Source organism: Neofelis nebulosa, chromosome 6 (assembly GCF_028018385.1).
Source record: "Neofelis nebulosa isolate mNeoNeb1 chromosome 6, mNeoNeb1.pri, whole genome shotgun sequence".
NCBI lineage: Eukaryota > Metazoa > Chordata > Mammalia > Carnivora > Felidae > Neofelis > Neofelis nebulosa.
Window position 1 is genome coordinate 77,443,093 of NC_080787.1, and position 144,179 is coordinate 77,587,271.

The 144,179-nt window shown below is 35.7% G+C and overlaps 1 protein-coding gene and 1 long non-coding RNA gene across 5 annotated transcripts; one reads left to right on the top strand and one right to left on the bottom strand.

Annotated features, from left to right (window-relative positions):
• Window positions 1-1,225: 1,225 nt before the first annotated feature.
• IBTK (inhibitor of Bruton tyrosine kinase) lies at window positions 1,226-92,497 on the bottom strand. 4 transcript variants are annotated; one of them, XM_058734555.1, is made up of 28 exons: window positions 92,301-92,497; window positions 82,288-82,987; window positions 76,971-77,067; window positions 75,447-75,571; window positions 68,680-68,790; window positions 67,398-67,568; window positions 63,817-63,934; window positions 63,552-63,732; window positions 61,237-61,360; window positions 59,086-59,263; window positions 55,865-56,039; window positions 54,036-54,635; window positions 52,743-52,829; window positions 51,628-51,710; window positions 51,505-51,542; window positions 50,949-51,045; window positions 42,828-42,929; window positions 39,663-39,780; window positions 36,639-36,699; window positions 35,958-36,079; window positions 34,541-34,653; window positions 30,405-30,508; window positions 28,903-29,066; window positions 27,397-27,489; window positions 26,729-26,872; window positions 14,101-14,250; window positions 3,282-3,414; window positions 1,226-2,479 (listed from the first exon to the last, which is right to left on the bottom strand). In XM_058734555.1, exons 2-28 carry the CDS (start codon window positions 82,606-82,608, stop codon window positions 2,348-2,350), a joined length of 3,942 nt encoding a protein of 1,313 aa, XP_058590538.1. In that variant the 5' UTR covers window positions 82,609-82,987; window positions 92,301-92,497; the 3' UTR covers window positions 1,226-2,347. The 4 variants fall into 4 exon arrangements, with proteins under 4 accessions (XP_058590538.1, XP_058590536.1, XP_058590537.1 ...); XM_058734553.1 differs by having other exon boundaries at window positions 30,405-30,553; XM_058734554.1 differs by having other exon boundaries at window positions 55,865-56,042.
• On the top strand, window positions 14,210-29,114 carry LOC131514491 (uncharacterized). Its single transcript, XR_009263098.1, has 2 exons — window positions 14,210-14,295; window positions 28,878-29,114. It is a non-coding gene; the product is annotated as an uncharacterized LOC131514491 (long non-coding RNA).
• Window positions 92,498-144,179: the final 51,682 nt, after the last annotated feature.

Consider the following 144,179-nt stretch of genomic DNA (forward strand, 5'->3'; position numbering starts at 1 on the left):
ATTAGCAATTTCTAAGAGGCACAGCTGTAGGGGAATCGGACTGAAAGAAGACCTCATTCTCATTAGTCACTTTCTCTGGAATTCATTTTCTTCAGTTTATCAAATAGAATCTGCAGGGTTAGTCTATTAGGCTTCTTCAGATCTAAAATTTTATGAAACAGCTATTAACACCCTTATGAGCAAACACATGTACCCCAACCTCCAAAAGAGTTACAGAACCAACTTAGATATTAACTAGCAATATTTCTCAACTGTCTCTGTCATTTCTATATAGTAGGAAAGTCTTAAATTTGTTTTAAAAGCCATCTCTTCTGAACTCTGAAAGGTCCCAAATCCTAGTATTTTGTCAAAATATTTGACTTTACTTGACTGGTAGAGTTGTCAACTCTGCAAGTTTTCAGGATATTCTTATTTTATACCCCCACCTCCACGTAACCATCACCTTTCCAGGCTAAAGAGTTCTAGGATTGTTTTGGTCCACCTTAAAAACCTCTCCATCCCCTGATCCTTTAAATTGTCAATTTCTAGATTTTCTTCACTATTAGGTCTTAAAATCAAGGGATTAAAGATGAATTATTATAGGCAGAATATTATTTTAGGGGAAAAAAAAAAAACCTTTCACTTTCCTGGGCTTTTTGGTGGTAAAGTATTTAGGTTACTATTTTCATGGAATTGTTTACAGAGTTATAGTGCATAGTAGTGCTTCTCTTTCATTTTACTAGCAAAAGAACTCTTTTTCCCAATGAAATTTCATATAATACCTTATAATACCAAATGGGCCATACAGTCCAGTGCTCTGATGGAGGTTCGTAAAGGTCTGAAGCTCCACAGACTCAGTCAGCCTTTGTCCTTCCTTCACATCCCATCCAACAAAGATCCTTTATGGTGCTTCCTATAGGCAACGTGGAGTACACCATGAAAACCATCCCTTTATAGCATCTTTAAATGTTAAAGATGCCAATAAAGAGCTTCGAATGAAATAAATCCATTACTTCAGAAGGCCTCTTTACTGCAGCTTCAATAATATAAAATCCATTTTCTTCAATGTAGTCAAACATAAAACTGTTCACAGATGCATCTTAGGAAAACCGCCTTATTTTAAGCAATCAAGGAGTGAATATACAACATCAACTTATTACATCTATTGTATATCAGGTGGAATAATTAATAATTCCTCCTATGGTAGATGTCAATATAGTATATCAAAGACACATTAGCAGTAAAATAGATCAATTATTTTTTATTGCACATTTGCTTACAAATTTACTGTTTTCGGTAGAGCTAAATCTCAAGTATTAAGTTAATTTCAGCCATATTTCCATCAACTGAATTACAGCAGTGACTTGCCTCTATGTCCCCCTACGATTATGTTTCAGAAACTAGAAGATTAACCTTCCCAATCTGTCTAGTTTACTAGAGCATACATTTAACATTTGTTTTTAAAATATTTAACCACTCAAAAACAAATAGCATACTGTAAAGAAAACAATGTTTATGTCTATTGATATAACTCAAGCTCAGAGAACTTCTGATTATATAATATTGTAAAGGGTCTTCAAAACTATTCAATTCTTATATGTATAATTAAGCATTTATTTTGGAAAATTTTAACATTTTGAGAAACTGATTCTCTCACAATCAGGCTTTTATAATGTTTCCCCTCCCCACCAAAAAACAACCCACAATGGCTCCAAATTTTATAAAGGAACCATTATCTTGGACTACATTTCAGAATAGTAATCATATTCTTCTCTCACTGGACTCTGTAGTTTAATGCAGAATGTGCTGTACAAATTGAAAAACTATGGCATTCGAGCAGTCTAAGCTTTAAATAGACCTAGAACATGATAGCCTGATCAAAAAAGACCCAAGAATGGAAACAACTACTGTAGCGAATACAAATTTTTGGCCATTAATGGATCAGAAATAATGGCTGATGCTCCTACTTTAAGCTCATCAATATCACATAAAAAAAGAAGAGTGACAACAGACATTTGGCAAAATCTACTTATTTATCTCAAATTCTCATGGAAACTTATTTTTAATGCCTCACTCTTAAATTTTACACTTCAATCACTCGTATTAAGATTGTTCAGAAGAAATAATTCTACTTAATCTTAACCAGTAAGTTTTTCCTCTCACACATTTTTACATAAAAAGTTACTAAAATCACAATTCTGTGGCATTTGTTTTTAATCATACAAACATTAAATACCTAAACTTCAGTAATTATATCCTTTCTTATTCTATCTAGAATGATGTTACCAAATTGTAAGAACTCTTTTCCACAGCTTTTCTTTATAACAATCATGATTTATGAAAAAATGCATTTCAACTCCACAGCAAATTAGCATCCATGCTTATTCCACATAGGTACTGCTAATGGTCCCTGTGGTGTCCTTTCAATAATGACAAACTCATCAGGGTTTCCAAATGCCTCATAGAAAACCAACAAATCTTGTATCGCATGCTCCTCGATCTGAAAGAAGGGTGGAAAAAAAAAAAAACAACAAGCCTTGCTTTACTATTTTAGAAGGATTATATTACCTTCCCAATTTCCTTTTGTGGAAGTACCACTTTTTGTGAATACAATGCAGCAAAACTAGGTATCCTGCTATCCCCTTGGCAAGAAGGATTAAGGCCTAAATTAGAATAATCAGATACCTACCCAGCCTTGAATTTTAATCTTGAGCAGAAAGGAAAAAAAAAAAAAAAAACAAAAAAAAAAACAACACCTGAAAATAATTGTTGGAATCCATTCATTCCAGTAACTTCAGTGAGATACTGTACAAGTCTTCTAATTCTTGCTTCTAAGCTCTCTGGGGCAACTGTGGGTCTTACCTGTTTCTAAGCCTGGTTCTCAAGTCTTTCAACTAAGTCTGAGGAATTCTAATAACCCTCTAATAGTTTCCCTTTCCCTTAAGTTTGCCAAAGTTGGTATCTGTGGCTTACAACCTAAGAACACTTACTGACACAGAAGCTGGGTGTAGAACTGGATATTGCTAAGTTCGTTATCGATCACTTTTAAAAACTAAAATGGTCTAAAGTATCACCAGTGCTAAAAAAAAAAAAAAATGAGCTTATGATAACTGGTTCTAAATTAATTATCCTGAATACTTCAACTGATACTTATTGAGTGCCTCAGTTTAATTTTATGTTTACATTTTAATGTAATAAATATATGCCCCTTTGCAATGAAAACAAACATAATTTTAAGACATGTGGATGATATGTAATGTAGTTCTTCCCTAAATTAAGTCCATTATAGGCAACTTATTTACCTGAATCAAAGCCAAGGGTTTTTCTCGACTTCTGATAAGAGCTGCTTCCTGCTGTAGTTCTTCTTCTACAATAGATGCAAAAGTGATGGGGGCTACCATGGAAGGAGCAGTCAATGAAGAAGACAGCCAGGGACTGAAAGAATAGTAACAATGAGTTTTCATTCATCTTCCCAAATTTTGGCATATAAAATCTCCTCTCAAATACTCTTCCACATTTTTTCCCAATGACCTACAATTTAAGGGGACTTGGAAGCTTTTGCATTCTCTTTATAGAATGGTAAGGTGAGAAATAGAAGAAAGGAGAACTAATACTTTATTTGGATCAGTGCTGCAGAGATCAGTGCTGTAGAGATAACTTTAGAAAACACCAATAGGTGAGATGAAGCAGAAACAATATAACTAAACAGAAAGGTAACTAAAACTGTGGAGCAGACAGTAGTTAGATAATACATTCTATTCAATATCATACTATTCTCAATGTCTTAATGTCTTAATATTATCTTTCAGTGCTAAGCAACAGCGTAGCTTTGAAGGCTCCAAAACTAATCAGTTAGACTTGGGACTATACAGAAGTCGTAAATCTGAAATATGGTTGCCTTCTAGTCCTGGAGAACCATGAGTGGAACATCTGCAAAACAAATGTCAAAACTGGAGATTAAGACCTCTAGTAATATTAGCAAAACTATTAATAGAAATAAAGAGGAAGAATTACGAATCCCTGAGTCAGGTCAGATTTCCCTTTAAAATTATAAGTAAAAAACAAAACACAAAAAAACTATACTCATAAAATCATGTGTATAAAATACCACAGAGGATGATCTTGCAAGAAATGGTCTATTTTTATAATAATATTCATATAAGCATTTACTATTATCAAACATACATTAGGAAATACAGAAAACTTTGTAAATAAAGTTCCACATTAATAGTTTACGAATAAAAGTGAAAAATTAGCACTGTTTCAAAATACATATAAACAAGGTAATTAGCAGCCAAATTCTGTGAGCAACTATTATAGTAAATACTTTGATAAGCCAGGAATTAGAATATAGAGATCATATCTTCTTTTTCTATCCTATAAGAACTCACAAACTAAATGAGGAAGAAAACATATAAAATGACATAGTATAGCAGAAAATAATTTAGTATCTAACAAGGACTATAAAAATCAAAAAAGATTTGGTTAGGGGCACCTGTGTGGCTCAGTCGGTTAAGTGTCCGACTTCGGCTCAGATCATAATCTCACAGTTGGTAAGTTTGAGCCCACTTTGGGCTCTGTGCTGACAGCTCAGAGCCTGGAGCCTGCTTTAGATTCTGTGTCTCCATCTCTCTCTTCCCCTCTCCCCACATCGTGCTCTCTCTCAAAAATAAACATTAAAGGGGCGCCTGGGTGGCGCAGTCGGTTAAGCGTCCGACTTCAGCCAGGTCACGATCTCGCGGTCCGTGAGTTCGAGCCCCGTGTCAGGCTCTGGGCTGATGGCTCGGAGCCTGGAGCCTGTTTCTGATTCTGTGTCTCCCTCTCTCTCTGCCCCTCCCCCGTTTATGCTCTGTCTCTCTCTGTCCCAAAAATAAATAAAAAACGTTGAAAAAAAAATTAAAAAAAAAAATAAACATTAAAAACATTTTTTTTTTTTTTTAAAGATTTGGTTATTTGAGAGGGCTTCATGGAAAAGACAGTAACGGGGTACAGGATAAGGGGGGTAGGAAGTATTCCTGCAAGGGAAAAACTTAACAAAGGTACTACAGAGACTGGCCTAATTGTGGAATTTTACAGCTAGAAAGGTACCCTAGAGACTATCTGGATTTATCCAATGCTCTAGACAGATTTAAAAGAAAGTCAGAGAATGAACAAACAGGACCTAAAATATTGACATCTTGATTTGTTTATGCAGTTACTGGGTATGTGTAGCACTATGGTGCTGAAAATCTGATTAAAACTCAGTCCCTCCCCTCAAAAAATTCTGGGAGGAGAGATTTAAAAATCTATCTAAACAATGATGAAAGAACATGAGATAAAACAACTGATACCTGTACCAATATGTACTAAGTAGTATGGATTCACAGGAGAAACTGGTATACTATGGATGAGGGTATGTACTGCTGTCTTCACTGAGGAAACTGCATTAAAGCTGAGGAAGGTGGCACTGACACAGGGTTTTTGGTAGTACAGATACATGGAATAGTAAAAGATTCTGGTGGCTTAAGTAAAGGTAAGTTGTTCTTTTCAATAAACAGAATGATTGGCTTAAGAGTTTGGCTGCGATTAAAAGGGATATAAAGTTAATAAAATGAACCAGTAGGGCCAGAGTACAAAATGCGCTGAAAGCTAAAATGTTCAGACCTGAAGTGTGGGCAAATAAATTTACTGAGAGTATTTTCATACACATTATCTCATTTAATCTTCATAATACTCTGTAAAGAAAGCAGCATGTATTATTCCATTACACTGATTAGGAAACTTAGACTCAAAGAATATTACATAATTGCCTTATTCACAGGTTGGGTAAGTAGCAGGGACAGGTGAAAGCTGGTCTTTTTTACTCAGAGTACAGTATGTTTTCCATTATCACAAATGCCTTTTTTCTATTATTCCCCTTAGTTTAGAATACATTCCACTACAAATATCTTCTTATTCTTTAAGGATTGGCTCAAATATCACCTCCTCTCTACTCCTAAAGCACTTCAACTACTATTAAAGAACTTTACACACTGTGTTATTATTATTTACACGCCTGCCTTAACTGCTCGACTAGTCTCTCAAGGTACACACTGTGCCTCTCTCAGTGTCCAGCAGGACATGTGGAACACAGTCATTTGTAAAAATATAATTAGGAATAATGAACTGAATCAGAAAGCCAAAGGATTTTAAGTATGAGATAAAAACTACAAAATAAATAGAAAAAATTCTACATTCTGATGGAATAAAGAGGTACCTTAAAGACTAAATGCAAATTCCCATGGTTAAGTTCCTGGAAAGGTTCTTAGGAAAAAAAAAAGTCCTAAAGTCAATAAAGTCAGTCCAAGACTGGAGACTAGAGGCCTTCTAGGGGCACTGAAGCATAGCATGGAATAAACACAGATAATGACTTAAGTGGTGCTCAAAACTCCCTCTGGTGTCTGGGGATCAGCTAAAAGTGTTAGACACTTGCAAAGAAATGGAAAAATATTGTGTAATCAATTATTATTCAATTAAGTAAGAAGCAGCAGCTACAAACTGTGAAAATGCTATGATACTGGCTAAAACAAATTGAGTATCAGGACTACACTATCTTATACAGGCCTTATTAAATCAAAGTTAGGCAAATCAGAGCTTAAGTATAACAACTCACCTGTATAACAGATTTTATAATACATAAAGTACTTTCATATACATCATCAGATATAAGCCCTATAATAAACCTGTATGACAGGCATTATTGTTCTCATTTCATGTGATAAAACTGGTTCAGGAGAGGTTCACAGAGGGCTACTATGTTAGACTGAAATTCAAATCTGTTTTATAAGATGGTAATCCCAGAAGTCTTTCCATTAATGGTCTTTCAATGGATAATCTCATTAGTTATAAATTTACCCAAACAACTGCAAGTCCATGAAAATTTCATCTTAGAATGAAGCAAAACTGTTAAACAGAGCTCTGATTAAACAAATGTCAAAACATGCTAAGTTTCCAGATAATAAACACAACATTATTAAGCTTTAGGTATTTGCAAAACAGACATCTCAATAGACAATCTATAAAATTTAGCCTTTTGAAAATAAAAGCAACATTGAAAGGCTGGCTAAAATAAAATCTTCTTTCAGAGATTTTTGTTCAAAGAACGTTAATCTTGCCAAATTTAGACTTTGAGAATAAATTACTTCTTATACAGTTAAAAAAATTCTGTATTAGCTTAATTATAAAGATTTTTATGTAAGGTTAGAGCTGATGTAACAGTTTTTATCTCACAACTAGTTTTCCTAACCAATAAGAAACACGAGATCAGTTTCTGCCCAGAATTACGTAAGGGGGTGTTTAAGTGAAAGGAATATGAAAGAACACACAAGTAACAATAAACATAAATTACACAAACCCCTTTTCTACATTTTAAAATCCCCAAATAACATTGCCATTCCTAGATTTCTCTAACCTCAGGGGAAAAAAAAAAAATCACAGTTTCTACAATTAAAACAAGATGTAGGATTTGAGGAATTTCCTAAGATGAGTTCCATCATCCCTGCCATGAAAATTCCCTAAAGAATCATAGCATTTCTGCTTTTTGCTCTAACACTGTTTCCTCTATTTACACGATTTCCTCTATTTACACTACCCCCTCTCCTCTCTTCTTTTCAAAAACAAGCTTTTGAAATGTTTGTGGCAATGCAAACAGATCAATATTTTTCTAATACTATTCATATGGCCATACATATAATGGTCAAATATTTGGCACTGAATAAGAAAAGTGTTTATGAACTAAACACATCTCCAGCCCATGGCCATTTTTTCCCCTTCTCTGAACCACTCATCTATCACTTAAATCATATATTGCCTTGTGACTTCATATTATTATACTGTACTCCAATTTCATTCCTGACTTTTAATTTAACTTCCATGTAGTGCCTATATAGACTTACCAAGTAGATTTCAAACACATTTAAGGGACTAGGCCTGTATATAACACTTTTATATATACACATAATAGAGGCTAGCAGAATGTTGTACATATATAATTTGGTGAATTAATATTTTACTTCACCTTTTTTATTATTTCCTTTTTAAAGAGCTCACTTACGGTTACACATTTTCTGTGATGAAATTAAAAAATGAAAGTCAAGCTATTTTACTCGTTAGTGATCAGATAAAACACAGTGCTCAGTGATAACTTAGAGCTATTTAAAACATTAACTTCCACTTACCAAACAGTCAAGCTATGGATGGCATGACACTATTATACACTCCTTTATAATTTCCAAACCAGTGTAACAGCAGATGCCACTTTTCACAATTAAGAGCCTTGATGTTATAGCACACTCTAGTGATCAACTATGAAACCACAGATCCTCCATATTTTTCGAGTTCTATGACAAATAAAGACTTATCCAAAGAAAATAAAATTTCAATCTACAGCATTAATATTCAAAATGTAAAATTATTACAAAAATGAACTTAATGTTCATATCTTACAATTTATATACCTAAGGCACATAACTCACTCATTAGAAAAAAATGTTACTTGAAACAATTTTACCTCATTTATTCATCTTTTTCTCACTGAGCACCTACTACATGCTAGAAAATAAGCGTTGGTAATTCAGTAAGGAGCAGCGATCAATCTTCTCTCATTGAGATGACTCTCCTCTCCTATGCTTTCATTGAATATATAGTTGGATATAAAAACATTAAAATACTTGTAGGTGAAAACACTAAACAATGAATCACACTAATAACAACTGTAGAAAGTGTGATGAATAAGAAATGCTATGGGAACACATAGAAAACTGACGCAGGAAGGGAAGTCTGACTTCTCCGTAGAATATGACTGAATAGAGACTGAAAGAAGAATCAGAGTCAACTAGTCAAAGGGTAGGCAGGTGGCCAGAAATAAATGGCATTTGAGAAAAGAACTAGAATACAAAGATGTTAAAAGAGAAAGATAAGAGGTTGGCAGGAGCCAGACTATGTAGGCCTTAAAGGCCATATACAGATTCTAGCTTTCACCCTGCATTTCAGTAAAGAATATACTGGCTCAATATACTGGAGGAATGTAAGAAAAGCCATGGCAAGTACCAGTTAGGCTACTCAGGTGGCCCAAGTGAAAGATCACAGTAATATGAATGAGGGAGAAAACAATGAAGATAAAGTTTACTATATGATCTGATAAATTTTCAACATCTAAAAATGACATGTCCTAATGGCAGACTAGATATTGGTCAGGAAAATAGAATGTTAAAGACTTGCAAATGCCACTTACCAAGGAAGAAAACTCAGGAAGAACGGGCTTTTTAAAAGAGAACTTTTGTCTTAATTTTAAGCTAAGTATTATGATATACCTTTTTGTTTCCAACTAACCATAAAATATTCCATTCTTCTCATCAAGAACTGGACTTTTTATATGCATTTTTTATTTGAAATAGAATTGACAATGTCATCTTAGCTTTAGGTGTACAACTGTAATTCAACAGTTCTATACATTATGCTATGCTTAACCACAGTAAGTGTAGTCACCATCTGTCACCATACAACATTATTACATATTATTGGCTATATTCCCTATGCTATACTTTTCATCTCCATGACTTACTTATTTTATAACCCCAAGTTTATACCTCTTAGTCTCCTTCACTTATCTTGCCCATCCTCCCAACCCTCTCCCCTCTGGCAACCACCAATCCATTCTTTGTATTTATGTCTCTGTTTTTGCTTGTTTCTTTTGCTTTTTTAGATTCTGCTTATAAATGAAATGATATGGTATTTGTCTTTCTCTGATTTATTTCACTTAGCATGGTACTCTCTAGGTCCATCCATATTGTCACAAATGGCAAGATCTCATTTTTCTTCATGGCTAAATAATATTCCATTACACACACACATATCTTCTTTATCTATTAATCTACTGATGGACATTTATGCTGCTTCTATACCTGGCTATTGTAAAAAATGCTACAATAAATATAGGGGTGCATATATCTTTTTGAAATAATATTCCTGTTATCTTTGGGTAAATCAAGAAGAAAAAATCTGGAAAATTTTTGGAAGAAAAATCAGGGAAGGGGATGTTTTTTGTATATATTAAAAAAATTTTTTTTAACATTTTATTTATTTTTGAGACAGAGAGAGACAGAGCACGAGCAGGGGAGGGGCAGAGAGAGAAGCAGACAGAATCCGAAGCAGGCTCCAGGCTCCAAGCTGTCAGCACAGAGCCTGAGGCGGGGCTTGAACTCACAGTTTGTGAGATCATGACCTGAGCCAAAGTCGGATGCTTAACCGGCTGAGCCACCAAGGCGCCCCATGTTTTTTCTATATTTTTGTTTGATTTTATGAAAGGAGTATGAGAAAAAACATTGGTTTTGGACATAAAGTTTACAGTATTTCAGAACATCTAAGTGGGATGAAGATATCAAGAAGACAGTTAAGTAAGTCTGAAGCTCAGATGATAGTTGTGGGCAGGTGATAAAATTTTTGAATCTTTATAGCTAATAACTGAAGATAGAAGCTCATGAAATAGTGTAGAAAGAATATAAAGTGAAATGAGAAGATGACCTGTAATTGAACTTCAAGTAGAATGAGTCATAAAAAAAAAGTTCATGGTTTTGGCAATATGGAGGTCACTGCTGAACTTCGCCTCAACTGTTTCAGTTTAGTAATGGGACTGGAAGCCAGACTGGATTAAGAAGTGATTGGGAGCTGACAGCCCTTTTGAGAAATCTGGCTGTGAAGGGAGTAAGGGATTGGTAATGATAGGACAACTGTTAGAAGAAAGTGTGGGAGATGACTGAGGGATTGATTACCTCACCCAGACCACAAGAGAGAGATTTGAGCACATTCAAAACCAGATGGGAGGTATCTACCTAAAAGGAAAAAGGCTGAATATCCACAAGAAAAGAAAGGGATAATTAGCAGCTTAAGGCTTTTGAAGTGGAAAGGAGTTAAGATGCCAGCACAGGTACAAATACTAACCTTAGATAGGAAAAATAACTCTTCCAGTGCAAAACAAGAAAGGAGGAAAAAAAAAAAAGAATACATGCAGATGCGTGTTTCATATTAAGAAAATAAGGAAGTTACATGTCTTTCTATTTAAAAGTGGGTCTACATCACTCATCACACAATTTACAAAAACCAATGGTATTCTTATTTCTTTTTATTATTGAAAAAGACTATATTCAGTTTTTAAGAGTATTATGATACAGGATCATTACTGAGTATAACAAAGGCCAACTTAAAATTTTTAAAAACCTGGGATTGAAAAACATGAGAGATAATGATTTAAAACATCTGTTTAGAATTTGTAAACATACACATTTATAAAATATATAAACAAATGCATGTGTATGTGTACAATGGCATTCAAATGAAGTTGAAAATAAACACTTTTACTGTGAGAACTTAAGAGACTGACTGTTACTTATGAATGGAATAAAATGTCCTTCCCTCAACATTGTTAAGAAAACACCTTATAAATACTGAATAGTCATTTTCAGTGTACAATAAAATGTTCACCAAACATTTGTTGGTATTTTTTTTCTGAAATACATTTTTAAAACTAATTAAAAATATACAAATACTCTTAATACATTGAAGATCATTGGCATGTTAACTTCTATTGCCAGGTTCATTCATTCTTACATCAATTCAAGAATAAAATTTCTTCTGCCATCTTTGTTTAAGTGAACTGTGCTCTTAAAGAATCTGTGAGTTGGGGCACCTGGGTGGCGCAGTCGGTTAAGCGTCCGACTTCAGCCAGGTCATGATCTCGCGGTCTGTGAGTTCGAGCCCCGCGTCAGGCTCTGGGCCGATGGCTCGGAGCCTGGAGCCTGTTTCCGATTCTGTATCTCCCTCTCTCTCTGCCCCTCCCCCGTTCATGCTCTGTCTCTCTCTGTCCCAAAAATAAATAAAAAACGTTGAAAAAAAAAAAAATTAAAAAAAAAAAAAAAAAAAAGAATCTGTGAGTTGATTTTTATATCATTTATAATTACTTATTTCAGTCAAGATTTTCTTAATATTAGAGAATTAAAATATGCTTTGTACACTGAATTGTGTAAGGTTTTTCTTCTCTTTTGGACTGTGTTCTAAATAGGCAGGGGCAATGTTAATTTTATCACTGTAACTCTAGTACCTAGCATCATGTCTGATAGAGAGCAGGTAAGTCATGAAATATTTGTCAATTTTAAGACTACATATGTCTTACATCACACCCAATTCTGTATTTATGACCCTAACAAACCAGCCTTAATATTCTTACTTTTTCCTAAGTAAGCATATAAAAAACGTTTATCTGTTTCATATGTTAGAGTTACATTTAAGATTTTTATTTTAAAATCATGTTCTACTAATAAAAGTTTTCATAAAGATAGAAGAGAGAGCAAATGATTTTTTCAGATTCTTTCTGATCCCTGATTTTCCATATTGTAAGTAAATGGCTCAAGATCTTTGGTCCCAAATACACCTTTATCTATAATAAGGCAGTCAGTCATGACATAAACTACAAAGATAGTTTAAAGAGTTCATCTAAACCAGTAGTTTCCAATGTTGTTAGAAGACTTTGACAGTTCTTCAGGAGCTGCTTGTAAGGTAGATATGATAAGGTTAAACTAGTAATGGTTCCCACATCCCTCTTCTTGATTCAATCAGCAAAACATATTTGATAACATTGGAATTGGACATAAGATTTCATTTAAAAAAAAGGGTTTAGGGGGAAAAAGGCTTAACAAATAGTGAAAAAAGGTTTATCATTACCTAAAACAATATTAATCTGGTCACAGCTGACATTTTTAATTATGTTTTTGTTTTGTCTAAAATACTTTAGGGATTAATATCTTTGGGAGATGTCGTATTAGCAAAGATAAAAAAAAATTCCATTTAGTCAACCAACTTGAAACACAGTTCTTTCTTCCAACACAGGACTATCTAATGCTCTAAGAATGTTCCTTTTTGTACAGTGATTAAGAGAATTTACATACCATGGCAAAGAAGCTATTTTTATTAGAAAATTGCTCTTAAATTATGCTTAGATTTTCATGTTCCACGTAAGCATTTAAAATACGAAACCTCTTTTAAAATACACTGGACCTTTCAACAATAGCCAAATTATGGAAAGAACCTAAATGTCCATCAACTGATGAATGGATAAAGAAGTTGTGGTTTATATATACAATGGAATACTACTTGGCAATGAGAAAGAATGAAATGTGGCCTTTTGTAGCAACATGGATGGAACTGGAGAGTGTTATGCTAAGTGAAATAAGTCATACAGAGAAAGACAGATACCATATGTTTTTACTCTTATGTGGATCCCGAGAAACTTAACAAAAGACTATGGAGGAGGGGAAGGGGAAAAAAAAAGTTACAGAGAGGGAAGGAGGCAAACCATAAGAGACTCTTAAAAACTGAGAATAAACTGAGGGTTGATGGGGGTGGGAGGGAGGAGAAAGTGGGTGATGGGCATTGAGGAGGGCACCTGTTGGGATGAGCACTGGGTGTTGTATGGAAACCAATTTGACAATAAATTCCATATTAAAAAATTAAATAAGATGTATATACAAAAATAAATAAATAAAATAAAATACAATGGACTTTAAAAACTTGTATCAAAAATAGCTAGAGAAAAAACTGGAAACACCCAAAGGTCCATCATCTGTTTTATATCTACATAATGAACTACTACTCAGCAATAAAATGGAATGAACTATTGATACACACAGCAACATGGATGAATCAAAAACTACATACTGAATGATCCTACAGGTATAAAACTAGAATATACAAGGTGGTCTATACTGACACAAGCAGGTTAGTAGCTGCCTAGAGAGCAAAATGGGGTAGGGAGGAAGAAATTACAAAGGGGCATGAGGAAACTTCTAAGAATGATGGTTATATTCACTGTTTTGAGTGTAGCTGGTGATGGTTTCACAGGTACATATGCCAAAACATCAAATTAAATACTTTAAATATATACAAGCTTACTATAAGACAATTCTACCAAAATAAAGCCTCAAAAAAAAGACATGTTAATTTTCAGTGTAAAAGAATGTGTAAAAATCCGCCTGATAAATTTTTAAAGATTTCAGAATGTGAAACTACCATAGAATTTTTTAAGGTAGAAAATGTGTAAGTTTAACTTATTACCTTTCAACTTTTGGAGACTGGGAATTTTCTATTCCTTTAAAACAAACTTTTTTGACATGATCTCCTGAACTGTGACCAGTAACAGATTTTTTTTCTTCTACTAAGAAATCCCGGAATGACTTAGATGAAACTGAATGTAGAGAAGATGCCCTGCAAAAGACAAAAGATCATGTTAAGACATCCATTTTTTAAAAGGTCAGTGCTAGAAATCACAATGGGAGAATGGGGAAAATGTACACCAAAAATTTTACAATATTATGTAATTAGTTTTTAAGGCGATGCTGGGTTCTTGCTGTCAGTTGTGAACTAATCAAAATGATGTGATTTAAAAAAAAAAAAAAAAAAAACAATGGAGACCAACACTGAAGATAACCCAGATGTTGAAATTAACAATGATATTAAAAACAAGTATTATAGGTATGCCTAAGGCAACAATAAAAAAATGTGCAGAATAAATTAAAGAATAAGCCCAGAGAAAAATAAATAAGCCCAGAGAAAAACTATGAAAAAGAATAAAACAGAAATTCAAGAACTTTTAATTCAATATTTAAAAAACAAAATTCACTGGTGAAGGTAACAGCCGATTAGAAAAGAGTCAGTAAAACTGAAGATAAAGCAATACAAAATTTTGAATCTAAACAGAGGGAAGACTGAAAAAATTTCCACCATGGTGACTTAGATAATATCAAAAGGTCTACCATAAATATAACTGGGAGTCCCAGAAGGGGAGGTGAGAAATATGGCTGACAAAAATATTCAAAGAAACAATGCCCAAGCATTCCCCAAATCTGGTAGAAGATACAAATTTAAAGATTGAAGGGGCGCCTGGGTGGCGCAGTCGGTTAAGCGTCCGACTTCAGCCAGGTCACGATCTCGCGGTCCGTGAGTTCGAGCCCCGCGTCAGGCTCTGGGCTGATGGCTCGGAGCCTGGAGCCTGTTTCTGATTCTGTGTCTCCCTCTCTGCCCCTCCCCCGTTCATGCTCTGTCTCTCTCTGTCCCAAAAATAAATAAAAAACGTTGAAAAAAAAATTTTAAAGATTGAAGAATTTTAGCAAACCCCAAAGATCAATCTAAAGAAAACCATACTTAGGCACATGAGCAAACTGCTGAAAACCAAAGATCAAAAGAAAATCTTGAAAGCATCCACAGAAATACAACACAGTATGAAAACACTTAGATTATTAGAAACAAGGATAGCCAAAAGACAGTAGAATAACATCTTTAATAAGAGGAAAGTAAGGAAGAAAACTATCCATCCAGTTCTCTATATGAGTGAACCTGGACAAGGATCCTTTCCCAAGTCAGGCTCTGAAATGATTACAGTCCTTGTTGAACTCTGATTGCAGCAATGTGAGACTTAAGCCAGGGGCACCCAAAAGCAATAACTCTGTGAAGCCATATCCAGAGGATATGAGACAATAGGACCCAAAGGAACTATGAGACAATAAACACTAGTTGTTTTAAGTCATTATTTAGGGATAATTTGTTACAAAGCAATAGATAATACAAGATACTACTGGAATTAAAAAGATGATAAAGATTATAATAACTTTGTGCAAATAAATTTGACAACTTACATAAAATGGACAAATATCTTGAAAATACGATTTATCAAAGATAACAAAAATAGAAATAAAAAAGTATATAGACCTAGCTCTATTTAAAAAATTGAATAATCCCGCAGTTTTTTTTATCGCAGAAATTGACAAATTGATTTTAAAATTTATATGAGAATACAAAAAAAAATTAGATTTGTCAAAGTATTCTTAAAGAAATACAAAGCTAGAAGAAGATAAAACAAGTCACAGGAATCAAGACAGAGTGGTACTGACATAAGGATTAACAGATCAATGGAAAAGAACAGAGAGCTTACATATAGAACCTCATATATACAGTCCTTCTACTTTCAATAATTAAATTACCAAAGCAATTCAGTGGTGAAAGTAATTATCTATAATAAACAAATGGTTTATAAAAGAAACCTTTACCTTTATCTCACACCATATCCCCAAATTAATTCAAGATGGATCATATATCTAATGTAAAAGCTAAGTATCCTAGAAGAAAACAGACGACTATAACTTGGTGGTAGGCAAAGTTTCTTAGGACTTATATGGAATAAACATCAAATACAGAAATGATGAATTAGACTTAATGAAAATTAAAACTCCTCATCAGAAGGTATTAAGAAAACAGAAAACATTTGCAAAACACATATGTGACAAATGACTTGTATCCAGACCATAAAAAGAACTCCTGGAACTCAAAACTTAAAAACACAAATAATAAAAGTCAAGGGAATTTCAAAAAGCAAAAAGGATTTGTACACTTCACAAAGAAAGTATGCTAATGATGAATAAACACATAAAAAGTACTCAGTATTCACCAGGGAAACACAAAACCTCAATGACAGGCTGCTACACACCTACCAGAATGGGTCAAATTAGTTGACAATACCAATGCTGGCAAGAATATGAAATAACCAATACTCTCATACATTGTTGCTGGGAGGATAAAATGGTACCACAGTGCTGTGGGGAAAGGACTGGCAATTTTGTAATAAGTAAACATGTATCTTCTGTATAATCCAGCAATTCTCCCTGGTATTTATACAAAAATTAAAATATATGTCTATTAAAAGGCCTACACAAGAATGTTCAAACAGCAGCTTTATTCACAATAGCCAAAAACTGGAAATAGTCCAGGTGTCCATCAACAGGAATAAATACAAACTGTGGTATATTCATACCTTGGAATACTACCGAGTAATAAAAGGGAATAAACTATTGGTTCACACAACCCAGATAAATCTGAAAAACATGCTGAATGAGAGAAAAAACATGCTGAATGAAAACAGAAAAAAGTATATTATGTTTTGTTCTCATATAAACTTCTAGAATGGGCAAAACTAATCTGTGGTCAAAAAAGAAAAATCACCACAGTGGTTGACATTGATATGGAGAAGGGACCAGGATGAAAAAGAACTTTTTGAAGAAAATCTTCAGCGATAATGGTAATGCCCAGCAATTTATTAAATAAAGATAATAAAAAATGACCAAGTAAGGTTTTTTTCTCCTGGAATGCAAGGGTGATCTAACACTCACAGGATAAAAGAGAAAAATCCTATAGAAAAGTCCTATGATCTGAAATATGACATATATTTAGGGATAAAATTAACAAAACACAGATAGGCATGATCTATACACTGAAGACTATAAAATATTGCTAAGAGAAACTAAGGAAGATCTAAAAGATATTACATCGTTCATGATTGGGAGACTCAATATCGTAAATTGTGAATCCAATTCATCTACAAACCCAAAACAATACCTAAAAAATACTAGTAGGCATTTTTGATAAACTAATCTAAGATTTATACAAACATGGAAAAATTTAAATTAGAAAAAATAATTTTGTATAAAAAGAACAAAGCCAAAGAAATTATACTATCTGATTTCAATATTTACAAAAGCTATCATTATCAAGTCAGTGTGATATGGGCATACGGATATATACATGTAGATCAAATGGAACTCAATAGGAGTCCAGAAGTAGACTGACACATATATGGTCAACTGATTTCCAGCAAAAGTGCCAAGTAATAAAATGAGGAGAGGACAATCTTTTCAACAAATTGTGCTGGAACAACTAGATACCTGGTGAGGAAAAAAAAAGGGGGGGGAGAACAAAAACCTTGGGCTCTATCTTACCCTATATATAAAAATAAATTTGAATCACAAACCCAATCATAAAAGCTAAACTTATAAAACATCTAGATCAAAACAAAAACAAAATTTTTGTAACCTTAGTCAAAGACACAAAAAGCCCTAACATCAAGTAACAACAAAAAACTGATGCAATGCATTTTATCAAAATGCAGAACTTCTGCTCCTCAAAAGATAATGTTAAGAAAATGAAAAGCTAAACTACAGAGTAGAAGAAAATATTCACAAAACATCTATATCTAACAAAGGTCTTATTTCCAGAATATAAAACTCTAACAGTACTATATTAAGAAAATAAGTAGCCCAATTTATAAGGCAAAAATCTGAAAATGTATCCCAAAGATATGAAAATGGCCAATAAGCCCCTGAGAAATGTAAAATAAACCACACCTACCAGAATAGCCAGAATTAAAAAGATTAAGTGTACCAAGTGTTGGATAGGGTATGGAACAACAGGAATTCTCACATACTACTGGCAGAAATGTAAAATATGACCATTCTGGAACACCTGGTGATTTTCTGATAAAGTCTAACATTCACTTAATATATGACCCAGCAATTTCAACCCTAAGTAAATAAAAATACAGGTCTATTAAGACTTGGATATAACTTTTTTTTCATAAAACAAACTGGAAACCCAGTATTTCTCAACAAGAAAGGAAGAAATTACAGATACATGCAACAACATGGATGAATCTCCAAAACTTTAAGTTGAATGAAGGAAACAGAATATACTGGACTTCTACCATTTATATAAAGTTTGAGAGCAGGCAAAAACTAAGTTATAGTGACAGAAATTTCATCAGTAGTGGCATGGGAGGAGGGTAGAGACTAAGAAAAGGTATTTGGATGATGGACATATTTTTAAAATTTTCACTGGGGTGGTGAATATGTAAATGTAAATACATTTGCCAAAACTTCTATATACAAAGTTAGTTCGTTTACTGTATTTAAATTATACCTTGATAACGTTATTAAAAAAAGAACAGAATAGAAAAGGAAATCTGCACTCCTTCCCAAAAGACTAAAATAAAGTTAAGAAATTCCAAGTTTTGGTAAAGAGGTAGAAAAAGAACAACTCATAGACCACTGATGAGACTGTTTTGTGATATTCACTAAAAATGAATACATGCATATCCTATGACCCAGTTATTCCTAGTTATATACCCAATAGAAATGCAACTGCATGTATACCAAAGACATGAACTAGAATATCTATAGCAGAACCGATCCTAATAGTAAAAAAAGGAGGATACTCAAATGCTAACAAAAATTGAATGAATATTTACACAATGGATATTAGTACTCATCAAAATATGAATGAGTTTCATAAATATAACATTGAACAAAGGAACACAATTCTATTTATATATATTAAAAGAAAATCTATGGAAAGAAAAGTCAGAGGAGAGTGGATGATAAAAAAGATAGTGGGGTTGGTGGCTGGGGAGGGGGCATGGCAGGGTGGCAGGAGGGGACTAGATACTGGTAATGTTACTTCTTGATTTGAATTCTGAGTGCGCAAGATGTGTTCAGTTTGTGAAAATTCAACCTATACACTTGTGATAACTGCACTTTTAAGTGTATATAATGTTTTAATAAAAAGTTACTTAAAATGTAAACCTAATTTTACATGTATAAAATAGAAATAAAAATTAAGTTGACCCTAAATACACAAAATTAATCACACTCACTATGGGTATAATACTTTGATAATTAAAAGTAGAATGTATTTTAGGGGCGCCTGGGTGGCGCAGTCGGTTGAGCGTCCGACTTCAGCCGGGTCACGATCTCGCGGTCTGTGAGTTCGAGCCCCGCGTCAGGCTCTGGGCTGATGGCTCGGAGCCTGGAGCCTGTTTCCAATTCTGTGTCTCCCTCTCTGTCTGCCCCTCCCCCGTTTATGCTCTGTCTCTCTCTGTCCCAAAAATAAATAAAAAACGTTGAAAAAAAATTAAAAAAAAAAAAAAAAGTAGAATGTATTTTAGAAAAATATTCACCAAAAACAGGCAAAAATTTAATCATCTATACAGACGAACTGAGCTTTCAAAGATCTCATACTCAGATTTTTATGATATCAGAATCTCTTAATAATCAATGCTTTATTTTACTATCAGTACAAAAGCAATTTGTAGGATAACAGTCAGGATTAGGCACACAGGCTCTGTTGCTAGACTTCTGGGTTCAAATTTTGGCTCTGACCTTCATAAGTGAAACTTTGTGCTTCAGTTTCCTCATCAATTATATGAGGATACAAATACCATCTCTATCATGATAATGTTTGAGAATCAAATGTTAATTTATGGAAAAATACTTAAAATAGTACCTGTTACAGAGAAATGCTATGTAAGTCTTACTATCCATAATTTTCATAGCATTTAACAAAACTGTGATTTAAGAGAAAAAGAAGACAATGAGAACAAAGAAGTTCTGACATGAAGAAATATAATCGGTTATAATAGGCATAGGCTTAGTATTTTTCTAAAGTCTGACTGAGAAAAATTAAAAAGATAACCCTTACTTATTATTTTGTACACTAGATCTACACCATATTCTTGGCATCATTTTCAGAATCCTTAACATTAGATAGTCAAAATTCTCAGCAATAATAATGTAAACAATTTCCAGGCCTAAGTTATTTTTTTTTTCTATTTTCTTTACTCAGAAAACAAAGTGGCCATGTCAATAAGTGAATACAAATGCTAACTGGATAATTCTCCAAAAAGTTAAACTCATACTTGGAAGAAACCTTAAAATCCATACCTAGATTAAGTTCATAAACTATTTGAGGTAGTCCATAAAAAAGTGAGGACTTCTAAAATCCTGTATCTTGTCTGAATAACTCATTTGTACCTGAATCTGACCTAATTACCAAATTATATTTGTAAAACACTTTAACGTGCATCCTGTTATTTAATTCTTACAATAACAATCCTGAAAGATAAGCATTTTTATCATCTCCTATGTTTAAAAGAAGAGTATAACCAAAGTGCAGGGATCACGAGAGATAAGGCAGAACCAGTTCTTAATGATGGAACCCATCCTTGCCATCTAGTCTACTGTTGCTTTCTGTAAGAAATCAAGACAATACTTCCTATAAAGTACCAAAGATAACACAGATACTGATGATCCACACTTTGTTTTGCTATCGTATGAGATAAGCATCAATTCATAACAAAACTAAAAATTTTCACCAAATTTCTATTTGCTCAATAAAGATTAGATCAATACAAAATGTCTCACATAAGATTTTTCTAAGAAAAAAGTTCACCAAAATTTAATACATATTATAACCATATTACAAATTAAGTTATAATTTATTAAAATATTAATGGCTAAAATTTACATATTTGATTAGACATTGTTGAATATAATAAATGTTTCATGCTTTGACTCAGTTTCAGCTTCATAATACTCCTGTGAAATAGGTACTATTTTTAACTCTATAGACAAGGAAAGTAAGACCAAGAAAGATTAAAAAACTGATCTAAGTTTACATTATTCCCAAGTAACAGATACATGATTTAAACTCAAGCAAGACTCACTCCAGAACCTAAGCTTAATCACTATACTGCTGTGCCCATATTTAAAAGTTCTTTAAGTAAAACCTTAAATCACATCAGAGAAATTTTCCTTAGAGATTTGTACTAGAAACATGATCTACTAAGGTATTCATGCTAAAAATATTTCTTCAAAAGGAACTTACCTATAACTTGACGAAAGATTTTCCCAAAACATGTACATACACAAAACATAATAAAAAGTTAAACATATATACAAAAGAAATCACTCCCCATTTCTTTAACAACTCTTTCCTCCTCCCCAAAGCACACATACCTAACAGTTTCCATTGACAAGGTAACTATGGTGTAAAGTACAGTGTAACATTAGCAATTTGCGAACACTGCTGGCAAAAGTTCTTGCTGGAGAATCTATTGAATGTCCCCTGTAAGTAATTCATGTTTCTAAATACAGAAATTTCATAATGATCTGAAAAGCACAAGTTGTCAGATTTATCCTAGCAGTAATTTAGGGACTCCTAGATATAAATGATATATATACTTCTTAAAAACTCTGAATTTTTTTTTTTTTTTAAAAGCTACTGATAATATCTCCTTTGGAACAAATGTAAGTAACAGCGCTTACAAAATATCTTAAACTCACATGTTCATTAATCATGCTTAGTGGTTACCTATAAAAATGACTTACCCAGATTTCTTTAAATGAGTTCTACTATTCTTTCCACTGATGATGCCATAATTTGGAACAGTGTCTGATTTCCCATGATTTTGCTTTCCTAATCCAGGCTCTGGCTACTTGCCATCTTAGCAGCCACAGTAACTTTATGAAGAAGCATTTGTAGACACTTACAGCCACACTAAAACTTAATCAAGATTTTGTTTCTCAGCTACAGCAGCCCTGAAATTTTTGCCTTAATAAAATTTTCAGCTCTAAAGAGTTAAACATTGAAATTAGTTTATAATTTATGGGTTACCTGCATATGGAATTTGGAAGAATTTATATTTATACATCAAGCCAGGCCACAAAGCTTGCGCATTCTTCCACTCAAGATGGTGAGAAATGTATTATTTCTCCAAGTAAAACAGTTGATAATGAAAACTGGCCAACTCTCATATACACTTGGTGTTTGCACACTAGATTTAAATTCAGCCAATCATAACTTATTCTAATGCAAGAAAACAGTTGTCTTTAATACATAATATTGCCACACCTAACTGTAGACAGCAGGAGCACAACTATGTACTATGAGTTATATAAAATAGGTGAACGAATCTGCCAACAAACTAGTGAAAATCCTTCCCATAATCAGAAGCAGACTCACAGGGCTAATTCGTGATGTGCTAAGAAGTTGCACCTTAACCTCAAGATAAAAACATAGCATAAAAAATCTTGTAAGGAAAAAAAATCTCGTTACAGGATTCTTCAGGATGAGGAAGATACACTTTTAAGAAATATCTTTAAAAACTTAAATCACTACAATACTGAATATACTTTATAAATACAATCTGTAAATCAGATTAAAATGCTAATTTAAGCTTTTCTAATTTATTCATAGCACAGTAAAATTTAAATCTGACCAAGTTTCATTAGATGAACACTTACATGGGATACTCTCAGGAAAACAAATCTATTTCATTTTTAGTTTCTTCAAACATATACTACATATATTTGCACCCTATGTGTAAAAAGTATTCAACAATGATTATTTCCATTTATACTAAATATGGATCAAAATCCATGAATACCAAACAACCATTTTATAAATAGGTTCTTAAAATCTCTAACAAATATTTTATTAGTTCCATTAACTTATAAAATTTCCATAACAAAGCATATGTATATATTTTATATGCTTATTTAATTTTTAGATACATATTGACAAATTAATACCTATATTTTACTAAGTTCCATCAGCTCACTGTACAATGAGTACAAATAAAAGTACATATATTCAGAAGAATTTAGCAGAAACTTTAAAAGATCCTTCAGATACCAAAAATATAGCCTCAAGAAGCCAAAAATGCACAAAAAGTGCATAAATAATTTTATAATTCACTTTGATAATAATTCAGAATAAAATTATAATTAAACTTACTTGGTATCCTAAGATACATAAAACGATTAGTTTGTACTTTTTAATTTTATTAAAGTATGGTTGACATACATTATATTAGTTTCAGATGATTCAACATTTATATACACTGAAATGATCACCCACCATAATCTAGCTACCATCTGGCAGGAACATTGTTACACATTATTAACTATATTTCCTATTCTGCATTGTACCTATGTGTCTTATTTATTTTATGACTGGAAGTGTGTTACTTTGACTTTTTAATCCCCTTCCCCTTCTCCCATCTGGCAACCACCAGATTGTTCTTTGTATGAATGAGTCTGTTTCTGTTTTGTTCATTTGTTTTTTAGATTTTATATATAAGGAAAATCATAGAGTATTTGTCTTTCTCCTCCTTATCTCACCTAGCATAATATCTTCTAGGTCCATCCATTTTGTTGCAAATGCCAAGATTTCATTGTTTTTTATGGCTCATATACCACTGTGTGTGTATACATACACACACATACATAACACATCTTTATCCATTTATCCATCAATGGTACTTACTTGTATCATATCATGGTTATTATAAATATTGCTGCAAAGAACACAGGATTCTATATTTATCTTTTCCAATGAGTGTTTTCATCTTCTTCAGATAAGTACCCAGAAGGAGAACTGCAGGATCATACGGAAGCTCTATTTTTAATTTTGTGTGAAACCTTCATGCGGTTTTCCATAGTTGCTGTACCATTTTGCATTCCACCAATAGTGCATGAGAGTTCCATTTTCAACACATCCTCACCAACACTTACTATTGTCTTTTTGACAATCATCATTCTGACAGAAGTGTGGTATCTCATTGTGGTTTTGATTTGCATTTTTCAGATGATTAGTGATGTTGAACATCTTTTCACATGTCTATTAGTTACCTCTTTGTATGTCTTCTTTGGAAAAATGCCTATTCAGGTCCTCAGCCCATTTTTTACTTGGGTTGTTTTTTTTTGTTTGTTTTTGTTTTTTTTTTTGGATATTGAGTTGTAGGAATTCTTTATGTATTTTTGATATTAATCCCTGATCAGTCATATCATTTGCAATTATCTTCTCCAAATTAGTAGGCTGCCTTTTCATTTTGTTGTTCACACTGATGTCTAAAAGCTTACCACCTCCATTTCCTTCTAGTAGTTTTATGGTTTCTGTCCTTAAGTCTTTAATGCATTCTGAGTTTATTTTTGGATATGGTATAAGGAAATGGCCCAGTTTTCCCAACACCATTTGTTGAAGAGATGTGTTCTTTTCCCATTATATGTTCTTGCTTCCTTTGTCAAAGATTAATTGACCATATAAGCATGAGTTTATTTATAGACTCTGTATTCCGCACCATTGATCTATGTGTCTGTTTTTGTGCCAGTACCATACCTGTTTTGATTATTACAGCTTTGTTCTTTCTCAAGATTACTTGGGCTCTTCAGGTTATTTTGTGATTTCATACAAATTTTAGGATTATTTCTTCTAGTCCATGAAAAATGCCCTTGTTATTTTGATAGGGACAGCACTGAATCTATAGATTGCTCTTGGTAGTATGGATCATTTTCTGGGTTATTTAAAATGATGTGTGTGTTATCTGTTGGATTATGGGACAAAGTGAGATTACGGTCCTCCTAATCTGCCATCTTCCCTGGGATCCTCCCCTACTTTTTGTTTTTAAATAATAAAAGTGAATAATGGCATAGCTAAAACTATATTACTAAGCCCAAAGCTTCCTCATGTGCTTAGTTAATTCTCTCAAGTTATAGCATATTTAGTATCTTGAGAGCTGATCCAAGAACTTTCTTTTTATCTTTTCTATACTTTTCTTAATATTTATTTTTTGAGAGAGAAAGAGAGAGAACAAGTTGGGTAGGGACAGAGAGAGGGAGACACAGAATCCAAAGCAGTCTCCAGGTAATGAGCTGTCAGCACAGGCCTGACATGGGGCTCCAACTGACAAGCCATGAGATCATGACCTGAGCTGAAGTTGGACGCTTAAGTGAATGAGCCACCCAGCTGCCCCTCCATACTTTTCTTTAGGGAAAACACAACTCAATGTTCTAACAGCTATCCCACAAACCCTACAGAGGGTGACCAAATCAGTCTACCATAGTCTCATATATAGAAGGTGTGCACAAATACTGATGAATTTAAACATTCTACTAAACCTGTTCTCTCAAGTTTTACTCTCTTTTATTCTTTACCTGGGTTTTCCCACATCTTCCTTTACTTTCTTTTCTGTGATCATGCTTTAGATCTGTAGTAAGTGGTTCTGACAGGCTACAAAGAAAAGGGAGGATGGAAGGGGTGCAGGAAGTACAATACTCTATTTTATACACCTCAAAGCTGCTATCTGACCTCTTTGGAGATTATTCCATTAATCTCCAAATTACAGGTAAACTGTAATGGAGAAAATCTCTATAATAGCAAGTAAATACTCCTGCTTACAGAAGTGACAGTGAGGGGTGCCTGGGTGGCTCAGTTGGTTAAGCGTCTCACTCTTTTTTTTTTTTTTAACGTTTATTTATTTTTGAGACAGAGAGAGGCAGAGCATGAACGGGGGAGGGTCAGAGAGAGAGAGGGAGACACAGAATCTGAAACAGGCTCCAGGCTCTGAGCTGTCAGCACAGAGCCTGACGCGGGGCTTGAACTCACGAACCGCGAGATCATGACCTGAGCCGAAGTCGGACGCTTAACCGACTGAGCCACCCAGGCGCACCAAGCATCTGACTCTTGATTTCGGCTCAGGTCGCAATCTCAGTTTGTGAGATCAAGCCCCACATCAGGCTCTGCACTGACAGCGTGGAGCTTCCTCAGGATTCTTTCTCTCTTCTCTCTCAAAATAAATAAACACTTAAAAATAAACAAGTGATAACGAAAACCAAGATTATTAACACTGCAAAGATATTCATGATGTATACAGAAGGACAAGGAAATTAAGGTGGTAAAAACTGTTTATCCTATTTTTCTATGCTATATATTGTTTCTTACAACAAATGAAAAAAATGTAAGGCTCCTTCCTTAAATTACTTTAGTAATACATGCTAATTAGAATACAAAGAAGAAACTGTATCTATACAAAACATTTTGAAATCTATAATAGAAAGAATGACGAACAAATAAACACACCATGGTGCATATGTCAAAACAAAAAAATTATTTCCCAAGGTCTAATTTTTAACTTAAAGAGAGGAGTGAAATACTTGAAAAGTTAGGAGGGAAACCCAGAAGCCAAGAAGTACCTTAAAAGGTAACACACAAATCTCTGCCTATTTTAATAAAACTTAAAGCATACCATGCATTCACTGGTTTCAGAGTTTTTGAAGGAGCAGTTAAAGCTGTTTCCATGCTACTTGTTCCTGAATTATTTTCTTTGGTAGTCATTGCAATCATTTTTCGTTGCTTCTGAGAAAGTTTAACTCCATGAGAAATCATTTTGCTAGAAATTAAATGAATTAGCATTAATTTCTGCTTAATGAAGGTTACAGGTAATTATACTGCTTTCTGTTTATTTGATGTGATTTTACTATTACTGGATCAAAATGGCCATAAGATTCAAGAGTGACAATATCAGTTTATACTATCAACGATCAAATAACAGTTACTAAATGAGCCTTCCTACTAATACATTTACATCACACTTGCACAAGAAATAGTCCACAATGATACTTTAGAGGCAAATTTCTGACAACACCATATTCTACATGAGTTGGACTACCAACCAACTCAATCTTTGGCATGTATTTAAGAAATGTTATGAAGGCTATAAGCCTAAATAAAAAAGAGTTTATAACTTAGTTTGACATCAAAAGCAGAAAAACAAAAACAAAAAAAAGTCCAGTATGTCTTTCTAATTGAGTTTAACATCAAATGCAGAAAAAGAGTATAGTAGGTCTTTCTAATTCTTTAGGACAGAACTATAAAACAACATGGTCTTTCCTTTTTTATGAGTTTTTAACCAACCCCAAATTTGTCTTTGGTGTAGCTCCACATTTTTGTCTATTTTCTTCAATTTGCATGATGGTTCGGAGATCCATGACAGGAGGGCTGACAGGACTAAAATACATATAAAATTTACTTTACAATACAGTTATTTATCCATAAAGTCCAATACCCAAACTTCACTGAAACTATAAATTATATGTAAGATTGATAATGAAAGGATAATTTAGGTTTATTTTGTCAGCTGTGGCCAACTTCAAAAAGGATACTTTGAATGAAAGCTACTTTTATATATAATATATATAAATAACTTAAATAACTAAAATGCATCCAAAGTCATAACATAAAACTAAAACTCTTCAAGAAAAAAACAAAACCCAAAAAAAAAAAAAAAAAAAAAGCCAAGCAATAGAATAATTCTTACCTAACTTAGGCATAAGAAACTGAAGTTGTGTTTAAATTCTTAACCTTTAAGATGAACAGAACTTGAAAATTATATTCTGTTTTTAACAAAATTCTTCGTACTGTCTACTGATACCAACCACAAAAATTTTAAAGTAAAATTTGGGGATGCTCAATAATATTAGAAACCCACCAGAGGAAGTTGTACTATAATGAGAAAAAACAAATTCTACCATCCTTAGTAACAGCCGATCTATTTTGCTGACTTTACATCAAGCCAATTATCTTAAAACACATTCAATAAAATAGTCTAGTGATTAGAAGATGCTTCTTGGGGTTCCCACAAATATGTTTACTTAAAAGGCAAAAAAATTGAGACTGATTTCTAAACTACTTTTAGACTATGAAACAACATAAACTGGCACATAATCTAGTCTTCCAACTTTGCAAAATACAGCATATTTCAAAATAATTATGTAAATATAATTGGTAAGTCAATTAACAGTTTTAGCCTATTATAAACCATAGCAGGTGTATAAATATGAAGCGCAAGCTCAATAATTACTCTGAAAGAGTGCATTCTAATTATATCGACTCCTTCAATTAAAAAAATTGACTTTTCTAAATAAAAGAAAACTATGGATGCAATATAGGCAAGTTAAAAGCAGTGTAACATTGTTCTGAAAATTAACTGTGAATAACAATGTATTTTGTGAGATCTTAAATACCCCTTAACGTGCTAAAAAGAAAAAAGAAAAAAAAAGAAAAAAAAAAGATACAATAAACCTACAAACGACAAAATGGTCTTCCTGAATGGGAGTTTTAATATATACTATCAAAAAAATAGCTTATTATTAAGTCACTATATATCTAGATATAGATATTTGTGGGTTATATAGTATTTACTGGCATTCACAAATGACAGTACAAAGGGAACTAAATTCTGTCTGGGGAAAAAAGTGCCTATTTTAGCTAGCTAGTAATCTGTATGCATCTAGGTAATTTTCTGTGTATTAGAAATTTACATTAATACTTTTTAAATGTGCTTCATTAAAAATTTCAATTTGACTAAAAATAAATAGTATTTCTCCAACTAACAGGTACAGAACAAAATGAAAATCCTACCTGAAAGAGCCAGCAACCCAACTGGAAGAGCTTGTAGTATCAATTTTGTTACTGGGAATGGTCTGTGGAGCAGATATGTTAAGTATTGGTGATTTTTCCCATGGTTTTAAATCTTCCCTAGAATATGCAGGAGGTGTACCATTAAGATACGGTTTAATTTTCCCCTGGAGGTAAAAAAAAAAAAAAAACATTAAAAAATAAATAATAGTAAACACCTATTGGTACTTAATAAATATTGGTTAAATTATATTAAAGCATAAAATCTTATAACAATAATCATCTAGCATTCTTCTACTTTAGCATCTTAACCAATTCTCAAAACTTCTAAGTCACTATAACCCAGTTACCATGAGCTTTGAGAATAATTTTTAGGAAAATAAGTTTGCACATTAAATTCCCATTAATATGAGCATTAAATAAAAATGTTAATAAAAGTTGCTGAAATAAGATATGAAGCAGTAACTTTAAAATTAATGTCCATGACTTTACACCAAACTTTCATTTTGTTTCATATTAATGTCATATAATTCATTCTGAATAAAATTAAAGGTAAATAATACTGACAGCTGAAAAGGAACCTTAAAACAATTGCCATTATAATAGGTCAAGGAAGTTATTAAAATGGTTATTTCCATTGCTAGGACAGATTCTTATTGCCAAACATTCACAGCATGCCTTTAATTTTCCTTTTAAACCTCAACTGTCCTCTACACCAACCTTGGTGTTGATACGAATTGCCCCGAAACCTCTATCTAGCTACAAAAAAAAAAAAAAAAAAAAAAAAATCAATTCTTGAGGCCTAGAAGACTAAGAAGAACAGATAAATTTTCCACTGTCTCATGAATTTCTCGAAGTTCTAATAGTTTTGTGGAGGACTAGGGATTAGAGAAAAATGACCTATATCTAATAAGTTATTTTCCTTTCCTGTACATTAACAATTATGGAATAAAATGTTAAGAGATGTCTAAAAAATGGACTCTCCGGCGTTCAACTGGACTAGAAATTCTGCATTTTATGTCAATTGTGCTGGACCAGGAGAACTCCATTCCAGACTGTATTGCTCCCATTAACATGATAGAGGGAAGAGACTATGCAGAATTTGAAGTTAGGCTTCCTTTCAAAATCATTTTCCTTTGACAGTTCTTTGGTGTTAACTGACATTTCACAAAGTAAATTTCAAGTAATTTAGCTATATTTTTTCAGATGTCTATACAGTGTTGCTATCTTTTGCATCAACATTATATTTTAATTTACAGAAAGAGGATTAGAAATGTAATGTCATAGAGGGCTGAAACTGCCACTAAAATCTTTAAAACTAGAAACATAATGCAAATTTGAGAAAACTAATACTACATATATTACTAATCATATGTATTTTTTTATAAACCAGCCAGGAGAGTATTTTAAAGTTAGAGCAAAAAATAATAAACACTAAAAATAAATTATATAAAGATCTAAAATCTGAAGTTAAGAAAACAGTGCATTAATAAATAAAAACAAACCTCAATTTTATCTGACTGAAATCCTGCTGTGAAATCTGGGGAATGTAAATCTCTAGGACTACCCACTCCTGCATAGCTTCCTTCAGAATCTGATGTCAGCAGTTCTGGAAGAGATTCCACAGAATTGGTCTTACCAGATTTTAATAATCCTAAAAGGTAAAAATTTTAAAACATTTAAAATACAGTAAACATGTGTATATTACATTCAGTGAATTAAATAGAGCTAAAAGCTTCCATTTATCCAGATTTAATAACATTTAAATTATATTCACTGTATCAAATCTTGACAATTCAAGCTAACTGAAGAAAAAGTTAAAGTAAAAAACTAAAACAGGGGACTTTAATAAAACAGCAGTTTTATCCATTTCAATTATACAGCAATTATGCAATAAACATTAAGGAAGACACTTCTTTGGGATGTGCTTTGAGAAGTGATTCAGAACTTCTTTCTCCCCATTAAAAAAAAAAAAAAAAAAGACAAAATTAATAAACTTCAGACCGTCCCCTTTCTCATCTGTCTCTCTGTACCAAGTTCTCTGCACGCATGCAGACGGGGATTGGCCTCATTCTGTGTGGGAGGAACACTGTAGCCTTTCTACCTCTCATCTAGTCAAAGACTGGATGACTTTGGCCCCGTAGCAGAGGTTATGCTGAAGCCAATCGTGGCCTGATTGACGGTTTTTACTTCTGGAAAGGGGGGTGGAATCTGTGGATTGACAGCTACTTTAATTAGCCTATTGCCTAAAGCAAAGGGCTGTTATGAAATGTATATACCATTTCTTCTCCCAGGCAAGCTAAACACCTGTTTCCCTGCCATATTTGGTATCCAGATTCATTAGTAGATCAAAGTCATTTCAAATATAAACAGAGAAAACAAACTTTTGCTTAAGTTCATGTGTTTACTTTCACATATTTCAAATTTAGAATCTAAATGAGGTAGCAAAAAAACACATGACATGAGGTATAACTAAAAATTTGACTTAAAAATAAATAAAACACATTTTGCAACAATGTGGATGAACCAGAGTGTATTATGCTAAGTGAAATAAGTCAGAGAAAGACAAATATATGACTGCACTCATTTGTGGAATTTAAGAAATAAAACAGATGAATACAGGGGAAGGAAAGCAAAAAAGATAAAAAACAGAGAGGTAGGCAAACCATAAGAGTCTCTTAAATACAGAGTACAAACGGAGGGTTGCTGGTGGGGTGCTGGGTGGGGGGATGGGCTAAATGGTAGGCATTAAGGAGAACACTTGTTGGGATGAGCATTGGGTGTTATATGTAAGTGATGAATCACCAAATTCTATTCCTGAAATCATTATTACACTGTATGTTAACTTGGACTTAAATTTTTAAAAAGGAAAATAAATAAAACATACTATCTCTTATATATTTAAATAAGTGGGTTTTCCTTAAAGTAAATCACTCTGACAAGATATATGCCTCTTTTGTTCCTGTCACTGCTCAAATAGTTTGGAAATAACATTCAGCACTCCCCCAATCTTTTAAATATTTTTAAGAGCAGCAAATTTTTAAGAGAGTATATTTAATGCCAGAATGCTACCAAAAGTCAATTAGAAATAAATCTAATGAATAAAAGGATGTTTAAACTGGCCAACAATTATTTTTAGTATAAACATTTTCACAGATGGTCTTCTAACATAAAGGATCACACAACGAAGTTTACTTCCAGAACAGGCTTTTTGGCCCCAATTAAATTTGACCTTTCAATCATTATCTGCTTTGGCCACAGAAAGAGTAGTAAAGCAGGAAGAATAAGAACTGGAATCAAAAAAAATAAATTCTATTTCTGTCTGTCACTACCTCAAATCACTGAAGTTTTCTGCACTTTTGTTTCCTCAGGTTTAAAGGAAGGGACAAAAATTTAGTTCATTACTAATGTCTCTTCCATCTCTGAAATATAAAGATTCTAACACGTGTGCTAATAATACCATTATTTAAAACAAACCAAAATCTGCTTTTTCCCTAAGTCTTTTAGGCAACTGAAAAATAACTAGTTTCATAACTTCCTGTCCGTCCATTTATTCATCTTTCCATCAATCCACCTACAAGTCCTTCTATGCACTAGAGGTAATTCGTGTAACAGAGAGAACACAAAATCACAGAATTTTACATATTAAAAGGTCCTAAGTAGGAATCAGGAGATGTAGTAAACGTGAAAGACCGAGCTTCAGTGCTTCATCAATCAATCCAGGTATACTGTCTTTTTTATATCTTTCTGTGTTATCTAAAACAACTATTCTTGACATTGTTTATTCCTTTGAACATTATCAAACACATCAAGTACCTCATTTATAGATCATGTTAAATATAAAGACATTCTTTCTTTGCCCTGAATGACAGCTTTTCTTTTTTTTTCCACAGGGACAAAATGTGTACTTGTATTTTTCAAAGTTACCTCATCAGGCTGACTAAGAAAATACTGCTGACAGAAGTTATACCTGTTTATGTCTTCCTACAGACACACATACTATTTCTTAGAGCCATACTGTAGTCTCATTGTGGTCACACTTCTGTATTTTCATCTAAAGAAAGTATTACAATTTCGATAGTTTAGATCTAGATCTAATCAGAGGAATCTAGAATGTGAGATAGTCTATACCACTGGCCTGAACTTTTGAAAACAAAACAAAAAGGTGTGAGAGGTGCTGCTCTAGTTAAGAGACTAAAGAGACATTAATAAGCAAAGGCAGTATCTATCTTCACAGGATACCAGGTGTTTTTTAAGGTTAAAACACAAAAGGCTATAAAAACATTCCTGGACAACTGGAGAAATCTGAATAGAGACTGTAATACTAGGTAATATTCATGAATTGATGTTAATGGTCTTCGATGTGCTAATGATATTATGGTTGTGTAGAAGAATATCCTTATTCTTAGGAAATTCGTATTAATTTATATTAAAATGCCATGCCTACAACTTCCAAGTGGATCTGTAAAAAATGACAGACTGTCTGGAGAATGAAGGAAGTGAGCATGCAACAGAAAGTCTATAAAAAATAGCAAATGTGGTAACAGGTTAACAATAAATTTGGAGGAAGGGTATCCAGATTTTCATTCTTTCATCTCTTCAGTAAAAGATTTTCAAACTAAACTGCGAAAACCATTTTAGAAAAACTACATAACCTTTACTTTCAAACAGCTCACATAATGCATAGATATAAAATATGTTTTCTATTACTGGATTATAACCTTCTAATGCACATGAATGGCATCTAACTCGGAGTACTGATGTAAATGAAATGAATCCATGTGATAATAGTGTCTCTGTCCTGTTTTGCCCATCACTAACAGTCTATGCCACTGGACAGAGTGGTCTCTCTAAAAAAAAATTTTATCCACTCACATTATATGCCTTAAAAATCCATCAATCGATTACTCATAGCCCTCAGAATCACATTTAAATTCCTTAGTTTAGCATAAAATCCCTCCAAAATCTGACCATTGCCAATTACCACTTATCTACACATGCCCTATATGGCTGAAGCATGCTGACCAAACCACAAGAAATATGCAGTTCTTTCCAGTGCCTCTAGCCTTGGGAGTATATTGCCCCCTTTGCTTCATATGTCTATCAGCGTGCCTCCTTTTCTTGGCCAATTTCTCTTCATTCTTCAAGATCCAACTCATGTATCATTTTCCTCAAGAGGTCATTCTTGATCTCCTCAGATTAATATGGGCTTTTTTTTTTTTTTAATACATTTATTTATTTTTGATAGAGAGACAGAGCACAAGTAGGGGAGGGGCAGAGAGAGGAGACACAGAATCCAAAGCAGGCTCCAGGCTCCAAGCTGTCAGCACAGAGCCTGATGCAGGGCTTGAACTCACAAACAACAAGATCATGATCTGAGCTGAAGTCAGACGCTTAACCAACTTAGCCACCCAGGTGCCCCTAATATGGGCTTTTCTTTTGTGCTCTCAAAGCAAACTTCAATCAGAATATTTATTACAATATACGATCATTTTCCGTAGCCTCCCTAAGACAAAGGCTATTTTCTTTCAGTAGGCCTGGCAAATGGCATACAATAGTATTTGATACATGTTAAATTAATTAGATAATAGAGACATGAAAGATTAGATCAGGAAATATATCCTAAGACACTTTCACTAACCTGTAGATGGTGGACTCTGAATAACGTCTGAAAGGTTATAACCTCCAGAACTATCCGAACGCTTACGTGTCTTCTTTTTTGCTCTTGTTTTTGCCTTCTTGAACATACTTTCCCTACGAAAAAAGCAAATACAAATTCATTTTTTAGAAATGAGTTAGAGATTAACAGCAAAAGAACTGTGCATTTTGAGCAAGAGAATAAATATACATATATATGTGTGAGTGTGTGTGTGTATAGCATTTTAGTCAAACAGAGAACACAAAAAATAGGCATGCTCTAGTTGCATTTATCTATGTTGCTCAGAGTAAATTACTCAGTTTTACTGAACCTCAGTGTGTACTCTTACTAGATGTAACTCTACTATTTCTGTGAAAGTTAGAAATAGGGAAATACTTTTAAAAGTAAATAATCAAATATCATAAACTTCAAGTAACCCAAATGCTAACAAACACTAGAAAAGAGGTTAAAAACAAATCTGGAACCTAACAGCAGTTTCTCAGTGGGCTACACAGTTAGTTACTATTATATATATAGTAAATGACTTGAATGCCCAAAGATTTTAACAAGTCATTTACCAAGTACAAGGTAAGTAATTCTATAACCAGTTGATAACTGAGCCTAACACACAGTTTGGAAATACTAAACAGGGCTTGTCATATGTTTGGCCACACTACAGGGAGATTATGTAGAACTGGGATATTTTGTTAGAGGATTCCCAAACGTCAGTCACTATAGGTCATATCTCTTGAACCAGTCAGTAGGTTCTCTATAGAGAAAAATCCATAATGGCTGATGTAGTCTTGGTTCAATCTCTCCAGAGGGCAAATCTTTCAGCCAAGATGGAGGAGGAACAATCACTTGGTTGAACTGAGTTCAGAAAAAGGTCAATTTTCTTTGAAAGAAGCTAAAAAAATGATCTTTTTCAAATCTAACCACTCACCCTGGTCTTCATAAACCTGCTACCTCTAATTCTTAAGACTTTCTGGAATTCTGTTTTAGTTTTTTTTCCTAAGTCATTACTGCTCAGCAACCACTTTCCAACTTCCAAAACTATTAACACCTCCTAACTGCTGTTTCTCCTTTCCTGTTCTCTCTGCTCTAGTGCAATATGCCTTTTTTATTTATTGTAATTTTAGCAGGGTTTGGGAAGGTAGCTAAGATAAGTGCATTTATTCAACCTAACATGTTAACTTAAAGGTTGTATTCCTTTTATATTTATAGTTAATTTTGTTACATCTGCAAATAATTATGCATTTACTTTCTTATAGCAAGACTAAGAATAAACATAAATACATACTTCCTATTTCAGGATTCTCCAATTTTCTCTTTCAGTATAAACGTGTTAATAGTGTCAAAGATCAGGGAGAGGAGTGGAAGAAGAGGAGGGAAGAAGAAAAGAAAGAGAAACAGAGCTTACGAATAATTCTGTTCCGTATTTATGTCTTCTTTCAAAAAGATATCTCCATCTTCTACTTCCAAATAGCTAATATCTGGTCCGTCCTGATATGGTGTAATGACTCTTCTATCCATTGCTGGAATCTATTTTTTTTAAAAAAGTCACTTTTTAAATATAAAATGTGTAAAGATTTTTTCAAAATAGGTATAATATCCCACTTGTTTTGATATGTGGGGACATTAACAAGGAAAAGTCTAGAATGCCTAATGACTTCCTACGTTTACAACAAAGGGAAAAATGATTAGACTCATTAAACAGATTATTCCAAAAAATATCAAAAAACACTTTCCATAAAAACTCATTATTAAATACAAATTAATCCAATTTGGGGGATAATATGAATCCATGTTTTTGTACTGTCCTGATGTTTAGTAAATTAACAAGTAATGAAAGACTTGAAAAGTCTTCAATAATTTTCATTTATAAAGGAATTAAAAGTTATTAGTTTTATCATTAAATACTTTCAATTATGATTATCATACTAACCTGTGGGATCTATAAAAAAAACAAACAAAAACCCTATGTCTTCATTTTTAAAATATCCTAATGTATTAGAATTTATTAGGAAATTATTTCAGTGAGAAGTCTGATCTAATATACTACTTTAATTTGATTATATTATTGAAAAAACATAACCCTTACCATTTTTCTATAAAACACAGAAAGATCCTTCAAAACACCATCACTTAAAACATCAAGAGACCTAAAAAATAAGATACAAAATTCTATTTTAAGGCTTAAGTAACTTAATACCTACCAAGATTTTCAAATCTGTTGAGACACTTTACACTGCTGAATAAGTACATTATTTTTAAAATCATCAATATGCCATCAATATGCTACAAATTCTTTTTGAAAGTATGTATAGTTATATATTTCAAATAAACAGGAAGATACATACACAAACATCTTCAGTAATATCAAACCCTTAGAAAAGATTTTTATATCACTTATATCATAGCAAAATTGTAAATATAGTTCTTCCTCAACATCCCAATAAATCTCTTAAGTTGAAAATCTCTTAGGTCAAAAATACATTTAATATACCTATTTACTGAACAGCTTAGCCTAAACTACCTTAAACGTGCTCAGAACACTTACATTAGCCTTGAGTGAGCAAAATCATCTAATACAAAGCCTATTTTAAAACAAAGTGTTAACTACCTCATGTAATTTATTACTATATGAAAGTAAAAAATAAGTGTGTCAGTTGTTTACACCCTTGAAAACCCTGTGTGTCACTGGGAGCTGCGGCTCACTGCCACTGCCCAGGATCACCATAAATGATCACCAGGATCACTTAATACTTTTCACTAGTATGCGGAAAAGATCAAAATTCAAAGTTCAAAGTACAGTTTCTACTGAATGTGTATCACTTTCACACTACTGTAAAGTCGGAAAATCCTAAGTCAAACCATGGTAAGTCAGGGACCACCTGTATTCATTTTCCACATCTGTAATCTTTAGTTCCTAAAGTATTATAGTGATAGAACAATGGCCTGTCACGATACCTGAATTCTATCTACAGCTATCACTGCTAGCAATTACCTGCATGACTTTGAGCAACTAACTTTATCTCTCTGGACTTTAGTATGTTCATGATGTATAAAATGTTTGGACTACATCAGTTATATTCAAAGTAGATTTCAGGGAACTCTCCAATTCCAAAGAGATACTTTTAAGGCATCAGTAAAAACTTAAAGTTTACATTCTAAAATATGTTAAACTATTTTTATGAGTGCAAAACAATTTGGATATTTAAATCTGTACCATACCAGTTTTTAACATTTTGAGGATAATTAACCTGTATGTTATATCAATTTTGGTGCAACTCTCCTTTTTTAATATCTTTATACATATTTATTTATACTCCCAGCAAACAAATAGTTGTCTAGGAATGGTTAAATTTGTACAAATCTTTGTTTTAATTCAAGTTATGCATGTCTACTCATGTAAAATTATACAAGTAGAGACATCACCACAGCACACGTCCCATTCGTAATGGTTCATCTGACACCTGTCACAACGTAACTATTGAACAATGGTAGTGACACACATCATTTTCCGGTATCATATTTTTTTTTTATCTAAAAAAAAATTTTTTTTAATGTTTATTTATTTTTGAGACAGAGAGAGACAGAGCATGAACAGGGGAGGGGCAGAGAGAGAGGGAGACACAGAATCTGAAACAGGCTCCAGGCTCTGAGCTGTCAGGATAGAGCCCGAGCGGGGCTCGAACTCACGGACCGTGAGATCATGACCTGAGCCAAAGTCGGACGCTTAACCGACCAAGCCACCCAGGCGCCCCCCCCCCCCCCAGTATCATATTTTAAGTAGATTCAGTGCTTGTTTTGCATTCTGGTTGATTCTTATCTGACAAATGAATGAGCTTAGTTTGGCAAAGCAAAGTAAAAAAAAAAATTGCTTTGATAAAAATCATTAATGTGATGTCAGCAAAGAAATTTATTCTGAAACCCTAGCGAGATTCTGATACCAAAATACCAGAGGCATTTTAAAATCATACTAATATCCCATAACATTAATATACACTTGAAAAGCATTTTCACAAAATAACAAAGCATTATACTGCCAAAAGAATTTCCTGTGAATTGAATCCTACATAGCAATTATTAAGAATCAGTGATTCGGGGCGCCGGGGTGGCGCAGTCGGTTAAGCGTCCGACTTCAGCCAGGTCACGATCTCACGGTCCGTGAGTTCGAGCCCCGCGTCAGGCTCTGGGCCGATGGCTCGGAGCCTGGAGCCTGTTTCCAATTCTGTGTCTCCCTCTCTCTCTGCCCCTCCCCCGTTCATGCTCTGTCTCTCTCTGTCCCAAAAATAAATAAAAAACGTTGAAAAAAAAATTTAAAAAAAAAAAAAAAAAAAAAAAAAAAGAATCAGTGATTCACCTCTAAAAAGTAGAGCACTTTTATTTCATATTTTAGAGTTAGTTTCATTAAAGACCATCCTGACTTTGAAAGCTGAGATGTGAAAAACCTATTACCATATATAATAAATTATGTAGATCAAAATTTTGATTCTTTGAAAAAAAAGTGTCCCTGGGTTTTCTCATCTATAATATGAGGACATAAACAGAATCTATGTCATCATAAGGTTTACATGAAAATCAACTGAGATCTATATAACACTTTTAGAATGCTGCCTGGCACATAGTATTAGTTATCATTATTATATCCAAAACAAAATACTGAAGCTTCAAAAGTGCAAACTGACATGTGGAACTCTAAAACTTCTATGTTCACCAAAACACTCATTTTCTCACCACCAACTTTATAGTAATAAAAATTAGACCTTATATTAAAAAATAAATCTGCAAATTTATTTCACCAAATAATTCCACTACTAAAAATAGTGGAATGCTTAGATATAAAGAACATACTTGTAATTTTTTCCCCACAAATTTCCAACAAAAATGTATGCTTTCCATTGAGGGCAAGAATTTTACCTATTTTGTTCACTCTTGTACCTTAGCTGTGGCTGGCATATATCAAGCAAGCACTCAAATATTGATGGAATGATTGAATCCCCTTACATTTTTTTCTACAAAGCTGTAATTTGTCACTATTCTTTTAAATTGCTAACATGTCTGCTATTATGTATAAATAATTGCTTTTGCAACAGTCATACAATGTATGCACCCAACCTACCTTGCTTCAAGTAAAGCGGCCATATTCAGTCCTATAAACTGTAAACAAGACAGTTTCAATTGTTCAGCATTGTACATTGCTGCAAATTCCAGTAACATAGCAGCATTCTTAAGGGTAACTACAAAGAAAAGACAAAGTGAGACAAAAGCCATGTTACTACAGCAAATAATACATACTTATTTTTAAAGTTGTCAGGTTTGAACAAGGAAAACTGAAAGTACTTTCTTGCCAAAATAACTATAGTAGGGCAAATATAGAATGCACTTTTCATCCCCATATGCCAAAGTATTTTAAATGATTGGTTATGAGGCAAAATAAACACACCAAAAGAAAATAGAGATGATATGTGTCACCTAAAAATTGACAATTTTCTATCTAAGGATTTTAGAATAGTTTTAACTTTCACAAATAAACCTTCCTTTTCATTTATATAGACAGAACAGTCTCTTTTCTATAAAACTAAGAAGATCTTAAGATTAAGAGAAACCAGGGGTGCCTGGGTAGCTCAGTTGGTAGAACCTGCAACTCTTGATCCTGGGGTGGTGAATTCGAGCCTAACGGCACAGAGATTACTTAAAATTAAAAAATAAACTATTTTAAAAAATAAAAAATAAAAAACGTCAAGAGTAATGTTAAGGGCAATTTAAAAAAAAGACTAAGAGAAACTGACAAAATCATTCTATAAAATATATTTACATTGAGTAATCCATCAAAATTTATGTGGGTATATTTACATAAACACATATACACACTATATATTTGGAAAATATTCACATTTAAATATTACTATATCATTATTCATGGCCAGTACAGAATCTGGTATAACTGTACAAAAGATTCTGGATTTTATTACAATCCTAGTAACTTTATGCATGAAGTGTCCTATTTTGCTAGAGACTATCTCAGAATATTCTACTCACCTAATAAATGACTTTGGCTTTCCAAACCCCTTCATTCTTTATTTACTATGAGTCCAAACCAAGAGAGGAACATAACTATTTTCTACACCTGGCTTACCCTATGTTTGTTTTTTTTCTTCCTTCTAATTCTGTCAAAAGGTGTAATTGCAGTCAATGATGGTTTTTGCTTCGCTCCTAACCAAACCTAATATGAACCCAAACTCTCCCACTTCACACACAAAAAAATGGATCATATAAAAACTATACAGTTGTTCAGTTGAGAACAAGGATTACCCAATAATAAGAGATCAAACTTCTGTTGAACTCTTCTCTTGCTAAGTTCTAGGAAGATCAAGATATTCATTAATAAGGAAGCTGTGTAGCATGGACCGAAAAAGAATATCCAAGGAATGCCAGGAAAGTCAACTGAACAACTAAAAATATCTCCAATATGTATACTTTTTGTTTTTTAATGTTTATTTATTTTTGAGAGAGAGAGAGAGAGAAAGAGAGAGAGAGAGCGCGCGCGCGTGAGCAGGGGAGACACGAATCTGAAGCAGGCTCCAGGCTCTCAGCTGCCAGCAAAGCACAGAGCCTGATGCAGGGCTCAAATTCAAAAACCATGAGATCATGACTTGAGCCAAAGTCAGCCATTTAACTGACTAAGCCACCCAGGAGCCCTTCCAATACGTACACTTTATTCCTGTAGTATGTTGTATCCTTTATTTTAATATATTTCCATTTTGTAGCTTAAAAGATTAGAGATGTTGGGTTTTTTTGTTTTTTTTGATAACCTAGGAGAAGTCTCTCCACAAAGCTCAAGAAAAGTAACTATATAAGACACCAGAACTAAGACAAACTATCAGCAAGAAAAAAATTAGAAAATTCTGACAGGAAATCCTTTCATACTTCCTAAAGTATGACAATGTGACAATGAAAATGAACAAAGATTAACAAAGATAAAATTAGAAACTTTTACAACAGGCTAAGAAAATCTAACCTTTATCCTAGAGTAAGCAATTAAAAATACCTAAACAGGAAGACACGATTACTCCCAACAGAAAAATTAAAGAAAGTAGACAGAAAGAGGACTTAAAACATTACAGTAACACTACACAGAAGGGATGGATAACAGTTACCTGAACTAGCATAGACACAGAATAAAAAGGTAGGGGGAAATATGATTAATAAATATAGTTAAGATGCATCAGTTCTGACAACTGGAAAAATTTGGACGTAAAGAACAAAAACAATATAAAAAATAGCTTTGGGTTTCAAAATTTCAATGTTCAAAAAGACAGCCATGCAATGAACTGAAATAATGAATTATTTATTAAATGAAGTAACAAACAGAGACAGAAATAAGAGTTTAAGAGAAAAGAGATAAGTTTTGATCAAATATATAAATAAGATGATTATATAAAAATTCTAGCAAGGGGGCGCCTGGGTGGCTTGGTCAGTTGAGCGTCTGGCTTTGGCTCAGGTCATGATCTCATGGTTCGTGGGTTCAAGCCCCACGTCGGGCTCTGTGCTGACAGCTCAGAGCCTGGAGCTTGCTTCGGATTCTGTGTCTCCCTCTCTCTCTGCCCCTAACCCACGTGCATTCTGTCTCTGTCTCTCTCAAAAATAAATAAACATTAAAAAAAAATTAAAACAAAAATTCTAGCAAATAGTAACAGATAGCTAAACACAGGCTTACAGCCAAGACCAGGACAAGAGTGAATAATTTCTTTGAGGGGCACCTGGGTGGCTCAGTAGGTTAAGTGTCTGACTTTGGCTCAGGTTATAATCTCCGTGAGTTTGAGCCCCATGTCAGGCTCTGTGCTGACAGCTCAGAGCCTGCTTCGTATTTTGTGTCTCCCTCTCTCTGTGTCCTTCCCCCACTCCTGCTCTCTCTCTCTCTCTCTCTCTCAAAAATAAATAAACATTAAAAAATTTTTTTAAAAAATTCTTTCAAACTTTCATCTTTGTAATTTCAAAATAAATTTCATACCATCTTCATTATTCAAGGTTTCATGACATTTCAAAAAATTTACATATTTCAATTATCAGATGTACATATTTTCACATATTAACATGTCTGGAAAATGGACGTGCTTATTGTTACACAAAATAGCTTAAATGTTTTGACATTCTTCATAATTCAAAAACATAATGGTGCACTTTACCATATATGGTAAAATGGTAAATTTATGGCATCAAAAGTTAATAAATAATCCTGTATCAACCTGCAAACATAGTAATATTCAAATTCAAAAATACTTACGTTTCTCGGTTAATGCAACTTCACAAATCCCTTTCAATCGAGTTATGAGAAGCTGATCAGCCACCACAAGAACACTACAAATAAAATCCACATTTTGAGATTCTAAAAAAAGAAAGAAAACAAGCAAAACTATTACTTTGTACATTATACCTATGACAAAAGTTCAAGTAATTAAGACACAAAGAAGGAGAATTATAATGACTATTTTCTAAAGAGTGGCAACTATGATAAATAGTAATAATGTGAGACTTTTCTACCTTTTAAGTGGAAAGCTGTAAAGAAACACACCAAAATGCCTTGGTTCATACTAGGACCATAAAATGGGTAACTTGAATTGATCTTTTTAGTCTAGAAAGCATTTAGTCTAAAATGACTGATTTATTAGAATCTCCCATATTATTAAACATTTCTCAATCTAATAAATAGAGGGGAAATTCAAATCTCAGCATCAAAATTATTATGTAGATATGTGTTAAATACATATAACATATACATTAAGAACAAATGTATATATAGGGAGGGGGGTGAATAATGCTTTTAGATGCTCATATTTGTTTTAAATAAAGAAGCCTAAGGAGCTGGGAGGCTCAGTTGGTTAAGCAACCGACTCTTGATTTCAGCTCAGGTCATGATCTCAGTTAGTGAGTTTGAGCCCCACATCGGGCTCTGCGCTTACAGTGCAGACCTGCTTGAGGTTCTCTCTCTTTCTTCCTCTCTCTCTACCCCTCCCCTGCTTGTGCTCTCTCTCTCAAAATAAATAAACATTCTAAATAAATAAATAAATGAACAAAATAAGCAAGCAAGCCTAAGAGTACATTTTCCTTTTAAATTATAGGAGTTCCTTATTTAAAATAATCTTTCTCGTCCTGAGTACTATTAACGCCTAAAGCAGTAACCCTGAGCCACTGCCAGAATAACATAAATACAAAAACAAAACAAAACAAAACAAAACCACAATAGGAAGAAAAAAAGATTAAGAAGAAAAAAATGTCGAAAAACTATTTTTGACAAAAAGGGAAGAGGTGAACTCACTATGAATAGCAAACTAAGGACTACTTCCAGAATTCCTCTTCTCCACAAAAGCAATGGAAGATACTAGGAAAATTGTCAACTTTTTCAAAATTCTAGAAGTTAGCCAAAGGCTTACAGTAATCTAGGGAGTATTGACTCAAGAAAAATGGCTGAATCTTGGTAAGAACAGTGAGCAATGGAGCACTGTAGTTTTTTCTATTTAAATCTTCCCCTTCCCTCCTCCAGTCTTAAAAACCAACAAGCCTGCAATCACAGTGAAAACGAACAACCAAAGCCACTGAAGACAACAGAAGAGTTACAAAGCAACATTATTAAAGATAAGTCATTATTTGACATGTGCGGCAGGGCTTGTCTTTATTTTGACCTGACTCAAAGCTTTTACTGGTGTGAACAGCCTCTTCCCCCAGGGTGTTTATTAAAAACAATCAGTTGCAATTAATGTTGAAGCTGACTGAGACAATGATAATAGATGGAGCAAACAAGAAGCAGATAAAAAACATTTTTTTTTTTTTTAATAAAAGCTAGGGAAAAAGGATGTTAATGATTAGATGTTTGTATCCCCTGAAAATTCACATGTTGAAGCCCTAATTTCCAGTGTGGCTATATTTGGAGATGGGGCCTCTAAGAAAGTAATTAAAAGTAAGTGAAGTTATAAAGGGTAGGGCCCTGATCCAACAGGATTAGTGTCCCTCTAAGAAAAGAGATACCAAAGAGATAACTGTCTGTCTCCCTCCCTCCCTCTTTCCACAACACACACACAGAAAGACCATGTGAGGACATAATAAGAAGGCATTCATGTATAATAAGCCAAGAAGAAAATCCTCACCAGAAACCAACCTTACCAGACTCTAATCTGGGACTTCTAGCCTCCAGAATTATGAAAAAATGAATTTCTGTTTTTCAAGCCACCAGTCTATCATATTTTGTTATGGCTGTCCCAGTTGACTAATACAAATGTCCATGGGGGCTTTGAAAAGTCCCAAAATATTGCTGTGAAACCAGAAGCCCACATGTATGTGGATGACTATATACACGCCAAGGAAAAACTTAAGGTCCTAAATTTTTACCTCTGGCTGAACTTGAGGCTCTGCTAAAACAGAAAATAAGAGCTAAAGCAGAGTCATGAACTGCTTGCCTGAAAAATGAAGGCATGCCCCAACACACACAAAGAACTCCATGGCAAAGGCTGGGAATTTATTGGTTTTAGGCATTTAAAGAAATTTCTAACTTATCAGCTGACCACTAAGCTAACCCAGTAGACACTTCAGTGGTCACACAAGACAAAGAATAGAGATTTTACAATATTAATTAGTTCAGAAAAGTCAAAAAGCAAACAGCAAAGACTTTTTAACAAACCCCAGAGAGGGAAGAGAATCTGACTTCAAAAGTTACCACATCATATTACTTAAAATGTCCAGTTTTCAGTTTGTGAGCTCAAGTCCCACATTGGGCTTGCTACTGTCATCCTGTCATCACAGAGCCCAGCCCACTTCAGATCCTCTCCCCTCTCTCTCTGCCCCTCCCCCACTTGCACTCTCCCAAAACATAAATAGATATAAAATAAAATGTCCAGTTTTCTATGAAAATTATGCAAGATGCAAAATACATGTTAAGTACGGCCCATCCACAGGAAAAAAAGCAACTAAGAGAAGCTCTCCCTGAGGAAATGAAGATGCTGCATTATTAAAGTTTAAATCAGCTATTTTAAATATGTACAAAGAACTAAAGGAAATGTCTAAAAAATTAAAAGGAAGTATGAGGATAATGTCTCTTGAAATCAAGAATATCAATGAAGAGACACAAATCACAGGTCAACTGAAATAAGCAATCTGAAGAACAGAAAGAAAAAACAATGAATAAAAATTAATAAGGCATAAGAGACCTATGGGGACGCCTGAATGGCTCAGTCAGCTAAGCATCTGACTTCAGCTCAGGTCATGACCTCATTACTCTTGAGTTCAAGCCCCACATCGGGCTCTCTGCTGTCAGCACAGAGCCCACTTTGGTTCCTGTCTCCCTCTCTCTCTGCCCCTTCCCAGTTCATGCTTTCTCTCTGACTCAAACAAAACATCGAAAAAATTTTTTGAAACAAAAAAAGAGACCTATGAAACACCAGCCAGCATATCAAGATACATACGGGAGTCGCAAGATAAAAGTATGACCTAAAGAATATTTTAAGAAATAATGGCAGAATAGGGAAAAGTAAAATGTAGAGGTTTTGTATGCAATGGAAGTTAAGTTGTGATTAGTTTAAAATAGACTGTTTTATGTATACTGTTACATATATGTAAGCCTCATGGTAACCACAAAGGAAAAACGTAGAGCAGATACACAAAAAATGCAGAGAAAGGAATCAAAGCATACCACTACCGAAACATCATTCAATCACAAAGGAAGACAACAAGAGAGAAAAAGGAAACAAAGGAACTACAAAACAGAAAACTGACAAAATGGCATTATTAAATCTTTACCTATCAATAATTATTTTAAATGTAAATGGATTAAATTCTCTAATCAGAAGACAAAGTGGCTGAATGGATAAAGAAACAAGATTCAACATTATGCTGCCTATAAGAGACTCAATTTACCTGTAAGAACACACATAGGCTGAAAGTGAAATGATGGAAAGAAATACCCCATGCAAATGGTAACTAAAGGAGAGCTGGAGTGGCTATACTTCTATCCAACAAAATAGGCTTCAAGTCAGAAACAGAAGAGACAAAGAGGTTATTATATAATAATAAAGAGATCAATAAATCAATAGGATAGAACTATAAATACACATACAACAAGTATACAACAATGAAGCACCTAAATATATAAAATACATAAAATGAAGGCAGAAATAGTCAACAATACAGTAATAAAAGGACTTCAATATGGATATTCATATTCAAATACAGATAGATCATGGAGACAGAAAATCAACAAGAAAACATCAGACTTGACCAAAACTACAGACCAAATGAAACACATACATATGGAACATTCCAGTCACAACAGCAAAATACACATTCTTCTCAGTGCACATAAACCATCCTTCAGGGCAGATCATACATTAGGCCATGAAACAAGTCTTAACAACTTAAGAAATTGAAATGATACCAAGTATCTTCTCCAACTACAGTGGCATAAACTAGAACAGGAGGAAAATAGGGAAATGTGTAAATACGTGGAAATTAACACAGTAATTCAAAGAAGAAATCAAAGAGAAGTACAAAATATCTTGAGACAAATGAAAATGGAAATACAACATGCCAAAACTTATGGGATACAGCAAAAGAAGTTCTAATTCTGATAAATGCCTTAACAAAAAAAAGAAGATCTTGAAAGAACCTTAAGGGTTTTATATAACAAGGAACTAGGAAAAGAAGTCAGCCCAAAGTCAGAAGGAAAAAATAATAAAGACTGAGCAGAAATAAATGAATTAGACATTAGAAAAACAAAAAAGATCAATGAAATTAAGAACTGGTTGTTTGAAAAGATAAAATTAACAAACCCTTAAGTAAACTGAGAAAATGATCCCTCCAAAAATTAAATCATAAATGAAAGAGAAGATATTACAACTGATATCACAGAAATGTAAATCATTAGAGATTACTGTCAATAATTATAAGCTAACAAATGGATAACCTAGAAGAAATAGATAAGTTCCTAGAAACATACAAGCTGCCAAGACTAAATCATGAGGAAACAGAAAATCTGAATAGTCAATAACTGAGTAAGGAGACTGAATCCATAAATCAAAAATCTCCCAAAAGTAAAGCTCTAGACCAGATGGCTTCATGGGTGAAGTCTACCAAATATTTAAAGAAAAATTAACACCAATCTTTCTCAAACTTGTCCAAAAAAAACTGAAGGAGAGGGAACACTTCCAAACTTATTTTATGAGGCCAGGATTATCCTGATACCAAAAGGAGTCGAGGACACTACAAGAAAAGAAAATCACAGTATGACACCCCTGATGAACATAGCTGCAAAAATCCTTAATAAGAAACTAATCAAATTCAATAGCATGTTAAAAAGATCATATACCACAATCAAGTGGGATTAATGCTTGGTGCAAGGATGGTTCAATACATGCAAATCAACAAATGTGATACTATCGTAACAAAGAGGAATAAAAATCAGGGCAAACTGATTTTCAGTCAGTTAAGCGTCTAACTCTTGATTTCTGCTCAGGCCAGGATTTCACAATTCATGAGTTCAAGCCCCTCATCAGGCTCTGCACTGAAAGCACAGAGCCTGCTTGAGATTTTCTCTTTCCCTCTCTCTCTGTCCCCACCCCCCATCATTCTTGTTTTCTCAAATACATAAACTTAAAAAACAAAAGAATAAAAATATGATCATTGCAGTACATGCAGTAAGTGCAGAAGACAAAATTCAACACCCATTCATGATAAAAACTCTCAACAAATTAGGTAGAGAAGGAAGATACCTCAACATAATAAAGACCATCTGTGACAAATCCACAGTTTAATATCATACTCAACAGTAAAAATCTGAAAGCTGTTTGTCTAAGATCAGGAACAAGACAAGGACCCCCACTCTTGCCACTCCTATTCAACATAGTACTGGAATTCTTAGCAAGAGTAATGAAGCAAGAAAATGAAATAAACATCATCCAAATTGAAAAGGAAGAAGTAAACTGTCTCTGCAGGTAACAAGATCTTATATCTGGAGAACCCTAAATACACCATCAAAAATCTATTAGAAGTAACAAATAGGGGCACCTGGGTGGCTCAGTTGGCTAAGCATTCCACTTGGTTCCAGCTCTGGTCATGATCTCACAGTTTGTGAGTTCGAGCCCCAAGTCAAGCTCTGCACTGACAGTGTGGAGCCTGCTTGGGATTCCCTCCCCCACACCCAACTTTCTCCCTCCCTGCATCTCTCAAAATAAATATAGAAACTTAAAAAAAAAAAAAAAAAAAAGAATGAACAAATTGAGTAAAAATTGCAACATAAAAATCAGTTGCTTTTCTATGTACAATGAACTATCCAAAAAAGTATTAATAATCCCTTTCACAATTATATCAAAAAGAATAAAACACTTAGGAATAAACTTAACCAAGGAGATAAAAGATCTGTATTCTGGGGCACCTGGGTGACTTAATCATTTAAACATCCAACTCTTAATTTCAGCTTAGGTCATGATCCCACAGTTTGTGAGTTTGAGCCCTAAGTCAGACTCTGCAATGGCAATGGAGAGTATCTGCTTGGGATTCTCTCTCCCTCCACCACTTGTGCACATTCTCCTTCTCAAAATAAATAAATAAACTTTAAAAAAAGAAAAAGATCTGTACTCTGAAAACTATAAAACATTGATGAAAGGAATTAAAGATAACAATAAATGGAAAGATATCCCATGTTCATGGATTGAAAGAATTGATACTGTTAAAATGTCCACTCAGCCCAAAACAATCTACAGATTCAATAAAATCCTATCAAAATTCCAATAGCATTTTGCACAAAACAGAAAAAGCAATCCTAAAATTTATATGGAACCACAAAAACCCTGAATGACAGAGTAATCTTGAGAAAGATGAACAAGGCTGGAGGCATCACACTTCCTAACTTCAAATTATGTTGCAAAGCTACAGTAATCAAATACAGTGGAACACAACACGGAGCCCAGAAATAAACGCTCATTTTACAGTCAATTAATCCTCAACAAGGGTATCAAGAATACAAAATGGGAAAAGGGTAGTCTTTTCAATAAAGGGTGCTAGGAAAACTGAATGAGTAAATGCAAGAGAATTAAGCTGGATCCGTACCATATAAAAAAATTAACTCAAAATGGATTAAAGATTAAACCTAACACCTGAAACTGTAAAACTCGTAGGAGAAAACAGGGAAAAAGATCCTAGTCTTGTAAATGATATTTTGGATATGACATCAAAACCACACACAATAAAAGCAAAATAAGCAAGTGAAATTACACGAAACTACAAAGCTTCTACAAAGCAATGTTGAAAACAATCAACAAAATGAAAGGCAACCTTCAGAAAGGGGAGAAAATATTTGCAAACCATATCTGATAAGGGATTAATATCCAAAATATATATGTAAGAAACTCCTACAACTCAATAGCAAAAAAAAAAAAAAAAACAACAAAAAAAAAACCCACAAATAAACTCAGCTAAAAAATGGACAAAAGAGCTAAATAGATATTTCTCCAAAAAACACATACAAATGGCCAGCAAGTACATGAAAGGTGTTCAATGTGAATAATTATCAGAAAAATGCAAATAAAAAGTATAAAAAGTGAGAGGTGCCCTTACACCTGTTAGAATGGCCATTATCAATAAAACAAAAGATAACAAGTGCTGGCAAGGATGTAGAGAAAAGGGAACACTTGTGTGCACTACTAGCAGGAATGTAAAATGATATAGCCACTATGGAAAACAGTATGGAGGTTCCTCAAAAAATTAAAATATAACCACCATATGATACAGCAATCCCACTTCTGGGTATTTAGCCAAAAGAATTGAAATCAGAATCTTGAAGACATTATCATGTTCACTGCAGCATAAGTAATAACAGTAAGGATATAGAAATAGCCTAAATGTTCACTGATGGATGAATGGATTTAAAAAAATGTGGCATATACATACAGCTGAACACTCCATCACACCTATGACCAAAAATACTTTGTAACTAAAACATCAGTGTATTGCTTGACAAAGTATATAAACATAATCTCTTCATAAATTTTGATTCAATTCTTCGTCTAGTTCTTTTCCCTCAGATATATTATCACAAGGGGGAAAACAAACAAGAAAAAACTTTGTAAAGTGTTTGTCAAAACCATATTCCATATCATCAGTTCCTCATCTCAATCATGTAAGTAGTAGGGTATGAAACTGTTCAATCTAATCTCAACCATTATATATAATTCTTACAGAACTCATTTTCACAGAGGTAATGAAAATTTTCTTTATCCACTCCTTTACTATTAGTAATCATCCCTATTGCTTATTCTAAATTAAGCCTCTGTTGATGGCTTATTTCAATTAGATTAAAGATTCATGTTGATTTTGCCATTATTCAATTATATCTTAAACATCTAAAATGTCCTCTTATGAATACCTTTTATCACCACAGCTTCATCAGTATAGAGGTAGTCCAAAATAACTTTCAGTATGTCAGAATGTATTGGCATTTCCAGAGCTGTACAAGTGGAAGCCTAAATAAAGTAAAATAATTAATTTTAAACTACAAAAAACTACATTCTGACTGGTACAGAAAATTCTGAACAGGAATCACATCAAATGCAAAAAAAAAAAAAAACAAAAAAAAACATTTATAAAACACAAAGCTAAAATGACATACGTTTAATTTTAAAATGCCTTATAGCATGGAGTAGCAAGAAAAATTGAAACAAAAACCAAATACACTGTTATTCCAAATACACGTCTAAATAATAAAGGGGAAATTTTGATTTAAGAAGCCTTTCTGCAATAAGTTTTAATTCTAAATGCTATTTTCCAGCAGGCTTCAGCATAAATCAAGTTTAATACAAAAATAAAATTAAGTTAAAATATCAGGCTCCCATTTTTAATTTCTTTAGTATGTTATACTAAACATATAAAATATATTTTAAAAAGTATGATTACCAGCCATGTGTTTTCAACTTAAATCTTACCTCAATCCATGAGCTACTCAGCATACTATGAAAATATTCTGAGAAAAGAAAAAGTACAAGCTATTAGAACAGTAAAACAATACTAAAACCAACAAATCAGGAACTAATAAAAAGTATATTTACCAAGTCTGGCACAAAGAACACACTTATGACAAGTAAATTCCTTTCCATCCACTGATTTCATGGTCACATCACATAGAAACGAACTGAAAAAAAATTTTTTTTAATTGAAGCAAGAGTGATTTCTTTACATATTTAGCAAGTAGAAAATTTATTATAGGATTTGGCTTAACTTGATTTTGTCTTAATTAAAGATAGCAGACAACAAACAACTTGAGGGCATACATACAAATAAAGTACTTCATCTCCTTCCACTGGAGGAAAGATAAAAAGGGCCTTATAATAAAGAATATTTAAAGGGAACTGAATACAGATAAATATTCAAGAACAGACTTCTAATTTTCCTTTTTCGGTACAGGCCAGACCAAGTTTTAATAATATAATAGTAAGTGACATCATGATCAAAGGTCTTTAAGTCAGTTCCTTTTACAACCTATTCTTTGCTAAGCACAATCTAGATATCTCCATAGTTTCTTTCTCCAGAACTTTTCACCTACAAAGTAAAAATACCTAAAAACAAAAACTGTTTTTTTTAATATGTATGTATTTTGGGGAGAGCGCAGGTGGGGGAGGGGTGCGGGAGGGAAACAGAGGATCCAAAGTGAGCTGACAGACTGACAGGAGCGAGCCTGATGTGGGGCTCAAAGTCAGGAACTGCAAGATCACGACCTGAGCGGAAGTCGGACGCTTAACCAAGCAAGCCACCCACATGCCTCACAAAAACTTTTTAATAAATTATATTCTAAATATTTTTTATTATTAAAAAACTTATACTAAAGGAAATAATCATCATAATGATGCAGAGGCATAATTAGTTTGATTTTAGGGTAACACTATTTCCTACCTATTGAAAAATACAAAACTTGGGCCAAGAAAAAAAAAAAATTTTTTTCATTTATAATGAAAAAACTGTTAAAAAACTGTTTAAATGTCTTACTGAGAAGTTAATATTTTATCCACTTACCTTAACAGTTCTCCAATATTTCTAGAAATGAAGACTAGTAAAGGTAAGGTATCTATTCACATATTTTGTTTCATATGTCAGTAAGAAGAGCTCTGTTTTCATAGTTAGGTTCAAAATCTAGAGATGAAAAGTTTGTCTTCATTTCCTAACTTACCATTTTTTCTGATTTAGCTTTGATTTGTTACCAGTTTTCTTCTCAATAACATTAATTTTTCCATTTTCAAATCTGACTCCATCTAACCTGTCAAAGAGTAAAAATTAAGTTGATGGACCAAAACGAAAATCCAGCAAATTACAGTACCTTACATCTGAACCTAATTATATAATTTATATCACCTAGAAAAGTATCTCAACAAACCCTACTCTGTGATAAAAAAAAAAAAAGTACCATATATTCTCCTTCCAATTTTAGTTCAATTCAAAGTACAGTTGACTTGTGAACAATGCTGGGGTTAGAGTCACCACCAGCACTCCCTCCAAGGAGGTGATATCTGCATATAACTTTGACTCCCCAGAAACTTAATGACTAAGAGCCTACTGTTGACTGGAAGTGTTCCCAGTATCAAAGAGTAGATCTGTTTGTATGTCTGTGGTTTGTATGTTATATTCATATACATATTATATTCTTGCAATAATGTGGAAAAAAGAAAATGTTAAGAAAAACATAAGAGAAAATACATTTACAGTACTATACTGCATTTATCACAAAAAATCTGAATACAAGTGGATCTGCACAGGTCAAACCCATGTTTCTCAAGGGTCAACTGTATATTAAATATCATCACTGACAAAAAATATATCAAAATCATACCACAAAGCCCATTAGTGTTTTTATATAGGAAACAAGATATACACTGTTCCTCTGCTCCTACCCCACACATAAGGTTATACTTTCACAAGCAATATACATACTTTAAGAAAAACAAGAATTCCAAAGAATCTAGCTTATATGACAAATACTGTCTTAGGCATTTTACACATGCTATATAACAAAACTACATGAGATCACAATTATCCACCCCCCCCCCCCCATTTTCTTTACTGAGAAACTGAAGTTCAAAGAAACTAAGAAATCTTGGCTCCAGCCAGTCATAGTAAAGAGGCACATATAGGTATTTCTAGTTCAAAAGATAGTTCTCCTTCCAGCATACCACACTGCCTACCATTCCAGATCCCTGTTATACAAACACCATAGAGAGTTCAAACCGACTAACAGCCTCCTCATCCTTTAATGTTTTAATCCTCATCCTTTAATGTTTTAATCCAGTGAGTCCTGCAGAGATAGCTTTAGAAGAAAGGAAAGAAGGAACATATCCATGTACCTCCCTCTAAAAAGGAGGGTTGGGGAGAGAGTTGGGGGAGGGGAGAAGAGGAGTAGACAAGAAAAAGAATTTCTAAAAGAAGGACATAATGAGGTTCAAGAACAGATATTAAGGAGAGGCCATACCTACTACTCAAATTACTGAAACCAAATTTCTTTGCAACATTTTGCAACATTCTTACAGGATCATCTTCCCCAATACTTTTCCCTTTATTGGAAGATTTAGGTTTGCTTTTCTGCTTTTCACTAACTATGTGAGCTTGATTACTTCTGTAAACTTCAAATGCTGACTTCTGATTATCTTCATGGCAATTCATTTTATTTGAGTGAGAATTCAGAGCGCCCTGATATTCTTCTGGTTTTTTGTTTAAGTTTATTCTTGGTGTGAAGCCATGAAGTAAAAAGTCACAAGTATCTGTGTATATAAATTGTAAAAGGTACTCAAACAAGTCAGGATGAACCTTCTCTATCACAAAGAGATGGCATCCTGCAGAATCTTCATCTTTCCGGTAAACATCTGCAAAGTCTAAAGTAGTCCCATCTGAAAGAAACAATTTTTGAAAAAAGTCAGAATGCACTGCCAAAATATATTTATGTGCAGGGAAGATTCTATTGCCAACTTGAAATGTCACATCATGTATGTTGTCCGTTTCATCTGTTTCCCTTAACAGTTTGCCAAACTCTTCAAAAAAGGATGATGAAGATACAGCTGGAATTTCATAAAGGCTAGAAATGAAACAAAAAATCATTTTTACTTTCAAGAAAATGAAAAAAAAAAAAAAAAGCATCCCTAGCCTTTTCTCCTTTTAAAGTACAATTTCTTTTTTAGTTACAAACTTACAAGACTTTATATCTGGTATTTCCTAAAATATAAGCATACTGCACAGTCTTAGATACTATATTACTCTTTAAAATGTTTCTATTCCTTTTTCTATTTTTCTCCTAAACTAAAATGACAAGATTTAAATTTTCCTTTAAAAGCAGCATTTTCTATTTCTATAGGGAAACACTAGGTTATAAATCCAAATGACCACTTCATAGAAATTTTCTAAGTGACTGTAACACAAAGAACTATAAAACTAAAAACATCCAAAAAAGGGTACAGTTCTCAACCTTTTCTTTTGTATCCTTTTATTCTTTATCCTTTTAAGTGAAGAAAACCAAATATACAAAGAAATGAGCAAATACTTCAGGTATGATCCCAGAATAGGTCAGAAACTCAGGAAGTAAAGATAAACACACACACAGACATACAATCACTCCACAACACTGATTGTTTCAATACTGTAAGAATGTTATCACACCTTCCCAATCCACATTCCACCCTTCCAGGTAGGGGAACCATCCTCCCAGTTTGTCCTGGATTGAGGGGTTTTCCAGGAGATGAGACTTTTGGTGCTTTAAATGGGACAGACCTGGGCAAACCAGGTTGGATGGTCACCCTGCTTCTAGGATTTCTTCCCAACAGTACCCTATAAATATTTATTAAATATTTAATATTTATCTTAACCTGTCATCTCTCTACCAATGTGACTTAGGAAAGATTTGCACTGAGAGTCACACTACCCTACAGATGATTATATACTACCTCTTCTTTTATTAATTTTCATATTCAAGGGTTAGATATTTTTTCAAACTACATAACAAATATTTATATTTCTCAGAATCTGGGAACCTAGAGTACATCTTAAGTACTACAATATAAATAAATATTGTGCATGTACATATGTATCTTCAGTATTTTCAATAAATATCAGTTTACAAACGAAAAGAAACTCTCATCATTTCCTATAACAAATTCCACCTTTGAGTTATCCAGCTAATATGATTTTATGTCTAAAGTCTCTTCAAGTCTTGGCAAAAGCAGTTCAATTAAATTTGTTCCAGCAGCTACTGAAAACAAAAGAAAGGGATTATTTCTTCTAAAAAATGAAATTTAATATATACAAGTGTACCTTGTTTTAGGATCTGACTGCAGGATTGCAAAGTTGCATCCACTTGGATCTGTGCTGACACTAACAGCTCTATGGGCAAAAGTAAGTTTCTCAAGTCGAATTCTTTCATACACACTATTTATATCAGAGACACAAGACACATCTGATGAGGAATTATGAAGATTTGATAAAATCTCTGCTAAAAAGAAAAATAAATAAACTTTCATTAATGGAGGCTTTATTGAAGCTATTAAAATGGTTTAAGAGTAAAGAAAATAGAAAAACAACTAGAATATGGAAATATCTTTCATATAGCAGTCCTCTTGAAGAACTATATCCTCCCTCTCTTCAACACAATTTGTACCCTATGTACAGGTATTAAACAGGAAATTTTGGTGAGTCCATTCTCAATTATCCACAATTTCATCCCTTTCAGCAAAAACATCCTCCACACTGCAACCAAAGTTATCTTTCTAAAAAACAAATCTAGTGTTATACTGGCTTCTAAAATTCCTCAGCTTGCATTAAAAATATGTAAATTTAGCATCCTCATAATTTGTATGCTTGTTTGTTCCTCCACTTCCTTCTCCATTCTTCCATTTATTCAGCAAATATCTGAGTGACTACACTGTGCTCCTGTGATACAGTGATCATCAGTCTATCCCTTGTGATACAGTAGTGATGTTAGACATGTCCCTACCATCTTGGAGTACACAATGTAGCAGAGAAGACAGATGTTTAAACAAATGATTGTATCATTACAAGTCAGATCAAGGCTATGAAAGAAAAGTATGAAATCTGCATGCAAAGAAATGACTCCAGCTGCAATATGATGAATGTTGGAAGTAATTAAAAATAAAAACAAAGAGATCATTTAGGAAATGACTTTAATAAGAATCCAGAAAAAAATAAATGATAACACTGAAGTTACTGTAGCAATGAAACTCGAGACAAGTGGAAAGATTTCAGAAATACTTGAGACTAAAGTGAAAAAACTTGGTGACAGATTGGATACAGGGATGGGCGGGGAGGGGGGGGGATGTGAGGTGTCAAAGATAACCATTTAGTTGGAAAGAAAACATTGCAAAACAGATGTGGGAGCAGAGATCATGAATTCAGTTTTAGACCACTAAATATGGCTAAGATACAATTCCAAGGACTTCCTACATTTACAAGTCAAAACCTGCATTTTGGTTACTCTCTCAAATCCACTCTATTTCAGTCTTAGAGGGCTTTCCTAATCTTACTCTGATACTCAAGTTATTTCAGTTTCTGTGCTCTCAAAAAACCTAACATAAATATATTAGTATTTTTAAACTGTAAATATTTATATACATGTCTACTATCCCTACAAACTTACGAGTGTCTGAGAACAGGGGCCCATCTTACATATGTTTTGTATCATTAAAGCATAGTCCTATATCTGGCATGTAGCAAATATACTTTAAATGTTTACAGACTTGCATAATCTATAAAGAAATAAAAGAAATACAACAAATCATTAATAACCCCACTGTGGCTTTATGATTTCGAAGAATGTTTGTAATTGTCTGAGTATAAGTGTGCTCTATATATGTTTTAGCATACAATAACTGATTTATTTATTCAACGGATAGCTTAATAAGGGAATACTATCTGTCAGAAAATATGCTGAATGCTAAGGATACAGTAAAGCAGTTAAGGTCCTTGCCATCTTAACAGTCTGATAGGAAAAAAGCATTAAAAAAATTAGTCACAAAGATAAATACATGAAAACAAATAAAAATGAACTGCATCATGAAAATACAAAGGGAATATGAGAAATGAAATCGGGTACCCTCAATTTAGATTATGGGATCTGTGAAAACGTTTCTGACATATAAATTAAGCTGAGATGTGAAAAATTAGAAAAAGCCCTGGGACTACTGAACAAAACTGAAAATCTGAAGGTCAATGTGACTCGAGAGTGGTAAATGAAAGGGAGAGAAATCAAGATGATTTCAGAGACACAGACAAAGGTCAGAGCAAGGGCTGTAGAGGCCATGTTTAGCAAGTGCAGAAACCATTAAAGAGTTTTTAAAAACACAGGAATATTAGAATCAGATCTTAAAAGATCACTCTGATAATCAGTTAAGAACAGATAAAAAGAAACAAGAGTACAAATAAGGCAACATATTTTTTTGCAGTTGTCCATGTGACATGGGCTATGGTGGGGCCAATGAACTGTGAAGAAGTAAATGTATTCTAGTTTCTCCAGAAGAAAAATCAACAGAGAATAATTATAATGAAAGAAAAAAGTTGCTAACCTAAGTTAAAAAACAATGCAAGTAATCCAAACATTTATAAATTTATAATCAGAAAAAATTAAGAATGAACTATATAATGAAAAGCTTCTATTTTCAATGGTGGCATCTTAAAGCTATCCTTTATATTCATCAAGGAATGAAATAAAACATCTCTATCTAGCAGCTGTTTAATATAACTACCTTTTCTTTTTAAAATTCTCAATAAATATGAAAACTTTATTCTTCCCATAATTTTCCCTTAAGTTATGAAATGTACTGTTTAAAAACTTTAACTGTATATATACATGTAAAAACAAAAGTACAAGCCACCCAATTCTCAACGTAGGGAGGAAGAGTAAAAATGGAGCTTGGAAGATGGTTCAAATGCATCTGAGGGGCACCTGGGTGGCTCTGTCGGTTAAGCATCTGACTTTAACTCAGGTCATGGTCTCGCGGTTCGTGGGTTGGAGCCCCACATTGGGCTCTGTGCTGACTGCTCAGAGCCTGGAGCCTGCTTCGGATTCTGTGTCTCCCTCTCTCTCTGCCCCTCCCCAACTAATGTTTTGTCTCTTGCTCTCTCTCAAAAATAAACAAACATTAAAAATTAAAAAAAAAAAAAAAAAAAAAAAGCATCTGGGAAGCTGTTTTTTTTTTGTTTTTTTGTTTTTAAACTTTACACTTCCCGACCCCTTGAGCCAAGGCTAGCAACAGTGTAATGTTCTATTTACAGTAGTGATCTTCTATTACTGATAGGAAGGAGCCGTGACCTCAAGATCTACTGAGACAGATGAAAGGTTGAAAACTCGATTTAAGTGGACTGAATTCACTCTGCTTACCTGCACACACACAAACCACAATCAAAAGAGGAGACCTAAGGGTAAAACCTAATAATACTTGTCAAACCTAATGATAAATACTTGCAAAATTAAAAAGTTAACTGAAAGGTACTTTATGTGCTACTCACATATATGAACTGACCTTTCTTTTCAGAATTCTTTCTTTTTTCTTCAAACCACTTCCCTTTAAATCCTTCTCCATCCTGTGTGACAAATAAAATGTCTTTTCTATTTAAAGCAATATCAGAAATGAACACCTGGCGTGGATAGGCCCATCGACACTGCTTCAGGGAACTGCTGACTGATCTCCAGCAAAACACCTAAAACCAAATTACACTGGAATATAAACATATTCCCATACAGCATTTGAACAACCAAAAACTGAAATCAGGAAAGAGTATCTATAAAATAAAAGTTCTAATTAATGTTTCAATGTTCATTCTTCTATGGAAAAAAGATACTATAAAAATCTATTTTTAAAGAACTGTGTCTTTCAGAAAAAAGTATATCAAACAAATACGAAGCATTAAAAATATTTGAAAGACACTCCTCTTAAGAAGAAGTAATCTTCAGTATTACTTGTTTTTGGCAAACAGATTTGCTACAATGATAAAGAAAAAATTATGAAAGCTAAATCTTAGATATCAGACTTGTGCAGTACCATCTATTTGCAAGAATGAAAATCACCCTATGAAAACCCAAACTTTAACTCTCAAAAAAAAGATGTATGAATAACCCAATTATAAAACTAAAACAAAATCTTAGAGATAGAAAACTCATAATACAGTTATGGCTTCCAAGTGGTTCTGCAAATCTTAGTGTTCCTGAGAAATGGCTTAGACGCTGACGCTCAGGGATGGAGAAAATAATGAGAGGTGGGGTGCTGAGTTTCACAATCCAGCTTTATCCAGAGCAGCAACTCTTGTCTGCTTTATATATTTGCATTCCAAGAAAGATCTCATTTGAAAAATTAATACTGCTTAGTTTTAGAAGTTCAATCCCCTCATAATTAAAAAAACTAAAAATGGTTATCTGCCAAGGTCACTCAAATTTACATAAAAAAGACTATACTGATTGATTCCTTCAGAGCTTGGTTTTCATAGTAAGATTCTAATTTTGCAGAAAGTAAAAATCCAGAGGTATAAACTAGATCCATATTAATGTAAATGAAACATATCCTAGAGTCAAATGTTTTTTGTACAATTTTGTGTAATCCCATGCCTCTGCTTCCATTAGTACAAATTAGAACTCTAATTCTAATATACTTCCCTATGTTAAAATGATCAACTATAAGTTTATATCTGTTCAGTACCAGTAGGTGGAGCTTTGATTAATTCTTCAATTTCAAAAATGTCAAATTTTATAGCACTATGTAAACCTCAGAAAATATTCTCATTGTATGTTTCTACTTCATTAACAAAAAGCAATCTGTTTTTCTAGCCACAGTGTAAAATTCTTTATGTTACTAATGTATACTTTTAATTTAACAATTTCATTAGAGAAATGTACTGACATATTTGAACAGGGAACTAAAATTAGAACTCTACTTAAATGGAGAGAGATTAGAGAGTCATCATATAGTGATCTAGAAATACATTATCTTTTATATATGACAGTTATAGTCTCTGAAAATATACATACGTGTATATTTGTTTAAAACTAAATCTGGAGAAGGGCAACTAGGCGACTCAGTCGGTTAAGTGTCTTGACTCTTGGTTTCAGCTCAGGTTATGATCTCACGGTTTGTGAGTTCGAGCCCAACATCAGGCTCTGCACTGATGGTATGGAGCCTGCTTGGAATTCTCTCTCTCCCCCTTCTCTCTCTGCCCCTCCCCTGCTCACTCCCTCTCAAATAAACTTAAAAAAAAAAAACCAAAAAACACTAAATAGGGGGAAAACTTTCTAATTATGCACCAAATTTTTATTACTACCTGTTTAGCTATTACTTTTTTTAAAGAGTAGTTACATATATCATATCTATTCAACTTGATATCTTTATCAGTACTCAGTATACATATCAAATAATCCATCAAAATCCCGTATTTCCATTTTAAGCGCAGTAAATGAAATCTGGAGCTACGGTTTTAACTAATGTTTCACAGGGCAGCTTTGTTAATGTCCTCAAACTTTCCCCGAAGTACCAGCTCCATAATAATTAGTACTAGATGTCAAAAAGAGAGAAATAAAGTCAATAGAAGTCATTATCATGGTAATTCATGTTCGCATTATCAGATCCTCTACAGTTATCAACTGAGAACAAAATTACTACATTTTTGCATAAATATACACTCACCCTTCCAGCTCCATCCATTGCAAGAATGCAGATTTTCTGACCTCCATTTTCCTTCAAATTTTCAGGATCAACCTTGTATTCCATACGCCCCCCAGAAACAAGAACTTTTTTCAAGTTTAGTTGCCTAGGTGAAAAAAAAATTCTACATTAATATGTTCTCTAAAATACACATGCTCGATTTTAAAGAAATTACTATTCAAACAATAATCTAGGGTGATTATTGTGAAAGGTAAAGGAAGATGATTTGGACTTTGGTATCCTTAGTCCCTTCTTTCCATAAGTTTCCCCTACATAATGGCCATTTCTTTTTATAGCAAGTCCTTCCCTCCCAAATGCCTCTACCCACACATATACACACATTTGACACTTATAGCCCCACTTGCTAATGCACACGTTCACTCTATTTTAAGTAACTGATAAAACTAAAAGCTCCTAAGTATATTTGCAATTTAACAGAAATGAAAAACTAAATTCAAAATAAAACAAATTCTTAATTTCAAATATGGACAACCCTAAATAGCTACAGCTACCAGGAAAATCATTACTAATTTAATAACACATCCACTAGCCATTCCATTATATTTGCACATGTGATATGCCCATAGCATTGTGTGAAACCTACTGCTAGTCCAGTCATTGTACTCCCTTTCAGATATTTTGCTTGCATTAAGATTTTTTATTTTTTACTTTTCAAAATTACTATGTTGTAACAATTTGTAACAAAAGAATTTTCTTAGTTAGAAACTTGGCTATAACATATTTGCACAATTTAATGTTATTTATCAATAACAAAATCTAATATCCAAAAAAAACTACCTCATGATCAGAAAAAAAGCTAGTCAGTTCCAAGAAACATTTATGTTCACACTTTCATGTTTCTAAAACTGAAATATGACCTACAATTAATACCCTTCCAATTGTTACACATAGAAGCTAAATTGTGGCAAACTGATGGTTGACATTCTCTGCTCATAAGCTAATTTCATGGATGGAATCTGTTTATGAAGTACCATCTCATTTACAATAGCAAAAGCACATTTTGTTGCATTTCAAATTAAATGCCTGATTGCTTATTTAAAAGTTAGTTGGCTAATCTTTAGAAATCCTGCAGACTATTGCTTCCACTAATTGAGCTATACTCTTCCAGGTAGTTGAATTTCATCTTATTTGTTCCAAGATGTATTTCTCTACTTGTATTTATTACTGTAATTATTGAATAAGATAACATATAAGCCAATAAAATATTACTCTTAAAAGAATGTTTTTTTCTGAAAGTTGAATACTTTGGAATGACACATGAAATATGTAAAGCAAAAAGCTGCCGTCAAACCAGAAATGGATTAATCGACTATATAAGATTGAAAATGTATAAAAGGTAAAGGACTCTTACCATATTAATTTATCTCACAATTGTTTTAATCACTTGCTCCTTACACTGTTCAAGATGAAATCAGAGATGACACCTTCTGGGTATGGCTTATGCATGAAAGATAGGGAGGGAACTCCAACTGGTGGACCTAGTGATACTTACACCTTAGTTCTAGGATTCCCTGCTTTACCTGGCTTTTTGATGAACCAACCAACTACTGCTAAATTAACTGCATTCTACTAGACTTACTTTCAGTAACAACAGGCTACACAAATATAAAGATAAAAAATATACCACTTAGTTATAAATACATGGACTGAATCCATGGTATATGATTAACTATTTTTTTTAAATAAAGAAGTGCATAACAAAAAAAAAAAGGGGGGTACACATGAACCAATGATGATTGTGTCACAAACCAAGAATTATAATCTAGTTTTGTGTACCTGAAGCATTAAAAAAATGAAATTTATAGGTCACCCATAACCATATGTTAAGCATAATTCAGAAATACTGCTTTATAATTTACAGAGAATTTTAATTTTTTAATGTTTGTTTATTTTTGAGACAGAGAAAGAGTGTGAGCAGGAGAGGTGCAGAGAGAGAGAAAGAGACACAGAATCTGAAACAGGCTCCAGGCTCTGAGCTATCAGCACAGAGCTGGACATGGGGCTTGAACCCACGAACCATGAGATCATGACCTGAGCCGAAGTCAGACGCTTAACCGATTGAGCCACCCAGGTGTCCCTACAGAGAACATCTACTACATACATTCCCTGGATGCTTGTCAAAAGACTAAGGTCATCAAATGCAAAAACCCTTTCCTTTCAGATTTAAATTTTCTCCATTCCACTTCAGATCATATAGCATAAAGCTGATAATCAGAGTTTTGCTGGAAGAGTTGAGTTATTATTAAAGTGAGATTTCTTTACAGAAATACACTTACTTAGAAGCCATCTTCTTGCACTGATAGTCTGTAAGTAAGTAAATATCTCCCCTCGTGGTAACACAGACTGTGGCCCCATCACTTGCAGCAACCAAAGACAAAGTGATATCCTTATGATGAAGGGCAGAGACCTGACGAGGAGCAGTTACATACTTTTCTCCATTGGGATCTGGCAAATAACCTAAAAAATTGCACAAATAAATCACAAAATATCCACTTTAAGAATTCAATTTTTTTTTCAGACATTGTCATCAAGATTTCTTACCCAGTTGTCCACCATTTAGTCCCATAGTGTAAACAGCTTCTCTAGTCCATAGCACTGTATGAAACCTGCCTGCTGCTACTCCAATGACTGTCCTTCCTTTCAGATATTTTGCCTGCATCTATTCAAAAAGACAAGACAGCAGTTTACTATGTATCTATGAACTAGTACAATTTTTACAAGATCCAGTTGATGAAGGTATCAATATATGGCATACTCACCATCAGTACCCCCTCAAGTTCTAATGACAGAATTCACTAATAGATCTCAGCACTAACACTGAGACTCCAACTGTTCTCAGAACACAAGACATTTTGATATAGCCATTTTAAGTCAGCAATTTTAACATAAAAAATTGGCATGGTATACAAACCAAATCATTCAAACTATCAACAAGCAATATGCAAAACAGGCATTTTCATTTCATCAGAAAATGTAGTACTTTTAAATTTGACACATTTAGGGTCTTTCAATGGCACTACTGACATTTTTAGCCAGATGACTTATTGACATAACATATCATACTGATTGTTGTGCAAATATTGGCACATTCAGGGTCTCTCAATGGCACAACTGACAGTTTTAACCAGATGACTTATTGATATAACATATCACACTAGTTGCTGTGCAAATACTGAACCACCCTTGCATCTCAGGAATAGCCAAAGCAATCCTGAAAAAGAAACACAAAACTGAAGGTATCACAATTCCAGATTTCAAGTTATATTACAAAGTAGTAATAATTAAAACCGCATGGTATTAGCATAAAAATACTCATGTATCAATGGAACAAAACAGAAAACCCAGAAATAAATCCACAATTATATGGTCAATTAATCTTTGATTAAGTAGGAATGAAAAAACAATGGGAAAAAGACAGTCTCTTCAAAAAATGGTGCTGGGAAAAATAGACAGCTCCATGCCAAAGAATGAAACTGGATGACTTTCTCACACCATAAACAAAAATAAACTCAAAAATGGGTAAAAGACCTAAATGTGAGACCTGAAGCCATAAAGATCCTTGAAGAGAATACAAGCAGTAATCTCTCTGAAACTGGCCATAGCAACTTTTCTCTAGATATGTCTCCTGAGGCAAGAGGAATAAAAGCAGAAATGAACTACTGAGACTATATTAAAATAAGTTTCTGCACAGCAAAGGAAACAATCAACAAAACCAAAAGAGAACCTACTGAATGCGAGAAGATACTTGCAAATGACATATCTGATAAAGGGTTAGTATCTAAAATATATAAAGAATTGACACAATTCAATTCCCAAAAAACAAATGATCCACTCAAAATGGGCAGAAGACATGAACAGACATTTCTCCAAAGAAGACATACAGATGGCCACAGACACATAAAAAGATGCTCATCATCAGGGAAATACATCAACACTACAATGAGATATCACCTCACACCTGGAAGAATGGCTAAAAACAAAAACACAAACAATTGTTGGCAAAGATGTGGAGAAAGGGGAACAAACCCTCTTGCACTGGTGTGAATACAAACTGGGGCAGCCACTGTGGAAAACAGTATGGAGTTTCCTCAAAATATTACAAATAGAACTACCCTATGATCCAAGAATCACACTACTGGGTATTTACTCAAAATTTAAAGGAATACATGTACACCCATGTTTATTGCAGCATTATTTACAATAACCAAATTATGGAAGCAGCCCAAGCATCCATCAATAGATGATTATTCAGCCACAAAAAAAAAAAAAAGAAAGAAATCTTTCCATTTGCAACAACACAGAGCTACAGAGAATAATGCTGAGCAAAATTAGAGAATGACAAATACCATATGATCTCATTCACATGTGGAATTTAAGAAAAAAAATGAGCAAAGGAGAAAAAGACAGAAATCAAGAAAGAGGTTTTTAACTATAAAGAACTGAAAGTCACCAGAGAGGTGGTGGGTGGGTGGGTAGATGGGTGAAAGAGCTGATGGGAATTAAACAGTACACTTACCCGATTAAAAAAAAAAAAGGAAAATGAAGAAAATGAAAAAAAAAAAAAAAGAAAAAAATTTGACATATTCAGTGCAGCTCTACTGACATTTTCAGCCTGATGATTCTTTGTTGTAGGGGACTATCTTGTAAATTACAGGTTTAGCAGTGTCCCTGGACTCTACGTACTAGATGTCAGTAGCACCACTCCCACCCCTACCCACAGTGCAACAACTAAAAATGTCTCTGCACATTGCCAAATGGCTCCTGGAGATGCAAAAGTAACCCCAGTTGAGAATACTGGGTATGTCCAAAGCTCCAAGACAGCCACACAATGAGAATAAAAACAGAAATAAAATCTACCATTTCTAAAGAAATCTACAAAATGATTAAATATCCACAAATTCCACACTATAGAAAATGGATCTTCCAACCAAAAAGTACCACAGATTGGAGAGTACCTCTATTCCTGAGTAATACTTCCTTTTGATCCATTATTCATCCACAATGGAAAAGCATTAGATTTAATAATTTAGTAAATAAAAAATGTATACCTAATAATTTTAGTTTTTAAGTTTATGCATTCATTTTGAGAGTGCCACACGTGCGTGAGGGGGAGGGGCAGAGAGAGAATCCCAAGCAGGCTGTGCACAGCATGGAGCCTGATGTGGGGCTCAAATCCACAAACAGTGATATCATGACCTGAGCCAAAATCAAGTCAGACGCTTAACCAACTGAGCCACCAAGGCACCCCATATACCTAAAAAATTTAAATCCAGAGGATTAAACCAGTAAAGAAATTTAACCTCTGAAATACAAAATTTTATGAGCTGAAAACACGTTTGTTATTAAGTGATGATTCTAGTAATATATTAATTTAGAGCACCACTCCTAGTTCTGTGAACTAGGTCTGTGAAATTGAGCAGTGGTGGCGTGCAAATGGGAGCTGGAAATTAGAACAAATAACAGTGGCTTTTGAACGTATGTCCCCGCAAGTAATCTTGCCAGGTAGGATTTCTGTGCAGAGGCATATTTTCCATGAGCCCAATAAGCTCAGGCTTCTGGGTAACTCATTTGGATAGCCCATTTTGCATTTATAAATTTCATGTCTTTTCTTAAGGACGCCCTCAAAATTATTTGTTTCAAACCCCAAAAATGTGGATCCCCCTCTGTTTGTGAATACTTAAAAAGATGAGCGGCATCTGGGTGGCTCAGTCAAGCATCTGACTGTAGCTCAGGTCATGATCTTGTGCTTCACAGGTCCCAGCCCCGCATCCGGCTCTCTACTGACAGCTCAGGGCCTGGAGCCTGCTTTGGATTCTGTGTCTCCAATCTCTCTGCCCCTCCCCTGCTCACATTCTGTCTCCCTCTCAAAAAAAAATAAACATTAAGAAAAATTAAAAAAAAAAGCTGAATCAAAGGCAGTTTGGGGCCTAATTTCCCAAGTGCCTTCTTTCTTACTCCAAACAAATGCTAATTTATACTATGCTTAATGACTCCTGTGAAAAATAAAGTATATACCATGGAATATAAGTAAAATAAGTTGCATATCAATATCTTCCATCTTTTTATCCACACAGGTTTTATAACAAACAGTCATCTTGTTGTTTTAAAAAAAAGAAGTTTACCTGTCTGGGTACATTACAACTGGAAGGTGGAGGAATAATTCCTAATTGATGAAAAATATTTAGTCCAAATGTATAAACACATCCATCTTCAGTCAGTACAACAGTATGATCCTTTGCAGCTGCCACCTGGGAACAATTATGACCACTCAGTCCTTCCACAAGCCTAGGGATCTACAAAATAAAATTAGCTTAGTATAATATATTAGTCATTTATACAAAAATGCAAATAGAATCTGGTGATACTGTATCCAAAATGACAACATTGATAAATGGCTGTATCTATCATAGGTAAACCCTACAATTCAGCAAGGGACAAGTGAGTTTAATAGGATATGGACATTGGCTTATGAGTAAAATACAAAATCCCAGCAAGACATTTCAATAAAATAATTCAGTCCAACAAATGATTTTTGAGCCCTTATCATACACCCAGTGCAAATTTGTTTGGTATAAATAAAGGCAGCTCTTCAGCCAAAGTATTCAAGTACTGAAAAAATAAATAAAAATACAGGAAAATACAGGTGTAAGGAGTAAATGAGTTTTTAAGTATAAAAAAAAAGTCTCTGACACAACATAAATGAAGATGATAATGCCTATAATCTCACAGGACTGCTGTCAGGCTTAAGTTAAGGTAATAATACTGCATGAAAAGTATGACTGATGCCTAGAACATATAAACCCTCAAAAAATGGAAGCTGTTGTCATACCTCTCTATTCTTTGTAAAGCACCCTGTAATAGATGACAAATATACCAGTAATCCCTTCAAAAAAAGTTACCTTAAAAACACCTACTGAGGCAATTTTATTGAATGTAATGATTAGCAGGTTTCTTCTAATTAGCACTAAGTTTTAGTAGCTTGAGAGTCAATTTTGTGATTATACAATGAGAATAAGGGCTCAACTTTTAGACCACAAATACTCTGATGAGAAGTTAAAAAAAAACAAATCCAACTACTTTAAGAAAAGCATTTTACAATTAGTCTGGCTTTTAAAATCTCAACTATGGAATTATTTTAAAGCTTATTTATACACTCTCATCTAAGTATTTGCTATAAGCAAAATATAATTTTTCTATGATGCTTTAGAATTGTGCATATCAAAATCCTATAATTTGAACATGATATATACCAGGAAACTGATTTTTTAAACTATATTATCAATTGGTATATAACTCTCTGCTTATAGTAGGTTAAAAATAATGTTTTTTCTTAGTTAACAGAAGCTTCCAGTTTATGGAAATTTTACTGAAGTTACCTAAAATGAGTAACGACATTTCAATTACCAAGCATGTCTGTTCATCTCCATGGCCTAAACGTCCTCCAGGACCATGACCACAGGTATAAACCTGCCCTTTCTGAGACAGAAATACTGAGTGAAATTTACAAAGCACCACCTAAGAGAAAACAAGAGAATATTATTGAATTTCTCTGAATAAAATAGGTTTTATTTTATATAAAAACACAAACTACAGAATATTGCTAACTTTACACTGGATGATAGGTATGTGTGGATTTAACTTTTCTCTACTTTGTACATGTTCTGTAATAAAAATTAAAACTATATATGCTTTATTTTAAAACTATCCCTAAAAACACTGATAAATAGGAAAAAGAACAAAGAAATTAAGCATATGTTTCCCACAGAAGAGACTAAACAAAGGGAAATATAAATATCAAGTGTTCAACCACAAAAAGCAGTAGCCAGCTGTTTCCCAGCTTTATACAATCCCAAACAAGAACTGGGCAATGCAACATGAAACACAAAGATTAACAACTAGCAATATATGTTATTAAAGCAAACAGTGAAAATGCCTTAAGCATATTTTTTAAAAAACATCCTATGTTAGACTGGTGGTTAGTATGTCCTTTTAATAACTCTGATTTTGTCTAATATGTCTTTAATATCACTACATGGATTTAAATAATTTTATATTTATTTTCAAGTTTTACTCTTTTCCCCACTTCCTTTTTTACCTGCCATGTCTCCAACATCCCCCTTACCCTCCTGGTCCACACACTTATATACTCACAAACTCTTACCAGAAGATAAGGGTACTTAAATGACTGAACTTCATCAAAAGGCAATTAACAGGAAACCAAAAGCAGTTTTAAATACAGGCATATGTTGGAAATATTGTGGGTTTGGTTCCAGATCACCACAATAGGGAGAATTTCTCAGCAATGTGAGTTAAATTAATTTTTGGTTTCTAAGAGTACATAAAGTTATGTTTACACTATACTATAGTCTGTTAAGCATGTAATAGCACTGTGGCTTAAAAAAAAATAACGTATATACCTTCATTTTAAGAATACTGGGGCCCCTGGGTGGCTCAGTTGGTTAAGCAACCGACTTCGGCTCATGTCATGATCTCGCAGTTTGTGAGTTCGAGCCCCACGTAGGGCTCTGTGCTGACAGCTCAGAGCCTGGAGCCTACCTCAGATTCTATGTCTCCCCCTCTCTCTACCCCTCCCCTGCTCACGCTCTGTGTCTCTCAATAATAAATAAACGTTAAAAAAAAAAAAAAAAAAAAAGACTACTATATTGCTACAAAGTGCTAACCATCATCAGATCTTTCAGCAAGTCGTAATCTTTTTGCTGGTGGAGGCTCTTGCCTCATTGTTGATGGCTACTGACTGATCAGGGTGGTGGCGGCTAAAAGTGAGGATGGCTATGGCAATTTCTTGAAACAATTCAACAATGAAGTCTGCCAAATCAACTGACTCTTCCTTTCATGAACGATTTTTTCGGTAGCGTGCGATGCTGTTTGATAGCATGTTACCCACAGTAGAATTTCTTCCAAAACTGAAGTCGGTCCTCTCAACCCTGCCACTGCTTTAGCCAACTAAGTTTACGTAATATATTCTGAATCCTTTGCTGTCATTTCAACAATCTTCAGCATCTTCACCAAGAGGAGATTCCATCTCAAGATACCACTGTCTTTGCTCATCCATGAAAAGCAACTCCTCATCCCTTTAAGACTGATCAGGAGATTGCAGCAATTTGGTCACATCTTCAGGCTCCACTTCTTGTTTTAGCTCTCTTGCTACTTCCACCACATCTACACTTACTTAACTCTCTCAAACTCATCCACCAAGACTGGAATCAATTTCTAACCTCCTGCTCATGTTAATATTTTCACCTATTTCTATGAATCATGCAGGTTCTTCACGGCATCTAGAATGGTGAATCCTTTCCAGAAGATTTTCAATTTACTTTGCCCAGATCCACCAGAGGAATCACTGTCTATGGCAACTATACTTGCATGAAGTATATTTCTTAAATAATAAGACTTGGATGTCAAAATGATTACCTTGGTCCACGGGCTACAGAATGGATGCTGTGTCGGCAGACATAAAAACAACATGACAACAACAATCTCGTGGTGGCACATCTCCATCAGAGCTCTTGGGTGACCCGGTGCGTTCTCAATGAGCAGTCCTATTTTGAAAGAATCTTTTTTTCTGAGCACTGGTCTCCACGGGTGGGCTTGAAACGTATATTTAGTAAACTATGCAGTAAACAGATGTGCTGTCATTCAGGCTCTGTTGTTCCAGTTGTAGAGCACAGGCAGAGTAGATTTAGCATAATTCCTAGTCCTAGGAATTAGGGTTTTAAGTTAACCTAGGTTTTAGTCCTAGGTCCTAGGGTTTTAAGAATGGTAAATGAGCACTGGCTTCAGCTTAGTCATCAGCCCCTAACAAGAGAGTTGCCAGTCCTTTGAAGCCTGGAAGGCAGGCATTGACTTCTCTCTAGCTATAAAAGTCCTAGACGGCATCTTCTTCCAAAAGAAAGCTGTTTTGTCTACGTGGAAAATCTGTTGTTTTGTGGAGCCACCTTCATTAATTCTCTTAGCTAGATCTTTGGGAATAACTTGCCGCAGCTTCTACATCAGCACCAGCTACTTCACCTTGCACTCTGATGTTATGGGTACGGCTTCTTTCCTTAAACTTCATGAACCAAACTCTGCCAACTTCAAATGTTTCTTCTGCAACTTCCTCACCTCTCTCAGCCCTCACAGAATTGAAGAGAGTTGGGGCCTTGCTCTGGATTAGGCTTTGGCTGAAGCAAATATTATGGCGAGCGTTTGATCTTCCATCCAGGTGATTAAAACTTTCTCCATTTTGGCGATAAGGCCGTTTCACTTTCTTATCATTCACGTGTTCACTGTAGTAAGCACTTTGAATTTCCTTCAAGAACCTTTTCTTTGAATTCATAACTTGGTTCACTCTTTGGTTGATAAGGTCTAGCTTCCAGCCTATCTCAGCTTTTGACACACTTTCCTCACTAAGCTGAATCATTTTTAGCTTCTGAATCAAAGTGAGAGACATGCAACTCTTCCTTTCACTTGAACACTCAGAAGCCACTGCAGAGTTCTTTTTTTTTTGTTATTAAAAACAATTTTTTTCAATGTTTATGTATTTTTGAGACAGAGACAAATGAGCGGAGGAGGGGCAGATAGAGAGAGACACAGAATCCAAGGCAGGCTCCAGGCTCTGAGCTGTTAGCAGAGAGCCCAACGTGGGGCTTGAACCCATCAACCGCAAGATGATTACCTGAGCCGAAGTTGGGACACTCAACCACCGAGGCACCCCCCGTTGCAGAGTTCTTAATTGGACTAATTATAATAATTTGTGTCTCAGGGAATAGGGAGGCTCCAAAAGAGGTAGATACACAGGGAACAATGGACAGTGCAGTACACATTTATCAAGTAAGTTCATCATCTTATATGGATGCAGTTTGTGTTACCCAAAAACAACTACAATGGTAATATCAAAGATAACTTATCACAGCTCACCCAGAAGAAATACAGTTGACCCCTGAATAACATGGGTTTGAATTTCAGTGAACATCCACTTATATGCAGATGTTTTCCAGTACATACAGTACAGTACTTTAAAGGTATTTTCCAGGGCACCTGGGTGGCACAATCGGTTACATGTCTGACTCCAGAGCTCAGCTCAGGTCATGATCTCACAGTTTTGAGTTCAAGCCCCACCTTGGGCTCTATGTTGATGGCATGGAACCTGCTTGGGTTTCTGTCTCTCCCTCTCTCTGCCCCTCCTAGCTTGTGCTCTCTCTCTCTCAAAATAAACAAATAAATTTAAAAAATAAATAAATGTATTTTCCTTTCCTATGACTTTGTTAATAATATTTTCTTTTCTCTAGCTTACTTTATTGTAAGGATATAGAGTATAATGTATGTAACATACAAGTAGTGCTATGTTCTCAGTAAGACTCCAAGTCAACAGCAGCTAAGTTTTTGGGAAGTCAGAAGTTATGCACAGATTTTTGATTGCATGAGGGGTCAAGTGCCCCAACCCCCAAGTTTTTCAATGGTCTGTATAATACTAAGGAAAAAGTTTGAAATACTGAGAGAATTACCAAAATGTGACACGGAGACATTAAGTAAAGAAACACTATTGAAAAAAAATGGCAACGAAAGACTTAATGCAGGGTTGCCACAAACCTTCAATTTGTAAAAAATGCAGTATCTGTTAAGTGCAATAAAGCGAAGTGTAATAAAACAAAGTATGCCTGTTTGTGTACCTACATACTTAACCCTTCTGCCACACTTTACTATTTTTTTAATGTATCTAACATTCAGTGTATTTATTTTACCTTATATAGTATTTAAAAATTCTGTTTGCTTACTTTTAAAAATCATTTGCATTTACATTTCTTAGGCCATCTATAAATATTTCTAACTTTGGATATAAAAAATGATTAAGAAATAAAGAAATCTTAGGGGCGACTAAGTGGCTCAGTTGGTTAAGCATCCCACTTCGGCTCAGGTGATGATCTTGCAGTTTTTGGGTCTGAGCCCCGCGTCGGGCTCTGTGCTGACAGCTCAGAGCCTGGAGTCTGCTTCAGATTCTGTGTCTCCCTCTCTCTCTGCCCCTCCCCTGTTCATGCGCTATCTCTCTCTCTCTCTCTCTCAAAAATAAACATAAAAAAAATTTTTTTAAAGAATTAAAGAAATGTTAGGATTATCAGAAATTGACTTAGAAAAAAGTCAAGATCTTATGGAAAGTAAGAAAATTAGAAGCTGAATTGCAAGCTCTACTTACACATATCCTTTACTTAGTAAATTCTGTGAATATGTACACTTATGGTAAGTTATGTATAAAGTCATTATCTCATTTAGCTGTATCACAAATACCCAGAAAGTCTAAAAACCCAAAATTGTACTCAAATTTGTAATACAAAGATAGCATTTGTAAAGGAAAAAAATTTGAAGCCAGAAATACATTTTGTTCAATTTTATCTCCAATCTTAGAATGCCACTCTATATTTCTGACTTCTATTAAACAACCAATACCAGAGTTTAATAAGTCTTCCAACTTTAAAACCTCCCAATTTCTTTTTAAATCTTTATTTTTGAAAGAGTGAGAGACAGAGAGAGAGAGAGAGAGAGAGAAAGTGTGAGCATGAGAGGAACAGAGAGACAGAGAGAGAGGAAGACACAGAATCCAAAGCAGACTCCAGGGTCCAAGCTGTCAGCACAGAGCCTGACACAGGGCTTGAACTCATGAACCACGAGTCCGTGACCTGAGCCTAAGTCAGACACTCAATCGATTGAGCCACCCAGGTGCCTCAAAACCTTGAGTTTTGTTTTGTTTTTTTTTTTAATTTTTTTTAACATTTATTTGTTATTGAGAGACAGACTGTGAGTAGGGGAGGGGCAGAGAGAAGAAGGAAACACAGAATCTGAAGCAGACTCCAGGCTCTGAGCTGTCAGCACAGAGTCCGATGCAGGGCTCAAACTCACGGACTGCAAGATCATGACCTGAGCTGACGTCGGACGCTTAGCCAACTGAGCCACCCAGGTGCCCCAAACCTCTTGAGTTTTTTTTTTTTTAAGGAGATAACTAATTACAGCTTTTCACCTTAATTCTCTAGAATATACTGTGCTAAAATTAATAATCTCAGCTAATTCACTTGGTTCTATAGTACAATATCAGCCCCTTTCAGTGGCTAATGGGATTGTCTATATAACTGGTGCTCAGTAAATATTCCTGTAAAGCTTGTCTTCTCTTTTCTGACTGTACTTTACAGTTTTTCTTCCTCTCTAACCTATCCATAATGCTTGCTTCAATCCTCATTCTGTGGTAAATAAAATTCCTTAATCCTTAATCTCTTCACAAAATATTCTCACTTCCTTGCCTTACGTGTTGCTTTCTCCTTAAGTGTACTGTTTCATGTATAAGCCTAACCAAGTGGAATATGCTCATTTCCTCTGTAACATATATATCTTAGGATCAGAAGGTAGTCAGTCTCTGGTTTCCTAATGCCACCATTTCTTCCTTCACTAGCTTAAAAATTCTTGTTCCTGAAAACTCTCAGCTCATGAAAACTACATCATATATTAATTCATAAAAGGAAAAGAGGTATCTTTTGTAACTGCCCTAATTGTGATCAATCATCAGTGGCTGCTAATGGGTCGAGTAGCATTTTAAGAATTCTGAGGACCTAGTCAATCTCAGGTGAACACACACACACACTGCATTATAGAAAAAGAGGATTATGTCAACAGTAGCAAAATCCATGGAAGTGGAAGATATCCTTCAGCATAATGAAATAAGCCCAAAGACCAAACCTTCGCAATTATATTAACTAAAATTTTATAATTACTCATATTTAGGAACTCAGGTTCCCTCCCGTAAAACTAATAACAATGAGTTGCAATAACAAATTCACTTGAGAAACAATGTAAAGAACTCTTAATTTTTGTGAAATGGAAACAAATGCTAGAAAGTTAACAGAAGCTCTACCTTTTTAAAGCTAAAGTAATATCTCTATAGTGCCTTCTAATTTTGAACCCTGCTTGCACAAACATCTCATAGTTTTATGGTATTTATCACAGTTTAGGTAGGATTAAAGCTAACAACATCTAAAACAGAATTAGTGAAGTTCTATTGATCAATTTGTTTATTAAAATGTTATCATCCTTTCAACAAAGTTAACACAATCTAAATGAAAAAAAATAAACTATCAAACACAATAGTTCTTTTTAATCTCTGAAAGTACTCAAATTATACTTCAAACTACCTGCTTGATATAAACCCCACTCCTGGAGAATAGATCCACCAATTCTGGATGGTGTTTGCTATTCTGGCTCCCATGACCCAGGGTGAAATTTGTATTATCTCCCCAAGTGTAGACATCTGTAGGATCTAAAATGTAAAACAAATACCAGTTTTAGTTCAATCTATAGATACACTCTACTAATCAGTTTTCCTCAACATAGACTCTTTACAGGAACTAATTTAACCATCATGTTTAGAAAGATGCTGCCAACATTATCACTTACATTATGAAACTATTAACACATTATCTAATTCTAGGAATAGAAACAGAAAATCCAAATCAGCACAGTCCTGTATCAATGTTAGGAATCTAACATTTGTTCCTTGTTTCATTAGCAGTTAGTTTAACTGCCAAATGAGTAAAATATCACCTGCCATATCCATTTAGTTGCCATGAAAATAATACCTATAGTTATTTAAATATAGGATGTTTATTACATTATCTATAATATATAATATAAAGGTTCTAGATGAAGCAAATGTGATATTAGTTACTGTTCCTACAGAAACATTAACTTTAATAGTTTACTCTTGATAGATGCAAAATCACACCAGTGATCAGGGTAATACCCATTAAACTGGGATAAAACTTAATCACAGCTAAGTTTTAAGTCTTCATTTTTATTTTGGAAGGCGTATAAATTTTTCGACTAGATCTATAACTGTAACCTGCAATATAGTACACAAGGTAGAAATAAAAATGAAGAATGTGTCCTTGCTTGTTCACTAGTTAAATGCAAATTATGGAGAGGCTCCATTTAAAACTCTTCTTTTCCACCAATTTCCATTTCCAAAGTTGAAAAGCAAACAAATTGGAGAAATAAGTGAAATCAGAAGGATGTGAGGGTAGAAGAATCACATCCTTTCCCTCTCTACCTCAAGTACTGATGTCACTTTCTGGATGCACATTAATTACAGTAGTTACAATTCCAACTGTCTTCCCACTTAGGCTGTGTTCTTACTCTAACATAGTATAAATTGAAATTGAAAATGCAAAATCAATCAGTGTTCTGAATAAAACCCTAAAATTATCAACCAATATACACCAAAAGTATTTTTACCAAAGTAAAAATTCCTTGCAGATATCCACACACAAATTTTCTCAGGTTTTTTTTTTTAACGTTTATTTATTCTTGAAAAAGAGAGAGAGAGAGAGAGACAGAGAGAGAGAGAGAGAGAGAGACAGAGAGAGAGAGAGAGAGAGAGAGACAGAGACAGAGAGAGACAGAGACAGAGAATGAGCTGGGGAGGGGCAGAGAGAGAGGGAGACACAGAATCCGAAGCAGGCTCCAGGCTCCAGCTGTCAGCACAGAGCCGACACAGGGCTCATACCCACGAACCATGAGATCATGACCTGAGCCGAATCCCGAAGCTTAACCGACTGAGCCACCCAGGTGCCCCTTCTCAGGTATTTTAATAAGAACAAAGTTTCATTAAAATTTTCTAAGCTATACCTTAATGGGATATATTTGCGGAATTTTCTTACCAGTAGTTTTGAATACTACATGAGTTGGTCTATCCTTCATTACAAGATCCAAAGCTGACAAGCCTTCTTTGTCTTGAATATACAGACTAACACCATGCTAAAAAAAAAAAAAAAAAAAAAAAAGAAAAATAGAAAACAAATATATATAAATATGTTACCTCCTATGCCCACTCACATTTTTCGCACACACAGAAGAGAACTAAGAAAAATAAGATATCTAATTCTTAGAATATAAAAGAACCAGAAAACATTAAGAAATAAAATAAGTAACATTTAAAATCAAAATGAACTAGATGTGAAAGTTTAACACAGTAAGGCAAGTCTGGTTGCCTAGAATGCCCTAGCTCTGGTCTCTCTGTCTGTGCCTGTCCATGTACACATACACATTATGTATTTAAAGAGCCATGTTCCATGTCTAGTCCAGTTAAGGGCTATAAAGATTTCAAGGCAATGACAGAACAATCATTCTATTGGAATTTACTATTTATATAATGTGATCACCTTGGCCCCATCTCTTTTTGCCTTGAATGTTATTATACCAAGTATTTACATTTAAGACAACTATATTCCTTTATTTTTATATTTCTATTTATATTCCTCTATATTTCTATTTGTGTGATATAGGTTTTCATCTTAGTATCGTTTAATTGTGGCTTCTCTAAATCACATATAATTAATGGTATCTTAAAAAAATCTGAGGATGTGTGTGTATATATGTTTTAAGGATGAATTTAAACTAATCTTTAATTTGTATCTTCACAGTTCAAAATCCAACACGAAATAGAACATTTAAAGCAGTTAGCACACCCCTACCCCTATCACCATACTTTTGTATCTTCTAAAATATGGTGCAAGGGGGCAGGAGGGATAGAAAGCAAGGTTCGATTCATATTATTGTTATTTAACTGTAGTTTTTAAAATATAAAACATTCTTTTCAAAAACAACTATTACTATTTGTTGATAGTTTAATAAGACATTCAACTATTAGACTTATCCTTATTTTAACTGGTGCAAGTCATCACAGCCCATCTGTACACACAGTTCACCTGGGTAGTTACAGGCAGAGATGAACTATGAAGTTATTAAACTCTAAGTGTAATATGTTGGAACACTGTTTTAGGTTACTTAAGAAAGAAGAATCTCCTCTTACCTTGAAACAATGGATTCCTAATACACTAAAACCAATTCTAAATTCATTGTGTTCTAGATGGTTATAATACTTGATTACATAAGGACTGTCAATGAGCAAAAAAGACTAAAATGAGCTATGAGCTAACCAGTAAAAAAAAAAAAAAAAAAAAAAAGAAAAAAAAATTAAATCAGAAATGATCTAAGATCTTAATAAATTTAAAGTTATATGTTACCTAGTATTTTTTTTAATTAAATATAATTAATCCATATGAGAAGACCTGAGCTTGACCTTTTAAGAGTAACAAAGGTAAGTTCCAAGATAGGGTACTCCAAGCTAAGAATTTAACAAATGGGATCCCAGAAACTGAGATCCCTAGAAAGTTTATTTTGCCAGTTTTATAAATTTTCCTAAACTTTATACATACCAACTAGATCTTAGTAAGACTACATACATTTGTATCATTCTAAGTAGCTCCAATTGCATAAGACTACATTTATTTATTTATTTACTTACTTACTTATTAGAGCTCCCTAGATATGGGACTCATATTTTCTAATATGCTCATCTTAAATTCTAAAGGTTGTAGGACCAGTGTGTAGTCTATCCTACTTATTTAAAGATCAACTCTTGGGCTCCTGGGTGGCTCAGTTGATTAAGCATCCAACTCTTGATTTTGGTTCTGGTCATGATCTCACCATAGCAAGATCAAGCTCCACACTGGGCTCCACGCTGGGCATGGAGCCTGCTTAAGATTCTCTCTCTCTCTTCCCCTGCCCCTCCCCAGGTCACATACATATACACACTCTATCTGTCTCTCAAAAAAAAAATTGTTTAAAAATAAATAAAATACAGATCATGCCTCCGAAAGAATAGGTAGATTCATTAGTTTGTTAAATATCATCTAAGTATATACCAGGCTTATAAGCCTGAGCATTTGTTGAGAATATCTACAACAAGGAGCAGATGCGCTTTATATAGCTATTCCACTAGAAACCATTGGTAACACTACTGAGATACCTGTCTGCAAATACAGAGAACTGTTTTGACTGTCTTCCTCAAAAACAAAGCATATGATAAAGACTGGCATGCAGATAATTTCCTTGGGAAAAGATCCTAGAAAGTGAGGGGCTAGGCAAGTAGATAAAAGGAGGAAAAACCAACACAAAAATGTGTTACCAAGTAGGCCACTGCTAAGGAGACTTGTGAATGATCCTGCCAGGGCATTCCGGAAACCTTATACAATATATCACTGAATAATTCTCCAGTCAAAGAATAAAAGGGCTAAGTGTTTACCTTCATTAGCAAACAGTTGCTCTAAAGGGGATTTAACTCTCCTGTATTTTTGGTTGGTTATGCATGAATGCCAAGCTCTGGGGCATAAAATAAGGGGCATGCATTAGATGCTAGAAACAAGGTGCAGATTTACACCTACACAAAGCTGCTAGAAGCCTATGCACAGAGGTGAGGCCAAAATGACATGAAGTGGTTCAGCAAAAGTATCTGATACACCAATTTTTCCAAACTTAGTTTTCCAACTTAGTTATGAGCTAAGTTGAATGAGTTTAATATGGCTCTCTCACTACTGCTGCCCATATACTGCCAAAAAAGGGAGGATCAAAAGACTATCTTGAGATTATAATTTCCAGTGGGATAAATTGAGATATACTCTTCTCTCCTTCTTTCAAGCCTATTCTTTAAAGATTTGGAAGTACATTTGGATAAACTGGCTAGATGTCCTCATACTAGAAAAAACAGAAAAATAAGCATTCTCTTATATTCAAAGGACATGGTTTTAACATCATAAACTAGAATAATTTTAATAAACTGGTCCTGCTACCTAATTATCCTGGAGGAGGGAGGTGGGAAGGTACTTCATATCAGTTCTATTTAGTTTATAACCATTCTATTTGAGTTTAAGGAGATTTGTCTTGCTTATAATTTGACAGTGAATTTTATTGTTCTGGTTCATGACTGGTCTATTCTGCGAGGTATCGGATATCCCTTCTAATAAAATATCTTTTACTTAGGTAACCGTAGTTGGTTTCTGTTTCCATGAAATAAGATATCTAATACACCAACACTTATTGTCCCATTTGTTTATTTAATTATTTGGTTTTGGTCTATCTCCTTCTACTAAAATAAAAACTCAAAAAAAAAGGATTCTGTCTGTTGTGTTCATTACACATCCCTAGGACCTAGATTAATGCCTGGCACTCATCAGGCACTCAAAAAAAAACAAAAAAAACAAAATTGTTCCAAATAGTATTATAGTATTGCTATAAATAGTATAGCATTTAATCCACTAAATCCTATGATTTAGTTCTTCTATTTACAAATAGAAAAAATTAAAGTTTTTCCAGAACAGTACCATAAATAAACCACCAGTATGAAAGAATAATGGTATAGCAACAACAGATACAGCAAGACCCTACAAGCATAAACAGTCTTTGCCAGGCACACATCTTGTCATAGAATCAAGGAACCAAAGAAGATATGCATAAAATTCGCTGCCTCTACTCCAGCTTTTGATAGACAAGAAGTTTCTACTGAGGTGGTTGTTGTTGTTGTTGTTGTTGTTGTTGCTGTTGGCAAACAGGAACTGAAAGTATGGGTTTATATTTATTGTACAATTTATTTTGGCAATTAAAAAATCTTACAACTATAAAGTTTTTAATCAATGCAATTTATTTCAAATGTATATTTGTGTATGGTCTCTTTCTGACAACCATAATATCCTAAGGGCTATAGTTGACCAGAAGTAGAACTGACATGAACACTCCTATAACTGCAGCTCTTCCAATTAAACAACATTGAAAGGTCAAAGGACAGAAGAATATGCTAAAAATCAAAATGCAGATAGCATATGTTGAGACCTGAATACTAAAAGGATAGGAAAGATTTCTGTGGGAAAATTTTATCAGTGGAACACATCCACTGTTAGATACCTATCATTGATCAATAGGGCTCTGATGATAACAAAAGACAGTCAAGCCAAGGGCAAGGAGGCCCAAGGCCCAATTTCCTGGCTTCTCTTAGCCAAGGAGAAAAGAATGATTAAGGATTTCTAAAGGAAAATGAAGCCCCAAAGAGAAGGAAGGCCCAAAATTCAAACCAGACGCTACTTCAAACTGAAGCCCCAAATCCTGACACCTGAATAACAACCCCTATGATAACAGAGAATCCAAGGACCCCCTCAACCTTGATGAGACTAGCGGTAATCCAGCTTTCTAGCAGATACTTGAAAACAGCTGAGGTTTTAGAGGTGGGAAAGGGTAAAAGTAGAGCTGATAAAATGCTGTAACTCATACCAACTAGCTTCCTATATAAAATAAGATTAAAATAAGGGAATTAAACCAATATTCAAACATTTTACATAGTAAGAGGAATTAAATTAGCAAACATTTTTAAAAATCAAAAATAGATGAAGACCCTTAAGCTAAGCTCCCTAATGTGACCAAAAGTTCCCTGAGGATAGGAAGTGTTTTGTTTTTCTCTGTGTCCTCTACAAACATGACAAAATGCCTATACAAAAGAAATTTTTCAATTTTAATATCATGATGTCTAATTTTGAGTTTTTCATGTGCATTCATTAGTGAAATGACATTGAGGTATATCTCAAAACACTTCATTGTTTGGCTATAGAGTACAACACACCTAAATTTAATCTACTTGATGGGAAATTTCAAATAAATTAAGCTGATTCTAATCATTAATGTTTTCACAACTAATTTTATCTTAGCCAAACAAGAAATAAACATACTACCCAAAAACAGTCCCTAAATGTTATTATTTCAATAACTAGTACCCTTTTAAAGTAGCTAATAATAGTTACATAAAAAGCGTATTTCTTAAGAATACTAAAAGATACATAATACTGATTAAATGATAAAATGTGTGGGATTTACTTCAAAATAGTATGAGATAAACAAAGTCAGTGGGGACATATAGAACACAAAACTAGCCAACAGTCTATTATATATTGTAAACTTTGGTACATCACAAAAAGCTTAAGTAAAAATATATATGGGATTTGAATTCTAAAGAAGAGTAGTTACAATAGAAAAAAATACCAAACAATTGATAAGAACAAACTCAAATCTTCGGAAAGTAAGTGGAGTCTTTGAAAAAGACTAAGAAAAACATATGCCGGACGAAATAGTTTTAAATAAACAAATGACACTTACCTTCAACAGAGACCAAACACAATCAATATGTCCATAAAAAATGCTTCTGTGCAAAGCTGTCCATCCTGATTCCTTGTCTTTCACCAGCAGATCCACTCCTTTTTCAATAAGCCAATCTAATACTCCTTTCTTTCCACAGGAGGAAACAAGGTGGAGAGCGTTTCTGCCAAAGGCATCTTTGATAGTTGCAGCATTGTAACAATAACTGGAGAGAAAGGCCTTTATCTGGTTTTCATTCCCCTTTGTTACCACAGAAAGGACATCCAAAGCATGTTTCAGGGATCGACACTTTGATGTACAGTCGGGGATGGAAGAATTCATCCTAATTGTTTTTAGACTGCTTAATTTTAGTTCAAGATAGTCCGTTAAGACTAATTTTTAAAAATGAAAAAGCCAAAACAAAACGGTGCTATTCAGAAAGATTTATAGAGAATAAATGACCTTTTTAGGATTATAATTTAAACCCTCACGGTAGTAGTATAAAACTATATACCTTTATACAATTTATTTTGGCACTTTAATCAAAAAATTATAAATAGCTCTATAAAGTTTATATCAAATACAAGTTCTTTATTAAAAAAAAAAACTTTCCACAGTTTATAAATTATTCCTGGAGTCAAGCACCAAGGGGGAGTGAGGAGGGGAACTCCCCCCTCCACACTGTCTGGTCCTTTTAAATATCCATAATTGCAAGGGTGACCTATAAAAAAAAAGGGAAAGAAAAAGTAAAAAATACAAAATCCACCTCTTGCTCTCAAGTACTTTACAGCCACCTCCATATTTAAGTGCCCCTAATTCCTATTTCAAAAAAAATAAAAGTCTATCAACTTTTCACCTTCACATCCACAGTATTCTAGAACTATACTAATCATTCTCTTCTCCTTTAATCCAGTCTCCTGTTTAAGGTTAACCTCTGTATCTGTATTCTGGAGTCCACCTCTTTGCTTCCAAAAGCTTCATTCCTTCTCCCTTATATTTTTACACTTTTATTAGCTATGTCCCCACAAGCTATAAACACACTTAAATTTACCCTCTTTATAGCAATCCCATCTCAACCTTTACCCCCTAAAATTATTTAATTACCACCACCAGCACAACTCTCTCATCATTTGGTTTTTACTAAGAGCCAGGCACTGTGATAATGTTCTCTCTGCCTAGAAAGTCTCTACTATAAGAGGAGATAATAATTAAACATCAGGTATCAAAACAACTAGGTATCAACCTGGAAAAAAAAAAAAAAAAACTTTACATACTTACTTTATACCTTACACCAATATAAATTCCAGATGAGTCAAAGACAAACATATAAATACCATAAAAGCACTAGAAGAGCATGGGTGACTCTTTTTTATAATTTCAAACAACAAAAAGTCCTTTCTACCTATGATCTGAAATTCAAAAGGTATAAAAGATTAATACATTTAATCAGTTTAAAACCTACATTAAAATAAGGAGAAAAAAACTTCAAAGAATATAACATTACTCCAAAAAAAAAAAAAAAAACCAGGAAATTTATTTTATTTAAAAAAAAAATTTTTTTTAATGTTTATTTACTTTTGACAGAAAGAGACAGAGCATGAGCAGAGGAGGGGCAGAGAGAGGGAGACACAGAATCTGAAACAGGATCCAGGCTCTGAGCTGTCAGCACAGAGGCTGATGCAGGGCTCAAACTCACAGACCGTGAGATCATCACCCGAGCCGAAGTTGGACGCTCAACCGACTGAGCCATCCAGGTGCCCCAAAAACCAGGAAATTCAGACAGATTTTAAAAATGAGACTCATCTCACTAAAAAAAAAAAAAAAAAAAAAAATGCAAATTGAAACTAAACTGAGATACCATGTAACAACATGGATGGATCTACAGAGTATAATACTACGTGAAATAAGTAAGTCAGAAAAAGACAAATACTATATGATTTCCCTCATATGTGGAATTTAAGAAACAAAACAAATGAACAAAGGGGGGGGGGAGAGAGACAAATCAAGATAACAGACTTAATCACAGAGAATAAATTGATGGTAATGGGGGGATGGGTTAAACAGGTGATAGGATTAAGGAGTGCATTTGTCAGTGATGAGCACGGGGTGAGTCACAGAACTGTTGAATAACTATTTGTATACCTGAAACTAATATACCAGTGTATGTTAACTAACTGGAATTAAAATAAAAACTTAAAAAAAAAAAAACCTATGAGATACCATTTTTTATCTATCAGAATAGCAAAGGTTGGTATTACTACGTACTGACAGGATTGTAAGAAAATAGGTTCCCTACCCCATTACCAGTGAGAATATAAACTTATACAATCTCTTTGGAGAGCAATTTACTAGTATTTATGAAAATGTAAAGTGTACACTTTTTTCTAACCCAAGCAATTTTACTTCTAGGAATTTATCTTAGAAAAATATATCCATGTGTGAAATGGCATAAGTATAGGATTATTCACTGAGTCACTGTTTGAAATAGTAAAGTGTGGAAAAAAACCTAGTTAGAAGTAATTATGTTATGTCCATGCAACAGACTAGTATTCATGTATGAAAAAAACAAAGTAGCTATATATTTACTGATATGAAATAATCTGCAATATATACTTCAAAATGTTTTTTAAAATGCGAAGTATATGTAATATCATTTGTGGAAAAGATGTATATGTATTTACATGTTCATGCTTGAAAATGCATGGAAGAAGTCTAGAAGAATACACAAAAGAATGGTTCCTCTGCAGAAGGGCACCAATGGTTGGAGTCAGAAATGGAAGGCAGACTTTACCTGCATTTTACTAGGAACCACTTTTAAATGCTTCACCATGTGCATGAAAAGCTATTCAAAAATAAACATCTAAAAATATGCTAATATTTTAAATTAGCTAAATGCTAATATATTGATTAGAGAGGATATAGAAAATATAAAAAAAAAAAAAAACTCAGCCACCGTATAAGAGCCTCTAGCTTCCTTTTTTTCCAATATGCTACGCTGTCTGCTTTGCCCCATTCAGATCTGGAGAAATGAAATACTATTTGTAAACTATCTGACAAACTACTATTCTTCAGTTTCTTCATGTTAGAAAACTAACTACTGATATATTAGAAATTTTATACCTAGAGTGGACTACTTTACAATCAACATTTCTCCATCATCTTTTTATCATCTCCTAATTTTTTTTTTCAGTATTTTTGTCCTCTGGATTTTTTTTTAATCTCTGGATTATAAGTAACTAATCAATCCATTTCATAATGGCTATATTTTAAAGATTTTATAATAGAAATTCTATGTACATTCTCTTCTCCAAGGTATCAAACTATCATAAATACTTAATAGAACAAACAATCCTAAAATTTGTATGGAATCACAAAAGACCCCAAATAGCCAAAGCAAGAGAGAAAGAACAAAGCTGAAAGCATCATGTCCCCTGATTTCAAACTCTATTACAAAACTGTAGTAATTAAAGCAGCATGACACTGGCATACAAAGAAACACATGCATCAGTGGAACAAAGTAGGCCAGAAATAAGCCCACGCATAAATGGTCAATTAACTTACAACAAGGAACCAAGAATATACGATGGCAAGAGGAGTCTCTTCAACAAATGGTGCTGGGAACTGGACCCCTATCTTAAACCATACCCCAAAATTAACTCAAATGCATTAAAGACTTAAATGTAAGACCTGAAACCATAAAACTCCTAGAAGAAAACACAGGCAGTACACTCTCTAACATAGGTCTTGGAGAGGATTATTTTAATCTGACACCAAAAGCAACAAAAGCAAAAAATCAACAAGTGGGACCACATCAAATCAAAAAGCTTCTGCACGGCAAAACCATAAACAAAACCATAAACAAAATGAAAAAGCAACCTACTTTATGGGAGAAAAATTTTTGGAAATCATACATCTGAGGGGCATCTGGGTGGCTCAGTTGGTTAACTGTCTGTCTCTTGGGTTCAGCTCAGGTCATGATCTCAAAGTTCGTGAGTTCAAGCCCCACATGTCTGTTAGCGCACAGCCTGCTTGGGATTCTCTGTCTCCCTCTTTCTCTCTGCCCCTACACTGTTCACTCTCTCAAAAAAACTAAATAAACGTAAAAAAAAAATCAGATATCTGATAAAGAGCTATAATTTATATAAATATCCAAAGAATTCATACAATTCAAGAGCAAAAAACCAAACCATCGGATTTAAAAAATGAGCAAAAGATCTAAACAGACAATTTTCCAAAGAAGACATACAGATGCCCAACAGGTACATGAAAAATTGCTCAATATTGCTAATCATCAGGGAAATGCAAATCAAAACCACAATAAAATATCACTTCACTCCTGCTAGAATGGCTACTATCAAAAAGATAAGAAATAACCAGTATTGCCAAGGATGTGGAGAAAAAGGAAACCCTGTACACTATGGGTAGAAATATAAATTGATACAACCACTATGGAAAATAGTATGGAGGTTCCCCAAAATTAAAAATAGAACTACCATATGATCCAGCAAATCCACTTCTGGCTATTTATGCAAAGAAAACAAAAACACGAACTTGAAAAGATATATGTACCCCTATGTTCACTGCACAGTCAAGATAAGGAAACAACCTAAGCATCCATCAATGGATAAATGGATAAAGAAGTTACACACACACACACACACACACACAAAATGAAATATTACTGAGTCATTCATTCAAAAGGATGAAATCTTGCCATTTGCAACAACATGAATGGACCTCAAGGGCATTATGCTAAGTGAAATAAGTCAGAGAAAAGTAAATAGCATGACTCTTTCATGTGTGGTATCTTAAAACAAAAACAAGCTCACAGATAGAGAACAAATTGGTAGTTATGAAATTTGGGGGGGGGGGCAGGGACAGAAATGGATGAACCAGTTATTTGCTTTTTCTTGTTTTAAATAAACTGAATAAATTTTAAAAATAAAACAAATTCTCCAAAATACTTTTTTTTATTTTAATTTTTTAAATATACACTTTGAATGACAAAGAAAAAGTTGTAAGAAGGTTATTTAGAGAGACACATATGAGTTTACTATACGTGTAGAGAAAACTGTGCACCATAGACAAGTACGAAGCATCGCCAATCTGCACTTTCCACTCCCATTTCAAACCACACTAAGAATAAGAAGTCCTAAATCTAACTGGTTCTTCGCTATTCTGACTTCCCCATCTGGAGATGTCAGTAAAGAATTAGAGTACTTCTAGTCCCTTCTAGTTCTAGTTCTGTTTCTACTGGTCTGCATGTTTTATAATTTGATATAGGCTTTCTAACATCCCACCTTAAAGTGTTGGTGTCAAAAGCAAAGCATTTTGTAGTTAGTTAACATAAAGAAAAAGGCGCCAAAGCCTGAAGTGTTTAAAATGTGAAAACTGGAAAATAAGCTATACGGCAAAAGAGTCACTTGTAGTTAATTTCATTCTTTTGAGGCTCTAAAATTTTTCCACCTTTGCATTTTCAGTGCATTCATAATACCTGAAAAGAACTACTTACCAGCAAATACCTCACACACTACACAAAAGAATTAAGGTATAACAGAAGAAAATTCCCTAATATGTTACTATATATAAACATTTTAATGGAAAAAAAAGAAATATCAAATGCAAAAATGGTAGCATACTAAAATATATGGAGAAACATACAGAATACTAACAACATAAATAAGGAAGTGACTAAGAGCTAATGTTTCTTAGCGTCTTACATATTTGGATTCAAATATAGCAATGCCAGCTGTTACCAGTTATGTAACTCTAAAAATTACATAATCTCTCATTTCTTCATTTGAAAATGGAGACAATGTCACCAACCTCAGAAGGTTACTGTAATGATAAATGAAACTACTAAGCACTGTACCTGGCAGTTCAACAAACAGGCGTTCAACAAACAGCAGCTTTCATTACTATTATTTCTTCAGTAACAAAAGGGTAACAAATTTAATCCCAAAATTCATGTTTGAACTTCACTGTCTCTGCTACCTGGTTCCCATGCATACTTCTACAATTAAACCACATATACTAGGGTTACCAAAATGACTTCCAAATTGCTAAATCTTTAAAGATACTTTCTGTTCTTACTTGACTCCCCTGCTTTTGAGTCATTAACACTGCATTCTCCCAAGGCATCTAGAAAGGGATACTGAAAGCATAGGGAATTACTGAAACATTTAAGCATGGGCTCTCTCTCACCACATCTTCCAAAGACTCTGTCACCTCCCCTTACCTTCGCATGTTGGCCTTCAGTCTTCTTTTCCTTTCTACTTCATACTGTCCGTGGATAATTTCAATTTCTTTCTAGTTTTTAACTGTAACCTACATGCTCATAATTCCCAAATCTGTCTCCTACCCTCACATCTCTCCTAAATTCCAGGCCCGTATTTCCAATTACCAGTGTAAATGTTATTTATGCATTCAACAAATGCTTACTGAAGGCAAAGAAAGCAAAGGAAATATTTATTAAGCATCTAATATGTACTGGACATCTTACATCACAGAGAGGTTAATTAAGTAAGCCAAGAGAATCACTGCACCAATAAAAGAGGAGTTAGAACTCAAACACAGATCTGTTTAACAGCAAAGTTCAAGCTATTTCTACTACAATACACTGCCTCTCCAGTGCATCCACTGTATGTCACAAGGTACTAGGAATACAAAATAAATACGGCATGTATATTTCAGATAAAATGATAAAAGTACAGGCTCACGGATAACACTTAAGTGAAACTATAGCTCATTTAACATCTGTATTGAATGAGCAAAATTTATTACCTATCATAGTCTCTACCATCAAAGGGTCACAGTTTGATAGAGACTGATTTTTTTAAGGAATAAAAACATATTATTATAAACCTGGTAAAGATAAAAACAAGTGAATCATAGGAATAAGGAGTTGACGAGAGACATAGGGAAAATTTCCCATATTAGGATGAGCACAGGTTTCCCTGATAAATTCAGGGTAGGTGGACATTCAAGGCAGAGGGAACAGTAAATATAAATAAAAGCATGAGAATCATTTTAGTCTATCCTGAAAATTCCAAGTAATTCAGAAAAGAGTGAGGCCTAACATATACACAAGGATGGACCAGATTATGTAGACAGTCCTATGTGCCCTTCTTTGGGATAAAGAAAATGTGCAATTCAGAGACACATTTAGATATTTAAGCTCTTGAATTGACAAGATATGGTGATAACTCCCAGGTTTCTGGCCTGATGATACATAGGGCAGCCAAGCAGAGTTAAGGGGTAAAACTTTGGAAATAAGAAAAACAAAACAAACTTAAAGAAAGCAACAAATAAAAATTGAAAGTAGAAAGTTATTTTACATGTGAGGATTATGAAATGCTGATGGAAAACTGAGTTGGAGGAGTATAGCTAGCTACAGGCAATTGTTCAGTCTTAAGAACTGGCCCACCACAAAAGGTGTTAGCCAGCAGAGGATGAGCCCTTAACAAAGGTCTTAATCGTTCCACTTATCCTTGGTTAGGAGTTTAGGTATCTTCCTAAAACACAAATCTGATCATGCCATTCTCCAAACCCAATATCTCTATTTCACGTAAGGTTAGCCTTGTGATCTCAGGAAGAGGATATCAACTGAGTCTAGAGACCATGTAAAATTCAGACTCTAAATTCAGAACATCTGGCTCAGCTAGTAACCCAGGTACACCACTAACTAAATGATCCCAGGCACGTCACAATTTGCTAAGCTTCAATTCTCTCATTTGGAAAAAGGGGATAACAACTATTTCCCGAGTTGTTCTGAAAAATAAATGAGACAATTCATTCATATGTAAGCACCCAACAAATATTTAAGAGGAAAAAAAAAAGGGAGGAAACAGGACATTATTGGTAAGGAGGTCGGAAAATGGCATAACTATATTAGAGTCCTTTCTGCTTGGAATCCTTTTCACCCAAACTTTTACAAGGCTGCTTAACATGCCATGGCTTACAGAGTGTCTACCAACTTTTGAACTTTCATATGGACAACCACGGTGCGTCACATAAATTTCAGCCTCATACTGCCCCTTTATATATGAGCACCTTCATTTTACAATGAGGAAATTTATGTGAAAGTTTAAGTAGCCTATACTCTAGATTCCACCTATTCTCCTCTACCCAAACTGCTCTCTCAAAATGCAGTTAGGAAATCTTTAATGAGAAGTAGAATAGTGTAGTAGAAAAAAATTACCCTTATTTGTAGCCATAAGAATTGGGTTCCTACTATCTAAAAGCTTGGCCAAATAACTTAATCTCCCTATTCCAATATCTCCATCTGCAAAGTAGATGATAATAACTTGCCCTGTTAGTATGTACCTTTGCCTACACAAAGATTTTAAGTTCTTTTGGGGTGGGGGGAGAATACTGTATTTCTTTATATTTCTTACTATATATATGTGTGTGCAATATATATATATAGTATATATACTTAAATATATATATAAGTATATACACACACATATATTCAATAAGTAAGTTTATTGGTAAAAACACTAAAACATCTTCCTTTTAAACTTATATACATTAAATTAACTTACAAAGCTACAAATTATAACTCATAATTGAAGAGTCATAAACATCTTTAATTCCTTGTGTTAAGTCCTGAAAAGAGTTCACGTAACAATTTTAAAACACAAGCACTTACTCCTTTAGGAAATTAATAATTTTGCTTTATTAATATTACATTTTAGTCTAACATTTTCTCAAATATTCTCTTGGTACAAAAAATAGGAACTTGAATACTTTATCAGTGTTTCACAACAGAATAATTGCCCAATTTTAGGGGGCAGGCACATCTCTACATGTGGCAAAAAGTCATTGACCTATTAATAATAACAAACTTTGATACCGTTTATAATAATAAGCCAAGTAATACTGAGCTCCTTTATGTAATAGGTAAATCCATTTATGGTCTATGGAACTTTATATGGTCCTAAAGCATAATGAGAGTAAAAGAATGTATTAAGTTCCTTCATAGAATTTAGGATACTAAGAGCCCTCAATGCAAGGTTGTTGTTGTTGTTTTTTAATTAAATAACGGAACAGCCATTTTTAAAAATTTCTTGAGGTAAATTCTGCTTTGAATAAAGTTTCTACAAATATCTGTAATAAGTTCTTTTTAGAAAACAGATCTTTCTGTCTTCATCTAATCTATATCAGTTTCTAAAACCAATTAAAAAGCAAGGAATTGAAAATAGAAAAAGGAGTGAGAAGAACAAGTAGCTATACAAGAATGTGAACTGGTACATTATGGGTAAAGAAACACAACCACTCATAAAAGTCACATTCTTTCAGTAATTCTATAAATATCGAATTTCGAACGCTCTACTTCGAAGCATGGAGCGGCGGAAAGGGGCGGGAGTGCTATACCAATTTCTGCTTCCTAAAAAGAAACCCTGAGGTTTTATTAATATGTTGGAAAACAGTAGCCAAGGATGTCTGCTGAACTAAAACTATTTAGAACGGGACAAGACACAAGAATAAAAAGCCTCTATCGTCTCTGTCTCCCCCACCCCCAAAAGAACCGGTCCCTTTTCACCGGTCTTGACTACAGTCAATTCACACAGAACTTCACAGTTAGTATCCCCAAAGTGGACTAAAACTATGTGACCCCCAGGAAGGGATAACGCTCCAAGGAATGGCTTCAAATTCAAGGCTCCAAGGGAAGTGATAGGGTCAACTATCTGAAACTAGCAAGGCAGCAACGCTGGAGGGCGTGTCAGGCAGGCCAGCAACGTAGCACTTTGCTGAACAGACCATTCATTAGCAGAGCCACGCTGCGGGGAGGAGGGCGCTCTGACTCGGGCCCCTCCGCCCGCTCAGCGCCGTCTTGCACGAAGTGCGTCAGTCTCGGGGCCACTGGGTCTCTTCCCCGCGGTCCATCCGCGCCACTGGCGTCCCCAGTACCCCGCACCCTCTGGAAACTGAACACTGTCCCATCGCTCCCCCGCCACCCCCCAGGCTGAAGAGACGCCGTCGCCTAAACCCGCTCCGCACGGGGGGAGCCGCGCTGAGCACTCCCTCACCAGTCGCTAGATGAAAGTACGCCGGTGGTCTCCGCGAGACGGACACACAGTAGCGCAGGGACTCATCCTTAGTGAAGACAACAGGAGAAACCGAACGATGCCAGGGGGAGGCTGGTCCCCACGCACGGGAAAGCTGCGGAGGCGACTGCAACCACAGCCGCGACTACAGGCAGGGGGAAGGGGGCAGGGGGGGAAAAAGGCCGGCGCGGGCGGGACCCAGGAATAAGACGGGCGTTGATTGGCTGGGGCTCGTGTATGCCTCATGAAGATTGGCTGGTGTTTGCTCAGAAGGCCTCGCGTGGCAGCACCTAAACTGTGGCCTTTCCCGGGAATCAGAAGGGAACATGACCCCCCGGCCTTGGGATTATCGGCGCAACCCGGAGGTGGGGAAACATAGCAGTTGGGGACTCTCGGCCAACAGGCCAACAGCGGTGGTGGAAATGTCTCTTGCAGGGTCAGCCATGGCCTAGGCAGAAATGTCAGCTGCAGCCCTGGAATTCAGGATAAACCCCGGTGCGGCGAGGGCCCTGGAGACCTGGCGGAATGCCTTGGGCAGCCGGTCACCACGCAGCAGAAGCCAAAAGCGGAGGCATCTTGCACAGAAGAGTTCTTCCGTCGACCCAACTGTGGGGTCATTGGAAAGCCAAAGTCATTGTCTCGCGCAGAGACGCATCCTTGTCCTTTCCTGCCCGTTTCTACATTCAGATTATCTAAGAGTCACTCCCTTGGTCTGAATGCTTCACTGCCTTCTTAGATCGCTGCTGTGGGACTTGCTGCCCGTTAGGGTCGCGTCGCTTTTGTGCCTGACCTCCAGGCTCACACTCTGCTTTCCCCCACTTAACTCTGCGTCCAAGGCCGGTTTTAAAAGTGGCGGAGAGGAAAAAAAAGAGAGAGAGGAAAGAAAGTAGTCTTAGGAAAAGGAGGAGGAAATCGATGCTAGGATACTAAATGGGAAAACACTGCTGCCAAATGTCTCATACAGTAGGCATTCAGTAAATGTTCAAGGAGGGGTAGTTTGACTCAGAACAAACAACACTAGCAGTTAGGAGTTGGCTGTACAGCTTTGCCACGTTGTCAATTCTACACGCCACTCTTTCTTCCATCTGTAAAACCAAGTTGGACTAGATGTCATTTCAGCTCTACTCTCTTTGTAGCTGGTTAGTGAGGGGAAAGGGTGAATAGCTCTCCTGCTGCCCTTCCCAATACAATGTTCTTTCTTTGCCCTTATTCTCATTTCCGACTTTGAGGTAACAAAACCCAGTTAGTAATGTAAAAATTAAGTGATTTGAAAATAAGCTATATATGAGGACTTTTATATTAATGAACAAAGAAACCAGTAATGAAAAGAATAATGTAAGTAAATGTATAGACCTGACATGAATTCAAATCTTTTCTCTCTTATAGATGTAAAGCAAGTTAATTAGCTTTTCTGAAGACTCACTTTCTTCATTTGTAAAATAGGATCAGTAATGCATTTTAGAAACAAAAATACATTCACATTTGTGGAAAATGTAGTTATATAGATAGAGTGGCTAGTACTTCATGAATAATCTTACTTTTATAAATCAGAAGGTATTTCCAGGGGCCCCTGACTGGCTTAGCTGGGAAAGTATGTGACTTTTGATCTGTTTGTGAGTTCAAGCCCCACGTTGGGTGTAGGGATTACTTACAAACAAAATCTTAAAAGAATAAAAAGTATTCCCATAGCAGCAGAGTTATTCCAAAAGTCATTCATTCATTTTAACAATTACCAAGTGCAAGCACTGGAGATCCAATAGTGAGAGAAAACACATATGGACCTGGATAATCCCAATGTAAGAATAGATTGCAACCTTTACAAGTACTACAAAGAATACTATCAATTTAATCTGACTTCTCAAAGAAGTGACACTTGAACTATGATCCCAGGAATAAGTAGGAGATAACTAGACAAAGCAGAAAAGAAGGAACATTCCAGTCCAAATGATGTAGAATTCTCATTTCCCTGGAAAATTGAATGCTTTCACAGATACTGGTTATTTGCAAGAAATATTGAAATATTGAAATAATTGCAAGAAATTGTGCAAATGAAATACAATTAAGTGAAAAATGCATTGCAGATACTGTTAGGGGAGGAAGAGATCAACACTAGCCATTTTGTGAGGATTTTTAAACATTTTTGTTTGTGTTTACACGTAAAACAAAGAAGAGACAGCAGTATACCAATGATTATCTCAGTGTGGTGAAATTAGGGGTGATTCTTAATTTCTGTCACTTTGAATTTTATAATTTATTTTTCCTTGCAATAATTAAATGTTGACTTAAAAAAAAACAAATTTGCCCCCAAAAATGGACTAGAATTTCTGAAGCAGACTTAAAGCAAGAAATAAATCTAGAGATGGCTTTAGAAAATTGCAGTGACGTAGACATGGAGGAGAATAGATAGCTCAGGTATCAGGAATAGAGTTTGAGATGAGGCCAGAAGAGAGCACTACAGAAATATTTTTAAACAACACAGCATTTGCAGTACTCCCTAAATGTCATTGTTCCAAAATAAATTAATAGTGCTCTCCTTCATAATCAAAATGCGTTGTGCTGTCGTTCAAGTTGTATATAGGCAGTGCTGCCAGTGCTGCCCCTGCTTCAGCTGGTAACCTAAGAATGTTAGAACTTGTATAGTTCCATTGGATCAAAACCCAAACCTGATTAGGTTCTGCAAGAATGGTTATTACTGTAGGAAGGTCAACAGTGCAGCTGACCTAGAGATGACTGGAACCTTATGGTTTGGCCCTATTCTCTTCTGCTCCAGACCATTTTCCATGTGAGAATGCTTGGCCAGCCACAGCTTTCTGACACATACCTCAGCTTTTCCATTAGGGAAGACAGCACTGTGTCCTCTGCCTCAAGCACGAAAATTCCAGGGTCCCTGATGGGGTCATATTGGCTCAGTTTAGGTAAAGAGTCAAGGGTATGATGCTTGATGGCCTCTATGAGAGTCACCTTCAAAGCAGAATAATGAATAGCTCCCCCAAAGAGGGCAGGGGGCAGGGCAGACAAGATAATAGACAAGCAAGGTGTTTCTATACTATTAGATCCAGGGAATATTGCTCCAGCTACATTCTTTCTACTCAATGATTATCCTTCAAATCCTCACGTAGAGGAGGCTACCTCCTTAAAAATCTGTGAAGCCATCCCTGATGCACCTTCCTAACAGTTATTCCCTCCTCTCTACTACTTCTATAACTTATTCATGTTATTGTGTCACACTATATTATTCTTAGATTTACTATTTTACAGTGGATGCAGTAAAGGCAAGGGCTACAGAGGCATACTGCCCGAATACAAAATTTGACTCCTCTTCTTAGTAGTTTTGAGACCTTAGGCAAGTTACGTAACCCATCTAGGTCTCTGTTTCCTCATCTCTAGTTTGTTCATAAAGTTCTTATGAAGTGTAAATGACATATCTGTAAATTTCTCAGTAGAGCTCTTAGCCCTTAACGAAATTGACCTATCTCCACTCTTCTGGTTGTATTTGTGGGAGAGCATTTGATGGGTGGGATGGGGAGAAAAGGAATGACCCACAAGATGGCAGTATTTGAATAGAACTTTAGAACTGTATAGGCATAAAAGCAGAGTCCACCAATGAATCTAAAACTTTAAGGCAAATACTGGAGAAATTCAAGGCAAATTGAAAGCCTACATGAAACAAGCAAACCTGTGAGAAAGCAACCTTATAAACTTGGCAGGCTTAGCATCATTTCATAATCAGGACAATCTGAACTCCCTAAATGCTCTCTCCCCTTTACGTGACTAAGAATTTGTAGTGTTCCTTTCTTAGAATTGCTTCTGTTCCTTCTTTACCTAACTACTTAATCAAATCAAGCTGTTAACACCACTGCTTCCTTTTTTAAAAAGGAGGAGAAAAGCAAGTTTGATTTAAAATGGCAGAGTGGGCACATGATACAACCTTCTCTTCATGCCATAAATCCCTAGACCTGGCAGAAAAGACATATTTTAAAAGCTTAAATTCAAAAGTGCATTAGAAAATAAGAAGTTTAGCTGTTGATGGTCCAGAACTTAGAATTTCCCAGAACTTATGAGAATGGATTGGACAGAAGAAAGGAGTAACAGCCCCAAACAAGACAGAACTACTATAAAAAGGTAATAGCAGCACCAAAACGTGTTCCTCATCTTAAAGTATTTTTTTAATGTTTATTTATTTTTGGGAAAGAGTGAGATAGCACAAGTGGAGGAGGGGCAGGGAGAGAGGGGGACAGAGGATCCAAAGTGGGCTCCGGGCTGAAAGACAGCAGACACCCTGATGCCAGTCTCCTGAGATCATGACCTGAGCTGAAGTCAGACACTTAACTGACTGAGCCAGCCACGCGCCCCAAAAGTGTTCCTCATCTAGAGGTGACTATTGGGAGCAAGAAAGGAGTCCAGACTAAGCCACAAGGTAATTAACTGGAGTCTCACAGCAGGAGAAAGTGAGCCAACTGAAGCTCCTCGTCCCCCTATCCCATGATGACAACAGGGTATCTGTCTCTAGATAGAATACAGGACCTTCAGTTTAATAGATGGGACAGTGTCCATGTGTCTAGTAAAACCTGGAACAATCAGGAAGCTCTTAAACACAGAACACCAGTCCCTAGCTCTTCCTGTTCAGCAGCATGCCCCACCGCTTCCTCATACATCTAAAGAAAAGACAGCTATACAGGCGCTGGTCACAGGTCTTACTCCTCCCCCCAGAGTGTGCAACAAATTAAAAAGAAAAAAGAATCTCAAGTACACAGATGAGCACAGAAGCAAGAATTGCCAAATATTCGAGGAAAGCTAACATCCTGAGAGACAAATTTAAAAATCCAAGAAGCTCAGCAAACCTCATGCAGAATAAATACAAAAATAACTATGCCTAGAAACATCATAGGCAGGGGCAGCTGGATGGCTCAGTTGGTTAAGCGTATGACTGACTCTTGATTTCAGCTTAGGCCATGATCTCACAGTGCCTGGGATCGAGCCCTGAGTGCTGAGAGCCTGCTTGGGATTCAATCTCTCCCTCCCTCTCTGTCCCTATTCTGCTCCAGCTCTCTCTCTCTTTCAAAATAAATAAATAAACATTAAAAAAAAACCCATCATAACCAAATTGCTTAAAACCAATCATAAAGAGAAATCTCAAAGCATTCAGAGAAAAAAAATGAAATATTACATAAAGGAAGAATGATTTGAATCACCATGGATTTCATACAGTAACTGAAGCTGACAGTAAATCGATACCTTTAAAGAGCAAAAGAAAAGAGCTATCAACGCAGAAAATCTTCCACAATAATGAAAGCAAATGGAGATGTTTTCAAAGAAATAAAAATTAAGAAAAAGAGCAGCTATTGGAAGTGTCCCCACAAGAAATGCTAAAGAAAATTCTTCAGTCTGAAGGCAATGTTGCAGATGGAAACTACAAATTTCAGTAAGGAAGGAAGAACATGAGAAATGGAAAACACTCAATGAAATAAAGTCAATCCCCATGACAGGCATACCTCAGTGATAACTCAGGCTCACTTCTAAACCACTGCAATAAAGCAAATACCACAATACGACAAATACCACAAAAAGTGAGCAAAATACTTTTTTTGATTTCCAAAACATATAAAAGTTACATTTACACTATACTGCAGTCTATTAAGTATGAAATAACATTATGTCTAAAAATTAAAAAAAATATACACATACCTTAATATTTAAAATACTTTCTTGGGTTCCTGACTGGCTTAGTCGGTAAAGCATGCAACTCTCAAGCTCAAGGTCATGAATTCAAGCCCCATGTTGGGCATAGAGCTTCCTTTAAAAAAAGTAATAAAATAAAAAAATACTTTATTGCTACAAAGTACTAACCATCATCAGATCTTTCAGCAAGTCGTAATCTTTTTGCTGGTGGAGGCTCTTGCCTCATTGTTGATGGCTACTGACTGATCAGGGTGGTGGCGGCTAAAAGTGAGGATGGCTATGGCAATTTCTTGAAACAATTCAACAATGAAGTCTGCCAAATCAACTGACTCTTCCTTTCATGAACGATTTTTTCGGTAGCGTGCGATGCTGTTTGATAGCATGTTACCCACAGTAGAATTTCTTCCAAAACTGAAGTCGGTCCTCTCAACCCTGCCACTGCTTTAGCCAACTAAGTTTACGTAATATATTCTGAATCCTTTGCTGTCATTTCAACAATCTTCAGCATCTTCACCAAGAGGAGATTCCATCTCAAGATACCACTGTCTTTGCTCATCCATGAAAAGCAACTCCTCATCCCTTTAAGACTGATCAGGAGATTGCAGCAATTTGGTCACATCTTCAGGCTCCACTTCTTGTTTTAGCTCTCTTGCTACTTCCACCACATCTACACTTACTTAACTCTCTCAAACTCATCCACCAAGACTGGAATCAATTTCTAACCTCCTGCTCATGTTAATATTTTCACCTATTTCTATGAATCATGCAGGTTCTTCACGGCATCTAGAATGGTGAATCCTTTCCAGAAGATTTTCAATTTACTTTGCCCAGATCCACCAGAGGAATCACTGTCTATGGCAACTATACTTGCATGAAGTATATTTCTTAAATAATAAGACTTGGATGTCAAAATGATTACCTTGGTCCACGGGCTACAGAATGGATGCTGTGTCGGCAGACATAAAAACAACATGACAACAACAATCTCGTGGTGGCACATCTCCATCAGAGCTCTTGGGTGACCCGGTGCGTTCTCAATGAGCAGTCCTATTTTGAAAGAATCTTTTTTTCTGAGCACTGGTCTCCACGGGTGGGCTTGAAACGTATATTTAGTAAACTATGCAGTAAACAGATGTGCTGTCATTCAGGCTCTGTTGTTCCAGTTGTAGAGCACAGGCAGAGTAGATTTAGCATAATTCCTAGTCCTAGGAATTAGGGTTTTAAGTTAACCTAGGTTTTAGTCCTAGGTCCTAGGGTTTTAAGAATGGTAAATGAGCACTGGCTTCAGCTTAGTCATCAGCCCCTAACAAGAGAGTTGCCAGTCCTTTGAAGCCTGGAAGGCAGGCATTGACTTCTCTCTAGCTATAAAAGTCCTAGACGGCATCTTCTTCCAAAAGAAAGCTGTTTTGTCTACGTGGAAAATCTGTTGTTTTGTGGAGCCACCTTCATTAATTCTCTTAGCTAGATCTTTGGGAATAACTTGCCGCAGCTTCTACATCAGCACCAGCTACTTCACCTTGCACTCTGATGTTATGGGTACGGCTTCTTTCCTTAAACTTCATGAACCAAACTCTGCCAACTTCAAATGTTTCTTCTGCAACTTCCTCACCTCTCTCAGCCCTCACAGAATTGAAGAGAGTTGGGGCCTTGCTCTGGATTAGGCTTTGGCTGAAGCAAATATTATGGCGAGCGTTTGATCTTCCATCCAGGTGATTAAAACTTTCTCCATTTTGGCGATAAGGCCGTTTCACTTTCTTATCATTCACGTGTTCACTGTAGTAAGCACTTTGAACTTCCTTCAAGAACCTTTTCTTTGAATTCACAACCTGGTTCACTCTTTGGTTCATAAGGTCTAGCTTCCAGCCTATCTCAGCTTTTGACACACTTTCCTCACTAAGCTGAATCATTTTTAGCTTCTGAATCAAAGTGAGAGACATGCAACTCTTCCTTTCACTTGAACACTCAGAGGCCATTGCAGAGTTATTAACTGGCATGATATCAATAATTTGTGTCTCAGGGAATAGGGAGGCCCTAGGAGAAGTAGAAGATTAGAGGGAATGACCAGCTGGTGGAGCAGTTATAACACTCAAGATTTATTAATTAACTTTACCACTTTATATGGGTGTGGTTTGTGGTGTCCAAAAACAACTACCAGTGTAACAGCAAAGATCACTGATTAAAGATTACTATAACAAGTATAATAATAATAAAGCTTGAAATAGTGCAAGAATTACCAAAACGTGACACTGAGGCAAAAAGTGAGCAAATGCTATTGGAAAAAAAGGTGCCTTTAGACTTGCTCAAGGCAGGGTTTCCACAAACCTTCAATTTGTAAAAAACACAATGACTGCAAAGTGCGATAAAACAAAGCACAATAAAATGAGATATGCCTGTATTCACAGATCCCGCATTCACGAATTTGCCCACTCGCTGAAATTTATTTATAAGTCAAAATTAATACTCAAAATGCCTTCACCGTAAATCAGGGACATATGCAGAAAAATGAAAAATTGAGCCGCCTAGTGCATGCACACTCCCAGCATGTTCCCAGCTGAGTTCAAACAAGATAAATGCTCTGCCTCTTTGTTTCAGCCATCATGTAAACAGGTGTCTTTTCCTGTCTATTTAGTACCAGATTGTTTGTATGTGTGCTTTCCTTGGTGATTTCACTGCTTGAAATGGCCCTCAAATGTAGCCTAGCGTTCCTAAGGCCAAAGCTCTAATATCCTTTATTAAGAAAGTTTGTATGTTAGATAAACTTTGTTCAAGCATGAGTTGTGGTGCTATTGGCCCCTAGTTCAATGTTAATGAATCAACAATATATATTAAATAAGGTGTCTTCAAACGGAAACATGCATAAAACAAGGTTATGCATTTATCAGTTGACAAATAAATTGTGACCCAGGCTCCCAGGAACCTAACCTTATATTTCCCCTGGGAGAGTATCCACTAATTTGGTATTTGGTATTTTTGGTGACTTTTAGAACACAACTATTTTAAATAACAAGAATCACTGTGCATAAAAGTTTATAATTTCTTATCAATGTCTTTAAATACATATGACTCAAAAGCAAAAACTATATTGCCTATGGGTTTATAATGAATGTAGATGTAGTATAAATGCCAACTATAGCCTAAAGGACAGTATGAAGAAAATAAATGGACTATACAAAGCCAAGGTTTTTATATTTTGCATGAGTTGGTACAATACTAACAAGTAGACTTTGGAAAGTTAATGATGCATACTGCAATCCCTAAAGCAGCTGGTAAAACAAAATAATGCGAAGAAGTATAGCTAAAAAGCCATACATAAGTTAAAATGGAATCATAAAAAATGCTCAAATATCAGAAAAAGTAAAGAAACCAGAAACAGTTTAACAAAAATCAATTAAGAGAAAATAAATAATAAAATTATAGAAATAAATCCATCCCTAGCAATAATTACATCAACAATTAGGTATTAAACACCACAAATGAAAGGCAGAGGATGTAAGAATGAGTTGAAAAAAAAAACAAAAACCAAGTGTATGTTGTCCAAAATAAACTCACTTTGAATATAAAGAGGCAGGGGTGCCTGGGTGGCTTAGTAGGTTAAGTATTTGAGTGTTGATTTCAGCTCAGGTCATGATCAGTTTGTGAGATTGAGCCCTGCCTTACTCTCTGAGCTGATAGTGTGGATCCTACTTGGGATTCTCTCTCTTCCTCTCTCTGTCCCTCCCTGACACTCTTTCTGTCTCTATCTCTTTCTCTCAAAACAAATAAATAACTTTAAAAAAAAATCCATGACCTAAGCTTCCACACTAAGCAGTTAGAAAAAGAGCAAAGTAAATTCAAAGTGGGCAGAAGGAAGAAAAAAATAAAGAGAAACATCAATTAAATTAAATATAGAAAAACAATAGAGGAAATCAGCAAAGCTGAAAGTCATTATTTGGAAAGATCAACAAAACTCATAAAGTCCTTGTTACAGTTAGTTATCAAGAAAAAAATAAAAATTGGGACTGTCAAGAATTTCAAGTGTTTGAGATTGTACCCTACTTGCAAAGCTAATAAATTAGCCTGCCGTTTCATGGATACTGGCCAACTGAGATTCCTGGGTCAGAGACAGGACTTGATTACTCATGGTGCAGCAAGCAACATGAGCTTTATGTTTGCATCACTTCCATTTGACAAGAATGACACAGAGTGGCCCCGGTAGATGTTGCAAATGTAGTGGGTTGGCAAACCAACTAAGGAACTCCAAGCTTAGGACACTTAACATTTTAAAATAAACTGCAAACAAACCTGCCTTTTTACCCTTGAAGTAGAAATTATTATACTGGACAATAATCAAACCTATCCTCTGCTCTGGAGGGAGCCACTATCACTATTTACCAAGGCTTTTTCCTGGAACAATGTCCTTAAGAAGATAGGGACAAAGCTGTCAGTGACTCAGCTCACAAGATGTGCATAAAAGTGAAGAGGCCCATGGGTAATTGTTTCTCAAAAAGAAGCTCAATTACCAGTATCAGGAACAAAACGTAGTTATCACACTGAAAAAGAAAAGTAAAGCTGGAGGCATCACAGATCTGGACTTCAAATTATATTACAAAGTGTCAGTAATCAAAACAGTATGGTAATGGCTCAAAAACAAACACATAGATTCATAGAACAGAATAGAAACTCCAGAAATAAACCCACAATTGTATGGTCAATTAATCTTCAACAAAGCAGGAAGGAACATCCAATGGGAAAAAGATAGTCTCTTCAACAAATGGTGTTGGGAAAACTGGACAGCAACATACAAAAGAATGAAACTGGACCACTTTCTCTCACCATGCACAAAAATAAACTCAAAATGGATGAAAGACCTAAATGTGAAATTTGAAATCATAAAAATCTTAGAAGAGAACACAGGCAGTAACTTCTTTGACATTGGCTATAGCAACTTCTTTTAGATATGTCTTCTGAGGCAAGGGAAATAAAAGCAAAAATAAACTATTGGACTACATCAAAATCAAATGCTTCTGTACAGTGAAGGAAACAATCAACAAAACCAAAAACCACCCTATGGAATGGGAGAAGATATTTGCAAATGACATATCTGATATGCGAAGGAAACAACAGTGAAGGAAACAATCAGCAAAACTAAAAGGCAACTGACAGAATGGGAGAAGATAATTGCAAATGACATATCAGATAAAGGGTTAGTATCCAAAATCTATAAAGAACTTATCAAACTTAACACCTAAAAAACAAATAATCCAGTGAAGAAATGGGCAAAAGGCATAAATAGACACTTCTTCAAAGAAGACATCCAGATGGCCAACTGATACATGAAAAAATGCTTAACATCACTCATCATCAGGGAAATAAAAATCAAAACTACAATTAAGATACCACCTCACACCTGTCAGAATGGCTAACATTAACAACTCAGGCAACAACAGATGTTGGTGAGGATTCGGAGAAAGAGGATCTCTTTTGCATTGTTGGTTGGAAAGCAAACTGGTTCAGCCACTCTGGAAAACAGTATGGAGGGTCTTAAAAAAATTAAAAATAGAACTACCCTACGACCCAGCAATTGCACTACTAGGTATTTATCCAAGGGATACAGGTATGCTGTTTCGAAGGGGCACATGCACCCCAATGTTTATAGCAGCACTATCAACAATAGCCAAATTTGGAAAGACCCCAAACGTCCAACGATGGATGAATGGATAAAGATGTGGTATATGTATACAATGGAGTATTACTCAGCAATCAAAAAGAATGAAATCTTGCCATTTGCAGCTATGCGGATAGAACTTGAGAGTATTATGCTAAGCAAAATTAGTCAGTCAGAGAAAGACAAATATCATATGACTTCACTCATATGAGGACTTTAAGATACAAGACAGACGAACATAAAGGAAAGGAAGTAAAAATAATATAAAAACAGGGAGGGGGACAAAAACATAAGAGACTCTTAAATATGGAGAACAAACAGAGGGTTACTGAAGGGGTTGTGGGAGGGAGGATGGGCTAATGGGTAAGGGACATTAAGGAATCTACTCCTGCAATCACTGTTGCACTCTATGCTAACTAAATTGGATGTAAAGTAAAAAAATAAATTAAATAAATAGCTCAAAAAAAAAAGACATACAGATGGCCAACAGATACATGAAAAGATGCTCAACATCACTTATCATCAGGGAAATGCAAATCAAAAACTACAATGCATTATCACTCACACCTGTCAGAATGGCTAAAATCAACAACACCAGAAACATGTGTTGGCGAGGATGTGGAGAAAGGGGAACTCTCTTCCACTGTTGGTGGAAATGCAACTGATGCAGCCATTGTGGAAAAGAGTATGGAGGTTCCTCAAAAAGTTAAAAATAGAACTACCTTATGATCCAGCAGGCTACTAGGTATTTACCCAAAGAACATAAGAACACTAATTCAAAGAGATACATATACTCCTATGTTTATTGCAGCATTATTTATGTTAGCCAAGATAAGGAAGCAGCCTGTGTCCATAGATTGATTAATGGTAAAGAAGATGTCATACACACACACACACACACACACACACACACAATGTAACATTATTCAGCCATAAAAAAGAATGAAATCTTGGCATTTGCAATGACATCAATGGAGCTAGAGAATATAATGCTAAGTGAAATAACTCAGAGAAATACAAATACCACATGATTTCACTCTTACGAATTTAAGAAACAAAAAAGACAAGCAAAGGAAGAGAGAGAGAGAGAGAGAAATCAAGAAAGAGACTCAACTATAGAGAACAAATTGATGGTTACCAGGGGGAAAGAGATGTGAGGATGAGTGAAATAGGTGATGGGGATTAAGGAGTGCACATGTTGTAATGAGCACCAGGTGTTGTATAGAAGTGTTGAATCACTATATTATACACTTGAAACTAACATAACATTACGCTAACTAACTGGAATTAAAATAAAAACAAAATAAAAAAAATTTAGGTAGCCATCACTGTAAATCCTACAGACATTAGAAGGAAAAATAAGAGAACACAATAAACAACATTAGGTTAAAAAGTCAGAGCCCTAGGTTACCTTTGAAGAGTTGGAGATAGAAACTGGCAAAGAATATGAGGGGACTTTCTGAGGTGGTAGAAATATTCTGTACCTTGATAGGGGTGTGGTTTACACAGGTGTATGCATTATCAAAACTCAACAAATGTACATTTGTGCACTTGTAAAATGTACCTCAAAAGAAAAATAAATAGGAAACATATGAACTTAAGCAATAATTTTTATGCTGGAGGGATTGTCAATTGATACCTACAATTTACTACAAAATGCATCAAGAAAAATTATTTGGAAGAAAAGGTGAATAGGTGGTATATAAGTGATAAAGGAAGTATATTAAAAATATTGACACTATTGGGGTGCCTGGATGACTCTTGGTTTTGGCTCAGGTCATGATCTCACAGTTCGTGAGACTGAGCCCCTCCTTAGGATCTGTGCTGACAGCATGGAGACTGCCAGGGATTCTCTCTCTCTCTCTCTTTGTCCCTCCCCCCCCCCCACGTGCGTGCGTGTGGGTGTATGTATCTGTGTGTGGTCTCATTGTCTCTCAAAATAAATAAACTAAAAAAACATGTTGATGCTGTAATCTTTTTTCTTTTAATTTTTTTTTAACGTTCATTCATTTTTGAGACAGAGAGAGACAGAGCATGAACAGGGGAGGGTCAGAGAGAGAGGGAGAGACAGAATCTGAAACGGGCTCCAGGCTCTGAGCTGTCAGCACAGAGCCTGATGAGGGGCTCGAACTCACAGACCATGAGATCATGACCTGAGCCGAAGTGGGACGCTCAACCGACTGAGCCACCCAGGCACCCCTTGATGCTGTAATCTTGATGGATACATAGTCCTTCACAGCAAAATTCTTCCAAATTTGTTACATGTTTAAAAAATTCAAACTAAAACATTGGAGGAAAGAGACTTAAAGACCTGTAAATCAAGTACACTGAACTTTATTTGTATCATGATTTGGACACATAAACTGTAAAACTATTATGAAACACTAGGGGAAATGTGAACACTGACTGGTTACTTGTTCATTGTTTTTAGGCCTGTGTAGGATATGCCGTCAGTTCCTAGGTCCCACAGTCCCTTACCACTTTGGTGTGTGCTACGCAGAATTAAGCGGCCAGCACCTGCATTTCTTTGCCTGAGGACCTTCCCTGCCTGTTAAAACATTTGCCTGCTCAGTATCGGCTTTTGGAGGAACCCACAGTATGACGTTGGGATGATGGCATTTTAGTTATTTTTTTTTAAAAAAAAGAGTTCTTAATTGTTGGACATATTAAAATATTCACAGATAAAATCACATTATCTGGGATTTGTTTCAAAATAATCCAGTGTCGGTAGGGAGAGTAGGTGAAGGTAGGGATGAAAAAAAATGGCAGAATGCTGATAATTGGTGAAGCTCAGTGATGGACGGGAGTGTTCATTATATACTATTGTCTACTTTGTGAATGTTAGAAATTGTACTGAAAATGACCGGTAGGGGCTAATGGTGGTAAAAGATCTATTGAGAGGCTTGAGCACAAACTCTGCCTGGGTTTATCAAGCAGACTCCCCCAAGAAAGATACTGGTTTCAAAGTTGACCAGAGAATCTGCTCTAGAATATTCACAGAAACCTTATTTATAATATCCCCAAACTAGAAGCAAGCAGAATGTCTTCCAATGGGCAAACAGTTAAACAAGCTATGATTTATCTATACCTTGGAATACTATTTGACAATGAAAAGGAACTATCTATTGATAACACATAATGACCTGAATGGATCTGAAGAGCCATATGCTGGATGAAAAATGCCAATCTCAGATCATATATGATTCCATTTATATAACATTCTTGAAATGACTAAAGTATAGAGATGGAGATAAATTAATGGTTGCCAGGGATTAGGGACAGGAGATAGTAGGTGTAACTATAAAAAGGTAGTAGAAAGGATATCTTGCGGTGATGGACCAGTTTTGTATCTGGATGGTGGTGGTGGTTACATGAATCCATAGATTTGCATAGACCTGTACACACACACACACACACACACACGCACAAACACACACAATTAAGTTCATGTAAAACTGGTGAAATTTGGGTGAGTTCTATGGAATGTACCAACATCAATTTCCTTGTTTTGAATTTGTGCTATAGTTATGTAAAATATAACTATTAAGGGAAATTGAATGAAGGGTACAAGGGGCCTCTCCGAACGAGTTTTGCAATTTCCTGGGAATCTCTATCACAAAATAAAAAGGTTTTCTAAAAAGTAAAGAAATGGAAATAAAGTTTTTTTAAAAAGGCATTCAGATTTTTTTTAAGTAATCTCTACACCCAGTATGGAACTGGGACTCATAACCCCAAGATTAAGAGTCATATGCTCTACCAGCTGAGGCTATCAGGTGCCCCATGTCCAAGATTTCAAAGGTAGTTAGGACGAAGGCACTAGCAGTTGAATCCCATATCCAGTGTTAACGATGCAAAAGTCCAAGCTTCCTTCATCCAGAAGTAGGCGTGGTAGAGGCTTCACTGGAAAGCCCAGTAGCCCAATTATTGCCAGGCTATGTAGCCTATAAACCTGATTATAAGGCCCTCTTGGAGATTGGTAAGGTGCACAACATCTTAATGCGTTCCTTTTCTGCTTAAACAAGACAATATGGGCTCTGTTGTTGGCAGCTTTGAACACTGGCTGATTTTTATTCTAATCACTTTAATTGCATATCTGAATTTTCTGAGGCATTTTAAGGAGGGATAAATAAAGCTAAAATGTATATACATGGAGGTCACTCAGAAATCGCTGTCAGGCTACACATTAGTAAATGGATATGTGATACTCCTCAAGAATTTCTTTGTTATGAGCCTGATTACAGCTACTTCTACTTCTCTAGAAGTAGAGAGAACTGGAACTTATGTCACCTTGCAACTATTAATGGCCTTGTCTTTCTGAGTTTTTTTTTTTTTTTTAATTCTGAAATCCTTAAGAAACCAGAACTCTTGTGTGTACTTCTGTGTCCAGAACACGGTTTTTTCTTCTATACTTCATTGATGATATGCAGCACTGGCCCTTTAAACCTCTTGAGTGGCTCATACTGGTTCTTTTTTTTCTTATATTAAATATAATTTATTGTTAGATTGGTTTCCATACAACACCCAGTGCTCATCCCAACAGGTGCCCTCCTCAATGCCCATCACCCACTTTCCCCCCTTCCCCACGCCCCATTAAAGGCACTGACCAAATGGGAAAAGATATTTGCAAATGACATATGAAAAAAGGGCTAGTATCATACTGGTTCTTAGAAGGGAGGAATTAAGCCTGGAAAACAACCCTACTGCATCAAGCACACCTTAAATGAGGGCTCTGTAAGGGGAATGTTGAGGGCTTTACAATTGCCCTATACTGCGAGCAGATCGGAATGCACAAGAGGACAGGCAAAGGACCAGAGAAGAGAGCAAGAGAAAAGAATGAGAAATGTAGTTCTGAAAAAAGAAATAAGACTTACAGAAATTATCTTGGCTTAAGTAACAGGAGAAGGAGGAAGAGAGCCAGGGCAGAGTCTTTAAGGACCTCACAGTCACAATTTCCCTTTATTATTGCTTTGTATCAAATGTGTATGTGGGTTTGGATCTTTGCAGGTGTTAGGACTTTGTACCTAATTTACTTAGGTTGTAACATGAAGAAGTTAATTTATAAAGCTTACAAGAGCAGAACCACACAACTTCATTTGAATGGAATTTTTATTTGGTCCCAAACAGAAACAGTCAGTTTTATTTTATACCTGTCTCTTGATCTGAGTTTTACATTTGTGGGTAAAATGCAGCTAATTAAGCACTTCCTAAGATTTTATGTAATTGCTCAATGGATTTTCCCCAAATGGAGATGATAGGGTCATCAGAGGTATACACGCTGTGATGTGTATAACAATTTCTTCTACATAGCTTTGTCATTGTTCCTTTTATATTTTCTAAAATTCTACCACTCATTATTCAAATTTTAAACAAAAAAACAAAACAAAACAAACAAACAAAAACAACAAAAAACAGGGAAGTTGGGGTAGCTCTGAGTCTGCCAAGGGCCACCATTAACTATTATTATTACCTACTTATCTGTGGTGCTTTCCAGTTTAGAAGGTATTTTGAGGAGCCCCTGGGTAGCATCCGACTTTGGCTCCAGTCATGATCTCACTGTTCCTGGGTTCAAGCCCCATGTCAGGCTCTGTGCTGACAGCTCAGAGCCTGGAGCCTGCTTTGGATTCTGTATCTCCCTCTCTCTGCACCTCCCCTACTCGCACTCTGTCTCTCTCTCAAAAAATAAATAAACATTAAAAATTGTTAAAAGAAGGTATTTTGACATTCTTTGTTTCCCATTAAGATTTTTGCTTCTATTCAACAATCCTGAGAAAGAAGTAGGGACTTAAAGGGTTATCGATAGGTATTAAATTAAAAAGATAATGCTTAAAGGGGTTAAGTGACTTGTTCAAGGTCACAGAGCTAGTAAAAAGATCCCTCATCGTTCACCTCAGAAACAGAGTAAGCCTGCTGCCCTCTCTAATGCTAACAGATTAAATGAGAGAAAAGAGAGCCCAGGGGAATTTCCTCTAATCACCCCACATTAGCTGAAAAGCACAGATTGCCTTCTACTTCCTCTCAAATCCCATTGCACTTGCCATCTGTAAAATTCACTTGAGCTCTTCTTCATATTTTGTCTTGTCTTGCTTTTAAGAGTTTAATAAATGATGGATGAATAGTGTGTGTGTGTGTGTGTGTGTGTGTGTGTGTGTGTGTGTGTTTTAACTCCCTAATTATATAGTGCAAGTATTAGAAACAGGAACCTAGACTTTTGTATTCTCACAAAATTTAGTGCAATGCAATGCTTATAAATAACTTTTTATTTGAATTTAATTAGAATTTAATTAGACTAGATAATAGCATGGAAAATGCTTCCCTTTGCTCTAGGGAAGTAAGATTGAGAAAAGGAAAATTTTAGTGAAGGTAGACCATGTACTTTCATGGCTATTGAATCAATCACCATCAGTCTAATTCATTCTTTTGCTAAGACATTTAATTCCCTTGACCTTGTTGTACATGCTCACCTCAGTCATAACCCTGGATCAACCTACAAATCTGCTTTCTTCACTGTTTACTTTGGTTAGGCTAGAGAAAAGGTTACAAGAAATAGAACATTTAACATACACTTGCTTAAATAATAAAGGGTATTTGAATGGAAAAGTCCAAGGTAAAACTGCCTTCAAATGAGGTTTGATCTTGCAGCTCAAATGATGTGAGCAATACCAATTTTTTTTTTTTTTGTCTTTTCACTCTGCTTTCCTCCAAGTTGGCTTTATGCTCAGACCAGGCATTGCTCCATTGCTTTCTGGTTTTCAGTAGTGCTACTGAGAATTCTGATGCCATTCTTGTTCCCAGTTCTTGGTATGTGACCTATTTTTTCCCATTGGAAGCCTTAGGGTTCTAGAATTTCAAAATAATCCTTCTTCATTCTTATCCAGCAAGGAAAAGCAAATACATGGTTCAATGGTTCACCATTGAACCAATCATTCTAGCCAGGTAAATTGAATAGACTGAGAAGTTTAAACTCAGTTCTGTGTTCTATATTAGAGCTAGAAATTGAATCAATTTTCCTGGGATCATATGGGTTCCTAGTGGGAATTAGTAGTTACTGGAAACAGGAAAATAGATACTATAGAAATAACAGACATGTTAGGTACTTTTCTTCATCTTGGCTGATAGGTGTTAATAGAAGAAACCAAATAAACACATGGAATGCACAAATAAAAATCGTGCTCTCCAGCACCTGCGGGGTTATTACATTAATCATTCCCTCCTTCACATTATGCTATTAAGTGCTTTTCCTCAGTTTAACTTGATCAAGTATCTCTTTTCACAAAAAAAGAACAAAACTTACTCAAACCAATGAGATTTAACTACTACCTTGTTTATCTCCCCTCCCAATCGAGTATATGAAGTCTACACACAATGTAAAACAAAATAAAATGAAACAAAATCAAGGCCACCGAAACCCATGAAATATCAAACACTTCCTCTCCCAGATAATGGGAGTGACTTTTCCTTCTTTACCAATCCTCCTTCTAGCCTGCCTTCCCTTTAGATAAGATTTATTGATATACTTAATCATGGAATTTCCCTTTTTGATAGTGAATAAATCCTCATTTTCTTATGTTCTCCCCAAAATTACCCTATTGAAGATCAAATCTGATAAATAGGATTCTAACACCCTCTTACTGAAACAGCTCTATGTTTCTCATGGTGAGTGTTCCTCCCCTTTGCAATGAGTAATGAAATCAACTTGGTCAACTAAAGGTGTATTTCTGGTGGTCTTTGGCTGGAGGGTGTTGGCAGTCCTCACTGCATCTGTTGGAGTCCATTGAAACATCCCTCATTTCTCTTCTGAATTACTTTAACATCTTCAAAATGGTTTTCCCGGGGCGCCTGGGTGGCGCAGTCGGTTAAGCGTCCGACTTCAGCCAGGTCACGATCTTGCGGTCCGTGAGTTCGAGCCCCGCGTCAGGCTCTGGGCTGATGGCTCCGAGCCTGGAGCCTGTTTCCGATTCTGTGTCTCCCTCTCTCTCTGCCCCTCCCCCGTTCATGCTCTGTCTCTCTCTGTCCAAAAATAAATAAAAAACGTTGAAAAAAAAATTTTTAAAAAAAAAACAAAATGGTTTTCCCTGTCCTCCATCTTATTTCTTCCAATCAACATTCTAGAGTCCTTTCCAGGGTGATATGAAACTCAAATATGATCATGTCACTTCCATGCCCCCGTATTCCTAAGAATAAAGTCTGAATATTTTAGCCTGGCTTGTGACACCCTCCTCACAATCTCACCTCCTGTCCAATTAGTCACCACCTCCTCAATTCCATTTCCATGTAGCAGTCTTGGTAAATTTGCTTGAAGTTCTCCTAAAGCAAGTTTCTGAATGCTGGCATGGCCTTTGGACCTAGATGCTTAGAAACCTTCTTCATCTAGTTAATTTTTACTTGTTCTAAAGACTTGGCTCATGAATTTTCTTCTCTGAGAAACCTTGAATATCCCCATGATTATTTTGTATTTATTTCTCTCATTGCATGTATCACACTGTACTGTATGCACTTACTTGTTTTCCTTACAAGGGAACCAGCTTTATGAAGTCCACAATCTTATTGTGTTCATTCCGGTATCCTTTGGCAGTGAATCATACCCAGGGTTCTTCTCTTGTGAAGTCTGGAAATAGAAAAGGGGAGTGGGGTTAGGTTGCTCTGGATTGAGACCAGCTTTGCGGATATATTGCAATATATTTTGCAATGTATTGGACAATCCTGTACAAAGAATTAACTCCAAGAACTATTTCACTCTGAATGTCTATATCATTTCCATTGAGAAATACCACAGATTCTCAGTAGGTGTTTGCTTATTGAAGGAATGAATAAACATGAATGTATAAGTAAAATAATATAAAAATAAAAAGATAAATTACAAGCAAATCAAGAGGGAGAAAAGCAGCCTGAGCACTGTATTTAGAGTTGAAAGTATACCTCCCTAAGTGGAGGTATTAACTGAGAAATTCATGCTTCGACAACTTAAAATTTTCTCCTGGTCATAATTACTATCCCTTTCCCCAGGGGTTAGGAGTACAAGGTGCAACCTGAGTTGAAAAAACTAATTTAAGTGAAAAGATTGATAGGAAGACATCTGAGGTGGGAGATAAAACCAGACTATCTAGATGAGAGAGGGGAGGCATTTCTGTAAGGCTTCTCAGATCATTTGGCCTATGACATTTACCTCACCTTTTCAAGACAAGACCTCTTAATTCTGATTTGAACTTTATATTTAAGCATTTAACCCAAGCCCCATTACTTCAGTTTATTGTTGCTGCAAATTAAAATCCACAGGGAGCAGACATGCACTGTGGTTTTATTTGCCAGTGTAAGTACTGTGTGACTCACATCCTCCCTTCAGGGAAATCTTAGCTAGGTAAAACTTTTCCAGGGCTCAACTTTTCCTAGAATAACTTTGTCGTTAAAGACATAGGCACTGAATCAAAAGCTAATTGAATCAAAACTGTGGATAATTTAATCTGGAATCTAGACCCACTTAGTGCATAAATAATTGGTACCAAGTGTCTTTTATGCAAGGATGCCAACTGTTTCTGGGTCCCAATGTGATCACTTCTAGTTTTGAAGGCAGTATTTTAAATTCCCTCGATCTGTTCACATATCCAATGACATAAAGATTTCATTGTAATACCAACCCACAAATAATAGCTGATGATCATGATCGAATCTGTACTTCAAAAAATAAGAGGCATCCTTAAAAACGTCTTTAAAAATTTTTATTCACTCTTTTTATGGCAATATTTTTTCTAAACTTCTAATTTCACTGAAGAAAATAACAGTAAATTCTCATAAGGATGAAGTGAAGGACTTCTGTTCATCTTCAGTCATTACAGACCCAGTGTATCTCCAATCATAGCTGTTCTATTTTTTCACTTACGGTTTAAAAGAAAAAGAGGAAAAATCTTCCCTTTTTTGCCTTCTTTTGAGGCCTATCAAATAGTCTATGTTGATCTATGAGTGGGAGTTAATAGCTAATGTCTAGTGGGGTTTTTAGTACTGAGCCTTTTTGAAAGATCTTAATTCACCAAATCCACTAGTAAATCCAATAATGGGAATGTTTTTAGGCACTCATAGTAGCTTGACAGAGAGATTTGGGAATAGACTGGATCTAAAGAAAGCATGGCCTAGAGTTATTCAGTTTATATTAGTGTTATGGAAGAGGATTCCAGATAAAGATCAGCTCCTAAGATCTGACTTTGCAGGAAGCTGCCATCTTTACCTATAAGAGAGCAAATCAGGACCAGCTGAATGGATGTAAGAATTACGTTAAATTCAATGAAACATATCTATCAAGCACATTACATATTTAGGCACTCTGATAGCTACTGCAGAGGATTTTTTAAAAAGTAACTTATAATCCAATATGGGGAATTAGATAGATACATATTATCACTGGTGGTAAAATGAAATAGTACCATGAAAAAGAGACAAGGGCATTGTGAAGCTACAAAGGAGAAATCACAATCAGTTGCAGGGATCAGAAAAAAAACTTCGAAATAGAGTTATCTATAAAGAAATTTAGGGATGAAAAGGATTTTGTGGAACATCTGAAAGATTTCTTGTTTCCATGATTGCCAATGCAGCGAAAAACTATAGAAGAACTTTGTAATGGACCAAAAAGATCACTGGATGACTTTGGTCATCAATGGAACACTGGGTGCATTAGCTGAGTCTATAGGGTCACTTGGCCTTTCGCTGCCTTTGAGCTATTTCACCATTCTCTAATTTGCAGATAATCAAAGGCAATGCAGATAACTTCTGTTCATAGATAGGCAAATCTGTTTTCTGGCAGGTAGCCCCTTCTCATTACCTATGTTCAGCCCAGACACCTCAAGTAGAATCCTGGTGTCACAGCTCTAACACCATGGCCTCTCCCACTGAGGTCTTTCCTTACAGAGCCTAATGTTCAAGCAGGTTCTGATCTCTCTCCCAGTGGAGGCCCTCATATCTCTGCTTCCCAGCTCCTGCCCATGCACCTTCCTCTCACTTCTGTCCCTAACACCCTGTCCTTTTTTTTGAATAGACAGTTATACTGCCTCTTTAAACCATGCAACTATAGGCCATGGATTCTAGCCTGTGAAGATACAAATACCTGCTTATGTTTATCCCCATGTCCCTTTCTCTTTAGTACCTGAAGCATGAAAAACCCCTCTAAAAATAAGGAGAACTATAATACAAGGGATCATGAGTGCCTTAGAGTTCTCTGAGGTTGTCTCATAAAGTGAAATATTCTTTTGCCTCTTAATTATGTCCATAAAATCCATGAAATTTTAATAGAAGTCAATATGTTCTAGAAATATTTTTTGGACACCACAGACATGCTTTTGCTATTTTGAAGTGGAGTAAGAACACAAAGCCCAAGGCCCAACATATATGCCTGTCATTATTACATGCCATTAATGAAAGCAGAGCAGAGATGAGTTGACAGGTTCTGAGAGGAGGGTCCTCATGTTGTTGTTGTGGTTGTTATTCTATCCTACTATTGAGTTTCATTCTTCTACTTTTAAGGGCAGCACACAATAGTGTTGTATTGGTAATTAGAAAGTTCGAGAACATGGAAGGAAGGCTTTCCTTATTATATCACCTGAAAGAGAAAGAGATGCTAACACAGATTATGCATTGCTCTAATTGAATTTCTGTATATGATTTGATTCTTTATTTTTGCCATATTTAAGCTGGTAAGATAGTACATTCATCACAACTTTGTATCATACCTTGTTCCAGTTATGTAATTTTAAAATAATTAAACTGCCTTCATGAAATTATATGAAAATTAAATGATTACATTTTAAAAAGGGTTGCTAGATCCTGTTCAGTTTCTAACCTATAATAAACTTGGCACCACTGGAGAGGGTTGGAAGGGAAACATACAGTGAGCCTTGCTTGGCAATCTTCCACTAAAATTCCTGCTGTGGAAGATTGGCCCTTTCAAATGACATCAGATACTAAACCGGTATTTAATTAAAAATCTTTAAATCTACAAAGATCTCAACAACCATTTAAATCTCACGGCATGTCAATTCTAGGTACCAATTATAAAATCACCGCTAATGCCATCAATAAAACAGAAGCCTTTGAGTTGATACTTCGGGGATGCTGAAACCATAGAGGTCAAGAGGTCACTATCCTGTTTCTGAAAGGAAAATTCTAGAAGAGTTTGGCTGAAATTAAGAACAGAGGTTTGAGTCTTCTTGAATTGAAACTGCTCTTGACAGATGTGCCTCATTCAGTTGCTCTCATTCTAAATAACATGGTAAAATTTGCCGTTCTGAAAAATTATGTTCATTTTCACAGTTATGGGTATCTTAATGAAGAAAAAATTAAGGCCAAAGAAACCCTTTCATAAGTGTCAGGGAACTGAGAAAGGAAGAATAGATTTATTTAAGGAGAAATTTCCAGATGATGGCTTTTATTGGGAAATTACAGAGTTAGCCCCTTGGCCCAGTAGATATAACGATATCTCAGCTAACGTCACATGATTTCTGAGCGTCATCCATTTAACTACCTCCTACTAATCAAAGCTTTCTGGATTTGCTCAGCATGTTTCATGTTTCAATCCAAATTCACGGCTATTAGTTTATCCACATGATCAAGACAGAATGAAAGAATGCACAACAGGAAGAGGTCCTGAGAAACCCGAAGCCTCTGAGGTAAACATGCTAAGAATTCACCTCTCTTACTACTTGGAAAGCGGGTGATAATTGCCGCAGGCAGATTTGAAGAGAGACGTGCTAAGAAAGGTGGAAGGTGCTTTGGAAACAGCAGCTGATAAATGTGGGTCAGGAGACAGGCTTAGTCCTGCAAGTATCTCACGGCCAAAGGAGCTACAAGTTAAAGATCGGTCTTTGAAAGGGCAAGTTGATGCTGGGAAATACAAATAAGTTAGACAGTTTCTGATTGAGCTGTTATTTTTCTAATTTTTGTTTTCTTTCCTCATGTGTAGGGGGAGGGTTGTTTATTGATTTTGAACTTTGCTAACAGCGGGCTAACTTCTAAAACTCTGTCCTTACAGATGTCTATCTCTTTAATAAGTGTACTTGAAGAAACCTTTGCTTCTTCCTATTCATAAGATTTAAATTTTAAGAGCCATAGATTTAAATGAGAAGAGGGGAACAGTGTTCTATTTGAAGTAGCATGATCATTGCAGTTTCCTTAGATTGCTAACATTTCCTATTCTTAGCAGAATCAGTGCTTTGTTTCAGCGAGACACACAGAAGTGGACCAGCAAGGAAAAGTCTAAAGTTAAAATACTATGGCTGTAAGTGCTGTGAATTTTCGGATTTTTCATCTTTTTTTTTTGCTCTCCGCAAACCAGATTAAAGCTTAAAACTCTCAATGACACCAAAAAGAGCCCCCAGGATTGCATTCTCTTCAGAGGAGGTTAAAACAAAACTAGAATTAAACCTGGACTAGACTCCAATAGTAGCAGATGTTTTCTGGGTTTCTTTCAACAATCCCTAGAGGAAAACGGAGTCCTTTTAAATGTATCCGCCACTAGATGGCACTATATAAACACCTTTATTTCCACTTTTCCCATCTTCCCAAAGTAATCAGGAAGGAGGCAAAATATTAGGTAAGGTAATCTGTTCAGTCTTTTAAAAATTGCTACAGTTTATTAATTTAACTAAATCTTTAAATTATAGGCCTAAATACCTTATAACCTATTTGCCGTACCTTAATTTCCTATCAGCAAGTACAGTTCAATTGATTAGAGACTGGCTCAAAAGCAGCTTTAGATTTGTTGTGTCTATTTCGGAGAGGAAACTGAATACTAAGAAGGCAAGAAAACTGATAATGTGTGAGAGGGCAGACAGGAAAACGAAATACATTTACAAGAAAATGTATAATCTTGAATTTTCTTTGGTTTCCATTAAAACTGCCAGTGCCTCAGAAGATTGTCAGTTTAATGTTCTATCAGTAGTACCATAATTTATTCTTTTGTTACACCATGAGGATTGGAGACCAAGAGGCCTGGCTAGCAGGAGGCATAGGAAGAGATTATGTATGCAAATAATTTTGTAGCTCCTGTTCCAGGAGAAGGTTTGTCTTGTAATATTTCTTTTAAGTCGCACAGAGAAATCTTTGGTTGGTTGCCAAAAAGCAAAACTGTGAGGTTAAAAGAAGAGAGAGAGAAAGGAAGAGAATATTTGAAAGGGGTATGCAAAGCTGTGATGAAAAGTCAGAAGATGTGTGATAACTGCCGCATCTGTGATATTTTTTTTTAAGAGCTAAGAATGGAGGGGGATAAGGGGGTGGGTAAGGAATATAAAGCAGTTTGGAGAAGGAAAGTTAAGTGTATTCAGGCTTGGGGAATTGAGGACATCTGGTCATATCCAGAAACATGTAATCTGTGTGATTGGCAGTGGGTAGGAATAACTCAGGTCACTTGCCTGTTGGCTGCTTCTTGACTCCCCTTCTCAGGAGCAGAGCCCAGGGACCAGATGCTGCTTCCTCCCTGCAAGAGACAAGCAGACACTGAGGCAGAATTTTAGACATCAAAGAGCCTGAGCAGACTACAGTGTCTGCAGCTGGCAGTTCTATTAGCCCAGTAAGGTCAGGGAGGAATGGACACATGGAGTTGGGACACTTGGGTGTGGGTCGGAGTGGGGTGGAAGGTGGCTGTTTGGAATGAGCTTGCCTCCTCCAGCACACATCTTTCAGCAAACTTTTTTCCCCCTTCCTTTGTATTTTAGCTTACAAACATTGGCTTCTCTCTGGAAAGGTCACCCTCCTATTCAGACAGAATTTGTGACTCTCAGCAGCTGGGAGTACCTTGGAACCAAAGAGAACCTATCAGGAGAGGAAAAAAAGCCAGAGTCATTGCTAAGCCAAAAAATGGGGAAAAGATTAACCTCTGAGTTGTTTTTTTTTTTTTAATGACAACAAGAACACACAACATTTCTCTTTGATTCATAACCTTAATAAATTCTACTTATCGTTTGCAATAATTCTAAGGTGTTCTAAAGACAATTTTATATTAGAAAAGGATTTCATATTAGTTTGAATTACTTTAGGGAAAAAATGCCTCTATTTCACTACTAAAATTATGGAAAAATCCATAGGGGAACATTTTTTACCCTCACTAATGAAGAAAGAACCTAATAAGGGTTGCTGAATTTTAGAGATCAGGGAGTTGTGTTTATACCCACAATAAAATGTTGGGCTATTACACCCGAAAAGTCTTGGTTCATTTATTTTGACACAAGTATTTGAAATAATTTAGTTTCCTTGGTAAATGGTCTGTAGACTCTTCAAAGTGTTATTAGCTAAAATATTATTAATGTGAATTCACTCACCACATCTCCTAATTTTGCTGAGAAATGAAACATGAACACTAACTACATTTTGTGGTAGCAAAAGTTGGAGGAGGGGAGCAGTGAGAGAGACAGCCGTGAACAGTGTGGTTGAATTTATGGATGTTCAGAGCACTAGCGACTGGGAAAAAGAAATCAGGAAACTTGAATTTTGCTACCAATGATCACTCAGTACCACCTTGAAAAATAAACTGTGGTTTATTAAACTGTGGTTAATAAACACACTGAGGATAGTTACTAAAGCATTCAGAGCCTGTTCAACTAAACCGTTAGCACTGTGAAGAAAGCTTTCAGGCAACAAAAGCCTTGGTATATCAACTCTGATTACAAAAAAAAGTATGACCGCGGTCCAAATAACCCCAAAGTAAGCACATTTTCAGAGTTCCTGGGAAATATTTTGCAGCAGTGAGATTTTGAGGGAGAGAAAGTCAAGCCTGTGGGAGAGTGTGGACCGAGTGTCTCCTTCCCACACTTCAGTGGTTGGGCCGTGGTCCAAGGTGTCAGGTGAATTTTTTGCTTTGCTCCTGTAAAGGAGTTCTTGCTTCTCTCCTGAGAGCCTTGTCTCCCATTGTCTCTGCTATTCTCCTTTGTTCTCCCATACTCATTCCTGAGGAGTCACCTCGGGGGCCCTCCAAAGATACTCCTTATCTGAAATGGAGATGAGGTTTGAGGTCATCGTTCTCTACCTCATTTTCTAACGATTTGTATATACAGCTTTATCCTTTACTGAACTACAAGCTGCTTGCAGGCAATGACTTTGTCAGAATTACCTTTTCAGATAACAGGTGCTTGAAAGCATTTACATCACCTAATCTCCATACAGTTCTAGGAACTGTGGGCACTGGGATTTTCCTAAGCATTCAATGTAATGTAGTTCCCATGCGCTAAATTAATTCACTTAACAAATGGTTCCAATGTCCTCATCCATCTGGTATTTCATTAAACTTATGCTGGACACCAATTCTGACTGTACCCCCACATCTTAGCCAGGCTGCATGAGGGGAGCCCACTCTGGCCTGGAACCGGGAAAACCAACTATCCAGTTTGTGCAGGATGGAGGGGTTTCCTTTTATTGCTAAAACATGGACAATAGAAGGTAAACTAAAAAAGTTGGTCACCCTAACACTGCTTCCCCAGTCCCCCTGAGTGTACTTCTGCTAGAGCTTTCATAAATGTACCATAATCTTTGATTTTCTTGTCTCTTTTACTAGACTGCATTTCTTGTCTCCCTGTATCCCCAGCATCTATCACAGTGTCTGGTACTTAACTGATAGTCTACGAACGTTTGGTGAGTGCATAGAAGAGTGCAGAAACATATGCATGAAGGAAGGAACAACAATGATTTTCTTTCTTTATTTCCCTATGAGACAGACAATCATCTTTTCTGTATTTCGGTCCTGTCATGGAAGATTTTCCCTCCATTTGAAGGAAGCTGGACTTCACCTGCAGCCCAGAGATGCATGGATATCTTTGGGAACCTCTTCATAAAGAAGAGGTTCAAGGAACACCATGAGCTGCCTGTGCTCTCCCCTCCTGTGCAACTCAAGTATGTTCTCTTAGAAAGTCTTCTTTGACCCCCTCCCACTCTGGGCAAGACTCAGGTGCTCCCTGTTCCAGGCTTCTGTAGCATTTGTTTACTCTGCTACTCAAAGGGCATCCTGAACATCTGTCTCTTATTCATTTTTGGATCACTAGAAGTTAGCATTAAATCTGGGCCATAGTAGGTGCTTGGAAAAGGACTAAAAGAAAATGTTAAAAGTACAGGGGAATTTATTTACAAGTGTCTCACAATTCAAAAATGGAAATGAGAGGGGCTAAGGAAGATATACTCAAATAGCAACATAGACTGAGTAAGCACTCTGTATTCATTATTTTTTTTAATGTCTATTTACTTATTTTGAGGGAATGAGGGAGGGAGAGAGAGAGAGAGAGAGAGAGAGAGAAAGAGAGAATCCCAAGCAGGCTCCATGCTGCCAGGGCAGAGCCTGATGCAGGGCTCGAACTCAGGAACCATGAAATCATGACCTCAGCGAAATGAAGAGTCAGAAGCTTAACTGACTGAGCCACCCACACACAGGGCCAAGTATGTATAGCCCTAAATTTCACAACAGACCTCATGAAATTTGAATTATCCTCATTTTATGAAGGAGAAAATTACAAGTCAAAGATAAGTAATTGCCCAAAGTCATATAGTTCATGAAGGGTGTGGTCCCATCTGGCTTCACATTCATTTCATTTTACTTGCTTTTATCTAGGTATAGAGGTTTTTGTCATGGGCACTAATAGTGCCACATATGAAAAAAAGCAAGAGTTTGGGAAACTGGCTGTCAGTATATATTAGGGATGGAGAAATACTGTGAAAAGTTTATATTATTATCGAAACAGTTTGTGGAACCCACCACCCGCAAAGTTCCCTTTGGAATGTGATATGTACACATGACTTCCTCAAAACTCTCATTTCCTCCGATATTCTAGATTTGGGGATTTGTAGGGAGGACAAGCTAGAGTATAAGTCTGGGCCCAGTTCTGTTTTTATATTTATTAGTGAGATGTGAGTGAATATAATTATGTGACCATGAGGAACTCAGAAGAAAAAAATCCAGTGCCAGATCACATTTCACCTGTGACCCCAACCCCAAGGAATTTCACTTTCAAGAAGAACCTTAAGAGAAAGGACAGTTTAAAAAGGGTCCTAGAAAGGAAAGCCTCAAGAATTTTAATAGAGAGTATGTGTATAGGGGCACCTGGGTGGCTCAGTCAGTTAAGCCTCTGACTCTGACTCTTGTTTTCTGCTCAGATCATGACCTCATAGTTCATGAGTTTGACCCCTGAATTGGGCTCTGTGCAGACTCTACGGAGCCTGCTTGGGCTTCCTTGTCTCTGGTTTCCTCTCTCTCTGCTCCTCCCCCTACTCACGCTCTCTCTTTTTCTCTCAAAAATAAAATTAAATAAACTTAAAAAAGTATGTGTGTATGGGGTGGGGGTATTCAAGGTTAAATTACAGTTGTATTATTAGACATGCAAAGAAGTATGTCCTTTACTTCTGATTACTGAGGTGGGAAGGTGAAAAAACAATAGACACTTTTTACAATTTTAACTTTTAATTTTTAAAAATTGTGGTAAAAGTGACTCCTGGGTGGCTCAGTCAGTTAAGCACCAGACTCTTGATTTCAGCTCAGGTCACCATCTCCCAGTTCATGAGTAGAGATTCTCTGTCTCCCTCTCTCTCTGCCCCTCTCCTGCTCTCTCTCTCTCAAAATAAATAAATAAGCATTTGAAAAATTGTAGTAAAATACACATAACCATTTTTAAAATCGTTTACAATTTAAAAAATTGCAGTAAAATACAGATAACCATTTTAATAATATTTTTAATGTTTATTTATTTTTGAAAGAGAGAAAGAAACAGAGCATGAGCGGGGGAGGGACACAGAGAGAGGAACACAGAATCCGAAGTAGGCTCCAGGCTCTGAGCTATCAGCATAGAGCCCAACATGGGGCTCGAACTAACAAACTGTGAGATCATGACCTGAGCCTAAGTCAGATGCCTAACTGACTGAGTCACCCAGGCGCCCCTGCACATAACCATTTTTAAATGTACAGTTCAGTGGCAGAACAAGCGACACTTTAACTTGCCAATTAAAATAACTTCCAGATTTAACAGTTGTGTTCAGGTAAATATTTTGTCAGCTCTCTACTAGGGATGTTGCTTGAGTAGAAAAACTCAAGTTAAGGTCCATAGGGGAAAGTATGCTTAGCAGTGTGGCCCCTTGGCATTTAGTAATTCTTCTCTATTGGTCTTTGCCATCTGGTAGCTATTCTGAAATCATCTCTGCCTAGCATGTAGCGAAGTGTAACTAGAACGTTCATGGTGCCACCCCAGCTGTCCCCACCTGCATCTTGCCTCAAAGCTCCACTCCCAAGAGGTGAACATCCAGCCTCTAACTGTCTTGCTCTGGAAGGGAAGAGACTTTTTTTCTTTTTCTTCCTCTTTGGAAGAGACCTCTACATCATATTCTTTTTCCTCATAACACTGAGTCCAGTGGCACAGCCTTAACGATGGATGAGTTATCCTCTCCACACCCTGAGAGAAACACTTGATTTGAGTCTGCCAAGTAGGTATAGCCCTTAATGTAGCAGCCTCATCATCATTTGGAAACAGGAATTACCGAGGACCAAATGGCACCAAAATATTATTCTTATTAATAACATACATAAATAAAACTTTAAAATTGACACCCTTCGATCAATGATGGTATAACATCTTTCCTAGATCCCATCTAAATCCAATCTTGAAAAAAATAGTAGAAAACCATTTGTTTTCTGAAAGAAAACAATTCACTTATATTAAATATTTAATGCATCTCTTAGATGTGTCTGCCATGCATCTGGCTGGCTACATATACAAGGATTATATTTAGACAAATGGGGGCACCAAAAGTGAGTTATGATTCCATACACGCACACACACAAGTACACAGACACACAAGATTTGATTTGAAATAACATTCAATTCTCCTACTTTTGACTTTATTTTAATCATAGAAACAATAGAAGACTATAAATGAGTCTACAGGTTTGGAATCAAACCATAGAACACCATGCTCTTTATTTCTATGAGAAACTTTTGAAAGATGAAGGAAATATCTTGCTGGTCTCTTGAATAATTTTGGAAGTTTTTCTCATTTCAAAAACAATATTCAATTATATTTATAGTCTATGCTTTTAAAAATTCCCATGAAGGTTTTCCCTCACAATGAAATCACTATGTTCCAAGGTTTTAAGACTTATTAACTTTCCATGTTTGATAATTACATGCTGATAAATACTGTATTAAGTATATTAAGAATAAAAGCTTTCTTAATACTTCATATCCACTTTAAACATTTTTGTCTTTTCTGGGATAAAATAATGTGAACTAAAGATAGCTATCAATTTAATTAAAACTGTAATATGGCTGGGTTTTTTTTTTATATTGAGATCAGTTGGACATGGATATCTCAGGCATAGTTAGTTAATTTGCATTAATATTGGAACAAGAAACACTTTTACAAATAACATTTATAATTCTGGTTTTCCAGATGTCTTTTAATATGGAAAGGGAAGGAGATCAAAAGGTAATGAAAAGAACATAAGGTCTAACAGAAAGAATTCATCTGAAAGGACCAGAAGTACAGAGACATGGCAAACGCCAGCTACACCAGTCTCATTGCATGGCATCGATATTAACACTTACTTTTGCTTAGATTTATTTGATTTTTCCTTAGATGTACTATGATTTTACCTTGCTCTCACTTGTTCTGCTGCTAGTATAGTTAATATACTCATTTTTGGCATGTTTTTTAGTATAGTTGACACACAATATTACGTTAGGTTTAGGTATACACCATAGTGATTGAATACACTCATTTAAAAAATTTTTTTTAATGTTTATTTATTTTTGAGACAGAGAGAGACAGAGCACGAATGGGGGAGGGTCAGAGAGAGGGAGACACAGAATCTGAAACAGGCTCCAGGCTCTGAGCTGTCAGCACAGATTCCGACGTGGGGCTCGAATTCATGGACCGTGAGATCACGACCTAAGCCGAAGTCGGACGCTTAACTGACTGAGCCACCCAGTCACCCCTATTTTAATTTAGTGTAAGTTGTTCTATCCTTATTCAAGCAGTAGTATCAGTCAGGTAAGGAACTAAGCAGTGCAACTTTCTAAAGCCAAGAACAGTTTTGTGGTAGCTGCCTGTCAATTTCAAATTAAGCTGTGCTAAAAAAAAAAAAACTTTACTTTTCCTATATCCTCACACATTCTCCATCTGACCTTAGTCACTTCACAATACACCACAGAAAAGGAGAGGGGGGAGAGTCTCTGATCCTTTTCAAACCTATTTCAGGTTCATGGATCAATATATACTGAATACCAACTTTGAGAAGCTACAGAGACCTTTACCTTCTTTTATATTTTCCCAATATTGATCTTTCTTTATTTCCTATATTTAGGGAAAGTGGGGGATGGGTAGAAGGGTACAAGTGAAGTGGTTATGAAGTTAAGATATAATAAAAAAAAACCCTGGTGTTGGAATACCAATGGAGAGTGCATGGTAGGCATGCATAGGGTTGGCATCTAGAATTGAGGGAATTGCTATGATCTGAAGATCATTAGGGAGCTATCATTGTATTGGACGTGCCCTAGTAAAATTATAAGAAAGGCAAATTTAGGCAATAATAACAGCTAAGATTTTTTGAGCACTTTCTATGTATCAGGAATTTTCTAACAAGTTTCATTTATTTAATCTTCACAACCCCATTCTGTGGGAGGTACTATCATTATTACTCTTTTACAAATAAAGAAAGTGAGTCACAGAAAGGTAAATTATCTAATGTCACACAATTAATAAATGCTGGGGTACTTACACTCATTCAGACTGATACAAGAGGCTGTGCATTTGGTCTGCATATAGAGTTGTCTAATAGTGGTACATTTGAGTTCACTCAGAAATAAACTGGAGCGCAGAGGTAAACCCTCCCACATATGCTCAAATGATCTTCAAAGATATCAAGAACACTCAACAGGAAATAATCTCTTCAAAAAGTGGTGATGGAAAAACTGGATATCCATATGCAAAAGAATGAAACTGGACTTTTATCATATACCATATACAAAAATTATGCAAAATGGATTAAAGATCTAAATGTAAGACCCAAGACCATAAAACTCTCAGAAGAAAATATAAGAGAAAAGCTTCATGACAATGAATTTGTCAATAATTTCTTGGGTATACCAAAAGCACAGGCAGCAAGAGCAAAAATAGGCAAATAAGACTTTAAATCTTCTGTGCATTAAAGGACAAAAACAGCAGAGTGAAAAGACAAGCTACAGAAAGGGAGAAAATCTTTGCAAATCTATATCTGATAGGATATTAGTATCTAGAATACATAGAGAACTCCTGCAACTATAAAGAATAGCAATAACAAACAACAAATAACCTCAATTTAAAAATAGGCAAAAGAGTTGAATTATCTTTCTGCAAAGATAATATCAGAATGGCCAACAAGGGGCACCTGGGTGGCTCAGTCAGTTAAGCATCTGATTTTGGCTCAGGTTATGATCTTGTGGTTCATGGGATTGAGCCCCACATCAGACTCTGTGCTAACACCATGGAGCCTGCTTGGGACTCTCTCTGTCTCTCTCTTTCTCTCTCTCTCTCTCTCTCTGCCCCTCCTGTGCTCTCTCTCTCTCTCTCTGTCTCAAAGATAAACTTCTAAAAATTTTTTAAAAAATGAACAAATAAATAAAAATGGCCAACAAGCATATGAAAAAATGTTCAACATCACTAATCATTAGAGAAATGTAAATCAAAACCACAATGAGGTATCACCTCAGACCTAATAAGATGTCAACTATTGAAAAAACAGAAAAGAATAAGTGTTGGTGAGGATATGGAGAGATTGGAACACTTTACTATTGGTAGTATTTTCAAATGGTGTAGCTGCTATGGTGAAACAGTGTGGTGATTTCTCAAAGCATAGAACTACCATAAGATCCAGCAATCCCACTCTGGGTACACATCCAAAAAATTCTGAAAGAATTGAAAGCAGGGTCACAAAGAGATATGTGCACACCTATGCCCATTGGAGCACTGTTCACAATAACCAAGAAGTAAAAGCAAATCAAAGGTCCATCACTGGATGAACGGATAGACAAAATGTGGTATATACATATAATGGAATATTATGTAGACTTAAAAGGGAAAGAAATCTTGTCACATGCTACAGAATGGATGAATCTTGAGGACATTGTGTTAAATGAAATAAGCCAGTCACAAAATGACACATATTGTATGATTCCTCTTATATGAAGCATCTAGAGTAGTCAAATTCATAGAAACAGAAAGTAGAATGGTGGTTACTGGGGACTTGGGAAAAAATGGAAATCAGGAGTGTTGTTTAATGTGTATAGAGTTTCATTTTTGCAAAATGAAAAGTTCTGGAAATCTGTTGCAGATAGTTAACACTACTGAACTGTACAGTTAGAAATGTTTAAGATGGGAAATTTTACCCTATATGTTTTTACCACAATAAAAAATGAAAAATATGAAAATAACCTGGAGACACTGGCTAGCTGAAAGATGCATATGTAACACTATTCTTCTGTGATTTTTCAGGTCTATTTCTGTTCTGTTCTTTTGCAGTCTTCCACATTGGCTACAACAGTTCCTATCTCTTTGCAGAACCTTCCTCTAAAGGTACCAGTGTCTATGATCTCCAGAGCATTTTATGATCTACCAATCCTATGTGTTGTCATATTTCTCAAATTTTCTGAACCTATAACCTAACAACTTTCCAAATAATGGGTGGTCTTGGTTTATCAGGTAAACCAATTCTATTAACATACTGTCTCACTGAAATAATATCCAATTCTTTAGTTCATATATATTATGAACACACACACACACACACACACACACACACATGCATATCTGTAAGCATATCCTCAAACAATAAAACTAAGTCTGATGAAAGAAATGTCCTACTGAAGGAAATGTTTTGTATGGGGTGGGGGGTGGACAGGAAGGAAGAGTGTTTTGTCCACCAAATCACTGAGTGCCTTCTCAGTCACAAAGGGAATATTTGGCCAATGAAGCAAAGTAGCACTGAAAAGACAAAGAAAAAGAAAAAGTACTTAGGATTCAAGGAAGACCACAAAGGCAGGAATCTTTCCAGGAGAGCTGAGAATAGAATTTGATTGTTGGTCAATTCATTTATGCTTCATTCATATTCAACATTGGCTGGATTGTATTACTTTGTTTCTTCACTGATGTCAAGTCATTATTATTAGCGCTAGTTTTTCCTCTCCCATTTGTGCATGTCCCAGTATATCTCCCAAAATAAGACTGTCATGAAGGAATGTATTGTAAAGGAGCATTAGAAGAATGAGAAAGGTAGTAAGGCCATTATAGACCCAGTGGGGAGAGACTATTACTCTGCCCAAGATAAGAAAGTTATAGAAACAAAATGGTGATCATTAGCAAAAAGTCCAAGTTCCCTTCCCTTTAGCAATAGCAAGGAGAGTTCCCGTATCTCTCCAGGTTTGGCAGGCAACTGTTTCTCTTGTTCAGTGGCTTCCCAGAAGGTGTTGAGTGAGTAGGTAACAGCCAGAAAAATGGAGTGAGGGCTTCTAGAGAGGAGAGATGATGATTTCACATGCCAAGAGCCAAGGGGAAATTCTTGGTCATTTTCAAGATTCATTGCATGAAGAGTTCCAGAAAGTACTGAGAAGTTAAATATAAAAGTAACTGAAAACCAACATCAGCCACAGCTTCTCAGGAAGACAAACAATGCATGTGTTAGAGATTGTGACTGAGGTGAATGGTCTCTTTAGGCAGAGGTTGCTCAGGAGTCCATGGGATCTCTATGGAGAATAATCTCCTTGTAGCTGATAGATATGCTATGCAGAATTTCCTGTTAATTAAATCTTTTAATATAATTCTGTGGCAAGAGTTCTTGTATTGAATTTCAAATATTTCTGGGCTTGGGGGAAGGGGAAGAACAGGGAGGGAATTACAACACTGGATAGTATTATATGAAATTAACTACCCACAGGGAATTTATAAAAGATTGATTACAAGGATGATTGTCTTCACCCATGATTTTCCTATTCTTTACTAATTGTGTTTCTAGCTATTGAATCAAGGTGATATTTCAGCAAAGGCTCTGATAGTCTTTAAAGTTCTTGCTTTTGTGTTAAATGAAGATCAACCATCTGTCTCTCTTCCGGTATTTTTTAGCATAATACAAAGACCTATCAGTCAGTGACTAACAGATATTTTTTCTGGTAAACTTCTTTTCTTTTATCTCTTTGGCAGAATAGCAAGGTTATGCACTATTAGCATAATAAATGGATATACATGCACACATATGGAAACTGTTTTGCAATTACAAACAAATGAGTTGGGTTTCAAAAGTTCATTTTGAGGTCAGCTGATCAGAACTTGGAATGATTGGATATATACAAATATTGTCAGAATTTAGTGCTTTTAAAATTATGTTCCCACTGGACATTGGTATCCCACAAGAAGTTTTACAGAAAAATATAAGAGACTAATGGTCTTTCCCCAATTTTCAGGGCAATGTAATTATTATATAGTATTTTCCTGGTTTTAAGTCTTTTCCCCATACATTTTTTTCTCAAAATAAAAGAGCATTTGAGAGCTTACTGTGAGCTAAGTGTTCTGCATACATCATTTTATTTAATCTTCACAAGGATCCTATTTTACAGATAAAAAAACCCACAAATGACTAATTTCCCCCCAGGCTACTGAAATACTAGGTGGTAGAGCTAGTGTGGTAGATTTATTGTTTTCTGTTACCCTTTCCTTTCCTTTCCTTTCCTTTCCTTTCCTTTCCTTTCCTTTTCAAGGGAGAGAGAAAGAGTGAGAGGGGGAAAAGGGGCAGAGGGAGAGACAGAGAGAATCCTAAACAGGCTCCATGCTGAACGTGGCTCAAGTCCACAACCCTGGGATCATGACCTGAGCTGAAATTAAGAGTCAGACACTCAACCCACTGAGCCACCAAGGTGCCCCTAGTGTGGTAGATTTAAACATGCCCACAAATTCTTTTACATTTCTGTCATTCAGAGTCTACGTCCCCTTCCCTTAAAAGTAGGCTGGCCTTAGTGACTTGCTTATATCCAACAGACAGAATCCGGTAGAAGTGAAACTGTGTGATTTCTGAGGCTAGGTCAGAAAGGTCATGCAGGGACGCCTGGGTGGCTCAGTCAGTTAAGCATCTGACTTTGCCTCAGGTCATGATCTCTCATGGTTTGTGAGTTCGAGCCCCACTTTGGGCTCTGTGCTGACAGCTTGGAGCCTGGAGCCTGCTTTGGATTCTGTGCCTCCCTCTCTCTCTGCCCCTCCCCTGTTGTGCTTTGTCTCTCTCTTTCTCTCAAAAATAAATAAACATTAAAAAAAAATAAAGAAAGAAAAGTCATGCAGCTTGCACCTGGCTCTGTTGTGATGCTTGTTCTGGTAGAAGCCAACTGGTAGGTATGAAATCTGACCATCCTGAGACCTCCATGCTAGAGAAGCCACAGATAGATGCTCTGGTAATCAGCTCAGCATCAACTGTCAACCATTAAGTAAGTCATTTAAATTTCCAGCAGAGCCTGGGATGCCTGGGAGGCTTAGCCGGTTCAGCATCTGACTCTTGATTTTGGCTCAGGGTACGATCCCACGATCATGGGATAGAGCCCTGTGTTGGGCCCCATCCTGAATATGGAGCCTACTTAGGATTCTCTCTCTTTCTCCCTTTACCCCTCTCTCTAAAATTAAAGTAAAATAAAATTTTCTAACAGAACCAAGTTTTCAGATGTCTGCAGCCCCATATCTGATTGCAAATGCATGAGAGATTCCAAGTGAGAACTACTAGTTTGTGATGTTAGTGTTGGTGTAATTCATTATGCAGTATAATGACCAGAACAGCCAATAATAGATCCTAGGTGTTCTGGCCTCTAATGCTCATCTTAAGCTATACATTTTACTTCTTTCCTTAAACCTTTGATATTATTGCTACTTTTCCACAATAAAATCTAGTATGAAACTCAATTTAGTATAAAATTATATACTTAGTTATTCAATTAACTTTAGAATATCCATAGTACTTAGAGTTCTGCAAAAAATTTCCCTGAATTCTATTCTGTCTCTTAACAATACAGAGAATCACTGCTTTACAAATAATGGTCAAGTTCTCATTCCCTCAACCAACATTTATTGAGTACCTACTATATGTCAGGCAGTATAAAAACTGCTCTAGATACAATAATGAATTAACATGAGCTCCATCATCTTGTCAATGATGGGGGACTGGGAGAAAATGAGGAAGGATGCACATATAAACAAATAGGACAACAAAATAAGAGAAGTTCTGTGATAGAAGAATGCATAAGAGAGATGTTGGTTGAGTAAAGTCTAAAGTTAGTGCCTTAGGTGGTTGGAGGAAGAACAGGTACTAGATGGAGAAGGGAAAGGACTCCCTGGGCTGGTTCATCTGTAATACCAACCTCAAGCTCTTCCTTAGTCCAACACCCTTTGAACACTGACTACTCAGAAGGGGGAGGCTGGGGAGAAGAATTCGAAGTGTGAAAGCTAAAATGGTCTTCCAAAAAAAGCAGCTCTGGGAGGATTCTGAGCTTGAGAGAATCCAGAGCTAGGCACCCAGATGCTATTCTGTCAGGAGTGTTTCTAAATTACAGGTCGCCTGTATTCAGTCTACCAGGCATTGACTTTAGATGAAGACATATTCTCTCCTCTTGTTTTCCATTTAAAATAATTATAATAGCTCTTACTCATAAATTGATTTTTATTTTCAGAATAATGAGATGAGTTATGTATAACTCTATGTGTAAGTCTATGGAGATTCATGATTTCTTCACTAGGAAAAAAAAATGTTTCAGAGATGGAAGTTAACATTATTCCAGTAGTATAGGATTACATTTTAAGAATAAGGAAAACATCTCTTTATTTTTGTTCAAGCAGTGAACTCTGTTCTAGGGAGCTATTTTTAATACACTGTGTCTCTTGCTCAATGAGGTAGCAAACAGTGTTTTCTCATATGCTTGAGTTGCTCACATCCTTCATTTAGCCACCCACAACTAGAGACTGCCCTGTTTATTTAGTAAGTTAGTAATTTTTGTATCCATATTTATTTTCGTACCTTTCTTTGCCCAGACTCCTGTCTGGGAAACTGTTTTTTTTTTTTGAACAGAGCTGTGGAACACTTGGCCTCACCTGTCCTCCTAGGAGTGAACCTGTTACTCAGGCCGGCCAGCAAGAGTATTGTACTCCTTCTCAAACACAGTGATTGGTCCAAGGATGGGCAGGTGATTCAAGGGAAGCCAGAAAGTTTTCCAAGGATTGATATAGATGATCAAGGAGAGAGGGTTACTTTTACTCATTTGAGGTCATGAACTTCAAGGACTGTGTAAATATGGTGCTGTCAGGATGCATCTCCATTATGTAGACACTGTCAGCCTACAGATTAAAACCAAAACCAAAAAAATAAACAAATAAACAAATAAAAAAGCAAAGTTGGCAAATTAATATAAGCAGAGAATGCTTCCTGAAAACTTCATTTTAAGTACCTGGTTCTATGCTGGAAGTTATTACCCCTCGGACTTGTAGGTTAAATAAGCCAATATATATATTTTTCTGGCTTAAGCTGGTTTGAATTGGGTTTCTGTCACCAAGAGTACTGGCTAATTAAATTTATTCTTGTATATGGATTCTCTTCTTGGGTTCCTGGACCCAGTTCCAACATGCACGTTAGGTGGCAGAGGTGTGCTTCCTCCACAACACCAAGAAATTCTTGGACATCAGCAGAGTGCCTAAGAATTCAATTCAATTTTATGGCTATCTATCCAAAGATAGCATCGGATTCCACAGGTTAAGAATTGAGTCCTATAAGACTCTTCCCTAATCCCCCACCCACTTCCAATGCTAGTCACAAATCCAAATTGTTACCTGTACTTCTGACTGACTGGCTATATATAATCAGAGGTTCCCAAGACTCCCTCCTCAGGTTTGACTAATTTGCTAGAGCAGTTCACAGAACTCTGAGAAATGTTTTATTTACTAGAATATCAGCTTATTATAAAAAGATATAACTCAGAAACAGACAGAAGAGATACATAAGTTGAGGTGTGGGGAAAGGGCTTGGGGCATCCATGTTCTCTCTGGGCAGCCACTCTCCCAGCATCTCCACATGTTCACCAACGTGGAAGTTCTCTGAACCCTACCTTTTGGGTTTTATGGAGGTTATACTATATAGGCATGGTTGATTACTGGGAACTGATCCAACCTCCAATCCCTCTCCCCTCCCCAGAAGTCAGGGAGTGGGACTGAGAGTTACAACCCTCTAATCACATGGTTGGCTCTCCTGGCCACCAGCCCCCATCCTTAGATGCTTTCCAAAAGTCACTTCATTAAAATAACAAAAAACATATTTACCACTTTCAATACTTAGGACATTACAAGAGTTTTGGAAGCTGTGAGCCAGGAACTATAGATGAAAACTAAATATATGTGAGAAATAAATTTCAGTCATCTGAATGATCAAATCTATATTTCTTATAAATAGCAATATTGTAGATTCATAATTCTGGAAATAACTTTATCTGTACGATACACCATCTCACTACCCTTCTTCCAAACTTCCTGACACATTCATTCAATGCGGTGTGGTTGTTAGGAGCAAAGCTTTGAACACAGACAGAGCTAGGTTTTAAGATCAGCTCTACCATGTAGAAATTATGTGTCTTTGAGAAAACCAGTGATTTCCTTAAATCTGTTTTCTCTGTAAAATAGGGATATTTTACCATGCATCTCCCAGATTTATTTTGAGTTGATTAACATAAAGCACTCAGCTCAGCACCTCTTCTACAGGCTATCCCAGGCACCAAAAATGTGAAGGAGAGGCTTGGGCAACATGTATGTCCATGTAAATACCATGGGTATTTCTCTCTTTTATTCCTCAAGTCATGTCAGAATTAACTTTACAGAAGACAGTATTTTCCTGTTAGAAATTTCATGACACTCTCTCTTTGTCACCATAGTATATGCCAGGTACATGCAGCTCAGAGCCATATCTGCTACTCTATGATTGCTCCCAGGTGTTAAGGTAGTCATCAACCCATCTAGGGAGTTAGGTTGAACCTAGTGTCTTCCAGAAATTCTTACACCACCCCCTTGGTAATTGTAGACACAACAGATAAAGGAGGACCAGGCAGGCAACCAAGTTGGCTGGAAGCACCTAGGAGTTTATAATGCAGCATCTATTCTCTGCAAAGAAACAAAGGCATCCCTCATTTTAGTATTCAGCCCTGAGGAAAGAATCACTCCTGTAACCATTCTCCAGCTTTTGGTAATTTGTTTTTGCCTCAGTGATTTCAAAGAGTAATGTAAACTCTTCTCATGGTTGGTGGAGAGCTTGAATTTAGTTGCAATAAAAAGAATTTAGAGTTCAAAAGTGTACATCCTCAATTGTGCTGGTTTCTCCAGGTGCTTAGCTTGACTTCTGGATCTGTTGTTGCAAGTTAGTTTTATGCTTCAATCATTGCTTTTCTATTTCTTATAATACAGAGTATCTCAAGCTAACCTGTGGTACAAATGCGGTAGGAATTTTGGTAATAAGACAAAGTGAATACTTCCTTTGCACCTTGCTTTGCCTGTGACTCAGAGCTTTCCCCAGAAGTAGGGAAGGTAGGGGGATGGCTAACCTGTCTCCACAACAGCCTTCCAGTATAATAGAAGGGGAAAGCTTCTTTGTGAAACAAAGTTTGACCACAGTTGTTTCTGCCTAAGAGTAAGGCCATAAGTGGTCCTTAATCTTAGTTTCTGCTTTCAAAGTTACTTCCAAATAAATACACAATCTCTTCTGGTTAGTCTTCATAACCTAACCCCATCCCATTTGTTCTGGGCCATGGGTAGGGAATCCTGCAAATGACCTCACCAGGGCTCCCCTGCCATCTGGCTTCAGTCCATGAGAAGCATCAATTGGAGTCTGGAGAACAAGAGGAATGAGACATCAGGGTATTTCCTTCTCTACTCCCTTCCTGCTTTGGTGCCTATAACCCCTATGATAACAGCTCTTACTGGCTCTTCCACAGGTCCAGCCATTAACAGGCTCAGAGACACTATTTCCTTCCCATGTTCCTTCAGGCCTAGGGGTGTAATGTCTTCCCACGGTCACTGTCCATGGGTGCCTCAGTGTTCCTTGTTGGTTTCTCTAACCTATCCACACATCTGGAGACAATCCCTTAAGTAAAGTCTCTTCAGTTAAATCCCTTTAAGCAGAATTTTGATTTCTGCCAGGACTTTGAATGATGCACAATTAAGTTAAAAATAGTTTGTTTGCTACGCAAGTATAATTTCAAGTTAAGGTTTCTCAATTGCCTTTCAGTTAGATTAATCCTACAAAGCTCCTTTAATGTAAAAATTCTGGAACTGCCTTGAGAAATATCATAATTCAATCCTGGAGCAGATGGTTCTTTTAAGGAAAAGATCATAATGAGGGCACCTGGGTGGCTCAGTCGTTTAAGTGTCCGACTTCAGCACAGGTCATGATCTCAGGGTTCGTGGGTTCAAGCCCAGTCATGCTCTGTACTGACAGCTCAGAGCTTGGAGCCTGCTTTGGAATCTGTGTTTCCTTCTCTCTCTGCCCCTCCCCCGCCAAAACCAAATAAACATTAAAAAAAAAGAAAGAGGGGTGCCTGGGTGACTCAGTTGGTTAAGAATCCAACTTCAGCTCAGGTAATGATCTCACAGTTCATGAGTTTGAGTCCTGCATTGAGCTCTATGCTGACAGCTTGGAGCCTGGAGCCTGCTTCAGATTCTGTGTCTCCCTCTCTCTCTGCCCCTACCCTTGCTCACGCTCTGTCCCCCGCCCCCGCCCCAAAATAAGTAAACATAAAAAGAAAAGAAAAAAGAAAAGAAAAGATCATAATAAGATGATTATCTTGGTTAATAAAGGCCCACTTGTCATTGCTTAGGGTGAGGTAAGGAGTAGGAATATATTTATATTTCTGGGGGAAACCTTGAAGAGAGGAGTAAATGAGTAAAGGACTTGGGAAACAGGGAGAAAGGAAAGCAAAAAGGGAAATGGAAGAGAGGAAGCTCAAGATACAGCAGGAGACAGGCAGTGAGAAATTGTCAGCGGTGGGAAATGCCCCATAAATGCCAGGAATAGTGAAGTCTGAAATTGCTGAAGGTAAATGTGTCCTGTGTTGAAATTACTGCTATCCTGTTCCTTTCACCCCATCCTCTCCCACCTTGCCATTCCTCCCTCCAAACGTCAATAAAAGTAAGTTGGCTACAAGTAACAGCTTTGTAAATCAGTGCTCCAGGAGGCATGAAAGAAGAGAAGTGGAGGTCCTAGGTGGAGCCCTTAAGAGAGAATGGAGTTTGTTCACACTAAGAGGGATGTTAGGAGGAAGTACATGTGGGGAAGTAGGCAGCTAGGAACCTTAAGAAAAATTGCGAGTCACTTAAAAATCTTCAGAGATGTTGGGTTGTGTTTGCATACTATTATTTAATTAATACTGAAGACCATGGTGATGGACCTCCACTGTAAACTCCAGAAGGCAGGAATATGGTCACTTAAAGCTTATGTGACTCAATTAGAACAAACAAGAATGATAACATTAACTATACATGAAGGTGTGTTGCTGAGTTTGGAATTTTTAGAAAGAGTTTCTAAAGTTGTGAGCAAATGCATGGGCCTTTACACTGACGAATGAGAAGTTTTCTCTAAGTGCTTAGAATGGTACCTGGCACAAAGTAATTGCTATATGTGTGTTTGGTGTTTTATTGTTTCAAATGAGAAACATCCATAAATAAATAACTTAAAAAATTTTTTTTGAGAGAGAGAGAGAGGTGGGTAGGGGCAGAGAAAGAGGGGAACAGAGGATGAAGCAGACTCTGCAGAGACCCTAATGTGGGTCTCAAACTCATAAACCATGAGTTCAGGACCTGAGCCACAGTTGGATGCTTAACTGACTGAGCCACCCAAGCACCCTCATAAATGAGAGATAAGGCCATACAAGTAAAGTAGGACAGATGGGTGGATGGATGGAGGGATAGATACACAGATGGAGAAATAGATGAATGGGTAGATAGGTAGAAAGGTGGACAGATTTAAAATATTAAACAGGTAATGCTTACCATTTCATTGCTGTTTTTATGATCTGAGCTTCATCATCCAAAGAGTGCCCCCTTTTTCCTGCACTCAAATTGTGACTTCTGATTTTCAGGAGGATCACACAGCTACATAATCCAAGAAATTCAGATTTAAGTTAAGAATACAAATGTAAGTGTGTGCTCATGGTATATAGAAAGCATCATTGATGGAAGAAGTAACTCAGGATACTCATAGGAAAGCAACCACAATAAATATTATTCTTCTGTACTATGTACAAGACCCCATTTAGATACATTTGATACTCAGAGCTACCTTATTATCTCATCTCACAGAGGAGGAAATTGAGGGATAAAGAATTAACTTGCTGGAGATTTTGCAGCTAGCAAGTAGCAGGGTCAGGATTCAAACCTAAATAGTTCAGTTCTAGAGGTGCAGCTCTCAATGACTAAATTACCTAATCTTAAAGCCAGAAATAACCAGCCTGGTAAACATTCCACTTTGGTCCAACTCTCTAAATATTTTATTGACACATTTGGGGACATAATTCTAAAACTGCATAAAATATACTAATTATCATTGAATGTGGGAAGGCAATAATCTAATGGGAATGTATCCATTTTTTCAATAAGTATTTAGTGAGCATTTACTAAGTGCCAGAAATTCTCTAGGCAATGGGCAATAGCTGTGGAAAGAAATCCATGCCTTCACAAAGCATAGATTCCAGTGAAGTGGATATAGGTAATAAACAAAGTAAGCATAAATATTATGAAAAAAAACACAGTGAATAAGAAGGATGAAATACCATGGAAAGCCTCCACAAGAAAGTTGTTCATTTGTTTAGGAAGCCATGGAGAAAGAAAATGAAATATTGTGCTTACTTTTTTCCCCTTTACTTTCCCCTTTACTTAGTGTTCTTTTCACTAAGATAAAGCATGACTGGGAGCTAGATGGCCACGTGAACCTGCTTACCATAATTTTAGACATTACTCTTCAACCAATGCAAAGCCAGAAGTATTGCTAGTATGCTGTCATTACTCCTCAAAACCCTTTTAAGGCCACAGGGACTTCCTGTCTCGTGCTGGGGTGCACACACATGTCTGTGGTTCTTGAAAGATCCTTCTAAGCCAGAGCAGCTCCTCCACCTGATCATCTCTCTGTTAAAGTCAAATAGAGATTTATTTGAACTTTGCCAAATGCCTTGGGCAGTTCAGTGTTCTTTCATGTAGGGCATTTGACTTGTGAAGAGATGAGTTGGATTCCCTGAGGCTTGATCTCAAACTTGTCTGAAATGAAGACCCTGGATGATGAGATTTTTCCCTTCTCTTTCTGTTTTGTATGTATGCATGTCTGTGCTAAAAACGCAACATTGTCACAGAACCTACAGAGACAATCACTTTATCAGCATGTGTTTTTATCATGGTCGCATAAAAGATGTAGCCTAAACACTGCAGAATAACAGACTGTCCCCAAAAGAAGATAAATAAAATTTGAGCAAAATCCCCAATCATGAAAAGAATATATTTTAATTCACCAAAGGGTTTATTTCCACTTTTTAAAAAATCTCAGATATCCTAACTGGTCATCATTTACTACAGGTTTTTTTCTGCTTCTTGAGGAAGGACATTTTCTCATTCAGAAGACATAACCATGACCGTCATCTCCAGTTTCAAATATGAACACAAAAGCTAGAGACTCAAGTATCAGTTGATGCTTTGGCTGTGGGGCATTTCTACACTAGTTCTCATAGTGCTTGATTTCAGTCTGTTCAGACATGAAACCATGCAACAAAGAAATGCATTCTCCAGGAGCATCCTTGCCACCTTAGATCAATTCCCCTTTCCCTCTATACCTGTTTCTTCCTCATCCAAAGCTACATTGCAATTATCACTATTCTACTGTCACTCTTCCTTCCCTTCTCCTGTTTATTCCTAGATTCTCAGTTGTTCTCAAACTTCAGAGGAAATACAGATCAGCTCAGAGCTCATTAGAAACATATAGTCTTGAATCCCTCCTCCCTTACTAAAGATTTTTTTTTCAGGAACATAATTTTATTTTTAAAACATTTCTCCCAGTTTTACTGAGATATAATTGATATTTTATTTATTTATTTATTTATTTATTTATTTATGAGAGAGAGAGAGAGAGAGAGAGAGAGAATGAGCGTGAGTGGGAGGAAGGACAGCGGGAGAGAGACAGGGAATCTGATGCAGGCCCCATGCTCAGCAAGCAGCCCAAGGCAGGGCTCCAACCCATGACCCTGGGATTATGACCTGAGCTGAAATCAAGAGTCAGATGCTCAACCAACTGAGCCACCCAGGTGCCTCAATATTATTGACATATAACATTATGTAAGTTTAAATTGTACAGCATGATGATTTGCTATATGTATATATTGTAAAATGATTGCCACAATAAGGTTAGTTAACACATTTATCATCACATAGAGTTACCATTTTGTGTGTGTGCTCAGAACTTTTAAGATCTACTTTCTTAGGAAATTTCAAGTATAGAATACAGTATTGTTAAGTACAGTCACCTGCTGGATGTTAGATCCATCCTAAAAATATCTATTTAATAGGCTTGGATCAGGGTACAAGAGTCTGCATTTTATTCTTTATTTACTTATTTTTCATGATAAATATACTCTTTAATCCCCAACACATATTTCACCCATTCCCCCACCCTCCTCTCCTCTGGTAACCACCACTTTGTTCTCTATAGTTAAGAGTCTATTTCTTGGTTTGTCCCTCTCTCTCTCTTTTTTTCCTTTGCTTGTTTGTTTTGTTTCTTTTTTTTTTTTTTTTAAATGTTTTTATTTATTTTTGGGACAGAGAGAGAGACAGAGCATGAACGGGGGAGGGGCAGAGAGAGAGGGAGACACAGAATCGGAAACAGGCTCCAGGCTCCGAGCCATCAGCCCAGAGCCTGACGCGGGGCTCGAACTCACGGACCGCGAGATCGTGACCTGGCTGAAGTCGGACGCTTAACCGACTGCGCCACCCAGGCGCCCCGTTGTTTTGTTTCTTAAATTCCATATATGGGTGAGATCATATGGTATTTGTCTTCCTTTGACTTGTTTCACTTATAGCATTATATGCTGTAGCTCTATACATGTTGTTGCAAATGGCAAGATTTCATTCTTTTTATGGTTAATGATATTCATACACACACACACACACACACACACACACCACTTCTTTATTCATTTATCAATCAATGGACATTTGCACTGCTTCCATATCTTGGCTATTGTAAATAATGCTTGTGTAAACATAGATGTGCATATATCCCTTTGAATTAGTGATTTTGTATTTTTGGGGTAAATACCCAGCAGTGCAGGGTTGTTCTATTTTTAGCTTTTTGAGGAAACTCAATACTGTTTCCCGCAGTGGATGTACCAGTTTGCATCTCCACGAAACTAAGGTCAGGATTGAGACAAAGATGTCCACTCTCACCAATTTTATTCAATATAGTACTGGCAATACTAGCCAGAGCAATTAGGCAAAATAAAGTAAAGCCATCCAGATGGGTAAGGAAGAAGTAAAACTCTCACTATTTTCAGATGACACAATACTATATATAGAATACCCTAAATACTGCACCCAAAACTACTAGAACTGATAGAATTCAGTAAAGTCATAAGATACAAAACCAATGCACAGAGGTCTGTTGCATTCCTATCCATTGATAATGAAGAAGCAGAAAGTTAAATTACGAGAAACAATCCCATTTACAATTGCACCCAAACGAATAAAATACCTAGGAATAAACCTAACCAGGGAGTGAAAGATCTGTACTCTGAAAACTATAAAACACCAATGAAACAAATTCAGGACAATACAAAGAAATGGAAAGATATTCATGCTCATGGGCTTGAAGAACAAATATTGTTAAAATGTTTATACTACCCAAAGCAATCTACACATTCACTGCAATCCCCATCAAAATACAAAACAGCATTTTTCTTTTTTTCAACATTTTTTTTTTATTTATTTATTTTTGGGACAGAGAGAGACAGAGCATGAACGGGGGAGGGGCAGAGAGAGAGGGAGACACAGAATCGGAAACAGGCTCCAGGCTCCGAGCCATCAGCCCAGAGCCTGACGCGGGGCTCGAACTCACGGACCGCGAGATCGTGACCTGGCTGAAGTCGGACGCTTAACTGACTGCGCCACCCAGGCGCCCCCAAAACAGCATTTTTCACAGAAGTAGAACAAACAATCCTAAAATTTGTATGGAACTACAAAAGAGTCTGCATTTTGAATAAGCATTCCCGGTGATTATGTTATATGGAAGTTTGAGGACCATAATTTGAAAAATAGTGCTAGTGACAGTAAAATAATTTCTCAAGAGAGGATCTACTAAAATTTTAGATTTCAGATCTGTTCCATGTAGAATGAGGAGTAAACTTGAGAACTGTAAAATCGTAGCATTATGGAATATTCTGGCTGAGAAAAAGATCATTCTAGTCGAGTGCCTTCATTTCACAGATGAGGAAATACAGGTTCTGAGTAGTTAGGTGATACGCCCAAGGGTTATAATAAGTTTGTGGCAGGGATGGGGCTAGAAATAAGGTCTCAATGTCTCATTCAGGTTTTCTTTCCCCCATTTTACATTCTAAAATGAAGTAAAATCAAGAGGATTAATTAGAAAAGTTCTCTTTGTGTTTTTAACCTTTTGTATGGCTCTAGAGTTTCTAATCGTCTCTCAAAATATAGCCCTGTTCTATTCAAACATTTGGAAGGGTAACAAAGGAGTTGATTACCACAAAAGCAGAAAAGAATGTGGAAAAATACAGCTGGTAGAGATAAGCTTTTCTATGTGAAGAGATTCTAAACCATGGTTTTATGTTTTAAATACTTGTAATTAGACCACTCTATATAAACACTCCAGTCTCCCTTTTGCCTTTTCAACATACATTCATACTTTTTTTCCTGCACAGCAAGGTCAAACTGTGTTTCATTGATGCATGCATGATGACCAAGGTCATGTGTCGTGAAGGCTAACATGTGTGGTCATTATTACTTTCAAGAACCAAGAATTACATACCTACTACACCGACATGGAAAACCAATCCTTTGACACTTGCCTGTCAAGCTCTTCTCCATTTTTATAGGATTAAAATTGATCTCAAATTATATTGCTAGCAGTTTTTCAGGACATTTATAGCTTTTAAACATGGCCAGTGATTTCCATGTAGGAAAATGACAAACATGGGTAACATATAAAGTTACTATACAAAACTGTGCTGGCCTGATTGCTTGGAATGTCCACCACCCCAAAAAGTCTCTTCTTCAAAGGGAAATATACATCAGAAAGTAAACCGCACATTTGAAACTTGAAATCTTTCTTTAAAAAAGAAAAGTTTCCACTCTCTCCACAAAAGAGATGGTGAACATACTAGAATAGAAAGAGCACTAGTGTTGGAACCAGGTGACAGAAGACCTGGCTTGACTGCTATAACAAGTTTTAACTTCAGTTTGCTCATGTGCAAAATGGGGGTATCTCAACCTATCTGACAGACTGTCATGAGGCTTCTATGAGCTTATAACTGTGAAGTGATTAAATAAATAAGATACTGTTATTTAGTAACTGATATGTTTATTTGCAGTAAAAATAATATTAAGAATATTATATCATGTGGTACAAGGAGGAAATGGTGACAATATTTATTATTAAATAATGCCTATTTCTGGTAAAAGAACAACACAGTCTTTTGCAAGCACAGCATTGCATAAAGCATTTCAGTAATGTCATTCAGTTGCCTCCCTAGGGTCTTGGAACCAGCTTGTAGGTGCTGACTTGTTCCAACCCCCAAATTCCATTCTAGGCAGGAATTAAGCCAAATAGAAGGAGACAGACATCTGCAGGGAAGGGTAACATGAATAGAGATTAATGACAGTTACACTCTCCCTGCTAGTTCATCAATTCCTTGTACACAAGTCCAAATTTAAGATTGTTTCTAAGTGGACCACCTACATACAGTGTTATTTGCCTCTGAAACTTGTGACATCTAATTCACTAAATTAGAAAAATCGAAAACAATGTCTGAGTGCCACATTGTCATAAAAACAGAGCTTGGAGCTGGAAGGGAAACATTTTTAGGAAGCTTCTTAGATGATTCTGATACTTAACCATGTTTGGGAATCAAAGCTATGGATAATCTAATTTAGCAGTTTTCAATCTCTGTTAGAATCAATAGGAGAATTTTTTTTTTTAACTATCCAGATATTTTATTGAACTGGAATCAGAATATTTCAAAAATCTTCCTGATGTTTCTTTTTTTATGTTTTTTTTTTTTTTTGAGAGACAGCACAAGTGGGGTAGGGGCAGAGAGAGAGGGAGACACAGAATCTGAAGCAGGCTCCAGGCTCTGAGCTGTCAGCACAGAGTCCAGTGAGGGGCTCGAATACACAAACCGTGAGATCATGACCTAAGCTGAAGTCGGATGCTTAACCAGCTGAGCCACCCAGGTGCCCCCAAAATCCTCCTGATGTTTCTAATATGCAGTCAAGGTTAAGAACAACTGATGCAGTTTAATTCCTCACTCAATGAGGAAACTGAGCTCCACTCCTCTTGAAAAGGGAGTAAATTATTAAATTTCTATAAGCATGCACAAATATGAATACTCAATTCAACTAAAAAAATCTTAATGATATAAATCCTGGTCCAAATGGCTTTATTGACTCATAAGAGGGTTGAAAATAATTCAAAACAATATAAGGCAAAATAAGGTAAATGCTATGAGGCAGGAAAAAACAAGGTGTTTTGATATTTCAAAGGCCTGGGAAATAACTGGAGTTCTTCATCAGGAACATGGCAGAAAATTTCTTAAAATCAGAGGATGTTGACTTCTAAAAGCTAGTGAGTTCTGAACCTGTGTAACTGTAGATAATAATGTGATATGGATACTGTAATTTCATCTCATGCCTTGAGATGACTGTATGCTAAAGAATTGTAAAGACTTTGCTTATTGTGGACAGTAGACTATAAAAATGTCTTGAAAGGAATACTGCTATAAATAAGGGTAACCTTTGATTTCTCTTAAGTGTTTAAGTTACGAGATTGCACTATTTCTAAAGTTCTAAAAAATTACTTGAGAATGACTACAAACGATGGCTATGGAAGACGTGGTCATTCCTGAGTATCTTTTTAAAAACGTTTAACTTCCAAAATATATTCTACTGTGTCACTACTCCAATTTCAGGGATACAATCTAGTTCAGGGTCTCATTACCTATCAGCTTAATCATCTCAAAGTCTCCTTTCTGGTTTTCTTTCTTCTAATCTCTTTTTTTTTTCCTCCAAATTTTTATTTACATTCTAGTTAGTTACTATGCAGTGCAATATTAGTTTCAGGAATAAAATTCAGTGATTCATCAGTTACATACAACACCCACTGCCCTCCTTAATACCCAACACCCATCTAGCCCATCCCCCACCCACCTCCCTCCATCAACCCTCAGTTTGTTCTCTATCTTTAAGAGTCTCTTGTGGTTTGCTCCCCTCTCTCTCTTGCCCCCTATATGTATATCTGTTTTGTT

What these genes read in the sequence shown, in the direction of transcription:
- IBTK (XM_058734552.1), bottom strand. Translation starts at nt 82,608, where the DNA reads ATGAATTCTTCCATCCCCGACTGTACATCAAAGTGTCGATCCCTGAAA. An exon ending in AATACGGAACAGAATTATTC is followed by an intron (nt 34,654 to 35,957) that starts GTAAGCTCTGTT and finishes CTTTTTTCGTAG; the next exon opens with GGAAAGTATGTTCAAGAAGG. An exon ending in ACACCAAAGACAAATTTGGG is followed by an intron (nt 26,873 to 27,396) that starts GTTGGTTAAAAA and finishes TTTAATTTCTAG; the next exon opens with CAAAATGATTTCTCATGGAG.